Raw genomic sequence first — 144179 nt, 5'->3', positions numbered from 1 at the left:
AGTGTACATGATTTCATAAATTTAATTGCATGTGACGAAAGTAGCTTCCAGTTTGATAAAGTGCAGGATACAGTGTTTTTTTGTTTAGTGAAAGTGTAGTCACAAGGTCTAGTGTTTTAATAGTGATACAAAGCACATTTCTATATTGAGTGATCAGATATTGTGAAATAATACGAAAGTAATGATTACTACGTACATTACAAATAAAAGCACCACCACAGTAGATAAGCATCTTCAATGCTTAGCAGCTTATTTCTACTGAATATTTCACTATACATTTATTTATAAGTGTCTCATGTTTACAATAGAGTTGTTTTGTGTAGATGAAAGCACTCTTCTTCCCATTATCTCAGTGCAGGTATGATGTCCATATTAGTCATTTGTAGTGCTACATCGTCCTCTAAACGTGTTGTCCATTAATATGTGTGCCCCCCCCCCCCCCCCTGTTCAATGTTTTTTAATAAGTTACTTTGTCGGTTCCTTTAACCAAAATTCTACTTGTGGTAAGATATAAGCTCTGCATGACAGACAGAGTTCAGTGAAGTGAATACTGCTTACTTACCACATGTGAGTGTCCGCCCACAAAAATTCAGGAGTCAATAACGGTTCACAGTCAGTTATAGGCGAACAAGTATCCATATTAGGCTAAATCTGGGTGGGGCATCGCAACCAGAATGCAGCCAGCCGCGTATATTAAACATGGATTCAGCTCTTTTTTTTTTACTATTTTCAGCTGCTTATAAATGTTTTCTAGTTCATCAACAGCCGTACATGCAAAAACCACAGTTACCATGAAAATAAAATAGCTCATTTTCTCCAATTAGTTTGCTGTTTGAGAGAACGGTCGTATTCACAGTCTTACGGAGTTAGCCGCATCTTGTGTGGTAAGTAAGCAGTATTCACTTTACTGAACTCTGTCTATAATGCAGAGCTTATATCTTACAATACAAGTAGAATTTTGGTTAAAGGTGCCGGCAAAGTAACGTTATTAAAAAAACGCTGAAGAGGGGGGGCACAAATATTAAAGGACAACACGTTGAGACGACGATGTTGCACTGCAAATGACTAATATGGACACCATACCTGTACTGAGTTGATTAGTGGGGAGAAGAATACTTTCAGCTACACAGAACACCTCTGTTGTAAACATGAGACACTTATAAGTAAATATTTAGTGAAATATTCAGTAAAAATAAGCTGCTAAGCATTGTAGATGCGTAGCTACTACAGTGGTGCTATGTGACGGCTGTGAAGGGTGGTTCCCTGTCATGAGCGCGCGGGAGCAGGAACGTCTCAGGGAGCGGCGACCCTGCCCTGTACGAGCACGTGTTCTTCCTCATCTGCAAATCTGGATGGGAATACACTATAAATCCCTTATCTATACAGGTATCTATTAATTCCTACACCTCCCTCCACCTCTTCTCAACCCACAACGGACCAGCACATGAAGACAAGACCCAAACCTTCCCTGAACTAAAATGTTGAAAACAAGCACACCCCAGGCAAGCAGAGTTGGAGACTCGAAAAACTCGTACTGAAATTTCAGTCTGCTCCATGGCTTATGCTTGAGAGGAGGGGGAGTGGGGCTAAAAAATTGATTAATAAGATTAAAGTACGAAATAAACACAAAAGGACATCTCGGCTGTTTGGAACATGAACTGCAGAACAAGCGGGTCATATTCGGAATCAGTGACACGAGACTCAGAGGCGAAGGGGTTAATGTCCTCAAATCTGGGCACCTCCTATTACAGAAACACTCAGACGCAATTTCGCATATTGGAGAATTCGCAGCAGGAGGAAACGCCTTATCACCAAGACCATGTCTATTTCAGACAGCGTGGTCTACGTGTTCCTTGAGCTGAATGCAAGATTAGCCTTCAAATAATTTGTGCCTACGCACCTACATGCACATCAGCCGATGAAGAACTAGAACAGTTCTGTGACGATCTGAAAATACCAAAAAATTCAGAAATACCATATTTTCCTTAATACTTGGCGTTATTAATACATTTACAGGTGTGAAGTCCACAGGAAATGATTCCTTGGAAATTTGGGACTTTCAAAGTGAAACTATAGAGAACAAATGATGACGACTTTCCTTAGCAACCATCAGAGATGAGGAATGGTACAGAACGAACCGTCGACTGCTGGGACCAGCAGTATTCGAACAACGGTAAAGAAAGTTAGTGCGTTCCAAAAACTGAAAAATCCGAGATTCAACCTTGAAACAGAAAAGGCGAAACACTGACAGAGTCGCATCCAAATACAGAGACCTCGACAAAAACGTAAAGAGGAGGCGAACAGAAGAGATCATGGAACACAAAACACAAGACTCATTGAGACCATCAAAAACAATGTGAACGTGAGTTCTCCGTTCAAGCCAATCAGAAGGCAAGCTTATCATCCATAACATTCGGAACGACCGAGGAGACTTTGTTAATCGGAAGCTCGACAGTCAATCACCATCAAGTAAAAGCCTGCATGACAAATCACAAAGGTTTGTTATAACTGTGGGATCATAAGAATTGGAACCTAACAAGAAAAATGAAATGGAATAACATCTGAAAATACTCAAGACTTGTAAGGAGCCAGAAAAAGACCAGATCATGTAAGAGATACTTAAAATTGGTGGAGAGACGAAGGAACATTCCTCATCCTATTAAATAAATGTCTCGAGGAAGGGGAGATTCCAGAGTCACGGAAAAATGAATAAGTCAGTCTCCCTGTCAAAAAAGATAACCGTATGAAAATCGAGAATTACACTTTTAACTATGTTTTACAAGCATCTAACAAAAATCATTACCAATAGCCTGAGTCACAAATTTGACTTTCCACACAGTCTAACAGACGGGATTCAGAAAAGGATTCAGTGTATTATGTATTAAACCCACGACCTAGAAACGATGGAGAGGCTTCGTCCCGCCGTAGCCCTCAGTGGTACACAACCCCATAACAGGCCACAGCAGTCCACCCACTCCAGCGCCGCCCCACACCGAACCCAGGGTTATTGTGCGGTTCGGCCTCAGTGGACACCCCCTTACTCCCCCACCCCACCCCACCGCACCCCACCGGGAACATCTCGTACCAGACGAATGTAGCCCCAGATGTTTCCGTGGTAGAGTAATTATGGTGACGCGTATGAGGAGGCAGTGTTTGCGCAGCAATCGCCGACATAGTGTAACTGAGACGGAGTAAGGGTAACCAGCCCACATTCTCTGAGGCAGTTGGAAAACCGCCTTAAAAACCATCCACAGGCTGGCGGGCAGCCACAGAGGGCTCCAACCACAGAGGCTACTGCGGGATAGTGCTACTAGACGTAGCCAAAGCCTTTGATTCAGTATGGCATAGAGGGCTACTCTACAAGTTGTACACACAAGGGTTTCCCGGGACGCTGATCAAAAGCTATCTCACGAATCGGACTTTCTCCGTCAAAGTAGAAACTGCCACCTCCACCAAAAGGCGTATTCGTGCGGGGGTGCCACAGGGATCGGTCCTGGGGTCCGTTTTGTACAGTTTGTACACGGCGGACACTCCAACGGCCCCCCTGGTGCACACTGCGCAGTACGCGGACGACACAGCCTTCTACACGAGAAATGCGAACAAGGACCTGGTCATTCGTAGGCTACAAAGGGTTTTAGACGACACAGAAACCTGGGCCCGTCGATGGTGCATCACCATCAACTCAGAAAAGACGCAGGCAATGCTGATTACCCGCAGGCTCGGAAGGCGCGAACCTCCTCGACGTCCCCTCCTCCACCTTCACCTAAACGGAACCCAACTCCCCTGGCGTAGAACCGCCAAGTACCTTGGCGTAACCTGGACTCTCGTCTTACGTGGAAACCCCACATAGACGAGGTCCACAGGAAGGTCTGCGCCAGAATGTCCATCCTATACCCAATCCTGAACTCAACCAGCTCCCTTCCCTGCCCAGTAGCAGTAAATGTATACAGGCCCTGATCCGGCCAGTAATGGAATATGCGTACCCTGTCTGGGGATACGCGGTAAAGCAGCACCTGGACAAACTCCAGAAGCTGCAGAACCGCGCCCTCAGGAGGGCACTGCATTTACCCCTTAGATTCCCCACAGACGACCTGCACGCCCGCAGCCGAAATCCCACTCCTAAGAGAGCGTTTCCAGGATCTGGCGAGAGCATTCTATGAGGGTTCTTCGAGATCGGGAAACGCCCTCATCCACTCCCTAGGTCGGTATGACATGTCCCCGCGATAAGCACAAGCGCCCTATGACGATCTTCGACTATTAAGTCGAAGAGAAAATTCCAATACCAAATCCAAAATCCCGCTCCTTGCCCATATAACACCAAACATCTCGCCAACCCCAGGCAAATACCAGACACATACAGAACTGTCATCACATATCACAGACACCAAAAAAGTACAGACAAAATCATACACACAAGTACACAGGGGAGTAAAAGCCAAAAGGCTACAAACTCCCACTCACACTTCCCCAAAGAGGGGAAAGTAAAAGATGAGAGCAGCAGCAGGCGGGCAGACCAGACCTCGACACCAATCCGCCGGGTGAACTTGTGCCGGGAATCGGCACGCCTTCCCGCTCGGGAAGCAGCGAATTAGACCTCGCGGTCTAGGGCGTCTTGTCACGGTCAGTGCGGCTCTCCCCCCTCTGGAGGCTCGAGTCCTCCCTCGGGCATGGGTGTGTGTGCTGTCCATAGCATAAGTTAGTTTAACTTAGATTAGCTTAGGGACCGACGACCTAAGCGGTTTGGTCCCACAAGATTTTACCACAAATTTACAATTTTATACCGCTCGGCTAGCCAGGTGGGCCAAAGGATTCAGTACTGATGACCATATCCATGCTGTACGCACACTGATAGAGAACTATACTGAGTGTTATGTCCCAGTTTTACAAGACCTGGCGTTCAACACGGTCGAAATGTGGAGAGTATGGAGGACGATGAACAGAGCCAGCATTTCATGAGTCTGTGTTGCGTGAGGGGTGCACGAGTGTTGATGCTATTCACACACTGTCGAGTATTTCTTTCACAGACAAAAAATAATTCTAGGTTATAACCTGTCTAACAACGGCCCTGTTGAAGTAGTCGTAGTTTGGCGTCAAGGATCTGCAGCCTACGGATAGTCTCCGCAATTTGTACCCATTCTTTTCTGAATCTCGCTTGTTCGACTGGCTCGAAAAAGTCGAATTTGTGACTGAGGCAGTTCGTAATGATTTTTGTTGGTAACTTATAAAATATAAATAAAAGATTAACATGTCTGTAATTCTCGACGTTAGTGTTCTCACCTTTTATCGATAGGTTCCAGTTCTTCATTCATAACAATTTTTCGTGATTAATCATGTACGCTTTGCCTTGTCATTGACTCTCTGTAGAGCTTCTGATGAAAAAACTCTCGACAGTTCTTATAATCTTGTTTCTTTCAGTAACGACTTCTCCTCCGCCGTTCCGAATGTTGTGGATGATAACCTAGCCTTATGATGGATTGGAAGAAGGACTCTAATGTTCAAACTGATTTTGATGATCTCCTCGAACAGTCTTGTCTTTTGCATTCAATTATTTCTTCTGACCACCTTCTCTTTACGTTTTTGTTGAGATCTCTGTATTTTGATGCGACTCTATCAGTGTTTCGTATTTCTCTGTAAGCTGTTCTGTTTCGAGGTTGCATCTCGGATTTCTCTGTTTTTGGCGAGCTGCTGTTGAAATACTGCTGGTAATTTCTATCGAGAGTTCATTCAGTTCCATTCTTCTTCACTTTTCCATTGGTAGTTTCTTGTTCATGCGTTGGTTGAAATTACTTTCTTTTCTCTTTCAACTCTTTTATTGTTGGTCGGATCTTTCTTCCAATCATATCTTTACTCCCCAGTTGAGTGTTGATGGTGGTTCCTTGCTTTAACAGCCTATGATCGCTACAAGTGTAGTAAAGATTTATGACTCCGGAAGCTGAGCAAATTCGGTTGTTCGATGTGAGGACGTGCCCTCTTCTCCAGGTCTACTTCCTTTTCGGATTTCTCTTGTAAAATATGTTCGGGTTAAACGGTTCAATACTGCTGGTAATTTCTTTCGAGAGTTCGTTCAGTTCCATTCCTCTTAACTTTTCTGTTGGTTGTTAAGAAAATTCATCATCATTTGTCTTCTCTGATTTCGAATTGAAAGTCCCAAATTTCCACTGAAGAGATGGCCTTCTGTGCACTTTGCTCCTACTTTGTTGTTGGAATCGCCAAGCAGCAAATTTTGTATTGTGCGCATCCATAGCTGTAGAATTGAACCATGATGAACATGACCGCTTGAGCTGTGTGATAAACCTTTATTTCTGATCCAGCTAGTTTCGCAGCGTCAGAGTCACATCTTCAGAGATAAAGAATTGTAATTTATCCTAAACGATAATCAGTAGAAGACCGAATATTCTTTGTTCAATTGCGATAAATCGTTTAACCGTCAAGAGGTCGGCAGTCCAGTTTAAAATAGAGCAGAATGCTGGGAGTATCATCCCGATACGGGGAAAATTTGTAATTTACTCCAAACGATAATCAGTAGATGTCCCAATTTTTTTTGTCCAATTATGAATAGCTGTTTAACCTTGAAAAGGTCGTTAGACCAATTTAAAATGGAGCAAAATGCCGGGAATATCATCCCGATACAGGAAAACTGAGGGTTAACATCATCGTGACAACATGAGGTCCGCAGTTACCACCCATACAAACTCGGACGCACCCGAAAGAACAGATACCCCCTCCTTGGGCAATGAAGCTACCACTTCCAGTGCGGATGCACAATTACGTCTGACTTCCTGCCGGAATCTCAAAGCAGCGAGCATGGAGAACATAGACAGGGAATGTGGATGTGGCACTAGGTGGGAATGGCGCCCAGCCGAGAGGTGTGCCGGGATAGTCTCCGCAACTGTTATTAAAACTGTGTCCGGGTGGCGCAATGGTTAATGCAACTGCCTATTAAGCAGGAGATCCCGGGTTCGAATTCCGCTCTGGCACACATTTTTACTCGTCACCGCTGATTCTTCATACGATCCTGATGCAGCTGCCTGATGCCCTCCCCTTCCTTTCCTTTCTCCAACTTCAGTTTGCGTAAAAATATATAAAATAATATCACAGTCACTGTATAATCTACCTTAAATGCTACAGTGTGAAATGATACACATGGACTCTGCAGGAGACAAAAAATGAAGTGCAAACAAAACACAAAAATTCAGAGGTAAAAGTTGTGCATCTTAAAAAGATCAGATAGCGTTTGTATCTTTAAAAATGAAATAACTTAATAAAATTTACCATTTTGCTAAAACTTCAGAGTGGAACACTACCATAAGAGGTCTGCATCACAGTAATATGCCAAATGTCAAACTATGGAAAGAAGATAGAATGATGCCACGAAAGACAGAGCAAGAGGGTAACATTTATTGTTATGCCCCCCCCTCCAGTTAGCCCCCCTTCCTCCGCCCCCCCCCCCCCCACGTCACTCGTCCGTACTTTGTGTAGCCATTGTAAATTTTCCTCCTATCTATGTAATTGTGTAGTTATGTAGTTCTCAATTCGTTCGAGCAATCAATCATTCATAATAGAAAAAACAGTCATAACTCAGTCATTCAAAATCATTCAGAAAGTTTACTTGTTAGAATGAAATCAGGCGATGATTCTTCATCTCTGCAGGCTCGTGCTTTGCGGCAGTCTGCTAATCTGTACAAATAAAATGCCTCGTATTTTTCGGAGCGTTGCATAATCAGTCGGGAAACCTCAGATCAAGCGGATATTTGGCTTTGATTAAGTTTAACCTTTCGAAGAAGTAATGGAGCTCTTGGATTATTAAATGTAGGTTCGTATCCAGTCTTTCGGAAGTTCCCTTCTGATTAACAACTACGCAATATATCGATGATATCATTAATTCTCAAATGTCAAATAATGTAAATTGTTACACACCTTTTAATCGTACAATTTCGTATCAGTTATCTTTTGTCATAAATCTCAATATTCAGATTACAATTCTTCAAACAATGCTCAGGCTAATCGGCACGAAACAATCTCTGAAGCTTTTTTTCTAACAGCCACCATAGAGAGTACTACAAAGAATAATTATGCGCTCATGGCATAGCTACTGTATGAAACTACTTTGCGCATGGATTCTGCGAGTATGAAGATAGAAAATTAGTAAACGTCATTCAAGGGTAGAATTGTATCAGAATAATTCATCGAATATATAGAGATATTACAATTGCCCCTCGCAGAGAGCAAAGTTAATGATAATACACTTTGCGAGCTAACAGAAAAAAATTTGTTGGGTTGTTTATTCAAAAGAGGAATATTTTGAATTAATAGAATTTTACTATAGAGAGTATGGGTAACATGTTAAGACAGTAATTTACAAGAACACCTAAGCTGTAGCTTTTACATGTACCGGGGTATACCCGCATCCCGAGTACATAACCAGGGAAGATGTAGATTGGTGTAATTACGAAAAAGGTCTACCCAGTTGGGAACTGGCCTTCACAGAGAAACCCTGGAAAACCCGGAAGAATAGACCCCAGCTCAGGTATTAAAGAAAATAGGAAAGCCTAAATCCAGTAATTCTGAAATATATAGAAGCTCCATATATATATATATATATATATATATATATATATATATATATACTCCTGGAAATGGAAAAAAGAACACATTGACACCGGTGTGTCAGACCCACCATACTTGCTCCGGACACTGCGAGAGGGCTGTACAAGCAATGATCACACGCACGGCACAGCGGACACACCAGGAACCGCGGTGTTGGCCGTCGAATGGCGCTAGCTGCGCAGCATTTGTGCACCGCCACCGTCAGTGTCAGCCAGTTTGCCGTGGCATACGGAGCTCCATCGCAGTCTTTAACACTGGTAGCATGCCGCGACAGCGTTGACGTGAACCGTATGTGCAGTTGACGGACTTTGAGCGAGGGCGTATAGTGGGCATGCGGGAGGCCGGGTGGACGTACCGCCGAATTGCTCAACACGTGGGGCGTGAGGTCTCCACAGTACATCGATGTTGTCGCCAGTGGTCGGCGGAAGGTGCACGTGCCCGTCGACCTGGGACCGGACCGCAGCGACGCACGGATGCACGCCAAGACCGTAGGATCCTACGCAGTGCCGTAGGGGACCGCACCGCCACTTCCCAGCAAATTAGGGACACTGTTGCTCCTGGGGTATCGGCGAGGACCATTCGCAACCGTATCCATGAAGCTGGGCTACGGTCCCGCACACCGTTAGGCCGTCTTCCGCTCACGCCCCAATATCGTGCAGACCGCCTCCAGTGGTGTCGCGACAGGCGTGAATGGAGGGACAAATGGAGACGTGTCGTCTTCAGCGATGAGAGTCGCTTCTGCCTTGGTGCCAATGATGGTCGTATGCGTGTTTGGCGCCGTGCAGGTGAGCGCCACAATCAGGACTGCATACGACCAAGGCACACAGGGCCAACACCCGGCATCATGGTGTGGGGAGCGATCTCCTACACTGGCCGTACACCACTGGTGATCGTCGAGGGGACACTGAATAGTGCACGGTACATCCAAACCGTCATCGAACCCATCGTTCTACCATTCCTAGACCGGCAAGGGAACTTGCTGTTCCAACAGGACAATGCACGTCCGCATGTATCCCGTGCCACACAACGTGCTCTAGAAGGTGTAAGTCAACTACCCTGGCCAGCAAGATCTCCGGATCTGTCCCCCATTGAGCATGTTTGGGACTGGATGAAGCGTCGTCTCACGCGGTCTGCACGTCCAGCACGAACGCTGGTCCAACTGAGGCGCCAGGTGGAAATGGCATGGCAAGCCGTTCCACAGGACTACATCCAGCATCTCTACGATCGTCTCCATGGGAGAATAGCAGCCTGCATTGCTGCGAAAGGTGGATATACACTGTACTAGTGCCGACATTGTGCATGCTCTGTTGCCTGTGTCTATGTGCCTGTGGTTCTGTCAGTGTGATCATGTGATGTATCTGACCCCAGGAATGTGTCAATAAAGTTTCCCCTTCCTGGGACAATGAATTCACGGTGTTCTTATTTCAATTTCCAGGAGTGTATATATATATATATATATATATATATATATATATATATATATATATATATATATATTGCTCTTTCATACAAAAGGTGTGTAACAATTTACATTATTTGACATTTGAGAATTAATGATATTCATCGATATATTGCGTAGTTGTTAATCAGAAGGGAACTTCCGAAAGACTGGATACGAACCTGCATTTAATAATCCAAGAGCGCCATTACTTCTTCGAGATGTTAAACTTCATCAAAGCCAAATATCCGCTTGATCTGAGGTTTCCCGACTGATTATACAACGCTCCGAAAAATACGAGGCATTTTATTTGTACAGATTAGCAGACTGCCGCAAAGCACGAGCCTGCAGAGAAGAAGAATCATCGCCTGATTTCATTCTAAAAAGTAAAGCTTCTGAATCATTTTGAGTGACTGAGTTATGACTGTGTTTCCTATTATGAATGATTGATTGCTCGAACGAATTGAGAACTACATAACTACATAATTACATAGATGGGAGGAAAAATTACAATAAATGTGTTCTAAGTATTCGTGTTAAAACTGAGGCCGTGTGTACACTGTTATTTTACATGTAATGTTAATGTATTGTAATTGAAAGGGTCTTACATAACGTGTCTTAACTAGAGTTGTTTTATTAAAGTTATGGTCAAATTCAGCCTTAGTGACGTTTCTCAATGTTTATGAGAGATCGTTGGCTAATGATTTATTAACTTGCTTATGGTTTTATGTAATTAGTGTTTCATAAATAATCTTGCCTGAGTGGCGTCTGTCAGTTTTTATGTGAGATTGTTTTTGGTAGTTGATAAACACATTGGAATTGAAATGTTCACTTTATTGGGTCAGCTCTTCCACTCCCTTTAGATGTAAAGGTTAAACTCAGCAGGTGTTAAGCAAAAACGTTCCAACCCCTATTATTATTATTATTATTATTATTATTATTATTATTATTATTGATTTACTCGAAAACTATTCAACGTAATCTAAAAAGACTTTTACAAAAATTTGTAACTGTGATATCTGAAGCAGCTATATCTAAATGGTACTGACAACCAAATATGCACTGTGGGATTGTTGTTGTAGTTGTTGTGGTCTTCAGTCCAGAGACTGGTTTGATGCAGCTCTCCATGCTACTCTATTCTGTACAAGCCTCTTCGTCTCCCAGTAGCTACCACAACCTACATCCTTCTGAATCTGCTCAGTGTCTTCATCTCCTGGTCTCCCTCTGCGATTCTGACCCGCCACGCTGCCCTCCAATATTAAATTGGTGATCCCTTGATGCCTCAGAACATGTCGTACCAACCGATCCCTTCTTCTAGTCAAGTTGTGCCACAAACTTCTCTTCTCCCCAATCCTATTCAGTACCTCCTCATTAGTTATATGATCTACCCATCTAATCTTCAGCATTCTTCTGTAGCACCAGATTTCGAAAGCTTCTATTCTCTTCTTGTCCAAACTATTTATCGTTCATGTTTCACTTCCATACATGGCTACACTCCATACAAATACTTTCAGAAATGACTTCCTGACACTTAAATCTATACTCGATGTTAACAAATTTCTCTTCTTCAGAAATGCTTTCCTTCCCATTGCCAGTCTACATCTTATATCCTCTCTACTTGGACCATCAGTTATTTTGCTCCCCAAATTGCAAAACTTCTTTACTACTTTAAGTGTCTCATTTCCTAATCTAATTCCCTCAGCATCACCCGACTTAATTCGACTACATTCCATTATCCTCGTTTTGCTTTTGTTTATGTTCATCTTATATCCTCCTTTCAAGACACTGTCCATTCCGTTCAACTGCTCTTCCAAATCCTTTGCTGTCTCTGATACAATTACAATGTCATCGGCGAACCTCAAAGTTTTTATTTCTTCTCCATGGATTTTAATACCTACTCCGAATTTTTCTTTTGTTTCCTTCACTGCTTGCTCAATATACAGATTGAATAACATCGGGGATAGGCTAGAGCCCTGTCTCAATCCCTTCCCAACCACTGCTTCCCTTTCTTGTCCCTCAACTCTTATAACTGCCATCTGGTTTCTGTACAAACTGTAAATAGCCTTTTGCTCCCTGTATTTTACCCCTGCCACCTTCAGAATTTGAAAGAGTGTATTCCAGTCAACATTGTCAAAAGCTTTCTCTAAGTCTACAAATGCTAGAAACGTAGGTTTGTCCTTCCTTAATCTAGCTTCTAAGACGAGTCGTAGGGTCAGTATTGCCTCACGTGTTCCAACATTTCTACGGAATCCAAACTGATCATCCCCGAGGTCGGTTTCTACTAGTTTTTCCATTCTTCTGTAAAGAATTCGAGTTAGTATTTTGCAGCTGTGACTTATTAAACTGATAGTTCGGTAATTTTCACATCTGTCAACAGCTGCTTGCTTTGGGATTGGAATTATTATATTCTTCTTGAAGTCTGAGGGTATTTCGCCTGTTTCATACATCTTGCTCACCAGATGGTAGAGTTCTGTCAGGACTGGCTCTCCCACTGCCGTCAGTAGTTCCAATGGAATATTGTCTACTCCGGGGGCCTTGTTTCGACTCAGGTCTTTCAGTGCTCTGTCAAACTCTTCACGCAGTATCGCATCTCCCATTTCATCTTCATCTACATCCTCTTCCATTTCCATACTATTGTCCTCAAGTACATCGCCCTTGTATAGACCTTCTATATACTCCTTCCACCTTTCTGCTTTCCCTTCTTTGCTTAGAACTGGGTTTCCATCTGAGCTCTTGATGTTCATGCAAGTGGTTCTCTTATCTCCAAAGGTATCTTTAATTTTCCTGTAGGCAGTATCTATCTTACTCCTAGTGAGACAAGCCTCTACATCCTTACATTTCTCCTCTAGCCATCCCTGCTTAGCCATTTTGCACTTCCTGTCGATCTCATTTTTGAGGCGTTTGTATTCCTTTTTGCATGCTTCATTTACTGCATTTTTATATTTTCTCCTTTCATCAATTAAATTCAATATTTCTTCTGTTACCCAAGGATTTCTACTAGCCCTCGTCTTTTTACCTACTTGATCCTCTGCTGCCTTCAGTACTTCATCCCTCAAAGCCACCCATTCTTCTTCTACTGTATTTCTTTCCCACATTCCTGTCAATTGTTCCCTTATGCTCTCCCTGAAACTCTGTACAACCTCTGGTTCTTTCAGTTTATCCAGGTCCCATCTCCTTAAATTCCCACCTTTTTGCAGTTTCTTCAGTTTTAATCTACAGTTCATAACCAATAGATTGTGGTCAGAGTCCACATCTGCCCCTGGAAATGCCTTACAATTTAAAACCTGGTTCCTAAATCTCTGTCTTACCATTAGATAATCTATCTGAAACCTGTCAGTATCTCCAGGCTTCTTCCATGTATAAACCCTTCTTTTATGATTCTTGAACCAAGTGTTAGCTATGATTTAAGTTGTGCTCTGTGCAAAATTCTACCAGGCGGCTTCCTCTTTCATTTCTTACCCCCAATCCAAATTCACCTACTACGTTTCCTTCTTCCCTTTTCCTACTACCGAATTCCAGTCACCCATGACTATTAAATTTTCATCACCCTTCACTATCTGAATAATTTCTTTTATTTCATCATACATTTCTTCAATTTCTTCGTCATCTGCAGAGCTAGTTGGCATATAAACTTGTACTACTGTAGTACGCGTGGGCTTCGTATCTATCTTGGCCACAATAATGCGTTCACTATGCTGTTTGTAGTAGCTTACCCGCATTCCTATTTTTTTATTCATTATTAAACCGACTCCTGCATTACCCCTATTTGATTTTGTGTTTATAACCCTGTATTCACCTGACCAGAAGTCTTGTTCCTCCTGCCACCGAACTTCACTAATTCCCACTATATCTCACTTTAACCTATCCATTTCCCTTTTTAAATTTTCTAACCTACCTGCCCGATTAAGGGATCTGACATTCCACGTTCCGATCCGTAGAACGCCAGTTTTCTTTCTCCTGATAACAACGTCCTCTTGAGTAGTCCCCGCCTGGAGATCCGAATGGGGGACTATCTTACCTCCGGAATATTTTTCCCAAGAGAACGCCATCATCATTTAACCATACAGTAAAGCTACATGCCCTCGGGAAAAATTACGGCCGTAGTTTCCCCTTGCTTTCAGCCGTTCGCAGTACCAGCACAGCAAGGCCGTTTAGGTTAGTGTTACAAGGCCAGATCAGCCAATCATCCAGACGGTTGCCCTTGCAACTACTGAAAAGGCTGCTGCCCCTCTTCAGGAACCACACGTTTGTCTGGCCTCTCAACAGATACCCCTCCGTTGTGGTTGCACCTACGGTACGGCTATCTGTATCGCTGAGGCACGCAAGCCTCCCCACCAACGGCATGGTCCATGGTTCATGGGAGGGACTGCGGGATTAACATATGATTTATCTTCCTTTTTATAGATTTACTATGTTCGTTGTTCTGTATGTTATTTTCCAAAAATTGGTGACTTCAAACAAACTATATGCTACACAAAAATATCTTTGGAACAGTGTATACCCGTACAGTGACACAAATCGAGCAGCATTTTCATTTGCGTGTGACCAACCTTTTAACAAACATACTAAAAAACCTGATACTTTCATGTATGTAAAACTACGGTGGAATAGCGGCGCCATCTTTCATTGTAACATTGTCATTTGATAACTATTTTTATCTTAGAGGTATTGATATAAACTGAAGTGACAAAAGTCATGGGATACCTCTTAATATCGTGCCGGACCTCCTTTTTCTCAACGTAGTGAAGCAACTCGAAATGGCATGGACTCAACAGATCGTTAGAAGTTCCTTGCAGAAATATTGAGCCTTGCTGCCTCTGTAGCCATCCATGATTGCGATAGCGTGGCCAATGCAGAATTTTGTGCACGAACTGACCTCTTGATTATGTCCCATAAATGTTCAGTGCCGACCACTGTGGCCGAGCGGTTCTAGGCGCTTCAGTCCGGAACCGCGTTTTGCTATGGTCGCAGGTTCGAATCCTGCCTTAGGCATGGATATGTGTGATGTTCTTAGGTCAGCTGGGGACAACTTCTGAGGTCATCAGTCCCCTCACCTTAGGTACGACCTCAGATGTTAAGTCCCATAGTGCTTAGAGCCAATTTGAAATGTTCATTGGGATTTACATCTGGCGGTATGGGTGGCCAAATCATTCACTCAAATTGTCCAGAATGTTCTTAAAACCAGTCGTGAAGAATTGTGGCCTGATGACATGGCACATTGTCATCCATAAAAATTACTACTTTGAATAGCTGCGATTCGTCTCCAAGGGGCCGAATATAGCCGCTTTCACTTAAACATCAGTTCAGTTGGACCAGATAACCCAACCAAATCCATGTAAACACAGCCCATTGCATCATGAAGCCACCACCAGCTTGCAGAGTGCCTTCTTGACAACTAGTGTCCGTGGCTTCATAGGGTCTGCGCCACTTTTGAATTCTACCATCAGCTCTTACCAACCGAAACTGGGTCTAATCTGACCAGACTGCAGGTTACCAGTCGTTTAGGGCCCAACTGATATCGCCAGAAGCCCAGGAGAGCCCCTGCAGTCGTGCTATTAGCAAAGGCACTCGCATTGGTCGTCTGCTGCCATAGCCCATTAACGACAAATTCAGCAGCACTGTCTTAAAGGATACATCCTTCGTACGTCTCACACTGGTTTCACGCAGTGTTGCTTGGCTGTTAGCGTTGACAACTCCACGCAGACGGCGCTGCTCTCGGTCGGTAAGTGAAGGCTGTCGGCCAGTTCGTTGTCTGTGGTGAGTGGTAATGCCTGATATTTGGTATTCTTGGCACGCTCTGAACACTGTGGATCTGGGAATATGAAATCCCCAACGATTTCCGAAACGGAATGTCCCATGCGTCCAGCTCCAACTACCATTTAGCGTTAAAAGTCTGTTAATTCCCGGAGTGCGGCCATAAGCACGCCGGAAACCTTTTCCCATCAATTACTTGAGTACAAGTGACAGCTCCGCCAATGCACTGCCCTTTCATACCTCGTGTACGCGATACTACCGCCTTCTGTACATGAGCATGTCGCTATTCCACGACTTTCGTCACCTCAATGTATTTTCTTCGTGTTTGTGTAAAATAATGTTCCAGAACCTCATAACTTCCATCGAAATAGCTGAGTAATCACTGTCACAGACAGAGAGCCTTAAAACCTTAACAACACACATTTGGGAGGACGACGGTTCAATCCCGCGTCCGGCCATCCTGATTTACGTTTTCCGTGATTTCCCTAAATGCTTCAGGCAAATGCCGGGATGGTTCCTTTGACAGGGCACGGCCAACTTCCTTCCTCATCCTTCTCCAATCTAATGAGACCGATGACGTCGTTGTTTGGTCTCTTCACCCAAATCAATCCAAAATCGTTAACAACAGACCAAAAAAGGCAAAGACTTGGCTAATATAATTTTCTGTCTGGATTGTATAAACGTTTGCCGATAATCTTCGTAAGTACAACTTACAGATTTAATATCTCTGCCACAGTAATGCAAAAAATAATAACTAATGAAACTAAGATTCGAAAGTGGGCAGAAATGATTCTAACTTAATAATTTCAATATATGTGCATTGGGGGCAGAGTAGTATCTAAGTTTTATTTTGCGCTTCCAACATGATAACATTCACATTCAAAAGTAATTTTGAACAGATTTTGGTATCTATAAATATAAGATTTCTTTTACTGACTGTATATATGCAATTCTCTCTCTTCACGAATATGGAGACGACATCAGAGAAAGTAAGTTCAGATTCAGCAGTAGTAACTGAGAGAGAGGGCAGATATCAAAAAATGTATCAAGTAACCAAGGAGACAGTGTTTTAGGAAAGGAAGGGCAAACCTAATGTGAAGATAGAAAGTAAAGACAGGACTCTATTAAGAGACCCACGTAAAATTCAGGATAGATGGAAACAGTACACTGGAAGTCTCTATGAAGATATCAAAGGTCTTCTGATCTGAAAACTGAGAAGGATGACACAGTAAATGAAGAGGAAAGGGGATACTTTAGCCTGGGGTTAGAAGTGAATACGACTTTGGAGGAAACGAAAAAAAAAAACTTGTGATGTAGACGATCTTTCAGAAGAAATCTTAAGGGGTTTAAGAGGAAGAACCGAAAAGGAACTGATCTCTCTTTTCAGTTACATTTGCGATGAAGGGGAATATTCAGAGGACTTTCTTGTATCCATAATAGTCCCAATCCCAAAGAGGATGAGTTTTAAAAAGTGTGAACAACGCAGGAGTACTAGCCTAATATCGCAGTCAGCAAAAGTTCTTCTTGGAGTTGTGAACAGAAGGCTATCCAGAACGCTAGACGAAGAATAACAGTAAGAAGTAGAAGAAGAAGCACTTGGAGAGGAGGAATATGTGAGATCTGATCTTCTTCCAGTATGTACAATGTTCAATTAAACTTACTGGACTGCTGCTATGTGAGGATGACGACTAGCGCCGACATTTCAACAGGTACACACTCTGTCATTTTCAAGGCAAAACTGCTGCAAATATGCACTGTGCAAGACAATTTAAAACTTCAATTTGCAGAGAAATTCCGGAACGCGCGCGCGCTCCTTACACATTGGCGCCACCACACAACAAAAGATGACCGATGTCACAAGTTGTCGAAAGTGAAAATTGGTAAACAACAGGTGAAATGGCATTAACTCTGTCCATCTGTTTCCGCCCACCCTCCACGGCCGAGGACATCATCCGGTTCCGTACCGTTGTACTCCAAAACAGTCACCCTTTTCAGCGCCCCCACACCTTCCAACAAATCGCCCTTGCTGCCCGCTCCGTTTTCCACTTGAACACCTTTGCCACTTACTCCCACAACCAAGCCCATTTCACCTTCACCTGCTTCGACACCCTAGTTTAAACCTCTTCCCTTCCCTCTCTTCCCCTCCCCCCTCTCATCCCGCCATGGCGCGGCACGAGTATTGCATCCTCTTCCAGAACATTCGCTCCTTCCATTCCAACAAATACCTACTCATGCACACCCTCTCCCACCACCAGATCGACACCTTCCTCTTAAACGGAACCTTTCTCCAGCCCCACCATTCTATCCGCACCTCTCCCTATATCCTCCACACAGTGATGCTCCTGGTCCTCGTACGAAGGGTGGAGTTGCAATTGGCCATCTTAAGCATATCCCCATCCGGCCACAACCTCTCCTCAATGACCCCACAGAACACCTTATCCTCAGCGTCTTCTTCCCCTCCCTCACCATTAGCTGTGCCACCATCTATGTCCGCTCCACTGCTCCTCTTCCTTATGACTTCATCTCGCACATTGACCGCACCTTCTCCACCTATGTGATTGCCGCTGACCTCAGCATACATAGCCGTTCTCCTGCTGCCCTTCGGTGGTGGCATCAGTTCCTCTCCACGATCCAAGGCGACCTTGTTCCCCTTCCCCAGCACACCCAAACTGAAAGTGACACCACCCCAGACGTTGTCATTGCCTCCGCCAACCTCCTTGCGCATATCGCCGTCGCCATCCTTAACCCCACAGGTAGTGATTACCTCCACGTCCTTCTTACCATAACGTCTGCTCACTGCCCCTCCGGCTCCCCACCCTGCACCCCCTCCCAAGGTCGTCCATGACTACCACCATGCCAACTGGGATGCCTACTGGGAATCCATCACCACCCAGGTCGAAAGCCACCCTCTTACTTATCGCCACCCTGACGACATCATCCATGCCTCGTCCTTCCTTCAGAAGGTAATTACTGACGCCGTGGAGGCCCATGTTCCTACTAAAACCATCCACCCCCTCCATCCCACTCTACCTCCGTGGGCTGTCCTCCTCCTCCGTGAATCCCGCTGCCTTTATCGCTCCTTCCTGCACAGTCGTGACAGGGATACACTCCAACACGACACGTACGGAACCTTATTACAGCAACGAAACGCCGAGACTGGTGCCAGACCTGCACATGACTCAGTGACACCCTCCCTATCAACTCCTGCAAGTACTGGTCCGCCTTCCATCGCCTTACTGGTTCCCATTCCGCTCACCACTACCCCCTTCTCCATAACGACCGCCCCCTTCCTGGCGACCTCAGTAAGGCCAACCACTTCATTTCACACCTTTCCAAGGTCTTCTCCACCCCATATGATCCCCACTTTGATTACTATCTTTTCCCCACCGTCATGGAACGTGTCGATACCTCAGTCGCTTCACTTGCTCCTAGTCTCCAGTACTTGGGGCAGTTGCCCCCCTCCGACATCAACACTCCAATCACAGCACAAGACATTACACTTATCCTCCAGTCCAAACGCAACACGGCCCCTGGTGACGACTGTATCACCTACAGCCACCTTAGAGAAAGCCCCTATTCCTTCTTGACTGTCCTTGCCTATCTCTATGGCGTCATCCTCTCTACCAGCTTCTACCCTGACCTGTGGAAGACTTCCTGCGTCCTCTTATCCCTCAAACCCAACAAAACCCCTTCTGCCGCCTCTTCCTATCGTCCCATCTGCCTCACCTCCTTCTTCAGTAAGGTCTTCAAATCCATCCTCTCCCGCCGTATCCATCAGCACCTTAATCAACACCACCTCCTCCCCTTTACCCATTGTGGCTTCCGACACTCCTTTTCCACTGAAGACCAATTCCTTAACCTCATTCACCTTCTCTCCCTCCAGCTCAACTCCCGTCGCTCCGCCATTTTTGTTTCCCTCGACCTCCAAAATTCCTATGACCATGAATGGCATCCCAGTCTCCTCTTTAAAATTCAAACCTCCGCCCTGCCTATTAATTTTGTCCATCTGCTCACTTCCTCCCTCACACACCATCCTTCCTATCTCACCTTCCACAACACCAACTTCCATATCTTTTCTCCCACTGCTGGCGTCCCCCAGGGCTCTGTCCTCTCCCCTCTCCTTTATCTCTTGTATACGGCTGATATGCCCAAGCCACCCCACCTGTCACCTTCTCCAGTATGCTGATGACACTGCCTTCCTGGCTCTCTATGCTATCCTTCAATGGTCCCAACACACCCTCCAAAACCACCTTAACCAGTTCACCACTTGGTGTAACCATGGTTCCTCTGTCTAAACCCCTCCAAAACCCAGGCAATCATCATAGCCCACACCACCCACTCCTTCCATCTCTATGATTTCTACCTCACCCTTTATGGTCGTCGCATCCAACTCACCCCCACCCTGAGATACCTTGGCCTCACCCTCGACCGTCAGCTCACCTGGACCCCTCACCTCCAGACCATTCAGCAGAAAGCCCATTCCCACCTCCACCTTCTGAAACTCCTGTCTGGCCGGACATGAGGATTGCATCCTTCCATCATCCTCCACACCTACAAATCCCTCATCCGTCCTATCCTCTGTTATGCCAGCGTTGCCTGCATCTCCACACCCACCCGCTTTTACGAGGCCCTCCAAATGCTTGAACGCCATGCGCTCCACCTTGCCTTCCGTATCCGCCTTCCTTCCCCCACATGTCTCCTGTATGAACTCATCCCCTTCCCTCACCTTCTCTTGTTCCTCCAACATCTCCGCATCCTTCACATTGTCCGCAGGCTTGATCCCCCCAACCCCTGGTTTCCTCCTTCCTCTCCATCCCCCGCCCTCTTAGCCGACAACTACCGCTGAGAGCGCAGAATATCGTTAACCAGATCGTCGAGCGTGCCGACGTCGCTGTCTCTCGTGACTTTGGATATCTCGCCTGCGTGCACGTCAACGTTAGCTGCCTCGTCCTGAGTGCCAACGGTTTGAGGCTAAGTTCGGATGTAACGTGCGTTGACGCTCGCTAACACGCGATGGAATTTCAAAAGAGTTCAGATGACGAGGAGCAGAGCGCGTTAGTCGCTGCAGCTACGTTCGCTGTCTCTTTCGGTTTCGGGTACCTTGCAAGCGATTTTTCAATGGCGGAGATACACAATTCACACAAAATTGGAAAATCGAGTATATCTGGGATAAATCGTCAAGTACGTAAATTTATCTGGATGAAATTAAAAGACACGGTGATGCAAGAAACAAATGGATTGATATATCTCAAGGATTTGAATAGTACGCAATGTTTCTTCATTTCACCGGAGTTCTCGATGGTAAAAATGTCAGAATAAAAAATCCAGTACGTTTAAGTTCTTATATTTGACTTATAAACTTTTTTTCTCTAGTGCCATCGGCGCTATGTGACTCTGACCATCGCTTTCTTGGGTAGACACTCACATTTATGGAAAAGACAGCGACACAGAGATTGTATTACGTAGGAACAAATGGTTCAAACGGCTCTGAGCACTATGATACTTAACTTACGAGGTCATCAGTCCCCTAGAATTTAGAACTACTTAAACCTAACTAACCTAAGGACATCACACACATCCATGCCCGAGGCAGATTCGAACCTGCGACCGTAGTGGTAGCGCGGTTCCAGACTGTAGCGTCTAGAACTGCTCGGCCACAAGTATGAACAAGACTGTACAATCTTAGAGTAAATCTAAACAAAGACTTTTAACGGAAAACCACGATAGGGCACTCAATTACGTGAGCGTAGGTGATGAAGCATTTTGGCTGGTAGAAAGTTTAATGACTCTCTACGAGGAAAAGCGGCTGATATTTAACTATCGATTACCTTTAGCGCATAGGTATGTTGAGCGCACTTTCAGCATAGCGTGTAATAAGCGAAGAATATCACATCGTTCATGAGCTGTCAGTGTGGATTGGGCCGAACACAATGTAAAAATGAGTACAACACTTCACAACTACGTTGAAATGAGTGACGGATTTCAACAAAAAGACATCGCCTTGTTAGAAGGAAATCCCAACAAGGATAAATGCTACACACAATGAACTGCCAACTTCATTAGCGGATAATGTTCGGGTTAAATTTACGAACTGTTTTTTAATCACTTGGCACAAAGAGCAATCACAGCTGTGATACTACATTTCAACTGATGGAAACCCCAACAGCTGCTTCAAAATGATTTGGTGATCACAATTAGTGTCAGTGTGTGGGTGTTGTGTTGACGAGTTGCGCAGCGGACTACTCTGACAAGCACCCTTTGGCTCCTGCAAGCGGCAATTTCAGACAGACGCTCCTAACATACCAAAAAGGCTCTGGCTCTGAGCACTATGGGACTTAACATCTGTGGTCATCAGTCCCCTAGAACTTAGAAGTACTTAAACCTAACTAACCTAAGGGCATCACACACATCCATGTCCGAGGCAGGATTCGAACCTGCAACCGTAGCGGTCGCGCGGTTCCGGACTGAGCGCCTAGAACCACTAGACCACCGCAGCCGGCAACATACCAAAAAGAAATGCCTGAAAAACTTTAAGCAAGAAATATCTTCTGGAGTCGTCCGCTGTAAGGAAAAGACACAAAAATTCACAAAATTTCTTACGTAATTAGTGGGATACTTGGGTACTGAAGTATTGCTAGTTAGTGTAAGAAAAACATTAAACGAACGGAAAATATTATTTATTGCAAAATTTAAGAAAAATCAAATGAAACTTTTATTTATGAGCTGATACACAAATTTCTGGGTTCTTTTCAGAATATGAGGTTACCTCTTATGGATAGGAATCCTGATAATGACATTTATATACAAAGTGTGGGAAAGCTCTTTTATCCCTTTTCTTTAGGAATGTTATTTACTCGGCAGAATGGCTGAGAGCCGCGCCTACTCAACTTGAATAATTATCCGATTGAATTTTTCTAAGTACGGTCGAGGCTGTCGCGTGAGAAATGTAATGGAGTGACTTGAATGAAGTATGTTATTTCTAATAAAGGAAGATGGGGCTCGCCTACGCTGCAGCGCACAATACCGTGCGTTGCAACGTCTGGTGCCTGCGTCGTTCGCCGCTAAAAAATAACAAAACTATCTCTTTCTATCTGGACTGACCTTCACCAATCGAACTCTCACTACGCCTTGATGAAGTCAAGGATTCCTGTCTGCCCCTTGTCTAACTATTGGCGTGGTACACCGGTCAGATAACCAGTCCACCGCGTTCCACTCAGGCGACTGTTGGTCAGTGAATGCTCATCAGATGGGTGGAAGTTTTAATGTCAGATTTAAAGAACACTCTGATAAGACGAACTCGAAAACGGTACTCACTGCACATTTATGTGTGAGGGTCACTCAATCTCTAACGTTTCGAAAAATTTTAAAATCTCAGATGGGTTCAAATGGTTCAAATTGCTCTAAGCACTATGGGACTTAACATCTGAGGTCATCAATCCCCTAGAACTTAGAACTACTTAAACCTAACTAACCTAAGGACATCACACACATCCATTCCCGAGGCAGGATTCGAACCTGCGACAGTAGCGGTCGCGCGGTTCCAGACTGAAACGCCTAGAACCGCGCGGTCACCCTTGCCGGCCTCTTAGATAGGGAACCTAAAAGCCATCGGTAAACATTTTAGAAGGGGTGGCAGTAATGAGATGCCTTAAAACTATGCCTGAGTTTATCCTTAACGTGCACGTAGAATTACGTACCCATTTCCTTTTAAAAAATTTATAATGGTGTAATATCTCTTTATATTCGATGAATAGTGAACGCATTATTGTGGCCAAGATAGACACGAAGCCCACACCTACTACAGTAGTACAAGTTTATATGCCAACTAGCTCTGCAGATGATGAAGAAATTGAAGAAATGTATGATGAGATAAAAGAAATTATTCAGGTAGTGAAGACGAAAATGTAATAGTCATGGGTGACTGGAATTCGAGAGTAGGGGAAGGGAGAGAAGGAAACATAGTAGGTGAATATGGATTGGGGGAAAGAAATGAAAGAGGAAGCCGCCTGGTAGAATTTTGTGCAGAGCATAACTTAATCATAGCTAACACTTGGTTCAAGAATCCTAAAAGAAGGCTGTACACGTGGAAGAATCCTGGAGATACTAGAAGGTATCAGATAGATCATATAATGGTAAGACAGAGATTTAGGAACCAGGTATTAAATTGTAAGACATTTCCAGGGGCAGATGTGGACTCCGATCACAATCTATTGGTTATGAACTGTAGATTAAAACTGAAGAAACTGCAAAAAGGTAGGAATTTAAGGAGGTGGGACCTGGATAAACTGACTAAACAAGAGGTTGTACCGAGTTTCAGGGAGAGCATAAGGGAACAATTGTCACAAATGGTGGAAGAAGTGCAAAATGGCTAAGGAGGGATGGCTAGAGGACAAATGTAAGGATGTAGAGGCTTATCTCACTAGGGGTAAGATAGATACTGCCTACAGGAAAATTAAAGACACCTCTGGAGAGAAGAGAACCACTTGTATGAATATCAAGAGCTCAGATGGAAACCCAGTTCTAAGCAAAGAAGGGAAAGCAGAAATGTGGAAGGAGTACATAGAGGGTCTATACAAGGGCGATGTACTTGAGGACAATATTCTGGAAATGGAAGAGAATATAGATGAAGACGAAATGGGAGATACGATACTGCGTGAAGAGTTTGACAAAGCACTGAAAGACGTAAGTCGAAGCAAGGCCCCGGGAGTAGACAACATTCCATTAGAACTACTGACGACCTTGGGAGAGCCAGTCCTGACAAAACTCTACCAAATGGTGACCAAGATGTATGAGACAGGCGAAATGCCCTCAGACTTCAAGAAGAATATAATAATTCCAATCCCAAAGTAAGCAGCTGTCGACAGATGTGAAAATTACCGAACTATCAAGTTAATAAGTCACAGCTGCAAAATACTAACACGAATTCTTTACAGACGAATGGAAAAACCGGTAGAGGCCGACCTCGGGGAAGATCAGTTTAGATTCCGTAGAAATGTTGGAACATGTGAGGCAATACTGACCTCACGACTTATCTTAGATGAAAGATTAAGGAAAGGCAAACCTACGTTTCTAGCATTTGTAGACTTAGAGAAAGCTTTTGACAATGTTGACTGGAATACTCTCTTTCAAATTCTAAAGGTGGCAGGGGTAAAATACAGGGAGCGAAAGGCTATTTACAATTTGCACAGACACCAGATGGCAGTTACAAGAGTCGAGGGACATGAAAGGGAAGCAGTGGCTGGGAAGGGAGTGAGACAGGGTTGTAGCCTCTCCCTGATGTTATTCAATCTGTATATTGAGCAAGCAGTAAAGGAAGCAAAAGAAAAGTTCGGAGTAGAAATTAAAATCCATGGAGAAGAAATAAAAACTTTGAGGTTCGCCGATGACATTGTAATTCTGTCAGATTCAGCAAAGGACTTGGAAGAGCAGTTGAACGGAATGGACAGTGTCTTGAAAGGAGGATATAAGATGAACATCAACAAAAGCAAAACAAGGATAATGGAATGTAGTCGAATTAAGTCTGGTGACCCTGAGGAAATTAGATTAGGAAATGAGACAGTTAAAGTAGTAAAGGAGTTTTGCTATTTGGGGAGCAAGATAACTGATGATGGTCGAAGTAGAGAGGATATAAAATGTAGACTGGCAATGGCAAGGAAAGCGTTTCTGAAGAAGAGAAATTTGTTAACATCGAGTATAGATTTAAGGGTCAGGAAGTCGTTTCTGAAAGTATTTGTATGGAGTGTAGCCATGTATGGAAGTGAAAAATGGACGATAAATACTTTGGACAAAAAGAGAAAAGAAGCTTTCGGAATGTGGTGCTACAAAAGAATGCTGAAGATTAGATGGGTAGATCACATAACTAATGAGGAGGTATTGAATATAATTGGGGAGAAGAGGAGTTTGTGGCACAACTTGACAAGAAGAAGGGACCGGTTGGTAGGACATGTTCTGAGGCATCAAGGGATCACAAATTTAGCATTGGAGGGCAGCGTGGAGGGTAAAAATAGTAGAGGGAGACCAAGAGATGAATACACTAAGCAGATTCAGAAGGATGTAGGCTGCAGTAAGTACAGGGAGATGAAGAAGCTTGCACAGGATAGAATAGCATGGAGAGCTGCATCAAACCAGTCTCAGGACTGAAGACCACAACAACAACAACAATATTCGATGAATTATTCTGATACTATTCTACCCTTGAATGACGTTTACTAATTTTCTATCTTCATACTCGCAGAATCCATGCGCAAAGTAGTTTCATACAATAGCTATGCCATGACCGCATAATTATTCTTTGTAGTACTCTCTCTGGTGGTTGTTAGAAAAAAGGCTTCAGAGATTGTCTTCGTGCCAATTAGCCTGAGCATTGTTTGAAGAATTGTTATCTGAATATTGAGATTTATGACAGTAGATAACTGATACGAAATTGTACGATTAAATTATTAAAACGTAACTTGGGCAATCTTAGAAATTACTAGACTAGAGGACCTTGCAGAGCGAACCACGAAATTATTCAAATGCCCATTGGCTTGTAAGATGGGCTTTTAGGGCATAGAAGGTTTCAACTTCTTACAATCAAAATTATGTAAGAACAGAAGTAAGGCCCAAGCTTGTAAGGCCGAAGTTTAACCACGAACAGTGGAGCCAACTGAAGGAAGTAATACTTAAGTTCGAACCAAGACGTGGCTCCGTTTGCAACTCCACATCGCGGAGGCCACCGAAATGTGAACCCAGCATACGCTACCGAAGAGGAACACACAAGCTCAGGCGAAATCCACTGCCCGTAAGCCGAACTTGTAATCTAAAGGGAAGCTCTGTGCTTTGGTTGCCCGCTGCCTCAGCTCACTGAAACACAGACCACACCCGACAACAGGAGACCCAAAAAAACTTTTCTTAACTTTATCATTCAAGATTGACCAGTAAATTAACACTATAAAATCAAGGCTAATAAACATAATTTCGCTCGGAAGTCCTTTCTTTAAGTGAAACAGTACCTGATAAACAAACGCTAAGAGTGGGAAAAGAACAGGCTCAAGAGAACCGACACTCACTAGAACTTCATGACACACATACTGGCCACCTTAAGTGGGCCTGCAAAGCTCAACACGGTAACTTTTAGAAATAAAAACTCAGATCGCCCGCAGAGGGCATATTGACATGGATTAACCGATATCGTAAGCAAATTAAACACTTGCTGATAATAGCTAATGAGCTAACATTCTGCAAATACATCAATATTATGAGGAAACAGAGCACACGCTTAGTAACAGGCATCAAATGAAATCGAACAAACATAACATCACGCGTCCAGCAACGTCTTACTATACCAAGAGCGAGCACAATCACAGTAAACTAGTGGCGCTGGTCCCGCCACGGCTCAGGGATCATAATTAGAGCCAAGGTTTGGATGAACCTGCTGATCACAACCCACAGGAACACCAATTATAACCATACAAGTTAGCCCCATTATGCTCAAGGGGGATGTGAGAGGCATAAATTTAGACATTCACATGTTGTACTACAATGATGGCATTGACATTTGTGATGACTTACAAGATATGCACAACAGTTGTCCTTGGTTCAAACCCATAATGAAAGACTCAGCTATCGCGATTCATATTGAGGGAATCGATACCATCTCAGTTATTGATTCTGGGCCTGAAATGACATCAGTCTCAACCTCCCTGTTCAAACGAATTTCTGAATGCAAAATGGTGCCAACATTACCTGTTAACACACACACAATCCTAGGTGCTGTAGGTACGTGAAGTAAAGCTGTTTAGCAGCAGACCCATCTTGATGATGATGATATTTTATTTGTGAGGCGCTCAGCTGCGTGGTCATCAGCGCCCATACGAAGTCCCAATTTTTTCACAGTCCAGTTTTTACACAGTCCAAATTAGCCATGGTTACGAATGATCATGAAGATAAAATGATGAGGACAACACAAACACCCAAGCACCGGGCAGAGTAAACTCCACAACCCGACCAAGAATCTAACCTGGGACCCCATGATCCAGAGGCAGCAACGGTAGCCTGTAGACCATGAGCTGTGGGCTCCCATCTTGAAGTGAAACTTGAGGATCATGTAGTGTAACACCTTTCTCATTGTCAACTGTCTGCTGATAATTACGTCCTAGGTGTTGATTTCCTTGCCGAGAAGAATGCAATGATCGACTTTTCTGCTGGAACATTGATTTTACAATCAGTGCCCCGTACCTACAAGGTCAATTTGTTATGTTTAGCTGAAAGCTGTGTTTGGTTCTGTTCACAGGTATGAGTGCGGATGATGGGCACCAAATGCATACTAACAGCCACTGAAGATAAAGCATCTGAAACAAGTCATATTATTGATCAGCAGTGAGTCGATCTGCAAAGTATTCACACCAAAAATAGCGTCATTTTTGAGAAAAAGACTAGATTGACTTATTGTTGTGAGTGCAAATTGAAAGCTCTACCTCATGAACCATTCAATCTGCCACCGTTCTCCAACTCCTGGACAAAAAAGACCTGTACTCTTAAAATAAATAAACCAGTTGTTGCATTAGGGAACTTCTGAACCAACAGACAGCCCTCATGCCAGTCCACAATAGGAGCCTCAGTTAAAAAAGTATGACAATTGTTTAGAGATGCAGAAATTACTGCTAATTTCCAGAACTCTAAGTATGGTAAGGCCAAACTTAAATTTCTTGGGCACATTATAAATCAATAAACTATCATGCCCAATAGAGAGAAAAGAAAAGCACTCACCAATTTTCCACATTCTCAGATGATGAAATAACTCACATCATTTTTCTGTGTATAGACGTTCTGAACATGATCAGACTCTAAATAGCATGGTGTTGACCAATCTATTAAAGAAAAATTGGCACTGGTATTGGTCACCTGAGTAGCAAGCGGTTTTTCAGAAGATCAAGGCCAGCTTGTCTGAATGATGGATACTATATCATTCTGACATGAATCTCTACTTTTTTCTACCAGCTGATGCTTCAGAAATAGGAATAGGATGCTGCCTATTCCAACAAAACAAGTAAATGGTGAAACAGTGGTACAAACAAGCAGTGTAGCGAACTGTGTGTTAAATAATTTTGAACTGGCTTATCTGACAAACAAACTAGAGACATTAGCAGCGGTCTAACCATTATTTAGCAGAAAAACTATTAGAAGAGAATCATGTACAGCTCATGTCCCACAATTTCGTTTAAGTTAATGTCTTGTATTACCAGAAAATTTGAATAGTGAGAAGTAGCATGTGTGCATTCCCCATGAAGCAATCAAAAAACTGTTTTGTTGCATGCATCTTATGTTGGGTCATTTTGGCATATTAAACTTTGCAAACAAAATCAATGTGTATTGGTTATTCTCCAGTATGTGACAATGAATTTAACAGATAGTCAAGGGCTGCTTGATTTCTCAGAAAACAAAAACCTCAAACTTCTGCCACAAGGAAATATTGCATTATATTGTTCCAAATAAGCCAATTTAACTTGCCCTATAGATATCTAAGGATCTCACACATGAGTTATGACTGCAATCCACTATGTGGTAGCATTTTATGACGAGTTTAGAAAGTATGGATTCAAAATATGATGAGTATGACACATAAAAGCTGGTTATTTTGTGAGAGGGGGCAAGCCTGAAGCGCTACTCTCTCACAATGGCACAACATTTATGAGTGACAGGTTTTTCTCGAACAATGGGATACGGCAACTTCTGATCTCAAAATACCACCTTGAAAAGAATCCTGATCACAATATTTAGATGAACTGTCTCTGATTATGCAGCCACATATAGTGCAAGGCTGCATATAGATTAAGTGGTTAGAATACATGAGACCCATAGAGAGAATAGTGAATGATTTGCCAAACACAACAACTGGTTACACACACCATGTGTTTGACAATTCAGGAGATAACGATTGATGTATATCCAATTCAAAACTAGTGTGAGTTAGAAAGTCTCACATAGGTGACATAAGGCAAACATTGCTAAACTTATCCATGAGAGTGAACTAAAGGAAATCCTATTCTGATAAGTCAATCAAATATATGACTATAATATCAGTGACTTAGTCCTGATTCATAATCATAACTCTTCTCTAATCACCAAGAAAATAAGGATGCAGGAATTTCTATGGTTTGGACAATTTGAGATCATACATATTGAATGTCCAGGACTGTATTTACTCAGCTTTCTTAGTTCACAGAAAATAAGGGGTTTGTATCGACACAAGGATATGAAACTGTATAATAAATAAAAAATTACGTAAGACACCAGTCATATCTTCCATTGTAAATAAATGTTCTGATATGAATTAATATGGTTTGTTGTTTAGAATAAGTTTACTTTTCATGATTATGTCTACAAGTAAGGTGCTGTTTTTTACATGAAAGAGTAAGAATGTTAGCAGTTATGGAATCCATGTATTGTTTAGTTGGTCAATGTATTGTGTAAGTGACTTGTACTGTAGAATTAGAATACAGGTGCGGAAAAAGATAAGTTATATTCCATGTTGCTGATATGCTTGCAGTGCTCATCAACTGCAGTTATCTCCTACTATCCAACGGTTCGCTATCTTGTCATGATGGGACATGACTGTGCAGTGTCTTTCTTCTCATAATTTCCAGGATAAACACACTGCACAGTTTGCCAGTGAAGGATAGCTTTAACAGCACAAAAGCCATGATTGTCTGAGTTGGACATGTAAACATGTACCAAAATAGTTAAAGTGAGTCTTTCTATTGACAAATGATGATGACTCACTGGAAGTACACGATTGGTGATGAACTTGCAAAACTGCTCAAATGTGATGTAATGAATCACTTGGCAAATAACTTTTATCCTCATTTCCATCAGTCGCAGGGAGTTAAATTTCAAGAGCGGGTGTCTAGAAATACTGAGTGTTCTTGCTGTTTTGATGACATGGTCACACTGTGTTTACCCCAGCAGCTGTCAAAGTTAAGCACAAAGCCTATTATTCTAACTGGGGTGGTATTGGTCATTGTGTTTATTTTTCCATTTTCTATTATTTGATCGAGTTGTGTTACTCATAGTCATGGTTATTTTGCAACTCACAGCATGTACTTCCGTGTGTTAGTGGTGTCTGTTGCTCTTGCAATTGTCAGTGTGTGATTTGTGACCATTTTATTTGGTGCAATGGCTCTCGTCTTCACTCAAATAGGTGGTATCGATTACAGACAGATATTTGTCCATGTTGTGATCAGAAATGCTCTGGTATTAATGGGTAGTTTTCCCTTTAACATTTTTAATGCATCAGTTTGTGCATCTCCTATTCCTAAAATTTCTTCTTGTTCAAATATTTCTTAAAGTAAGCGTGCACAGTACCTTGCTTCTTTCAATACAAGGCAGTATTAGGCACTTCCTTATGCAAGGTGGGCCACCTACCATTTTTTTCATGGGTGATGGAATGTTCTACAGCAATTCTTCTACTTTTGGTCCTCTGTGTACAGGATCATGAGAACAGAAAAATTTATTTTCATTAGTAAAACGCTGAAGACATGAAATTATAATCTTTTTTTATCTTTTACTTTTATTTTGCTCTGAGCAAAAGAAGTATGCACTCTTCATACACTTCTGTATAAAATAATTCCAAGTCTTTATGCCACATAGTTTAACGTTAATTTGCCGCATGTAATGGTTGATAGCAAAAAACGGTGAAGCTTGTAGAAATAGTGTCAGTTTCTTACCACCGCTGGATGTGAACTAACATCCTCTGATATCGTCTCTATCTTTGTAAAGAGGGGGACAAATGAATATGCAGAGACAAAGTGAATATTTTCTCTATATATTGAAGATGCCAACATCTCTACAGAATTATGTTTGGATGTGAATCTTGCTCAGTTACCTTGCTTTGTTGGAAGCACAAAATAAAACTAAGGTATTACAACTGATAGGGAATATTGAATGTATAAAAAGAACAACAGCATAATTGTCAAAGGTTTGTTTGACCCATGGGAGAATATGACTGATATTCTGAAAAACTTGAACTGGCAAAAGCTTGAAGATAGATGGTTTAACTTAGAGATAGACTATCCTGCAAAAACCAGCTCACAATAGGCCAATGCACAATGGCCATCACAGCACCATCATGTCATGGTACCATCACATCAGGGTGTATTAAAACTGTCCATCACATCAGTTCACATCAAGTCAATTCAAGTCATGTGGTCTCAACTCACATAGCTGTCCTCAACTGTTTTTACATGTGAAGCGCACATACACAATGCAGTAGCTTATACACATGGATGCTAGAGTCCATGTTTGTACAAAAACTGCATTTATTGGCCTCAGATGATTCGCAGCATTCAGGGATAGCATGTATATTAGAGGGGGAAAACCGAAGTGTCAAACAATGCAAAAAAATAGTGTAGGTCCAAAAAATGATGTCATTGTATGGTGCGTAATAGCAATTTCACACACTCTACAAGAAGCTTGAGGAAGAGGAACCTGCATTTTATAAATATTTTAGAATGTCAATGCACCAATTTTTCATTTGTTACATCAAAGTGCACCCAGAATTACTAAAAGGAACACAGAGCTACAACAGTGTTACAACCTGCCATCACATCTCGTGAAAACTGGTTTGTTTAAGGTTTAGTTGCCAGCACAGTCAATAGTATAACAGTCACATCTCCTTCAGTACCTTGGAGTTATAAATGTTATTTACGTGCTGCATTTGGCTTCTAATAGTTCAAGAGCCTTATTTGTACTGGGGTTAGCTTGTGAAACCACATAAATATTGACCATGATATGGAAACTATTTCATACACAATCCTGATAGCTGCTTAACAATAAAGAAGCCTGCCACAAACACATATTTAAGCAAATGATTCCAGTACATTACTTGATATATACTTCACAGAAAAGCATTTTTCCACTGTTACTGAGTCCACAAATTACAAATGCTTGCCAACATATAAACTCTCTCCACTAATCAAACTGATTGTACCCACAATACTTTTTTCACTTCACGTTGCAGTTCTATTGCAGTCCATTTCATTGTAAAACATTACGTTTTGACAGCTTTGTGGAGTACGTGAAAATCCGAGCTCACAAACAGAAGATAAAAATGTAGAAAGAGATTTTAGGCTTTAGGTTTTTCAACCAACAAAACATCAACATATTTAAAGTAATGTTAAGAAAAGAACAGTGGACAGACACTCTTCAAGCTTGGGGAACATATGAAAAATACACATTATTTCAATATAGCATTTCCAAAAACCAAGAGAAAAAGAAAAATTCTCTGAACCAAGCAATGGATAACAAAGGAAATAATAGAACTGAGGGTTGCCTTAGGAGTAACAATACACAGGGAAACTATTGAACCCACAAAGAGTACCAGAAGAAGTACTGACAGTTGATAAGAGAAGAAAAAGCCAAAACAATTAATGAGATTATTTGAAAATCAACAAACAAAGTGAAAACACCCTGGGATATAATTAACTGTGAGAGAGGCAACAAAAGAACACACAGAAAACAAATGAAATAGAAAGTGTGTAACAAAATCATCACAGATAAAATATAAATGCTGAATAATAACTACATAGATACAGCAGAAAACCTGAAGCAAGAATGTAATAACCAAGGATGTCACCAGACCACAGTGACAGATAAGCCAAGCCACTCAATGTTCCTGAAACCAGTATCAGAAGAAGTGACATAGGTTATGAAAAAAGCTAAAAGAAAAAAGTCTTCTGGACGTTTCTTTATTTCATTGATTGAAATCTTCCGACACAGAAAATTGTTTGTTTAAACATGTGCTCATGGCAGGCTTATTTATTGTTAAGTAGCTCTCTGGATTGTGTGTGAAACAGTTTTGCAAGCATTATTGGTCAATACTTATGTGGTTTCACTAGCCAGCTCCAGTAGAAATAAGGCACTTGAACTATTAGAAGCTAAGCACAAGATGCAAAGAAAACCTGTAAGTCTTGAATGGAAAGATGTTGAGGGAGATATGACTATTGCACAAGAATTTGCACTGGATTAGCAACTAAGCTTAACTTCAAACAAACCAATTTTTCATGGGATGTGATGGCAGCTCGTAACACTATTTTATTTTTAGTAATTCTGGATGCAGTTTGACGTAACAAATGGAAAAGCTGCTGGTTAGAATTTTTTAAAATACAAAAGGTAGATTCCTCTTCCTTGAGCTCCTTGCATAATGTGTGAAATTCCCCTTCTGTACCATGTAATGACATTTTTCGGACCCACACTTTCTTTTGTTTTGTTTTGCACTTCTGTCTTCCTTCTGTAATACACACCCTATCCCTGCAAGCTGCAAACCATTTGAGTCCAATAAATGTCATTTTCGTAGAAATGTGCACTGCATCATCCACTTATATGTGCTGCCGCGTGTGTAGATGCACTTAGAGCGTAAAAATAGTTGAAAATCATCTTGCGAAGATCGCAATTCCCGCGAGAAAATCAGCTGAGGACAGCCATGCGAGTTGAGGTAACGTGACTTGAATTGACTTGTAGTGCCATGTCGCGACGGAGAATCACTCTGCTTACATATTGCTCCCAAAACCGGATTCCTTAAACCGCTTTCCCAATACCGCTACTGGATGGTCATGTTGTGGGAATGTCCGCCCCCGGTAGCTGAGTGGTCAGCGCGACAGACTGTCAATCCAAAGGGCCCGGGTTCGATTCCTGGCTGGGTCGGAGATTTTCTCTGCTCAGGGACTGGGTGTTGTGTTGTCCTAATCATCATCATTTCATCCTCATCGACGCGCAAGTCGCCGAAGTGGCGTCAAATCGAAAGACTTGCACCAGACGAACGGTCTACCCGACGGGAGGCCCTCGTCACACGACATTTCATTTCATGTTGTGGGAATGGCCAGAAGAATATCTGTGAATGCACAGTGTAGCACAGACTTACTCTGTGGCCTACAGCACCGGACAATCTGACTCCCCCTTTGGTTTTTATTACTATTCTTTATACGGAGTTAGATTTTTGCTCACGGTGTTTGAGCTTAAAAATAAAAAGTTATTGCCTAACTGCTTTGTTGAATCTCTTTAGCAGACAGATATAAGCTGTAGTTGGTAAAGTTGTGACCCCATACACTGAAATCCGTTGTAGACGAACAGATGCACCACCGTCCGTTATCGTCTACTGCAGAGGCGGCGCGACCGCGCAACACAGAGAGTACTACGGATCGGCGCGACACTTTGTTGAAGCACCTCGAAGATATACGACGAGATTTTGAAAACCAGGGAAACGCTGCGATGAAGTTTTGTATTGCATCAAGGAACGGTCGTTCAGTGGATAACAGCAGCAAGATGAAAATATGCCTACCCCAGTTCATTCCTGATAAACCTGAATTATGGCCTACAATGCTCCATCTGACGTTCTAGCACCACGGCATTGTAAATGAAGATACCAAATTTACGATCGCCGTTAGTGAGCTCGACAATAAAACAGCAACGATCAACGCAGATATAATACTCCGCCCGCCACGCAGAAGTATACGCATTTTAAACAGTTACTTCCTGAATGGCTACGTCGGCTGGTATCCAACAGGCACTACATGGTGAAAAGAGAGGAGATAAGTCGCCTTCGGAATTTTGGCGGCACCTGCGAAGCTTAGTCAACGACACCAACTTGCCAGACACGACACTGTAACATGTATGGCGCGCACTGTTGCCAGAGGCAGAATAGCTGTGGCGCTTTCCGACGCCATAGAGTAAATATCTCTGGAATGAGCATTCACATGCGCAGAACAGATTTTGTGTTGTATGAATAAAAACGAGAACATTCTCCAGAGTTGATACTCAGAGCAAAAGAACATTCTCAAAGAAAGTTCTCAGTTTCGTATGAATAAAAACTTGGAAGCATAATCTCTGACCCTGGAGTACTTCCTCTCTACCTCCCCTCCTTACTGAGTAAGTTCTCAGCAAAGAGATTAAAATCCAACATCTTTGGTTCTCAGTTTGTTTCGTTTGCGACTTTGCATGTGTTTTGTGTTAGCGAAAGTTTTCTGAAGTTATTTCTGTGCCGAAGTGGAAGACTCAGAATTAGCGTTTGTTAACATTATTAAAGATTACCCCGCAATTATCAGCAAATCACAAACTCCGGCCGCAAGAAGAGAGAAAGCGGATTGTCTTAAAGAAGTACAACACCGTTATATGGTTAATTTCGGGAAAGAAATAACGGACGTGCAGATAATGAAGAAACTGCACAATATGAAATCCCGTATCAAGGCGAAAACGGATGTGAATAAGACGGGAAACATCAAGATTTCCCTGAAAAATTGGGAGCAGATATTTTTAAAGTTTTTGGACGGAGATGATTGCAACCCAACTATCCACAGAGTTCCTGGTAAGTCCCATACTTTTCGATTTTTTAATACGCACTTAATGCTTTGAAATTGTGATTCAGACAAATACGTATTTTTAACATGTGAAAATGAAACAATGTTCGGTAAATTTCGTCTACTATATCATCACTTTTCAGTAAAAGTATCACAGTGTACTATGCATGAAATTGGACGAACCTCTCCCACATTTCTGGGTAAACCTGTTTGATATATTTACTAACTAGAAACTGAATCCTGACACACTACTATTACTTTTTTTTTTAATTTTCATTAGGAGCTTGTGCAGTAGGTGGTGGTTCCACCTCTGTCATCACATCACCAACGAAATTGGAGGTAGCTGACACAGACTGCATGTATGAACAAGAGTCAATTTTGCAGCTACCACTAATTGTTCCAGCCGACCATATGGATCTCGTGGGCCCCGAAGTCGTCGTACCTTCACAATCGCCTGCTTCGGGGCATGAGAGCGTGCTTAAACGTCGGCGATTAAGCATTGAAACGGATGAGACACGTAATTTGTCTACTCCAGAGCTGCAAAGGCTGGTGCTATTGTATCAATTGGACATACTCAAACGAAAGCAGCAGAAATTGATGTGCGAAGAAGACAAACAATAAAACAAAAAGTGTTTAGTGTCTTATTTACATAACGAATTTTATTAATAAAAACATCTTTTTAAAGTGAATGTTCATTTTCATTCCTCATTTACCAAATTCCATATCCTCTTACAAAAATTATTCAGTACAAATGTCTTTTCAATGAAACAATAACAGTAATATAATCCAATCTGAAATGTTAAAAAAAGTGTATGCACTTATATTGTTGTGTCTGGTCAGTATCTTCACCACATCCTTGAAACGATTTCTGGTAAAGTAAAGCAAAAAGAGTAACTTGTTTTACTGTAGCATCTGGCAAATACCTTCACCACTAATTTTTGGTACAGTAAAGCAGAAAGAGTGAGTTGTTTCTATTTTAAATGCTGCAGTTAAGACAGTTGTGCTCTTATTTACTGTAGCACCTGGCAAATATCTTTAGCACATCCTTGAAACAATTTATGGTAAAGTAAAGCAAAGAGAGTAACTGGTTTGTATTTTACTTGCTGCAGGTTAGACAGTTGTGCACTTATTTACTATAGCATCTGGCAAATACCTTCACCACTAATTTTTGGTACAGTAAAGCAAAAACGGTAACTTGTTTGTATTTTAAATGCTGCAGGTTAGACAGTTGTGCACTTTATTTACTGTAGCACCTGGCAAATATCTTCACCACATCCTTGAAACAGTTTCTGGTAAAGTAAAGCAAAAAGAGTAACTTGTTTGTATTTTAAATGCTGCAGGTCAGACAGTTGTGCACTTATTGACTGTAGCACCTGGGAAATATCTTCACCACATCCTTGAAACAATTTCTGGTAAAGTAAAGCAAAAAGAGTATGGGTGAAGTGGGGTAAGTGTAACCATGGGGTTAATGTAACCATGTCTTATGGTGCCTTAAAGAAGCTGTATTTTTACCTCTTTGTTATATTTAACCATAAGTTGTCAAATCTGACATAAATTGGTAATTAATTTTTGGACTTGAATGGACGTCTACATTTTCACTCTGCGAGAGAGTGACATACTCAAAATTTGGTGGTCTGTCATTTTTGCAGTTTTAAAGATAACTGCACAATTTTTTGGTTACAAACTAACTTTTGCATGATAATTTCAAATATGAGATTCATTTTTCTCTACTGATAAAGCTCTTGTTATGCCAGGCATGGTTACACTTATCCCAACTTTTTCCCATGTGGGGCAAGTGTAACCAATCGGCTGGGGCATGTGTAACCGGGTGAGGGGGGGGGGGGGGGGGGGGGGGGGGTTTACACTTGCCCCAAACAAACTTACCGGAACCTATTTATTTATTTAAGCTGTAACCTTGTTTTTGCCATCACACTAGATCAACTAAACTGGCCTTCCTGTACATACGGATACCAGAATACCTGATGTGCTGGATTTGTAGGTCTACTGAGTTTGTGTGAGATATATTTTATTTTTTATTTACGTCTACTATATTTTTAAACCACGTTTCCTTTTATAAAATATGACACAGAGCTGTAAAAAATGTCGCCATTTCAATTAAAGTACAGTATGTGAATCATTGTTTGACAATGTTGAGCCTGATAATTCGTCCTGCAGCCAATGGATGTAGCAGTGTTTAAGAGTGTGAAATCCACTTGGGACCAAAAATTAACTCGTCACCAGACACGTCATCAAGGGGTAAAAATTAGCAAACGTGACTTTTCCAACCTCCTCACTGCAGTATGGAATGAAACACCACCTGAATTGTTGAAAAGTGGTTTTCAAAAAGCAGGAATATTCCCTTACAGTAAAGAAGTAATTGATAAAACGATAATGCAGCCATGGACTGTGTGGAAGCTACGTCCCTAACAGAAAGTAGCTCAGACTTTTGGGAAGTTTCCAGCCGAACAACCTCCAGAATTTTATAGGCCTACATCTACTGAGCCCTGCAGTTCCCCCAGTATCAGAGTTCTTTCTCAACCATTCCCAAGCTAACCAATGTTTCATTATGTTCTGGAACTTCTGATTTGTCATTTGAAAGCTTATTATTGGAAACAGTCTGACAGTGTAGTCCCACTGGTAAAACAAAGAAGAAAAGGATTGCACCAGGAGCTGAAGTTATCACTTTTCAAGATGCCATCTATAAAGAAAAAAATTTTAAAGGAAACAAGAATAATAAGGAGAAAGCAAAACAAAAAAGCATTACTGGCATAAAAAAGGGCTTGGTAATGAAAAGTAAATCTTCCACACAAAGTGCTGTTACTTTATCCGAAATGGCATCTCAGAATGTTATAGAAAAAAAATCTCTGATTGCTCATGTGGGTAACAAGGAAAAAAGACCGGAAGTTGAATCAACAAGTGAAGAATGTGAAACTGAAGGAGGCCTACCTTTAACAAGTAGTGATGAAGAAAATGGGACCATAATAACAATGGACGATCTCAGGAAAGAAATGATAAACTGTGAAGAAGAAGAGGCAAACTTTTTTGAAGCCAAAGATAAAATTACAGTTGGAAACTACGTTCTGGTAGCTTTTGCAACAAAATGTAAGAAAGTTTATTTTACTGGCAAAGTTACGAAAATTAGTGATTTAGGAGATCCGGAAGTGATTTTCCTCAGATGCAAAAATAAGACAAAGCATGGCACCACATCCTACTGGCCTGCTAGAAGAGATGAGACGGAAGTTCCATCCTCTGATGTCATTTCAGTGCTGCCTGAGCCTACTTTGGGTCACAAGGGAGACCTGACATTTGGTGTTACGTTTGATTCATACAACGTTCAGTGACTAAATAATAGTTAGGGCCTAAGTGTGAATATAATAAGTTTAATTAGGGCAGTTTAGCGTTAAACACAAATTGCCTACAACTTTAGTTCAATTTTCATGAAAAATAATAGAAAGTGAACTTATAAAGTGAATTTCTCTTGAGGCTACATATTTTATTATTTTTGTTAAATTGCCTAGTAAAGAAAAAAATTACCTTTGTAGAATTTAAACTAATAAATTACTGGCCTAAAACAAAAATAAATCATCTATGATGCATTCTGTTTCAGTGTTTTATCGTTTAGGCTAACACTTATTTTTTAGTTTAGCTAACATTTTCTGTGTATTTCATAATATATAAAGAGGCGTGTGCAAAAAGTTCATATCTTGAGTAAAATTTAAGATATTTTAATAAAAAACCTTCAAATTCAGTAAAAATTGGGTAATCAGGTCACTTATCCCAAGTCTCTTTTACAATGCTCTGTATGGGTACAACAATGCGGGGTTACACTTGCCCCAAACCATGGGGCAAGTGTAATCTCACAACACAAAATTTTGAAAACAATTACTTGACCATATTATTATTTTTTTTTCAAAAACAAAATGTGTATTGCTTAAAAGTCAGTAAGTCAAACTTTAAGCATGAGAAATTTCAAAATCATATCTTCAATAACAAGTTGGCAATTTGGTGTCAAAGTTGAACTATGCCAAAACCTGGTTACACTTACCCCACTTCACCCTAACTTGTTTGTAATTTAAATGCTGCAGGTTAGACAGTTGTGCACTTATTCACTGTAGCACGTGGCAAATACCTTCTCCACATCCTTGGAACAATTTTGGTAAAGTAAAATAAAAACTTGTGCCATCAATCTGCTGAAGTTACAGTACAGAAATTACAATAAGGTTCCAGCAGTTCATGTTAACCTGTTGTGTCCAAAGCTATTTACAGTAGTATCTCTGTTCCAAATAGTTACATGTTAAACAATTTTTGTTGAAAGTAAAATCGATGATAGAGAATGAAAAAAAACAAAACTAAACAGCATTTTATTACGTAACATCAGAGCACTGTGCTTTATTTTCATGAGGGAATAATTACAAAAAATATCAAATTGGGTTTAATTATTCAATGTTTGGGAGACACCCATACATTACAGTTGTCGTATTACATTTACAATTTCCCGTCTCCTATTTGTTCCATGTACGTTTGCTGCTTCCTCTTCTCCCAGTACTGGAAGATTGTTGTCGTCATCACTAGGTGCCTCAAAATCCTCATCCCCTACATGTTTTGCTACGCTGTGCAGAACAAAACAGGCTACTATCACACTGGGGATTTTTGTTTGGGCAAGCCTTATTTTATTTTGCAGAATTGGGAAACGCCTTTTCACCTGTCCAAAGCACCGTTCGATTATCACCCTTTCCTTAGAGTGAAGTCTGTTGTACGCCCTCTCATCAGGTGTTTCTGGATTTTGAAATGGTGTCATTAACCACGATGCAATGAAATATCCTTCGTCTCCTAAAATTAGGGCGTTGCACTGGTTCTCACGCAGTATACGATAGACATCGGAGTTTCTCCATATCCTAGCGTCATGTACAGACCCTGGCCAGGAAGCATCAACACTCGTAAACATTTCACTGTTGTCACACGTCGCCTACACGTTTATAGATGGAAAGCCCTTTCGATTGACGTATTCGTCTCCATATGAAGAAGGTTTCATTATAGGTATGTGAGTGCAGTCTAGGGACCCTACCGCACATGGAAACTTGTATCTCGATTGCCATTTAACTTTCGCTGTTTCTAGTTCGTTAATATTTCTCGGAAATCTGATCCACAACGGTGCTTTCCTGTTGACCTGTTGCAGAGCATACGAAAATGTTAGTGATACTGTAGTCTGGTGTACTCCCAAATCTTCTCCTACACCTATCTGAAAACCTGGATCCGCTAAATAGCGCAAAAATATTTTCATTTTGCATTCATTGGAAAGGACGCCTCCTCTTCTTTCGTGTTTTTCTGGAAGAAAGTGATTCGCCAGCCAATTAATGTTTTAACTGTTAAATCTATACAAACTTCTACAGTTCCTTTCTTCTGTGCTCCTGCGTACTACATATATCTTTTTTTGCCTTTCAAGAAACATAAACTCCGCCATTTTCGCTAAAAACACACGGTAACGCTTGATCACAACACAACACAACACAACTCACTCAGCTCGAAGTATGCTATGGAGCTCACTCACAAAAATTGAGAATGTTCTCCGCTTGTGAGAAACTTCTTTGGCTTTATTCGTACGAAATCGGAGAATATACTTTGCTTTGAGCAACTTCCCCCACCCTTCAACCCACACTGAGAACATACACGGGTGAAGTATATTCTCAGACTCGCTTTATTCATGCCAACCAGAGAACTTTCTCCGAACTTCTGAGTATAAAGTATATTCTCTGTTTTATTCATACGACCGTTTGTGTTGTCAACATACATTGCCGGCCAGATCACGTGTTCTCGGGACGTCGTGTGTTTGTCCGTATAGCGCCCTGTATATTTAGAATGTCACTACATCCCTAGTACCGACGGATTCTTTTCATACGTGTCGTGGATTATTTATATATGTTGCGCAGACATTTTATCGGTATCAATTTGATACCGGGAATAAACTAGCTACGTAACTTTTAAGGGCAAGTGATATTGCATTCTGCTTCTTTGCTATAGCTGTCACAGTTCAGATGGACTCGATTTTTGGTCGTTTTCGGTATGATACGGCACTTTATAGTATTAAAGAGCCTGACGTACCCCTTTTTGCAGTGATAGTCTTGCAAAACGACTTGACAGTACGCTAGTACTTTTGCAAGTGTCCGAAAAACACCGAATTTGCCACACATTATCGATTATATCCCTGCTAATTCGTCCTTTTTCTCTGCTATTTCTGCGTATTTCTTTTCTCGTTTTTGCGACCTTAAGCATAATTTTTCTTACTGGTGACACTTTGAAGTATTTATTTAACGCATTTTACCTACTTGCTCCCAGTTTATTAAATAAATAGTAGACTGAGTAATCTATGTACATAATCGAAAAGTCACTGATAAATGCATGGAGGATAGTATTTGCTGAAACAACTAACCATTCCCCTTCCTATTCCACTAGCAAATTTACGAGAGGAAGCGATTGTTTGTAAGCTTTTGTACGAGCCGTAATATTTATTATATAGTCATAAAATCGTAGAAAAATTGGTCTACAGAATCAAGCCTTAATTATAATGCGTTCGAAATTTTTAACATGTACAGTGTCTCTTATTAATATGATAACTATAATTAGAGCTACATGGTATGTACCCATAAAAAGTTACTATCCCTCCTTTCATATATATATATATATATATATATATATATATATATATATATATTTTTTTGCATCCGTAGCAACAACAGCAATTCACCATCGCTATTACACTATCAACAAACGGTGAAACACAACAAAAGCTCTTGATATTACAAACTTCAAACGCTGCGGAAAGCACACACGCACAGCGAAGTCCCGAAAACACGTGACAATCCTGGTTTAATGTTGACAACATGTGCTGAACGCAATGCTCACTCCAGAGATATTTACTCTATGTCCGACGCACGCGATATTTCATCGTTGCTCCTAGTAGCCAATAAGGTCTATGCCTCGTTAGATGCAGGGTATACGTCGTCTGTGACGTTCTAACGCAGCAGTACAGACCTTCAGGAAGCTGCAGCGATACAACGACGCCAACGACCGGACGTTACTCAACAATTGGCCGAGCTACGAAATCACAGCGACAGACATCGACGTTGCTCGGAGGCAAGGAAGATACATACAAGAAGAGCAAGGAAGAAGGCAATTTCTGCTCGTACCAATATCGCTTCGGTAACAAGGCGGAACGGTGCACTCACTCAAATGGCGACAGCAGCCAGCGATAAGCCCCGTCGGTCGCGAGTTCGAGCACCACCGCCTACCACTGCTAGGTGAGAGGGTTGACGGGCTACTACTGGTGAGTAACCTTTCTTCTATACCCTCGCTGTCCCATCGACTTTTTGTCACAGACGTTAAATCCGGCCGCGCTTATCTAATTGACTCAGATTCGGACGCCAGTGCATTGCCTGTTAGAAGTTGTGATATGAAGCTTCCCCCATCTCAATTAAAGCTCATAGTGGCAAACCTGACTTCAATTATGACTTATGGGAAACGACATAGATGTAGACATCGGTTTCCAAGAACGTTTACTACGGGCTTTCGTGATTGCTGATGTGTCAGACTCAATATTGGGTGCGGATTTTTCGTTTCATTATGCAGTTGAAGTGCATTAAAGGCACCCTAGGCCAAGGTTCTCTGCCTACGTCCGATAACAGACAGGGGGTGACGCCCCATGTAGCAAACCGCGAATCCGTGCCGTATGTGAAGACTGTTAAGCACAACAAGGTCCATCACACTACAAATACACCAGGTCAACCAGTGTCTCAGCACCCGCGACGGTTAGCTCCTGATCGTTCCGCCACAGCAAAGGCAGCATTCAAAGCACTATTGCGCTCGGGTGCCGTCTGTAGATCCAACAGCCAATGAACATCCCCATTTCATCCAGTAAAGAAGAGAGACAGGATCTGGAGACCAGGTGGAGACCACCGGGCACTCAGTGCCCATACCATTCCCGATCGTTAGACGATACCACATATTAGGATCTTGTGCACTCGCTGGCAGGCGCGGTCATTTTAGATCATTGATTGCCGGAAAGCATATCACCAGATACCAGTTGCACCTGCCAATATGCCAAAGACGGCTATTAAGACACTAATGGACCTATTCGAATACCTCCATATATCACCTACTACACCAGTTCGTTGGAGCAGTTAATTTCTGTAGAAAACATCTGCCTAATGTGGCGACCATCCAGGCACCTTTGATGCCAGCACTAGGTGTCAAGGGCGAAGTTGGCAAACGACCTTTGAAGTGGACACCAGAGATGCTGATGGCATTCGATAAGATCAAGGCGTGTCTGTGTCACGCAATCGTGATGGCAAATTCAGTTCCTCAGGAGCGACTGGCAGGTGTTTTGGGTATCAGCCAGCAAGCCACTGGCGCAGCTCTACAGCAGCATGTCAAAGGCCACTGGCAGCCCCTGGATTTCCCATAAGGCCATGTCATTAGAAGTTAACTGGAGTACTTACGATATGGAACTGCTGGCAATTTACGAAGCTATTGGCCACATCCGGCCATAAGTGGAGGCCAAATAATTCACACATTTCACAGACCACAAGCCTTCTGTAAGAACAAGGATGGCTGCTCACCGCAACAATTTTGACAACTTGAATTCATCATCCAATTTAAGGCAGACCTGCAGCATATAAAAGGAGCTGAGAACATCGTGGCGGATTTCCTGCTTCGGTTGGAGTCGACCTCTCATGCTACTGACTACAAGGAGTTAGCTGCTGCACAAGAGACAAACCAACAACTCGCTGAATTCCATTGCGATATTACATCTGATGGTGAAAGTTTCCGAGTTTTGTGCAATGCATCACAAGGAAAACAGATACCTTTTGTACCTGAGATATTGCAACGGAAATTATTTGACAGCATCCATGGGCTGGCTCACCTGGGAATAAACGCCTGCGTCGAACTGATGATGGACAGATTCGTGTGGCCCAATATAAATAAGGGCTGTCATAGTTGGGTAAAAAATTGCTTAGACTGTCAGACTGCCAAGGTTCGACGACACGTGCACAAAGCGGTACGAGACTTCCCACTTATGATGCAATGTTTCACACATGTGCACCTGGACATCGTGGAGCCTCTGTTTCCATCGGAAGGATACCGTTACCTCCTCACTGCAGTGGACTGCTTCACCAGATGGGCGGAGACGATTCCATTATCGGACATTTCCGCGAAAACGGTGGCATCAGTATTTCTTTCGTCATGGATCGCACGTTTCGTCTGCCATTTACATGTTATCACAGACCAGGGACGTCAATTCGAATCGATGTTGTTCTCAGAACTGGCCAACTTCCGTAGTTTCCACCATCATCATACCACAGTGTACCACCCGACAAGCACTAGAATGGTGGAATGCTGGCATAGGACGTTAAAGCCGCCTTAATGTGCCACACGCAATCTTGAACGTCAGCTTTGCCACTGGTTTTGTAGGGCCTTCATACATCATTAAAAGCGTATTTAAAAGCATTCACTGCAAAATTGGTTTATGGTGAACTCTTATGACTGCTCGCAGAATTCTATGCTGATCAAACCGGGGCACAACAGACCGAATTGCGGTATGTACTCCAAACGGTAGACGAGCATATGGCCACACTTCGCCCATCCACTGTCTAGAGATGTGGGGTGGTAACTAAGTTCGTCCACAAAGATCTACAGTCATGTACACATGTGATGCTATGAAAAGGTCAGTTCTAGTGTCAGATTCCACCCATCAGCTTTGAGAAATAGCATAATTTCTTGTTATTTTGTTTAATTGTCAGTGTCAATGAAATTCACCAATAGCTGCGTAACTTAAGATGTTATTTTATTGTATGCCACCTTCAGGCCCATGCATAAAAAAAGAATATATATGTAGTGTACAAACCAAGCTTACAGAAAATGATGGGTAATCATTGCAGCGTTTAAAACTTAAAAATGAAAGTAGTGGTGTTAAACCAAAACGCTGTGTACATCCAGTAGAATAGACTAAAACCTGTGTACAAATTTGTTAGTCATAAAGCTATTTAACACCACAGATTTACAAGAGAACATGCAAAAACATTAACAAGATCAGAACTAAACAGTACACAATCAGGAGCTCAGTTGAAAAAGAGAGTGAGAGAGAGAGAGAGAGAGAGAGAGAGATTGTACAATTTTACAACAAATCGAAATAAAAATATATGATTTGGTTTCACTTAGGTTGGCATTACCACAGTGAAACAAACCAACAAGGATCCAAATCCTGCTTAACCAAGGGGAGTCCTCCAATTTCTCAGCCAACAATGTCATACTATTTCTCTGAGAGTGTAAGGCAACTTGCTAACGACTTATACGTAGATGACGAATCCATCTACATAATAAGACATAGCAAGTTGTGTAGTAATATAGAAGTTGGGTATGGAAGAAGATGAAATGTAAACGAGTGTGGAAAGACCACCATATCATCATAGCTGTAGCCCACAAAGTGAGTAACATCATCAAACTGTATGAACACCAAAACATGTCTCTAGTAAGATCATCATAACATTCTCCCTGAGCTGTATGGGGAAGTAAGGACAATGCTGACACTCTGATAAACTATCCAGGTCCGAATAATACTCATAGGATGCATTCAAGACATTCTGCATTCCCACAAGTGAACTGGTGAATGTGTCAATTTGGCTATAGAAATGCAACTGGCTGAAAGGTGGTAGCTGATAATGATAACACCAATTCCCACCATAAGGAAGCAGTAAAACACTGCATTGTCCTAAGTATGAAAGTAGTGTATATAAGATAACAAGTAACTGAAAACATGGTCACTAATGAAAACATTGTGCCTACCAACATAGTAGACTGCTATAAGGCAGGATGCAAAGAGTTCCAGAAAAAACCAAGATCTATAAGCTCACATAAAGGTGACATATCGTATGCCTCATCAAAACAAATCAGTGTGTTACAGTAAGGTTGAAAAAGAACATTCATCCTAAGTTTCTTAGACAACAGAATTATAGGTGAAGAAGACTGTATACTGTGGTATGCAGGGCATACGTCGTCTGTGACGTTCGAACGTAGCAGCACAGACCTTCAGGAAGCTGCAGCGATACAACGACGTCAACGACCGGACGTTACTCAACAACTGGCCGAGCTACAAAATAACAGCGACAGGATTGCGGCGACAGATATCGACGTTGCTCGGAGGCAAGGAAGATACATACAAGATGAGCAAGGAGGAAGGCAACGTGTCTAAGGAGCATATCCGCTGGTACCAACGTCGCTTCGGTAACAAGGCGGAACGGTGCACATCACCCTCCACTCACTCAAATGACGACAGCAGCCAGCGATAGACCCCGTCAGTCCCGAGTTCGAGCACCACCGCCTACCACTGCTAGGTGACAGCAATGACAGGCTACTACTGGTGAGTAACCGATCTTCTTTACCCTCTCTGTCCCATCGTCTTTTTGTCACAGGCGTTAAATCCGGCCGCGCTTATCTAATCGACTTAGATTCTGACGTCAGGGCATTGCCTGTTAGAAGTTTTGATATAAAGCTTCCCCCATCTCAAAGTTCACGCCACACATAGCAAACCGCGAATCTGTGCCGTATGTGAAGACTGTTAAGCACAACAAGGTCCATCACATTAAGACTACACCAGGTCAACCAAATGTCGCAGCACCCACGACGGTTAGCTCCTGATCGTTCCGCCACAGCATTCAAAGCACTATTGCGCTCGGGTGTCGTCTGTAGATCCAACAGCCAATGGTCATCCCCATTTCATCCAGTAAAGAAGAAAGACAGGATCTGGAGACCATGTGGAGACTACTGGGCACTCAGTACCCATACCATTCCCGATCGTTACATGATACCACATATTAGGGATCTTGCATACTCGCTGGCAGGTGCGGTCATTTTAGTGTCATTGATTACCAGAAAGCATATCACCAAATACCAGTCGCACCTGCCTATATACCAAAGACGGCTGTTAAGACACTAATGGGCTTATTCGAGTACCTCCATATATCACCAACTACAGCAGTTCATTGGAGCAGTTAATTTCTGTAGAAAACATCTGCCTAATGTGGCATCTTTGATGTGAGCACTAGGTGCAAAGGGCGAAGTTGGCAAACGACCTTTGACGTGGACACCAGAGATGCTGATGGCATTCGATAAGATCAAGGCGTGTCTGTGTCACGCAATCGTGTTGGTAAACTCGGTTCCTCAGGAGCGACTGGTAGTTGTTGTGGGTACCAGCCAGCAAGCCACTGGCGCAGCTCTACAGCAGCATGTCAAAGGCCACTGGCAGCCCCTGGGATTCTTTTCCCCCAAGGCCATGTCATCACAAGTTAACTAGAGTACTTACGATATGAAATTTCTGGGAATTTACGAAGCTAAGCGACACTTCCGGCCATAAGTGAAGGCCAAACCATTCACGCTTTTTACAGACCACAAGCTTTCTGTAAGAACAAGGATGGCTGCTCACCGCAACAATTTTGACAACTTGAATTCATCATCCAATTTAAGGCAGACCTGCAGCGTATAAAAGGAGCTGAGAACATCGTGGCGGATTTTCTGCTTCGGTTGGAGTCGACCTCTCATACTACTGACTACAAGGAGTTAGCTGCTGCACAAGAGACAAACCAACAACTCGCTGAATTCCATTGATAATACATCTGATGGTGAAAGTTTCCAAGTTTTGTGCAAAGCATCATGGGGAAAACCGAGACCTTTTGTACCTGAGATATTGCAACGGAAATTATTTGACAGCATCCATGGGCTGGCTCACCTGGGAATAAACGCCTGCGTCGAACTGATGATGGACAGACTCGTGTGGCCCAATATAAATAAGGGCTGTCGTAGTTGGGTAAAAACTTGCTTAAACTGTCAGAGGTCCAAGGTTCGATGACACGTGCACGAAGCGGTACACGACTTCCCACTTACGATACAATGTTCCACACATGTGCACCTGGACATCGTGGAGCTTCTGTTTCCATCGGAAGGATACCGTTACCTCCTCACTGCAGTGGACTGCCTCAGCAGATGGGCGGAGGCGACTCCATTATCGGACACTTCCGCGAAAACGGTGGCATGGGTATTTCTTTCGTCATGGATCGCACGTTTCGTCTGCCATTTACATGTTATCACAGACCAGGGACGTCAATTCGAATCGACGTTGTTCTCAGAACTGGCCAACTTCCGTAGTTTCCACCATCATCATACCACAGTGTACCACCCGACAAGCACTAGAATGGTGGAATGCTGGCATAGGATGTTAAAAGCCACCTTAATGTGCCACACTCAATCTTGACCATCAGCTTTACCACTGGTTTGGTTGGGCCTTCATACATCATTAAAAGCGTATTTAGAAGCATCCACTGCAGAATTGGTTTATGGTGAACTCTTATGACTGCTCGCTGAATTCTTTGTTGATCAAACTGGGACACGACAGGCCGAATTGACGTATGTACTCCAAATGGTAGACGAGCATATGGCCACACTTCGCCCATCCACTGTCTAGAGATGTGGGGTGGTAACTAAGTTTGTGCACAAAGATCTACAGTCATGTACACATGTGATGCTATGAAAAGGTCAATTCTAGTGTCAGATTCCACCCATGAGCTTTGAGAAATGCCATAATTTCTTATGTTATTTTGTTTAGTTGTCAGAAACATAATGATCAGACATGTAAAGGCTTAAATTAATGTAGAGGTACATAAATATTGCAGAACAAAACTAACACCTATCTTCCACATAAAAAAAAACAAAGTAACAAGATGAAATTTACTAAAAAAAGTACCAGAAATGACTTATGACTAGACACTGATGGGCCAAATTCATCAGCTAAATTAAAAAGACAATGGTTCATCATCTATAGATAGGTCGTTAGGGTATTGTCTTACACTCCAAGGGAAATAATATGACATTGTTGGCTGAGAACTTGGAGGACTCCCCTTGGTTATGTAGGATCTGAGATCCTTGTTGGTTTGTTTCACTGTGCTAATGCCGAGCTGTTAAGTGATACAAAGGAAACCAAATCTTATCTTTTTCTTTCGATTTGATGTATAACCTAGGTCCACAAAATATTTGTGAATATTCTTAGCATGGCCTTTGCATGCTCTTTTTCTCTTGATATGTCGACTGCCATTGGGTTTTGCATCAGGTTGTTTCTTGATGCTGTGACAACTAATTATATTACCAGTTGTGATAGTACCCAGGCTGTAAATCTACGTACTATTGTACTTCATAAATTACTGTGTGACATTTAACTCTAAATGAAGATCGCTCCTCATATATACTAGGAGTTTCCCCATGTGTAAGAATTTTATAGGATTTTGTAAATACATATATATTCAATGGATATCCTGATTGTATGCTGTCTGGTTCTGATCGTTTTAATTTTTTGCATGTTCTCTTGTAAATCTGAGCTGTGAAATGGTTTATGACTAACAAATATATAAACATGTTTCAGTCTATTATGCTGTATGTACACAGAGTTTGGTTTAACGCCATTACTTTCATTTTCAAGCTTTAAGCACTACTCTGGTTACCCATTACTTTCTGTAAGCTTGCATTGTACACCCAGATGTACATTATGTATATACTCTTTTTTATGCAGGGGCCTGAAGATGACATAATGAAATGCTGAAACTGGTAGCCTTCAAAATAAAATAAAATTACATCTTAAATTATAGTGCTGTTGGTGAATTTCATTGACATTGACTAATACCTAACAAGCCAACGGACCAACAGATTATTTTTTTTATGTTGCAAACTGTAGCTGTGAATGTTAATGTTTTCTCTGGATTTATTCGTTATGTGACTATATTAAAAATTTGATGTACAACTTTTTGTTTTCTTACCATAATTTGTTTTCAGTATCTTTGGTTGTTGAAACTATTCAAGATTTGTAAGATCACAATTTCACACACAATTGCTTCTGCATTACGGATGAGGTGCCTCAGTGAAAACAGGTCAACTGAAGGATGGGATACAACCCATCAGCTTCAATCAATGATGTCATAGTTTACTCATAGATATTAATTTTCGAGCCATAGATAATAAATCGGTTATCTTCTGTGGCAAAGCGTCATCATTGTAAAACGAAATAAATGAAAGTGCTTATAAAAGACAGGGCTAGATATTGTGTACGATTTTTGTCACTTGTATTAAATTATTTGTTCATTCCAATACATTCAATACTTATTTTCGTTCTTAGTGAGTTTGAGATATTTTGGAAGAATTGTTTTTCATTCTTTACAGCTTTTACTTTTTGATTTTTGTTTGTAGGTATGGATTTGTACATTCCTATGAATATGCAAGACTTGAAGCAGGATTTGTCAACTGCAGTTCAGAATACAAATTTTATGGTTGTCTCTATTTTTCGCCTTCGCTAGCACTATTATCACTATGGTATTTTTCACTTGATACTAGTACTTTTGGAGGTGTATCCTATTCCTCAGTTGACATATATAGGTCAACTGAAGTTTGGGATACGAATTTTACGTGTGTTGGTATTTTCAACTTCGTTAGTACTAGTGTCAGCTGAAGAATAGGATGCTGGTAGTAGCAGAGGCCAAAAAATCAAGACCTGTAAAATTTATATCTAATGCTTCAGTTGACTTTTGTAGGTCAACTGAAGAATAGGATAACAGTGCTAGCGAAGGCGAAAAAGTCGACATACGTTAAATTTGTACCCTGTACCATGAAAATATGTATCTCGTACTTCAGATGACCTATAAAGATCAGATGAAGTTCAGGACATAACTCATATATGTCAACTGAGGCACCTCATGCTAATGTTACTTCTGTCCCTTTTGGCTTTCTTTTTTGCACTAGTGTTGTGGCGTAGTAAGACAGCTATGCCACTCGGAAGTAGCCGAAAGGCACGCGTTACGCTCACGCAGATTGGCGTGAGGTCTGAAACGGGATACATAATGAATGCTATAAAGAAAAGTACGTAGCTACTGGAATACTTAACTTTAATCCATCATTGTGGTACATCGTTCTTGATGAGACATGCTTCATACGATAACTATCAATTGCTATGGCGCCTTGCTAGGTCATAGCCATTGACTTAGCTGAAGGCTATTCTAGCTATCTGCTCTGCAAATGAGCGAGGCTTCGTCAGTGTGCATCGCTAGCTACGTCGTCCGTACAACTGGGGCGAGTGCTAGTGCGTCTCTCGAGACCTGCCGTGTGGTGGCGCTCGGTCTGCGATCACTGACAGTGGTGACACGCGGGTCCGACATGTACTAATGGACCGCGGCCGATTTAAAGCTACCACCTAGCAAGTGTGGTGTCTGGCGGTGACACCACAACTAGTATACCATTCTTCAGTTGAGCTATATAGGTTAACTGAAGAATAGGACACTAGGTCTCAAAGAAGAGATACAATTAACACTGTGTTCGAAATATGATTGTACCTGATATATGTGATGTAGCTATAAAAGATCTCGGACTATGAGACCATCTCTGTCAAATAACAACAGTAAAATCAGGCATCAAATCATTCCCTAAACTACAAGCATACAAACGACATGTCAGAAATCAAAATAAAAGATTTTTCAAAAGAACTAGAAAAACAAAGCTGGGATGAAGTGTATAAGGAAACCAATGTGAATATGAAATTCCCTAAATTCTCCACATTGTTTAAATTGAATTTTGAAAAGGCATTTCCAAAAGTATGCATGTCTGTATCAACATCTCACAAAAGCAGATGGATAACAGCAGATATTAAGAAGTCCTCCCAAACACTGTAACACCTCAGTTCCATGAAAAAGATTCGCAGTGATCCAGAATTCTTAAATTTTTATCATACATACAAAAAGATCTATAGGAAGGTGCTGATTGCTGCAAAAAAGTCATTTAATGACAAAATAATATGTAATGCAGAGAATAAAAGCAAAGCAGTGAGGGATGTTATAAAAAAGTAAACGGGGAGAGGCAAACAAATGCAGAATAACGTACTGCTAAGGGACAAGGATAAGATAATAAATGATCCACAACACTTAGCAAACTATGTAAACGAGCATTTTTCAAGTATTGCAGAGAAGTTACAGCAACAATTCCCCTAAACAAATATAACACCTTTAAATGATGTTGCACTAAATACAATGATGTTACCTCCAACCACAGAGAATGAAGTCAATAAAACTGTTCAAAAAATAAAAAGTCAGTAGGCTTAGATGAAGTACCAATGTGTGTACTGATACAATGCATAAGGATTATACATGGCCCCTTAACAAATATAACAAATGAATCCTTCACATCAGGGACATTTCCAGAGCAGTTAAAACAGGCAAGTGTTGTACCTTTGCTTAAGAAAGGTAATGCAGAAGACACAGAAAATTACCAGCCCATTTCCCATTTCACCATACTCAAAAATGATAGAAGCAATTACGAAAGACAGATTAATGAATTACCTGAATAAATACAATCTCTTAAGAAAATCACAGTTTGGTTTCCGAAGTGGGAAAACTACAGAGTCAGCCACAGTAGAATTCACTAAAGCTGTACTTGATACTCTTGATAAAGCTGAGTGTGTCACAGGCATATTTTTGGATCGTTCTAAGGTGTCTGATAAAGCCGACCACAAGATTCTGTTAATAAATTATAAAATTATAAGCATTAGGAATAAGAGGGGTAGCTAATGACTGGTTTTGGTTATACCTAACAGATAGGGTACAAAGAGCAGAGATAATACATACTTCAAATAGATCTAAACATTTAGTAAAACACTTAGCAGAACCAAACTACATTAATATAGGAGTTCCACAAGGCAGAATATTAGGACCAATACTGTTCCTGATATACATCAATGACTTCCCCAGTACGGTTACTCATGGTGAGAAAATTCTCTTCACTGATGACAGCAATATTATAGTCACTCAGATAACAGGAGAACTCCTTGCCCAGAAGGCAAATGAAACTCTCAAGAAAGTTTATGATTGGTCAATAAGCAATAAAGTGGCATTGAACATTAAGAAAACTAATGCCATCAATTTCAGTTTGAAGAGGAAAAATGACGCTGTTAAATTAAATGTAGATGGCACCTCTATAGACTGTGTAACAAACGCAAAATTTCTAGGAATGAATATTGATTCTTAGTTGAAGTGATGTGAACACACAAGGGTACTTGCAAACAGAATGTCATCAGTATGTTATGCGCTTAGAATCCTATCATCAGTGTGTAACATGCAGTGTCTTTTAATTACATATTATTCATATGTACACTCAACTCTTAGCTATGGTATTGTTTTTGGGGAAAAAACGCACAAAATATGAACACAATTTTCAAACTCCAGAAAATAGCAATATGAATAATAACCAAAAATACTAGTTGCGGTCATTGTAAAGATCTGTTCAAAACATTGGGGATTTTAGCTGCTCCATGTGAATACATTTACCAGTCAGTTGCACACACCAAAAATAACATTGGTAATTACTGCACAAACAGCTCTGTCCATTACCATGCTACAAGAGATACACTCAACTTACATTTACCAAGAAAAAATAATCATAAAACTCAAAACAACATTTCGTACCAAGGAATAAAACTGTACAATAAATTACCAAAAGAGATTAAAGAAATTGCAAAAATACATTTATTTAAAAAGGCATCTAAAAAGTACCTGTTATGCAATACATTTTATACAATGACGGATTATTTAGCTAAAACAGAGTAGGGGTCTGATAAAAAAGTTATACAAATAAATAATAATAATAACGATTATAAAATATCCAATATTCCACATAACACCTTCACTTTATGTTTTCTTCATTCTTTTTCTTTTTTTCCATTCTAGAAATACTTATCCGTGTGTGTGTGTGTGTGTGTGTGTGTGTGTGTGTGTGTGTGTGTGTGTAGTGAGTGAAGCGTTATGAAACAATGTGTGTATAGTGTGTGCAGTGACTGATAGTGAGATATGAGTGAACAGTGTGGCATTACATTATTTAATAAGTTATTTGTAAAAAAAAGTGTTGTATAGCAGGAGTAAGTCTAGTGATTGTCTCGAACTGGAAGTCTGTAAATATATGTGTATACAAATAAGCTTACTTTAAATTGATCTAAATTTGTAAATACTTTGACATGTCCTATATCATTGTGAAAAGATCCAAGGATGAATAAAGCTACTACTACTACTACTACTACTACTACTACTATGTCCATCACCTGTTTGCTCTGTCCTGCATTCTTTTGTTTCTCAACATTCGTCTTTGCTGTTAAATCTGAGCACTACATCACCTGTGGTAACAGCTGACGTCATTGATCAAATCCGATGGTTGTATCCCATTCTTCAGCAATCGTGCGAAAATTTTCCTTGATAGAATTCTTAATTGGAGGGCAGCGTGGAGGGTAAAAATCGTAGAGGGAGACCAAGAGATCAATACACTAAGCAGATTCAGAAGGATGTAGGTTGCAGTAGGTACTGGGAGATGAAGAAGCTTGCACAGGATAGAGTAGCATGGAGAGCTGCATCAGACCAGTCTCAGGACTGAAGACCACAACAACAACAATCTACTACCACACTTTTACAGTCACTGGGTGTTACCAGTGAATTTTGCTAGTGGAAATTACATGGTGCTGACAAAGATTCCTGCTTCAAGAACATCTGATAAATACATGTGGAGATGTAGAGGAAGTAATATATGGAGTTCTATCTGTAGAAGGACCTAGTTCGAAACATCGAGGCTGAATTTAGAAATAATAGTCATGTTACCTTCCTATTTTTGCTTTGAATATTCCGCTGAATCCGCTATGCACGAAACAGGGATTGTGTATGGCACTGTAGGTAACTGGTTCTCAAAAATGTTCAGATGTGTGTGAAATCTTATGGGACTTAACTGCTATGGTCATCAGTCCCTAAGCTTATACACTACTTAACCTAAATTATCCTAAGGACAAACACACACACTCATGCCCAATGGAGGACTCGAATCTCCACCAGGACCAGCTGCCCAGTCCGTGACTGCAGCACCTTAGACCGCTCGGCTAATCCTGCGTGGCAGCTGGTTCTGATTCTATAGGGTGGATCGAAATCGTATCAAAAAAGTGTTAATATCTTTAATTGAAGAATATGTCGATGAAGGTTCAGTAGTAATGTCAGATGGGCTTGCTTGATACAAGAGTTGGGTCACATGGGTCATCGTAGTTTGGTTGTAAATCATGACATTCAGTGTAAAGATTATGAGATGGGGTCATGTACAAATGCAATTGAGAGGCGTTGGGGGGGGGGGGCTGTAACATCTGTTGCAGAACGGAGAAGGAGATGGATTTCAGTGTTGCAAGGCCATTTGGTTGAATAGTGTTGGAGGAAGAGTATTTCTTAAGGTTATTGTGTATTTTTAGCATTTATGAGCGTAATCAGCAAACTGTACAAGCTTTGTTTTGTTAATTAGGTGTCAGTGGATTTTTCTTGTTTTCTGTTGCTTTTCTTTCCGTTACTATGATCTGTGGATTTGTGGCATTTTTTGGTTTCTCTGTGGTGGGACGTTTTTCTGTTGTTTTAATATTTTTTGAGTACAATGATAGGGCAAGAGGTTAGTTGTATGTGTAGGTTTCTGTCTCTGATTTGTGATATTCTTTGTGTTTTCCATTTTAAAATTTTGTAGCCAGGTGGGGGAGGATGGTGGGGAAGAACTAATTTGAGTGGCACCTCCTTTGTGCCTGGCATTTAGCGTTTCTTATTAATTTTTAAGTAATTATTTTGGCTTTTGCATATTTTGTTGTAGTTTGACCTCATACCATTCTTATTCCTTGTAATGTTCTATTTTGCTCTCCTTGTCAGCTTCAATGTTCAGCTCCTCTGGGAGTTCATAAGTGGTAAGCTTCTTCATATGTAGCCATTTTCTTTTTTCCATTTCAATGTTTCTGCTATACTTCTGTCAGTTTCACTTTCGTTCCTGAGGTACACATGCTATGGTTTTCATTTTCGAGCCATTGTAGCTGGTGTGAGTTATGTGTAGCCTAGGTACAGATTCCAAGGTTTGTCATTTTTGTGATTTTGTATTTCAGGTGTGCAGTGATGTTTTTTATAGATTTTCATTTTTTGAAATGTTTTCTTTACTACTTAACAATAATGTCTTTTGAGTTGTATTAGTAGCTTTGTCCTGCACAGGTGAATTCTTTCGTTGATTCCAAGATATGCAAATTCTGCATTTTTATAATGTGTGTTCACAGTGGTTTGTTTTAATATTTCCATTGATTAATTTCTTCTGTGAAAAAGTTGCTAATATTGGAATTGGTAACTATAACTGATTTCCTATATAGGCATATAGATAAAAATGGGACGACCCAAGTAGTATTGTTGGAATGGGTCAGACCTGCACATATATTACCGACTGAAGAGGACATACGTGGCAACACAAAGTGTCATCTTCTGCACTACTGGACATGGACAACACCACCTCGGTACCACAAGATGAGGTGGTACCGTCACTACCAATAACAGAGGCTGAAGAAATTCAAGCAACACCTTTACTACCTACGAGAGCTGGGCACCAGGTGATATAAATGCCGGATGTCTGCTCTTCACGCAGTGGTTAGCACACTGGACTCGCATTCGGAAGGACAATGGTTCAATCCCACATCTGGCCATCCTGATTCAGGTTTTCCGTGATTTCCCTAAATCGCTTCAGGCAAATGCCGGGATGGTTCCTTAGAAAGGGCACAGCCGATTTCCTTCCCCATCCTTCCCTAATCCGAGCTTGTGTTCCGCCTCTAATGACTTCGTTGTCGACGGGACGTTAAACAGTAATCTCCTCCTCCTCCTCTGCTCTTCAGTGCGAGGGGTGGGGTGGGGGGCGTTTCTGAGAGTCGCCAGAAGAACATCTGCGAATGCACAGTGAAGCATAGCATTATTCTGTGGCGACGAGGGCACGGACAATCTTCTTCACTCTTTGATTTTTATTACTAATCTTCATATTGACTCAGATTTTCGAGTTCATGGTGTTTGAGCTTGAAAATAAAAAGTTATTGCCTAACGACTTCGTTGAATCTCTTCAGTGAACAGAGATAAGCTGTAGCTGACTGAAATGTAAATACTTAAGCCCATTTTACACAGGATGTGCCACATGAACAACAAAATCGCCATCTGCTGCAGTGCTCCACCCGACAGACGGTTCAGCAACAAAATAGCGTTTACACAATACATGCCTGTCTAGTCGTCTGCTCTACGGGTCTACTGTTTTTGTTATCAACTCCCAGCAAGTGAACCAACGGCTTAAATTTACTCTTCGCGACTATAAAGTATTCTATGTCCTTTTGTAATGATTACTATATTTAACTGTATTTCAGACAGACACTGTGACGCTGTATTTAGTTGTTTTCGTGCAGTTTATGTGAAAGTAAGTCACTTACAAGTGTAAACGACCTCACTATAAAAGCTAGAAATCATGGACAAACCAACAGAAATGTTGCTTTTCTGTTGCCAGTATTAATTTACTAGATTAACTCACGTTTTTCCTTTGATGAGAGGGAACTTTATGGCTCTTATGCGAGTGAACAAGAACATTTTTCTTAAGAGCAGTTCCAGATAGATCCAGACCACTGGTTTACATTCAATTACTAATACAAGCGTGTTATCGGTTAAAATCCAGTGAACGCTTATAGCAGATGTTCCACCCTTAACTATTTTTAAGATGAACGAACTACAACGTTTCGTTGAGCAGGAGACACAATTCACAAAGAACTTCGCGCTGTTCGTCAGTTGCGCTCTCCACTTGGAGGTCTACACATCTGCGAAGCACCTACATATGCATGAGAATAGGATCCATGCTATTCCGCCTTCTAGCGATCGTACGCCTGAATCTCGTGCAGGTGGGTCCGTCTACACGTTAGATGCTGGCGGAAATGGTGCGTCATGGGTAATCTTGCAAGCTCATATGTCTCGTGTGGAAAGGGCTTTAAAGATCGATTCTGGAAATCCGCTTCTGGTTGTCGAATTTTCAATTCCGCATCCTATTGTCGTTCCCATGAAAACGCAACCGGTTTTGAAACGTTCTTACGCTGTCAGGTATCGTATTCTTTTTAAAAATTTTCGGCTAATATGGGCGGAGTGGCTTTTTGTGCAGTGAAGGATGAGTAGAAGTATTAGACTGAAGCTGTTTACACCTAGACTGATTGAAGAGAAATAGTGATTGTACTGATTAAATCATAAACTGCGTCACTTGTTTCCCAGGCGCCATATTTAACTGGGGTAGAAAACCCGGTTCAGACCTTAACATGTAAACACGATAGCCAAAAACGGTTCCCGACATTTGGTTTTCGTATTTCGGAAGATGTGTCGCACGTAAACGTAGTGAGTGTGAGTACACCTTGACGTGGAGGTCAGTTTGTGACCTGGCCTTTAAGATTTTCCTTTTTGTCGATAGCTTCGTAGATGTAAACTTTGAAATTTAGGTATGTTTTTGGATAGGGTGCGCCTTTAGCGAAACGCAATTTTGTGTTTTAACCCAAACATGTTTCACTGCAGTTCCAACATCTTCAGTGGGGTTTTATTTTCCATCTGTTAAAGTCAAAGGGTCTTCCTTGCTGTTTGTAAACATGTAGCTATTACTTTTTAAATCGTAATTACAAATATTTGAAAAAAACACATAAATTATTAATTCATACCTTTTTATCACATGGTGTGGTTTTTCTGATGTGTTGTGTTTCTACAGTGACCATTTTGTTCCACAGTTTGTCAACTGAAACCACTTATACCTCAAAGTAGATAAATTGTTTAAGCCAAAATTACGATTTGAAAACTTGTTATTTCTATGCCTGAAATTATTTAATTCTATGTGTATGTGTGTGTGTGTGTGTGTGTGTGTGTGTGTGTGTGTGTGTGTGTGTGTGTCTATTTACATAATGTTTCACTTACATTTTCCTTTTAATCATCTTCATCACTTTCAAACACTATATATTGAGATGCCACTGTCACTCTCACTGTAACTGTTTCACTGCTTTATCAGATGTAAAAACAAACATGGCGGGCAGTGGAAGAATTGAAGGTGTAAAAACAAGATGGCTGACAGTGGAACAGTTGAAGGTGTTCCTGGCGGTTGTTCTGAATCTTTCAGAGGTGTCTGTGATTTTTTTCTTTTTGCTTTTGAGTGTGTGTGTGTGTGTGTGTGTGTGTGTGCTTGTGTGTGTGTGTGTGTGTGTGTGTGTGTGTGTGTGTGTGTGTGTGTGAAAAGGGAGAGGGAGAGGGAGAGGGAGAGAGAGAGAGAGAGAGAGAGAGAGAGAGAGAGAGAGAGAGAGAGAGTATGGCAGTAGATTTAGGGATTTCTTTCTTTTTTTATTTTTATTTTTTTATTATTTTTGTGTGTGGGGGGCTGGGATGGTTTGGGGGGGGGGGGAGGTGAGAGCTCTATAGGTTGGTTATCACTTGTTTGCCTTCCACTATGGCTTTTTGTATCCGATAATTTTCTTCAATTATTAGTTTTTGTGGGGGGGGGGGGGGCTGTTGCTGCATTGGAGAATTTTCAAATCCATATTGATGTCTGTTGGGTTATGTTTCTTGTCCATGAGATGTTCAGCAAATGTGAAATGACAGCTGTTACTTTTTAATGTGTTCTGTGTATCTAGTATTAAAAAGGAACACCTACAACTGTTCCACTATCAGCCATCTTGTTTTTACACTTTCAATTGTTCCACTGCCCACCATGTTTGTTTTTATAGCTAGTAAAGCAGTGAAACAGTTACAGTGAGAGTGACACTGGCAACTCAATATATAGATTAGATTAGTACTTGTTCCATAGATCATGAATACGACACTTCGTATTGATGTGGAACATGTCAGGTTAATAAAAGGTGTCTATACAAGATATTACATGACACTTAATACACTACTGACCATTAAAATTGGTACACCAAGAAGAAATGTAGATGATAAACAGGTACTCATTGGACAAATATATTATACTAGACCTGACATGTGATTACATTTTCACGCAATTTGGATGCATAGATCCTGAGAAATCAGTACCCAGAACAACCACCTCTGGCCGTAATAACAGCCTTGATGCGCCTGGACGTTGAGTCAAACAGAGCTTGGATGGCGTGTACAGGTACATCTGCCCATGCAACTTCAGCACGATACCACAGTTCATCAAGAATAGTAACTGGCATATTGTGATGAGCCAGTTGTTCAGCCACCATTGACCAGACGTTTTCAATTGGTGAGAGATCTGGAGAATGTGCTGGCCAGGGCAGCAGTCGAACATTTTCTGTATCCAGAAAGGCCTGTAAAGGGCCTGCAACATGCGGTCGTGCATTATCCTGCTGAAATGTAGGGATTTGCGGGGATCGAATGAAGGGTAGAGCCACGGGTAGTAACACATCTGAAATTTAACGTCCACTGTTCAAAGCGCCATCAATGCGAACAAGAGGTGACCGAGACATGAAACCAATGGCACCCCATACCATCACGCCAGGTGATACACCAGTATGGTGATAACGAATATACGCTTCCAATGTGCATTCACCGCAATGTTGCCAAACACGGATGCGACCATCATGCTGCTGTAAACAGAAACTGGATTGATCCGAAAAAATGACATTTTGCCATTCGTGCACCCAGGTTCATCGTTGAGTACACCATCGCAGGCACTCCTGTCTGTGATGCAGCATCAAGGGTAACCGCAGCCATAGTCTCCGAGCTGATAGTCCATGCTGCCGCAAACGTCATCGAACTGTTTGTGTAGATGGTTGTTGTCTTGCAAACGTCCCCATCTGTTGACTCAGAGATCGAGACATGGCTGCACGATCCATTACAGCCATGAGGATAAGATGGCTGTCATCTCGACTGCTAGTGATACGAGGCCATTGGGATCCAGCACGGTGTTCCATAGTACCCTCCTGAACCCACTGATTCCATATCCTGCTAACAGTCATTGGATCTCGACCAACGCGAGCAGCAATGTCGCGATACGATAAACCGCAGTCGCGATAGGCTACAATCCGACCTTTATCAAAGTGATGGTATGCATTTCTCCTGTTTACACGAGGCATCACAGCAATGTTTCACCAGGCAACGCCAGTCAACTGCTGTTTGTGTTTGGGAAATCGGTTGGAAACTTTCCTCATGTCAGCACGTTGTAGGTGTCGCCACTGGCGCCAACCTTGTGTGAATGTTCTGGAAAGCTAATCATTTGCATATCATAGCATCTTCTTCCTGTCAGTTAAATTTCGCATCTGTAGCACGTCTTCTTTGTGGTGTAGCAATTTTAATGGCCAGTAGTGTATTTTTAATTTCTTTGTTGGGGGTGGGGAAATTACCCGCTTACTATATCCAAAAATTCATCTAATGATTAGAAGGATTTGCCATTCAGAAATTCTTTTAATTTCCTTTTAAATGCTATATGGCTATCTGCCACACTTTTGATGCTATTAGGTAAGCGACCAAAGACTTTTGTGGCAGCATAATTTACCCCCGTCTGAGCCAAAGTTAGATTTAACTTTGAGTGGTGAAGATTATCCTTTCTCCTAGTGTTGTAGCCATGTACACTGCTATTATTTTTGAATTCGTTTGGATTGTTAATAACAAATTTCATAAGTGAATATATATATATATATATATATATATATATATATATATATATATATATATATTGTGAGGCTACAGTGAAGATTTCTAGCTCTTTAAATAGGTGTCTGCAGGATGTACTTGGATGAGCTCCAGCAATTATTCTGATTACACGCTTTTGTGCAATGAACACTCATTTACTCAATGATGAGTTACCCCAGAATATGATGCCATACGAAAGCAGAGAATGAAAATAGGTGTGGTAAGCTAATTTACTGAGATGTATATCGCCAAAATTTGCACTGACACTAATTGCATAAGTAGCTGAACTCAAACGTTTCAGCAGATTTTCAGTGTGTTTTTTCCAGTTCAACCCCGCATCAATGCATACGCCTAGAAATTCTGAACATTCTACCTTAGCTACCGATTTCTGATCGAAGTCTATATTTATTAATGGTGTCATTCCATTTACTGTGTGGAACTGTATATACTGTGTTTTGTCAAAGTTTAATGAGACCCCATTTTCAGAGAACCACTTAATCATTTTCTGAAAAACATCGTTTACAATTTCAGCAGTTAATTCTTGTCTGTTGGGTGTGATAGCTATACTTGTATCATCAGCAAAAAGTTCCAGTTTTGCATCTTCGTCAAGATAGAATGGCAAGTCATTAATATATACTAAGAACAGCAGAGGACCCAAGACCGAACCTTGTGGCACTGCATTCCTGTTTGTTTCCCAGTTTGAGAAATCACCAGTTTTTTGCATATTATGTGAACTGCTTATTTCAACTTTCTGCACTCTTCCAGTTAGGTATGATTTAAACTATTTGAGTGCTGTCCCATTCATACCATAGTACTTGAGTTTATCTAGAAGTATTTCATGATTTACGCAATCAAAAGCCTTTGAGAGATAACAAAAAAAACGCCAACAGGTGACCTCTGGTTACTCAGAGCATTTAATATTTCATTAGTGAAAGTATATACAGCATTTTCCGTTGAAAAACCTTTCTGGAAACCAAACTGACATTTTGTTAAAACTTTATTTTTACAAAGGTGTGAAGCTACTATACAATACATTACTTTTTCAAGAATTTTGGAATGTCAGTGTTTGACAGTGATGAAGATGATTAAAAGGAAAATGTAAGTGAAACATTATGTAAATACACACACACACACAGACAGAATTAAATAATTTCAGGCATAGAAATAACAAGTTTTCAAATTGTAATTTTGGCTTAAATAATTTACCTACTTTAAGGTATAAGTGGTTGCAGATGACAAACTGTGGAACAAAACGGACACTGCAGAAACACAACACATCAGGAAAACCACACCATGTGGTAAAAATTTATGAATTCGTAATTTATGTGTTTTCTCAAATATTTGTAATCACGATTTAAAAACTGATAGCTACATGTATACAAAAAGCAAAGAACACTTTATCTTTAACAGATGGAAAATGAAAGCCCACTGAAGATGCTGCAACTCCAGTAAAACATTTTGGGTTAGAAAACAAAACTGTGTTTTGCTAAAGGCGGACCCTACCCAAAAAGATACGTATTGTTAAAGCAAACACGGAACGAAAGAGCTTCAACCCCAAGATGATTATTTTGACGTTTAGCCACAGTCTAGTTAGTAGTTTAGCTCTCTGGTCGTAACTATTAAGTATATCTTTGGCATAATTCCGCATCATTTGAAATGTACCTTTTGTTGACGTTTATGTTTAGCTGAAATAATGGATGATAATCCACTGAGTTCTTTAAAGGAAGCTTTACAAGCATGCGTATCCAGTGGCAATAGTAAGTAACTCATAGAACGAAAGTACGTCTGTAAATCCTGACTTATATTTGATACACCAAATACCTTACTTTACGATGTAACTTGTTGTTCAGAGAAATCACCAGAGAAATTGAAGGAATTGGAACAGCAGCTGTATAGAAAGTATCTGACTGAATGGCGCTCTGAACCGAAAGAAAACCATTCGTCCTACGACGTAATACCGAAGTTCTATCGCAAGGTTTGTCAGTGTTCCATTCACGACTTTTTTTTCACTTTTCTCCTAAACGTGCAGTCTTACGTTCTCACCACTTCATGAGCATGGTAATTACTGTTTTATACCTTAATTTCGTTAAAAGTATATGTGGTGATTTAATAATTGCCCAAAATTTGCAGCTACCAAAGCAAGATGATGTTCTTGCGCAAAAATTGAGAGAAGAAGCCAGAGCTGTGTTTCTACAACGAAGAGGCCGTCAGTTGTTGAACAGCAATGAACTGAAGGTATGTAACATTTGTTGGTTCTTCGAACTGTTGCTGGTTTTATCTGATGTGATTGCCTGCAATCTGTTAATTTTTAAAATGTCGTAGGCTCTGTGGGTCCTGCTCGAGAATCATCATAGCCCACCCTTATCAGATGATGAACAGTTAATTAACTATGAAGACTTTCTGAAAGTGGCAGAGAAGGGAGGACCAAAGTGCAAGTAAACATCGTTCTTGTTTATTAGGGTACAATCTTGCTTTAGAGATGGATTGTTTATTTGTATTAATGATCTCCATGATTGACTGCATGATTTTAAGTGTGTTAGCGCAAAGTTTCTTCACACTGTGTGTAAAAATGAGCCTCATAGCTTTAAAGTACTGTTGAACAATAAATCTTTTTTTGTGTGCTGTTTATTGTAGAGGCAACTGAGAACATGGCATCAGTATTTTGCTCTGAGGTAGTGCCTCTGTGCTATAATCAGTTTTTCACCACAAACAGGCTTTTTTAGTTTCATATTCATTAGTTATCTATATAAAGGGACTGAGACTTGATTACAGATGTTGTTTTAGTATTTTTCTCTTTCTTCCTTGCCATAAGAGGTACATACTACAGGGAGAAGTTCCCTGTATTCTAATAATGTATGGATAAATTTCCAATGTAGATGTAACAGTTCTCTGTATGTAAATCAGTGGGAATCATTTGTGAAATCAAGTATGCAGCAACATTCGCTTTTAACCCACCCATATGGGGAGACTCTGGCTTGTAAAAGAATTGCCAATAAATTAATTTCATCAGCAGAAGAGTCAAGATTAGCCCATTCAGACTACTCAAGAGCAGCAGCATGAACACTGAGGTTCTCTTGTGATTTTACTACTGAATGCTGGCGAGGGGACGTTGCATCCGATGCTTCACAGTATTCAGTAAGCTTTTACCTACCAATCTGGGACCACTCAAAAGTAACTCTTGTAAAACAGTTTAGGGCATTTGGCCTTAGTTAAAAAATTGTTGTGATTTACATTGTTTCTTATTTAACATTCAGGCAGTCTCTTCCATTCATCTTGACAAAACATCAGGTGATAATGATATAAAAATCCTTCAAAACAAAAGTCTTATGAATAATTCATACTGAATAAAAGCCACTTTGATGCACTCATACTTCTTTCACAGAGTAGGTGCCAGGAAAGAAATAGAATTATATTCATGAGGCTGCGTCTGATGCAACCTTGTAACCCTTAAGGGGGCGCACCTGTGTATGAACTGCGCCAACCACAAATAACATTGTCTTGTACTGTTCCATTGTTGTTTTACATGAACCCATACCTATTCCCCCCATTACTGCTTCAGCTAACACAGTAATTAGCTGTGTCATACGTCCAAGTGATCAAATGCAAAATAAAAATGAACTGTGAGCTATGCAAGAAAAAACAATTTGTGCAAGAAATTGACCCAGGTTATGAACTAACAGCACATTCCCATAATGAGGCAATTGTCTGAGATAATTATTTAATGAATAAGTGGCTGGTTGGGACATGATGCAACTGCGCTGTTTACTGGTTCAAATGGGTCATTAGTATGGAGTAGCAATTGTACGTGGCAACAGAGTGATGTAATGAAAGTTGATTTTATTATTGTTTAACAAAACAGTAGTTTAGCTTATGTGATGTAAGTTTATTATATCACTGTTGAATCAAACTAAGATAAAATTGTGATGTTGCTCATACATGTTTACCTTGGTAACATAAAGAAAGCTATTCTTTACATGTGTACAAAGTACACAGTGCACCTGCTTGACATTTAAATATAAAACAAGTGTTAGATTGGCAGTGTCCTCAAAACATCTAGAAAGCTATCCTTTAATTCTTTCAAAGTCACAATCAGTTCTTCAAAACTCATGTTTCCTTTAACACGAGTAAGTTTAGGGAAATACACGGTGATTTTTGTCAGAACTCCTCTCTTCCACAATGGATTTTCCTTTTAAATTAGAAATAAGTTGTTTCTCACCTTGCAATTTCTTATTGTGGACAGTCGGCAGTCAGGTCTGCTTAAAATGCAAGGTCTGTTATCCATCCCAGATATTCTAATTTTCATTCCTGCTTTCCTTCTTCATTCATATAAATTCAGCAATAGCCTGTTTTAAATTGAAAAATTATTCTGTTTATACCCCTTTACTTAAACAACATACTTTGCAGTAATATATAAAGTCTTCATCCTATTTGTTCAATTCTCTCAAAAAATGCTGCATCTGACAGTGTAATAATGCATGCAATTTCAGAAAATGGACTGTCCGTACCTTCAGTTTTATCACATGCTCCACGCACGAAAGAACAGAGCAGTGAATCCCATCTGTTGATCATTGCAAGTTTTTGCGCTTTCACCATCAACTAAATCAAATTCTTTCTGCGTGGTGTTGTAATATCTGACTTGCCAGCGGACCTGCCATCTCTTTTAGGCAACACTCGGACGAATGTGGTTAAAGTTTTAAAGTGCTGTGGCCTGTCAAATGTTTTTACAAAGATTTTAGGGAGAGGATTTTAATTTGCTCACTGTGTGACAAGCTCTCCCATATTTTATGTAAGTGGCCAGCCAATAAAAATTTGCTGTGACATTCTTGTTGCTATGTTTCCCCTTTCCTTAGGTTTTACTTTCGTATGTAGCATTTTCCTTCTTTTCTTGCTTTCTTTGAGTGTGTGCTTTAGTTTTCTTAGGTCTGTCCACATTCGTTCCTTTTAATGTGTGTCAGGGCACTGATGACCTCGATGTTGAGCGCCCATAAGCCCCAACACACCTGTAATATCGTTCTATAGCAAATTTGCAACACCCATTGATTAAGTAGCTGCGTAATAGATACTGAGAATTCTCATCCTTTTCTTCTGTCATTCCCATTCATTTTTAATGGCTGGTGACAATAGATCACTAGCCTGTCACTTTTTGTGTATATAGCCACCAGACCTGTCGACTTCCTTCATACCACAAACAAATAGCAAATGGTAAAACAGCAATGGGACCAAAATACTGCCAAACTGAAGAATGTTGTGCCGGCCAAAAAATCCTGAACTGCACTGCTGAATGAAATGTCGCACAGTACCAAATATTTCTGAAAAGGACCAAGAAAGTCCATGACAGACCCAAGCCTCAACTCACACACGTGCAGCACATTGTACTAGCATGCAGTTTTACACGCCATGGCCGACACTGCTCTGTAGCCTATAGTAAGCAACATAGGCACACTTATATAGCAGGAGCCAAACTTCTAATGGCAGTATTAAGGCCCAAGGTCAGTAAATGTAAGTACACATCAGAAACTCAGTCCATGTCGGTCACCACCTGCAAGAACTACCCCTTCGTAACCAGGACGTTCTGATCAGTTTTCATATGCCTCCCTTTTCAACAGGGTGCTGCTATCTGACTCTCTCCAATTGATCGGGGAGAAGCTCAATCCCATAATGACTAACCTCTTCCAGTTTGTTCTCACATCTAAATTCCTTCTCTTCAATAGTGATTGTGAACAAACAGATGGTGTCACCAAGGGTTGCCCTCTGTTAACAGTAGAGCTTGAACATATGCATGGAGGATTTTGAAGAGAAAGATCTCAAAAATGGTGCACTGAAATTCATGTGTGTCCGTAGCTATTGTGATGACACATTTGGCATGAGGCTACATGGTTGTGAAGGCTTCAGTATTTCCTCCAATGTTTGAACACTGCAACTCAGCATCAGTTCATCATTGAAGTGGAAGATAATGTTGAACTACCTTTTTCAGTTGTCCTGGTCAAGCTCAAAGTAGATGGTACTATGGAGCACAGTGTGTACAGTAAATCCATCCATGCTTCTTTGTACCTGCACACTTTCAGCTACCATTATTGCCAACAACTTGAGGATGTGCAACGTGCACTGATCCATGGGGTGTATGCAATATCTGACAAAGAAAGCGTACCAATGGAGCTCACCTGTCATGAAGATGTAGTCTAAGAGAACAGATAAAATGAGTGACAAATCCGACTTGCTTTTGAGCAGAAGGTAGATGTCCAACAAATGGAACACTATGAGGAGAATAAGACAGTGGCATACCTGCTGCGTGCCAACAAAGTTTCAGAACAACTAGCAGAATCGTGGCTTGGTGTAAATGTGTTTTTTGTCTTCCTCCAAAAACATGAGCACCGTTAGGTACTCTGAAAGGTGAGGTGGGACTTTGTCAGCTGGGTGCCTATCATAATCTGTGTAATACAGTTAGCCATACATCAACCGGAATGTGCAGACAGTCAAAGAAGGATGCCTGTAGCACGGGAGACTTGCCGAACTCAACTAAATTGCATTTGTGTAACACTACATAGCTATGGTGCGCTTCATGAAATGTGAACAAATGCAAGTGTTAAGACAAACATCACCATTTTGGGATTGTCTCTTAAAGGAAGCTGTTGAGTGAGCAGCAGCTTGATCAATATGGACAGTGGCTTCACTCTTAGTAAAGCGTGAGACACAACCGTCAGTCACCGAAGTCACAGCGTTGACAAAGAGCGGCTTCCACATCCAATGGGAGAAGCAGAAATACTGATAGGTCAGAGTTTGTGTGCACCATGCAGAAAAATATGGTGTATCAGAAACATAAATAGTTGTACCTCCAATATATTGTCATCATTGGTTTCAAAAAGTCATTGTATTGCTACTTTAGGAAACATTCCATCTCTATTTTTAGTTATGATAATTCTATAAAATCACAAGGGTTAATCAAATATAAACCGGAATTTCTTTTTATAAGTGTGTTTAAGCTTCAGAAAAATTCATACACACAAATTTGTCTTTTTATGTAGTATCCTGTATGGGAAATACATTTTTCCCATTGGATAGGCAGTTTCTTGGTTCTATTTTTGTAAAATGAATGTGGCTGTGACAACAGCTAGTTGCACATGAACACTTCATCAAATCTGTGTCCTCAGGTTGCTTCCTTTAGTGGTCCAAACAAATTAAAATTGCAGTGGGATAAGTCTGGACTGTAGGAAGGATGTTGTAGCATGGTCCAGAACAATTCTGGACATTTTGTTGAGTTTGGATAGCAGTGTCGTATCGAGCATTATCCTGAAGCCTGGTTGCATCCTGGATTGGAAATGTGTGCGTTTTCTGGTGATATGCACATTTTTTGTTTAGTCCAAAAGTTGGCAATAATATGCAGTGTTCACAGTACAACATTAGTGGAGAAAATTTATGTGAAGAACACCTTTAAAATCAAAATAGACTGTTGCAAGAATCTTCCCCACACAGAAACTGTTTTTGGCTTTGAGAGGTGCAGATTTGTCAGTTTTGCACTGTTCCAAGGTGCTTTCTTTTTGGTTCGGGGGTGTAATATGCACCCACATTTCATCATAGGACACAGTCTGTTACAAAAAATATTTCCTTTCAGTTTCGCAGCATGACAGTACCCATTTACAAACCTTGAAACAATGAAATTGGTGTTCTGCAGTGAGATGGTGAAGCACCCACCTTTGGATGCTTTTCCAAACCTAACGTTGTTAGTAATGATTGCCTGAGCACTACCGTAGCTTATGCCATCCTCAACAGCAACTTCAGCAACTGGTATTCAACAACTGTCTTTAGTGAGCTGGCTAAAAATGCACATATTCTCCTCAGTCATCCTGCTCCGGCGACATTAGTGGGCTGCATTCTCAATTGTTTCTCATCCTGTTAAAAACTGTTTGTGTCTTCCGAACATTTGAGGCTTTCTCAGGTTGTTGTCCTCAAACTGTGTTGCCAGTCTTTTCAAAATTTCAGATGGTTTTATGCCCTCTGTGTGAGAAACTTGACTATAATGCATTGCACAACATATGACAGTACTCTTGCTCTGATATTGCAATTCAAACTAAAGAAACAGTCCAACATTGTTCTAGCTGTTGAGAATAGTCACTAGAAATGAAACCAACAATGAGCAGTGATTGTCCCGCTCTTCATTTACCAAAAGGTGACTAAAACAAAAATGCTGGTTTATATTTCATTCACCCTTGTACTTTCATTTTTTTCCATAGCATATTGTTGTAATATGTAATAAATAATCTTTAAAAATTTCTGTTACTCTTACTTCATTGCAGGCATTATTTCACACCACGGGTATTTGCTAAATTGCAACATGGAGATCCCTATTGTAGAATCAACATAATGGTACTTTTCAACTACATTATGCGTAAAGTATGGTACCACGAGACTCGCATTGGTTTGTCTCTCTACGATTTTGTGGGTCAGGGCTATTTACGTGAGCTGGTAAGGATATACTCTTGCAAATAAATAATATAATTATGAAAAACACTGACACATTGGCTGCATACAACTTTAACATTTCTTGCTCAGACTAATCTAACAATTAATGTTCTATTTCCAAGTTCATTAGTTTCCCATTTGTTTATTTTATTAAATATGATAGCCAGATAGAAGATATATATCTGTCTAATAAACGTATGTTGCTTATTATAAGCAAGAATTAGCATCAGTCTGTAATTATCACCTGTGTAAGAGTTTTACACACACACACACACACACACACACACACACACACACACACACACACCGGAAAGTTCAAAGCTTTCAACTTAAGCTTAAAAACTAAGACAATAATTTTGTGGGTCAGAGAGAGTCCTCATTTGATTGCAGTTTTACTCCCAGGGTAGGCTATTGGTGTTAATGTGTGCTGCGTCATGTTGCACAAGCTACACTCATCTATTCAAATTAAACAGCACATGGCACTATATATTGCATGTCATTGCTCATATGCACTTGGCACACAGGGGCTGTTGGGTTCCATTGGATAGAACGTTTTGAAATAAATACCTTGTAGTGCTGTCCATGCACCAAGTTATTTCCAGTTTTGGAAGAGAAACTGTTGCAAATGTCAAGGTTGTAGGCGAGTCCAAAGAATGATGTGATGTGGCTCTCCACGCTAGTTTGGCATGTGCAGATGACTTCATTTCTGTGTGATTACCACAGCTGACATCCATTCACTCACTCACTCACTCACTCATTCGCTCTGTTCCTCATCTTCAGTGAAGTTCCTGACACTAGATTTTACAAAACTGCACAGTTCTTTTATTTAGGGCAATCCACTCCAGCTGAAGAGATTCAAGAAATGACTTACACCATTTATGAATATATCCAGTGCAGGTACCACAGAGAACTATCATGATTTCAATCAAATGTCACTAGCCCCTCACTTACCAACACATCTACATCTATACTCCGCGAGCCACCTTACGGTGTGTGGCGGAGGGTACTTATTGTACCACTATCTGATCCCCCCTTCCCTGTTCCATTCACGAATTGTGCGTGGGAAGAACGACTGCTTGTAAGTCTCCGTATTTGCTCTAATTTCTCGGATCTTTTCGTTGTGATCATTACGCGAGATATATGTGGGCGGTAGTAATATGTTGCCCATCTCTTCCCGGAATGCGCTCTCTCGTAATTTCGATAATAAACCTCTCCGTATTGCGTAACGCCTTTCTTGAAGTGTCCGCCACTGGAGCTTGTTCAGCATCTCCGTAACGCTCTCGCGCTGACTAAATGTCCCCACGACGAATCGCGCTGCTTTTCGCTGGATCATGTCTCTCTCTTCTATTAATCCAACCTGGTAAGGGTCCCATACTGATGAGCAATACTCAAGAATCGGGCGAACAAGCGTTTTGTAAGCTACTTCTTTCGTCGATGAGTCACATTTTCTTAGAATTCTTCCTATGAATCTCAACCTGGCGCCTGCTTTTCCCACTATTTGTTTTATGTGGTCATTCCACTTCAGATCGCTCCGGATAGTAACTCCTAAGTATTTTACGGTCGTTACCGCTTCCAATGATTTACCACCTATGGCATAATCGTACTGGGATGGATTTCTGCCCCTATGTATGCGCATTATATTACATTTATCTACGTTTAGGGAAAGCTGCCAGCTGTCGCACCATGCATTAATCCTCTGCAGGTCCTCCTGGAGTACGTACGAGTCTTCTGATTTTGCTACTTTCTTGTAGACAACCGTGTCATCTGCAAATAGCCTCACGGAGCTACCGATGTTGTCAACTAAGTCATTTATGTATATTGTAAACAGTAAAGGTCCTATCACGCTTCCCTGCGGTACTCCCGAAATTACCTCTACATCTGCAGGTTTTGAACCGTTAAGAATGACATGTTGTGTTCTTTCTTCTAGGAAATCCTGAATCCAATCACAAACCTGGTCTGATATTCCGTAAGCTCGTATTTTTTTTCACTAAACACATGAGTACTGACTTGCTGCAGATGTCAAAAATCTTCTGGGTTTTCTGGCTTATAATTTTTCAAGCAATATATTATTTTGTCTGCAACTTCAATTATAGTTACATCTTTTCCAATACTCAGAATACTATTGGAGAAAGTATGTAACTGGCGTGGAAGTAATTGAAGGGTGGTGAAGCATTGCAGATTTTTTAAAAAATTCTTCGTGATGATAGAATACTTATCAAGGGACAGGAGGTAGTATTTTAATGTTTGGAAAACATCATTACTATTTCAGCAGCTAGTACAAGAGATGCCGATCTAGTTTACTGTGATGTAGAAGTTTCTTGCATTCTTCTTCGCAAACTCACAGAATGATTTTAGTTGTTCAACTTACGTAGCATAAATATGGAAATTTCAGTAGATTTTTATGAGTTATGAGTTGTATATCAATGTGTGATTCATCTGTGCCTGTGTGGGCACCATTGTGAACAATATGAGCAGGAAATCTTACACCTATTAAATTATTTTCACTCTCTTCATGCAACATAAAGTAAAGTTAGTTTTTACCTTTCCTTTTCTTTCATCCATAATTGGTATTTGTGTTGTCAGTCAAATTTGCTACAACCATTTTCTTAAGAGTGAACTTTGCCAACATATTTAGGAAATATGAAGTCGAATGCTTGGGACGTTTAATACCAACTCCAACACTCATTATCATGCCTTCATCCAGATGGTTAAGCTTAACCACTGAAGGAGCCAGCTCAGAGTCCATGTGGCTGGAAGAATCTACAATCACTGAAATAAATTGTGCTTCTTTCTCTTCCTTCATTATTTGTTCCATAGCAAGGAATACAATCTCATTTGTGATAACTGGTTTGGTTTTTGTCTGCAAACATAACTTCTTATTGAATAGCGAGTTAACGATGTCACTGGTTCAGTCCATGGACTCAAAACTACTTTCACGATTAGTACTTATTAATTTTGAATTTAAAGAGTTAACCTGAAATGCAGAATAATGTTTTGTAGGGCCTCATATGAGTTGCTATGCCAGTGCATTCTTCATGCCCAATGCTAAATTTCGCAGTACAAACTGTACACTGAGCATACTCCCTGTGTCCTTTAGTAAAAGGGAATCCTTGTGGCATCTTATTGTTTAGTTTGCACTTGTGGTTTCCCATGATTAACAGAGTTAATATTAAAATGAAGTTTATCAGTCACCACCTCAAGGACTGGAAACAGTAAACTGTACAACATACTGAAATTAGAACATGTGTTGTTGTTTATGAGATTACAGTACCATTGTGTTGCCAAAAAAATTGATATATTGTATTGAACTTGACAACCGACACAGTTTAGTTCTTTCGTGCGAATGAAGTGTAATAACAACATTCAAAAAACTCAGGCAAACAAAACATTGTATCAGGATAGGTGAAAAAGAAAAGAAAAGTGTAACAATGTAAGATGAAAAACTGAAACATTTTGTTAATACTGTGGAACAGAAACAAACTGGTGCTTTTCATTTATCATTTTGTTAAAAATCAAGATGAATAACCCTAGCCATAAAGCTCTTTCCTCTCTAATTAAATGTAGTACCTCTTCCTTTATTGTGAGATCTAAATTGTCTAATTGTTAACATTCTTCTGTAATCACATTCCAAAAGTTTCGATTCTCTTCTTGTCTGTACTATTGGTTGTTTATAATTGACTTCCATGTAACACTACACACAAGATAAATTCTTTCAAACAAGATTGTATAACGCCTAAATTTATATTTATGTTAACATATTTTTCTTTTTCAAAAAAGCTGTTCTTACTATTACCTTTCTACATTTGTATCCTCTTTTATTTTGTGTTCTCAGTTCTTTTGATGCCCAAATAGCAAACACTGTCTGCCACTTTTAAAGCCCTATTTCCTGACGTACTGTTGCCAGTAGCATTTGACTTAATTTAACTAAATTCCATTACCCATGTTTTACTTCTGTTAATGTTTATTTAAAGTTTTTAGTTCTTTTCCTTGAACTTCAATTCTCTTTCCATCTTTCTCTTTAGCTTCCTTTATGGATTGAATGATATGGGTTATGCCTACAACCCTGTCTCACCCCCTTCTCAATTACTGCCTTCCTTTCATGTTCCGTGAATCTCATTACCTTCAATCTGTCCTCTGTAGATCAATTTGGAGGTAACATGTTGCTGCCTGATAACTGCAGGATTTCAAAGAATATATTCCAGTCAATATTTTCAATAACTGTTTCAAAATCTACAAATGCATATCTTCTAAGATTAATCTTAGGGGCAGCATTGCCTCACCTGTTTCTACTTTTCTCCTAAACATAAACTGATATTCAGAAAGGGAGGCACCATTGCTATACGGATTTTGCAGATAGTAATGGTAGGCAGAGGGCCACCTTTGCAGCCTATATACAGTGTTATCAGTTTTGGATGTGTGTTTACAGTGAACCTTCGATTTTACATTTTCCGTGTTTCCATACCATAACTTCATAGCCGCTGTGAAAAACCCACAAGATCAATGCTAAATTCCCTGATTTTACATTTCGTCCTAGTAAGATTTACCTCGATTCTAAGTTCTTACTTGATGTCTCGCTTGACTTTATCATGTTTTAGTTCGCATCACAGGTGGTGGCAAAATTAAGGGATTATTTTAGGCTACTATGGAGTGGTGAGATGAGAGAGAGGAAATTCTGATGTAATCCACAATCAGTGTTGCCAACACAACTTGCAGTATTTAGCTTCACCCTGAAATTATGATACAACTTCTGCTAGATTGCAATGGTGCAAAGTGTACCGGATCCAGCCAATACATGATGAAGGAGCCCAGCCACCATGTTTTCTTGTGCCACTTGTAACTCAGTCTCGTCTTCTTGCATATATTTCCAATGTACTGTATTCAGCAACAATATCTATCGTCAACCTTTTAAATTCAAACCCTGAGTCTCGAAGAATATGCTCGGTCGTAATTGAGTAAAGGTTGCCCATTTCTGGCTAGTGAACGGTTATTGTTAAGTTGCCCAATAGCCAGCATAGCCACCACACAACACTAACACATGTAAAATGAGCTCACGGATGTGTAGAGAGGGGGAGTGGTCCTTCAGTGATGGGATTGCAAGAAGGGGTGAAAGCATTTTTTGAAGTGCTGAAAATATACTTTTCGTGCAGATGAAGTGCTGTGACAGAGGTATCTCACAGAAATTGAACAAGGGCACATTTTGAAGACTTCTGTGTTCAAATCTGACATGATACAGTTGCAACAACTACATACACTACACATCTATGTACTTTGCAGCACACACTACAGTTTGTAAAGGCTGGCAGCAGTGATAGAGGGCATGAAGCGAAACTGTAGCATCTGAGCTATCTTTCAGATTTACATTTTACACACTGTACAGAAATTCACTGAGCCAACTTCCAATAAGCTTATAATATGTCAACTAGGGAAGTTAACTCATTTTTTCATGTCTCTGTTTCGCTCATCAAGTCTAAACTAACACTTCAAAGGTGGTGAGCATATGAAATGCGACTCATAAGAAAAGCATTAAACAATAACAGCAGTGGTGACAAAGTACATCGTTAAGCAGATGTCCACGTGTACATTTATGGTTTAACCACTTATCTGCTGTGATGTTTTTGGTTTAATTCAATATGTTCATCAATTTTTGCGTTTTTCTAGGTGTATACAAAGGGTGATCTCTCAAAAATGTCTGTTTCAAATGTATAATTTGCAGTCGTGCATGGTGGAAATCAGCTTGATTACCTTATACCCAGATACCACAGTTTTTTTGTTGAGTTTTTACTTGCTGTTACACATCTGTGATTTTTTAAGAACTGATGAAATTCATTACCACAAATTATTGTATAAACATTGTACTGTATATTTAATTTCCTTCACTTGGATAGATTTTATACACAGTATTTGAGAGGATTGCGATTTTTAGTCATATGCACCAATTACATCTGTTTTTGCTCATAATTTGGGGAGTTATAACATTTTCCTCAATTCTGCAGTTTCCTCCGTTTTTCATATAAGTCTGGACCACGCAAAAACGTAAAATAGAGGTTTCACTGTATTTGGAAAAGGTACAAGTATTTCATTGGAACAATGCCTATTGACAGTACCACAAATAGTAAATTAGAAATGTCTGAAGTGTTTGTTACTAGTGTCTAGTGCAAGTAGTTTGAGATACAGTAGTTTGAACAGTGTAAACAAAGACATTTGTTTGTTCCATGTGGTAGCACAAACGAATGTTAGATACGGGTGTGTATGTGCAGCCGCACACAGATGTTAATATATCTACGGAAATGCCATTTTGTTAAATGGGCCATTATCTAGGACAAACAAAAGACAGACAAAAGTGAATACAATACCTCTGAGGTCTGACACGTAAAGAACCAAATGATCACCACCAATGTCAATACAAGATTGCAGTCTGCCATGCAATGGTTGCCGTACATGTTCCAGCATTCCAGTGGAAATTGCAGCACAGGCAGAAGTAATACGCCATTTCATACCGTCTGGTGTCGTTGGTATGTCCTTGTAGACAGCGTCTTTCAGCTTCCCTGGTCAAGGTACAGGTCCTCTTCATCCAATCCATCAATTTGGAAACAATACCTGAAGACACGCAGTTTTAATGTCTGAAATATTTGCAATGCAAGTGTTAGGTGATTCATCGAGTATAATCCATATTGTTATGGAGCCATGACTTATTGCAGCGCGCGCGCGCGCACACACACACACACACACACACACACACACACACACACACACCACCTGTCAGTACCTGGCTTTTTTGTTATTTGCATTATTATAATTTTCTTATCAGTATGAGGGTATTTTTCCTTTCCAAATATGCTACATAACAAATGGAATAGTTATGTCATGGTTGATTGGTTGATGCTCTCGATAATCTTAATTATTCTGAGAGATTGTTACCCACTCAGAGTGCCTTGTTTCAACTTAGGTCTTTCAGTGCCCAATAAAATTCTTCATATTACCCATCTCATGGTCATCCACATCTTCTTTCCTTTCCATAATATTTGACTCTAGTTTCTTCCCCCTTTACAGCCCTGCTTTGTATGCCCCCACCCCTCCACTTCGAGCTGCACTTTCGGCCTCATCCTACTTCCTTCATACTGGTTTGCTGTTAGAGTTCAAAGTGTTCATACAGCTGCTTCTCTTTTTCTCCAAAGGTTTCTATTATTTTCCTACAAGTGATTTGTATCTTTTGGGCAGTCATGCATGCTTCACCAGCTTTTTAGTTGTCTCCTAACCATATCTGCTTTGGCACTTTTTACTTTCTGTCAATTTTTTTAAGAACCTGTATTCCCTGTTGCCTACTTCATATGCTGATATTTTTCTGTTTTATGCTTTTATCAGTTAAATTTCATGTTTCGTGTATTACAGAACTTTGAAGCTGCTCTATTGAGTAGGTTATACATTGAGCAAACTAAGTGTAAAGTGAGGGTTGAAGGTGAGGAATCTGAATGTATTATGTTGGAGCAGCAGAGAGAAAATCAAGCGAATCAAAGTAAAAAGTAAAAATGAAAAAGCGGAGGAAGCACTGGAGAAGGAACACACTAGTTAAGAAGACCAGCTCCCTAAAATACTTCGGAAGCATTATTATTTGAATAATACAGGATGTACCAAAAAGAATCATCTGATTTTAAAAAATAATAACTATTATGTTGTTTGAGATATGTGCATGAACAATGTACTGTTGGAAAGAGTAAACTCTAGAGTTTTACATGGTTCCTGTTAGGTAGCAGTAGTGTGTATCCACTTCAGTTCTACTAAAAATGGTGTAAGGACAACAGGGAGCATTTTGTGTTCTACATTTTGTGCAGCTCAGTAATAACTGTTCAGTGTTACTTTCATACTAGGTATGGTGTGGATCCTCCTACAGCACAGAGCATTAGACAATGGCATGAACAATTCCAAGAAACATGTTTTTTGTGTAAAGGCAAATTGCCGGGCTGTCCTAGAGTGTCTGACACAGACATTGAATGCACCCACCATAGTTTCACAAGGAGTTCACAGAAATCCATTCACTGTGCAGTTCAACAGCTCAACATGCTCCCAATGTCCATCTGGCATCTACTGCAAGCTCTTCGTGAAGGTGTCGAACAATGTGTGGATTTCTGTAATTTCATTATTGGCAAGATGGAGGACGACCATTTTCTTCCATGCTTAGTGTTTAGTGACAAGGCAACATTTCATTTAAATGGAAAAGTGAACCATCATAATATGAGAATATGGGGTATGGAACAACCATTTAAAGTTGTACAACATGGGAGGTGTGTTTTGTGCTGTTGCACCGGAAAAGGTGTATGGTCCATTTTTCTTTGCCGAGAACACTGTTACAGGAACCACATATCTGGATATGCTTGAGAACTTTCTTTTTGCGCAGTTGGAGACTGACTTAAATGACTTCATGTACCAACAGGATGAGGCACCACCACACTGGCATCTGGATGTGGGGGAATTTTTAAATTGAAGGATTACTGAACAATGGATTGGTCGCACTGGACCAGATGATTCAGCCTTACACTACTGGCTTCCAAGATCACCGGACCTGACTGTGTGTAATTATTTCTTGTGGGGGTTTATAAAAGATTCTGTTTATGTGCCTCCATTACCAACAACAATAAATGAACTGATACATCGCTTAACAGCAGCCGTGGAGGCTGTAACTCAAGACATGCTTGCTGCGGTGTGGGAACAATTTTAATAGCACATTGTGCATCTCAAAGGGGTCATATCAAACACCTATGAAAAGGTATTAAAAAAAAAAAAAAACTTCTTGTGTTTCCCATTTGTCAAAAAACAAAATTCATTGTATTTGTTTATTAGTTTCAGAAATATAAAACATGCCAAACTGGATTAATCTTTTTGATACACCCTGTATCATGGAGGATGCACACTTATCTACGGTTCTCACCTACACGTATAAACTTCATATCTAATTCCATCTTACATTAAACAAACAGGACCGTTAGCAATATGCAGTCCAGTGTCTGTATTCCAACCAGACTGTGAACTAATGTGGACGTCACGCAGCTATTTATAGCAACTCCTGATGCCCTCCATGCCCTTTGCTGCTCTTTCATTTTTCTGTGAAATGCACATTCTCTCCGCATTTTCCTGTTCTAGTGGATGTGATGGCTGATGAAATCTTAATAAATTGAGTGCCAGACCCCAACCTTTGCACAAATTAAAACCTCCATCCCTTCTTACGAGGTTTTCAACATATTTATTTTGATAGACACCTTAACTTCTCTATCCAGAAGCATTATATTTCCATCATAATACTAGTCTCATCATATTTCATTGACAATTACATTTTAGGCAGTGCTCAGTGACAGTTCACTTTCTTGGTTGTTTTAGTAGGATGTGTTGCTGATGTTGCTTTTCTCTCTCGTCTACTGTTCTAATAGTCTGTCCCACATAATACATGCTACCTTCACATACAATGCAGTATGCACCTGGCTTTCCAAGATCTAGATTATCTTTAAAATTACAGGGATAATTTCTTATCTTTGTTGACAGGAGCAAAATGCACTGGACACCATATTTCCATAGAAATCTACAATCTCTCTGTGTATTTGGCCAGTATAAGTCAGATTAGTGATTCTTGGCCATTCTTTCTCTGTCCCAGTCTCAACTTCTTTCTCAGGCATTCTTGTTTTGTCTATGATGCCCACTCTGCTTGACAATCTGAGTAACTATTCCTTCAGAACTTCAGCAAGTCTCTCCCTGTCTGAAGTGTTTGAGCTCTGTGGACCAGAACAAACAATACTGCAATTTCTTGAAGGATATCTTTTTTATGCCAGTGACTGTTAAACTTTTTATTTCCGCTATTGCAATTTCGGCCTAAGGCCATTATCAAGTACAGATGTTTTGGCTTAAAGCCACGTCTACTTTATACAAGCTGACACATTTATATGTCATTGTCATTTGCTGTTATATACATTGACAACTGTGTTCCATGAAAGTCCATTCAGCCATTTAAATTTCATCAGCTAAATTAAATAAAAATGTTTTTCGCCATTGCTCTGTCTTGATATATGCTACGTAATACATAAGAGCTACGTCATTCGCTGTTATATACGTTAACAAAGACATATAAATGTGTTAGCTTGTATAAAGTAGACATGGCTTAAAGCCAAAAAATATGCACTTGATAATGGCCTAAGTCCGGAATTGCAATAGTGGAAATAAAAAGTTTAACAGTCACTGGTGTAAACGTGATGTCTTTCAAGAAATTTCACGTGACTGTGAATCCCAGTTATGAAAAGTTAATACTGCCATTGTTTCATTGTATTCTCAGTATTTTTATACGGCATGTTTTTAACCTCTGATGAAAACAGAGGGGTGTTACAAGATTAACATGTGTATCTGTCTGTGGCTTCACAGCTCCAAAACAAAAGGTCCAATTTTAATACAGTTTTTTTTTTTATTTTTTTATTTGGAAGCTGGTGTAATAAGACTGGGTCATAGCTATGTTCCATGGAAGTCCATTCAGCCATTTAAATTTCATCAGCTAAATTAAATAAAAATGTTTTCCGCCAGTGCTCTGTCTTGATATACACTACGTAATACATAAGAGCTACGTCAAGTTACGGAGTACCAGATTGTAGAGCTGAAAAAGATCGAAATAAATGTCCACTAGAACATATGTTTGCCTTTAATGGTTGACAGACAGTGATGATTTTTGGCTTGAGAAGTCACCCATTTCAGCACTAACAAAGTAGGAAAAGGGTGATTGTAACTCAACTGTAAAAGATAAACATATGCTTTCAAAGACTTTTTGAGGACTACAATTCAGTATAAAATCAAATGATCTTGCCATAACACTTTAAGCAGCCTATTGCAAGAGAGTGCAATGGCAGCCCACTTTTTTCCGACTCGATTTAGAATTGTCACCATTGCTTATTACTTACCTTATCTAAATTAGTTAACTATATGCTAAAACACAGTCAATAAATATATGTGTGAATTAAAGAAAGAAACGTGTAAATTCCATAAGTGAAAAGATCTCGTGCTGCAGAGTCTTGTTTCATTCCGGAAAGTATTCAGGTGAATGTGGGGATAGCATGTTGATCGTACTGTGCTAATAATATAAAGTTTAAATAACATGAAATGAAACTTAAAGTTAAAATTAAAAAGAAATGTAGAAAATGTTTAAAAACCTTAAATAAAAAATTTTAGAAGTTTTTTGTGTTGGGTATTTTTAAATTTTAAGTTTTTAGAGGCTTTTTGTGTATTGTATTTTTTTATATAGTACAAATATCTATTCAGTGGTTGCTCAGTTATTCATAAGTACCACTTGTTTCTCAAATGTTACCTCTTTTAAATATGGTTCCTATCTTTTCTGAAAGATCCTGAGGATACTTTGTTGGCTGTGCTAATTAATGAGATGTGTCTACAATATCTTCATTCATGTTTATCGCCTTTTTTACTGACTGGTAATATGGTCGCATCTTTCCCCTCTCCTGTCACTCTTTTTTGTTCCAAGTGTTTGTTATGGGTTGGTGCATTTCTCAAGTTCGTCTTCTCTATTTTTAAGTAGTTTTGTTTTTATTCCATCACTCCATGGAATTTTGTTGATTTTTACTAGTTTGACTCTACGGACTGTGTGTTACATTGTTGGCGATGCTACTAAGACATCAACATTCTGATATTGCTGTTGTTCCTTCTTTTCTGTACTTCCAACTTCAACATTTAAAAGTTAGTCAAAAATATTCCTTCCAGATTTCCATACTTTTTGTTCTTTCCAAAATTATATTTCCATTTTTTCATCTTTTATCCCATAGATCCATGGTATATATCCTTTACTGAAGAACCTATGTGACTTGTAAAAATCTCTTGCATTCCCTGTAGTTTTATCCTCTTCTGCTCTTTTAATTAGACTCTTCACATGTTCTCCCCCTTTTTTTCTTCTGAGAAAATTTAGATTTCCTTATTAGCATTTTCATGTGCTTGTTTACTTTGATTGGAATCTTCATTTTGGTGTTTTTCCATTCTTCTAAGAACGATAGATTTTACTCCCTCTGTTTTCCACACATGTCTACTGCTGCATCTTCCACATTTGCTTATATTATTTCCCACTTGCCTTCAAAGCCAATGTTGTCTTCCATTGTTAGAAACTCAGATCTACCTTGAAGCTTAATGACATATTCCTGCACATTGTCATTATCTTTCAATTTGTTTTTGCCAATATTCTGTTCTATTATGCTCTTACCTCTGCTATTCATTATCATTTTTCTGTTATGACTAGGGACCCCCCCCCCCCTCTCTCTCTCTCTCTCTCTCTCTCTCTCTCTCTCTCTCTCTCTCTCTCTCTCTCTCTCTGTGTGTGTGTGTGTGTGTGTGTGTGTGTGTGTGTGTGTGTGTGTGTGTGTGTGTGTGTTTTTTTTGCAGGAAACTGTTCAAGTGTTAGGAATGTTGTCAACCATGGCAGCACACCACTGAGATGTGACTGTGGTTAATCTTAAAAGAAAAAAGGCTGATTATACCCTTTGAAGAGACATTACACCACATTGTGACTTTCTGACTGTGTAAGAGCTGCACAGCAAATTGAAGAAGCCTTCATTGTGCCTAATTTTAGTCAACAGACAGTGCCATTCGGTTTTCATAATCATTTCGTGTAACTGTTGCATGATATTGACCTTGTACAATTGCAACTTTAAATTTGGCTGTGTAGTCATTCTTCTTGACAGAGGCTTCAGAAATAATGATCTTAATCAATTTGCTCTTTCAAGTTGAATGTTGTTCAGTCCTGCCCAAATGAAATTAAGAAGAAAAGTGATCATAGTTTTACTTGCAAGTGATAGTTGATTTATGATATTTTCAGTGTAACTAATATTAATGTATGCTGAATTTATGTTAACTAGCAACACATAGTGTGAACGTGACACATACACATTGAAGCAGTTCAGAAAATGGTCAGTATCTTAGATATCTGAGTGAAGCCTGTGGCCAGTAAATTGTAGAGGCTCATCAACTAAAGTACGCATTTCAATAGGTATTTTGTAATGGTTGTAGTTTACAGTGTTTCAAAAGAAAGCACACGGTTTTTGCAAGGAGCCAAGGTGTTCCATAAATTTAGGTTGTCTTGGAAGAGAGATGATTTTAGAAATTTTTGCATGTGTCTCTAGTTATTGTGAGTGGAAGTTCTCAAAGGTATATAGAGGACATGTTTACTTCAGTTGCAGTACTTCTGTATTATGTTTACAGAGAGAGTAGATGACATGTACAAAGATACTATAATTCATAGTTGATAAATGTTGCAGATACAAACCTAAAAATGAAATACTATGCTTACAGAAACTTCAGAAGTAAGGCTTGTAGAATGAAAATAACTTTCACGTATTCATTTGCGTCCTTGTTTGCTGCAACATTTTTGTCTTGGAAGCTGGTGGTTTTTTTTTTTTTTTTTTTTTTTTTTTTTTTTTTTTTTTTTTTTTATATATATATCCTGCACAATTGTAAAAAAATAGGTTAAAGAATACGCACATTTATTTGCTTCACCACAAATTTAAGTTACAGTAAAAAATTATGTTTCAGTGCAATGTAAATGATGGTTATCATTAATGTTAAAACCTGAATCTGTCTAAAGCAGATTAAATCAACATATTTGTATAAAACTACATTGGTAGAAGTCAAGGTGGCACTGTTTTGATTTAAAAAGAGCTGTCTCTTTCTGTGAGAACAAATCAACTTATGGAAAACTAGGTGTTACCCACTGCTATGTTCGCATATCAGTAGTTTTTTTATGATGAGAGATGGTGAATAAGTAAGCTGACAATTTATAAATGTGTATGTATATAGTGCTGTAGAGATGCACCTATATATGCAGTGCCAGTGTACAGTAGTAGTTTTTAGTGATTGCACTGTCACACAGTTCTGGATGTGAGATTTTTTTTACTACCAGAGCATCACACAGTAACTGTCTCTTCTTCCCATTCCAATGCATTATAGAGTCTACATTTTTCATCCATCCCCCTAAAATGACTAATTTATATTAACATAATCATTTAATAGATTGTAATCATATGCAGCTTCTCACTCCCACCCTCCCCCCTCTCCCTGCTCACCCATGTTCCACATGTTAAAGTACGAAGTCTCTGTTTGTCGTACAGCCTTTAAATGTTGCCGTTGTTGTGAGTCTTGAAGCATCATGGAAGCTGTATGAGATGCGTTATGGTCAACTGGGCTTGTGAGTCTTCTACTGCCTCCGTAAGTGTCGAGGCTGCCTGACTGCATGGAAGCTCCATTGGACCTGAGATTGCTCCAGGGTTAGTTGGATTCGAATAACTTTCGCAGCTTGAGCTCCCTTAGAACTTAGTGCTAAATCAGAAGGCGTTTTGAGGCTTATCATAATAGTTTTAAATATGGTCCTTGGGCTTACCATTGGGTTTTATTGTTGTATCTCCAGCTCTGCCAGGTTGTGTAACGACTCGGTATCATAAACCGCATGCACAATAACATTGGATTTGCACTTTTCACAGAATAATCTACAAAGTACAAACACTAAGAGTTACCGATGATTGCGCCAATGTTGTCTGCGTCCCACACACATTTACCATAATTAAACATGTTAATAACATAAAAAAAACACTTTCTGCTGTAGCCTGTGACTTTCCTCAGGTTTCTAGCTATCTCCATGACAAATTTCATCAGAATCAGTTAAGCAGTAGAGTCATGAAAATGTAATAGACAGAACTTCTTTTATGTTTAATAATATTGATATTGGTATGGAACTATAGATTAAACACATTGAGAACTGGATCAGCGGTGTATTGATTATGTTGAATCATATTGTGTTGAACATACCAACCAATAAAAGCATTTTGAAATATATGGTAAAGTTCAAAAGTGAAAGAGTAAATAGTTTTTTGCAAAGAATAAATATTTTTGTTTAATGCACGTAATATTCTCCAAATCAGTAAGTAACTTGTTCTGTATGTAAACGTAGTCTTCCGCAGCCATTGTCACAGTCAATAAAATCCTTCTGGAGCAGTTAGCAATACAGCCTGAGGAAGGTACCTTGCAACAGTCGCCGAAACGTTGGAAGTTTACAGATGACAATGTGGCCTCAAACCCAGAAGAATTTTATTGACTGTTATCTTGTACTACAAACTTTATAAAGTAACTTGTGTTCTTCCTCAAGGTTCAAGCTATCTCATACCAATTTCATGAGTATCACTTCAACGGTGTAGTCATGAAAATGTAACAAACAGAATTACTTTCGCATTCATAGTATTAGTATGGGTTAAGATTGTATAAACATTGTATTCTAACTGTTACTCATGGCTGTGCTCACATAGCGGTTAAATGAAAAGAAATTAAATTAAAGGAGACCCCAGTCATGATGTTTGTGAGCTTCTGCTAGTCCTTTTACTCTCCACTGATGCAACTTTTGCATCAGCGATGATAAAAAGGTGCTGAGGGCCACACACACATCCAGTCGCTTGGAAAAAAATACGACCCGGACAAGAATCAAACATGGGACCCCACGGTTGACGGTCAGTAACATTTCCCACATGCCCACAAGCTGCTCACAGATATAGACACACATCTTAGAAGTTGTAACAGACACATTAAGATCAGTGGTTGAACTGCAATGGGGTTATGACTGACATTGGTATGGAAGTGTGGATCATTGAATAAGCATTGTATTCATTACTTTGTATGTAGAACATATCAAACAATAAAAGCCTTGTCACAAATATGGTAAAATTCGAAATAAAAAGAGTAAATAGCTTTTTCAAAGAGTAATTATTGTTCCATATTTCGTGTTATATTCTTCAAATCAGTAAACATGTTACACTACTCACTTTCTAAAACATCTTGAACCCTAAGGAAGAACATAGGCTATCTCCACGCCAAATTTCATCAAAACCGCTTCAGACCCTGTGAAGGCATAACAGATAGTTACTTCTGCAGTTATCATATTAGTAAGGATTGTAGCAAGTACAAGAATGTGACAAATGATACAAATGGAGAATTTATTTGCTTTATTATCTCATGCGATACTGCTGGTCCTTCACTTCTGTTTAGTACTATTGCAGACTACACTTACGTGACATTATTATTCGTGTTGCAGGATCTAGAAAATTACATCATGGAGCTGATACCTACACTTCCTCAGTTAGATGGATTGGAGAAATCATTCCATAGTTTTTATGTGTGTACAGCAGTTCGCAAGTTTCTCTTTTTCTTGGATCCATTGCGTACAGGCCGTGTACGAATCCAAGACATACTTGCATGTAGCTTCCTTGATGACTTGCTTGAGGTGTGTACTGTTGAATTTGTGTTATGCTGTTTGATTTAGAACACATGTGTGTATTTATGGTTGTAATGTTTAGTAGGTGGGATAAATAATAATGGATTCTATGACATAGGCTAAAAATATGTTCAGAACTAGTGCAGTTTCAGATTGGTGAAGGCACTGTATTTATATTCAAAATGGGAGAATTTCTATCTCCTTCCAACAGTCCTGATTTGTGTATTGTGTGGTCTCCTTAAATGACTTCAAGTAAAAGCTGTGTTAGTTCAACAGGCCACAAACTCTGCTGATGGGCATAAAACTCTCAACTTCCTCCTTACCTGTCTTACCAGATTCAAGTGTCAGCTCTAAACAATTAATTGGATTGTAGGAAATAATTCTTACATGCTGGTTCAAGATCTCTGCAGTATAATGTACACTTTTAAGAACAGATACACTCCAACAAGGCACTGACATTAAAATACTGCAACTCTTATAAATATTTTGGTGGAAAAGTATGGTAATTTATATATAACTTGTATACAATGACATTTACAGTTGCGTGATGTGGACCTACCAAAGGACCTGCAAGATAGCAACTGGTTTTCAGCTCCATCAGCTTTACGTGTCTATGGCCAGTACCTGAATCTTGACAAGGACCACAATGGTATGCTCAGTTGCAGTGAGCTTTCGGGGTATGGACAAGTTTTATATTCTATAATAAATGTGCAGTAGTATTATCTTAAGCTTCTGTTCTACAAGCCTCTGTGTAATGTTTTTTATGTCAACTTTGATATAAAATGAAACCTTTGAAGCTGTTTTACATCCGATGTGGTGAGTTCCTTTCAATTGTATAATGCCTTCAGTATTCATTACTGTAAGAAATAATTGTCTTTAATTGAAGAAAACATTCACACTTAACTAACAAATATTGGTTCACTTCTTCTTTAGGCAATTAATGCCATTGTTGTGGTTATTGTTTTTGAGAATCTTGCAGCTCCTGTGATATATGTTAATGTAGTTGAACTTAAGAGTTGATTATGTTTGTCATAACATTTTCAATGTAATTCGTGAATGAGTTAATGAAATATTTTTTTAGGTATGGCACTGGTACTCTATCAAAGGTTTTCACGGAACGAGTATTTCAAGAATGTCTCACGTATGATGGTGAAATGGATTACAAGACATACCTTGACTTTGTGCTGGCCATGGAAAATAGACAGGAACCACAATCCCTGCATTACCTCTTTAAAATTCTTGATGTACATGGCAAAGGCTACTTAGATGTATTCACACTCAACTACTTCTTTCGGGTGAGTCAAAAATAAATCAATCTCTCTCTCTCTCTCTCTCTCTCTCTCTCTCTCTCTCTCTCTCTCTCTCTCTCTCTCCATCCCTCCGCCCCCCCCCCCTCCCCCTGTCCCTCTCTCCCTCCCCACAGCAAAGATAGATCTGTCCCAAGATTTCAATGAAGCTCATGAAGTTGTTAATAACAGGTCAGGAAGAAACCGGTGTTTTCAAATATACATTGCTCATTGAGCATCTTTATGTAATGTTAACTGGGGACCTAGAAATGACAGAGAGGCTCCGCCGCAGTCGCAGTGGTCCGCAACCCCACAATGGCTACTACAGTCCACATCACCCCTCTGGTGCCCCACATCGAACCCAGGGTTATTGTGCGGTTCGGGCCCCGGTGACCCCCCCCCCCCCCCCCCCGACCCCCACCCCCCCACCCCCCACCCGCAGGAAACGTCTCACACCAGACGAGTGTAACCCCTATGTTTGCGTGGTAGAGTATACATGGAGAACTTGAGAACTTGTTTGCGCAGCAATCGCCGACATAGTGTAGCTGAGGCGGGATAAGGGGAACCAGCCCACATTTGCCGAGGCAGATGGAAAACCGCCTAAAAACCATCCACAGACTGGCTGGCTCACTGGACCTCGACACAAATCCGCTGGGCGGATTCATGCCGGGGACCAGGCGCTCCTTCCCGCCCGGAAAGCCGTGAGTTAGACAGCACGGCCAATCGGGCGGGGCTGAGCATCTTTTCAATTTTTTCAGGTGGGCATAAATTTCTAATTCTTCATGTGTGTTCATAAAGTATAACTTCTTCATATAATGAAGGATTACCTGACTACCACCACTTCACATCCCAGCATCCGCCTGTGGTTGAATTTTCTCAAGATAGAGGACGTAAGTCTACCCTTGACATGGATGCCCCTTCCACTGCAACTATTTTATGCTTTTATTAAATCTGAAAACCTATTTTTAGCCTTTTATTTGTAAAATTATGATTTGGATTTTTCAAATGTGTCAAAACATAAATCCTCTTAAACCCTCTTATTATGTAATGAATTATATGCCTAGCTTTCTCACGAAATCATTGGGTACTTTAAATCCAACTGACTTTCAGTTGTATGATTTGGATGTTACTTCTTTAGTGCATAATGTAAGTTAGGAATGGCCAAGAAATCGGCACATGTGCAGTGCTCTTGCTCATGTACCATAGCTCTCTCGCATGGATGCACACTTCCCTCACTGCCACACCATGCTGTCTGAGTGTGGGAAGGGGAACTACTAAAGTTCTGCACCTAAACAGCAATGCAGTCACACTGCATATGGCTTGATTTCATATTTATCAATTACATAGATCACAAACAAAACAAGTTTCCATTAATTAAACAGTGAATATCATATTTCCAGCAATATGTATTGCCTTTCGGAAAACTTGTCTGAAACATATAACCCTGCCCTGCATAAGAACCAGGCTTATTTCAGAAATAGAGTGACCATGAAAGAGTGTCAGGTGACGTCTGTACACTGGTACTTAAGTTTTTTAGAGAACACGTACCACTCCATACAGAATTAGATGATGTGGCTTTCCACATGTGTGCAAGTAGAGATTTTACTTTCTGTACTGTTCAGGGTAAAAAGATATCAATTAGATGATCTGCGGATGTTATCCTTAGTGAAAGCGAAGAAGAATTACAAGATTTGTTAAATGTAATGAAGAATTTCGTTGAATGTAACTAACAATTTCTTAAGCAGAGAATATGTATTGAGAGCGAACTCAAAAAAGACGAAAGTAATGAGGAGTAACAAGATGAAGTTAACGAATTTTGGCTAATGTGGAAGCAGAGTAATCCGTGATGGACAAAGCAAGGAGGACATAAAAAGGAGACTAGCAAAGGCAAAGAGGGCATTCCTGGCCAAGAGAAGTCTACTGGTGTCAAACATAGGCCGTAATTTAAGGAAGAAATTTCTGAAAATGTATATTCGGAGCACGACCACTGTGTGGTAGTGAATCGAAGCATTTGAGAAGTGATGAAGCATTTGAGAAGTGATGTTATAGAAGAATGTTGAAAATTAGGTGGACTGATAAGATATGGAATTAGGGGGTTCTCCGCAGAAACAACGAAAAAGGAGCTTATGAATTGAACCAACAAGGAGGAGAGAGAGCATGATAGGACATGTGTTACACATCAGGTAATATCTTCCCAGGTACTGCAGGGAGCTGTAGAGGTTAAAAATAGTGATGAAAGACAGATTTTATACATCCAACAAATAACTGAGGACGTTGGTTGCTAGTGTTACTCTGAGATGACAAGGTTATCACAGGAGAGGAATTCGGGACAGGCCACATCAGACCAGTCAGAAACTGATGACAAACAAAAATTTCTCTCTCTGGATAGGGAGCTGCCCTATCAAGAGGTAGTTAACTTGATCCACCAGCTACCCCAGCCTCTCCTCTTGCTGGCCAATTTCTATGCCCATAAGCTGTTGAGGAATGGTGTCAGAACACCTGACTAATGCAATCAATGGAACACTCCACTTTCGTCAAATTTATGTGGCATATTAAAAGTATTTAATATCAGTCTATTGATCTGTTACTTTTGCCTCCTCCCCTCAGTGCAATAGAGCACACACACTGACTTCTGCAGAAGTTATCATTTGCTAATTTTCATATACCTTCCTCACCATCACCCACCTGCGTGCCCACCACAGTGGGGCCTTACTAAAGTTAATTGTCAATGCCACCATGTCATCCAGTGCATGCCCACTACAGTGGCACCTTAATAAAGTTGACTGGTATGCTTTCAGTATCACCTTATCATTCAGTGCTACTCCACAAGGGAATATCGACAATATACTACTGGATACAAGTATCACAATACTATTAGGTTGGTGCATAAGTTCGTAGCATTTTTGTTTTGCGTGCTAGTGTTGCAGTTGCTATGGTTGTATTGATCGATTGTCATTTTTATAGTAGTTTACTGTTGCTATTTGAATTTACATATTGTCATTTTGTCAGTTCGAGATAGAAAGTGGAGCTGTGGGTGCTAGAAAATGGAATGCCAGGTGGAGAAATTGGAGCATTTCCAACATATTCCTCTGTTAGAGTTTAGTGGATTCCTCTGTTAGAGTTCAGTTGAGGGGTGACAGCAACAGAGGCAGCCAAGAACATTGCAATATGTATAGGGATAATGCCATAAATCGGAGCACGGCAAGAAAATGTTTTTCTCATTTTGAGGATGATTGTTTTGACATTAGTGACTCTCCATGTTCAGGAAGATATTTGGGGATTTGATGAAGATCTTTTAAATGCATTAATCCACAAAGATCCATGTCAGTATACTCGAGAACTGTCAAATGTAATGAACCGTGCTCATTCCACCATCGTGCTGTGACGAAGCAAGCTGAGATGATTGTAATTCCCCTCTTATTTTGCCATCTGCCCCCTTTAAATTCGTTTTGTTACTTTTAACTAATTATCATTAACATGCGTGAATATAATCTGCATTTCCATAAAAGAGAAATATTGCCCCACAGTTTTAAAATAAATAATACTGGATCTAATTTTGTGCTTAGTTTCAGGTATGTAATTGATTTTCTAATTTATTTTGACTATTACTGGTTACTGTATTTCATTATAGAGCGAAATCATTAATTGTTTTGTAACTTAAATTCTATTGTTGACATATAAACAAGTATAAATTCTGTAATGATTATAAACATTTGGAAGACGAAATGCTAGTAATCTCAAAGTATCTGTTTGGCTATATTTGAAAACATGTTAGCAAAACCAGCTAGGAATTAATTCCAAAGTAATTACAGTTTTGTCAAAAGTATTGTTTGTGTAACAATATTTGTTAATTTCATGATTTAATTCGGCCTAAACCTCACAGTACAAGAAACTGTTAAAAAGATGCAATTTTCCGATGTATTCAGTTAATTGAGGGAATTAAGTTTTAATTGTAATTTCTGTAAATTTAACTTTAAACAGTGTGTAGTTTCAGCACCTACTATTGTGATGATATACAGGGTGTTACAAAAAGGTACGGCCAAACTTTCAGGAAACATTCCTCACACACAAAGAAAGTAAGTATGTTATGTGGATATGTGTCCGGAAACGCTTGCTTTCCATGTTAGAGCTCATTTCATTACTTCTCTTCAAGTCACATTAATCATGGAATGGAAACACACAGCAACAGAACGTACCGTACCAGCGTGACTTCAAACACTTTGTTACAGGAAATGTTCAAAATGTTCTCCGTTAGCGAGGATACATGCATCCACCCTCCGTCGCATGGAATCCCTGATGCGATAATGCAGCCCTGGAGAGTGGCGTATTGTATCACAGCCATCCACAATACGAGCACGAAGAGTCTCTACATTTGGTACCGGGGTTGCGTAGACAAGAGCTTTCAAATGCCCCCACAAATGAAAGTCAAGAGGGTTGAGGTCAGGAGAGCGTGAAGGCCATGGAATTGGTCCGCCTCTACCAATCCATCGATCACCGAGAAGCGTACGAACACTTAGACTGAAATGTGCAGGAGCTCCATCGTGCATGAACCACATGTTGTGTCATACTTGTAAAGGCACATGTGCTAGCAGCACAGGTAGAGTATCCCGTATGAAATCATGGCGGTGAATCCAGGAAGTACAGTACATACTTACAAAACTAAAATGAGCTCTAACATGGAAATAAAGCATTTCCGGACACATGTCCACATAACATCTTTTCTTTATTTGTGTGTAAGGAATGTTTCCTGAAAGTTTGGCCGTACCTTTTTTGTAACACCCTGTATAAGGGCCTAATTTTTGGTCACAAGACCGTCAGTCCACGGCAGAGTTTCAGAGAAGTAACCTGTGCTGGTTAGAACAACAACAATGCTTCAATTTAACTGTGAAAGAAGTGTTAAACAATTAGGCTGTGTGTAAAAACCAATGACAGTGACAACTCCATAGGTACCTGATTATTCTTTAAGAACTGTGGGCTTTGTGGTTATGTTTTTACTGCTCGTAGATGTTCAACAGTTAACTATTGTAGCAGTATGTGGAGGTTCGCCTGTAAACTATTAATGAGGCTTATCACAAGTTAAACAATAGTGCACTGGTCATATAACTGTTATTATGGGGAGGGGGGGGAGTGAACAGTGAAATTAAAGTATTATTAAACACAACTGTGCACCTGTCGGCTACGTAATTTGCAATAGTCAGTGTCGGAATCCACAACCCATTTTTCAGCCAGTGTAGCAACGCTGTACGTCAACACCGAGGACAACAATCATCAATTGATGAATAAATAAAAGCAGGTAGAAACAGCCACAGTGCGACACTTGAATGTGATGGGAAAGGTTCAAAAATCAGGTGTATGTTTACTATGTGCTCCTAGCTAAAATCACAAAAATCAGTGGGTTGCCATATGTGCATCTCTGCTTTCTTGTCATCAATTGACTCGTGAATGACACTGACCGTTCCTATCCTTTATGGTTATTGACGACAAGAAATGGTGTCTTTATGCTACCATAAGGAAAAGAAAGGATTGGTTGAGCCCAAACAAAGCAGCCACTCTTCATACAAAGATACTCACATCCAGAAAAGCTTATGTTATGCATCTGGTAGAACAGCAATGGGGTGGTGTACTATGAATTGCTTCCTCAAGGTGTAACCATCACTGCTGAAATTTGTCAACAGTTGAGATGTCTAGCAGACACAGTCCAAGAACAATGACCAAGAAGATTACATGAAGTGATGCTACTCCACGATAAAACCTTGCTGCATTCTGCTTGACAGACAGAAAGTACTATACAGGAGTTGGGTTGGGAATTCATTCCGCATCCACATTCTTTAACTGATCTTGTGCCATCAGATTTTCACCTTTCCCACTCTCTGTTGAACAGCCTTCAAAGAACATCCGTACTGCGTGAAAATGTGCTTCAAATGTTGCTCAATGAGTTCTTCACCTCAAAACTGCATGATTTCTTCAGTTATGGAATCGAAAAGTTATTCTTTTATTGGCATAATGTTTTAAATAGTGACCGAGAATATATTATTGATGGCTAAAGTTTCTTGTTATGTGTATCCGTTGTGTTTATTAAACTCATGGAAAACGCTACGAACTTGTGCACCAACCCAATAAAAGCAGTGCAATTAATGACCCCCTTTTCCTTGGGAACTCTGCATTAGAAACCAGTCCCATTGTGGCTACAGGAAATTGCCAAGGCCATCAAAGATTGCAGGCAGGTGCTCCAATGACATCTAGTTTCATCCTTCAGAGGAAAACATTTTGTGATTGATTGCCACACCATAGGATCTGTGATATCAGTTGAATTAATAAATGAAAAAACACCATCTGGAATACAGTTTCTTCTATTGCCAACTACTAGTTTCAATCAGACTGCAGATCATCTTCAAATCTAAGTTGGAACAGGAAACAAATAAATATGAGTAATATTGCTTGCTACAAGCTATAGCTTTTTTATAACCTAATTCCTTATCCCGTTTTCATCTTATAGTAAGAGTCCTCATTAGTTTTATTATTCTTTATTTTTAAATAAAGGCAAGTTCTTAAAGTTGTTTCAAAAGAGGGAGGACTTAATGCAACAAGATGTGTTTGTGAATTTTGTAGTTTCACAAAATATATATACAAGAAGCCAAAAGTAAAATTTACACTTGATTGTTTCCTACATATGTATTTTTTTATTTACTCTAAAAACAAAGATGATGTGACTTACCAAACGAAAGCGCTGGCAGGTCGATAGACACACAAACAAACACAAACATACACACAAAATTCAAGTTTTCTCAACAAACTGTCGTCTCATCAGGAAAGATGGATGGAGAGGGAAAGACGAAAGGATGTGGGTTTTAAGGGAGAGGGTAAGGAGTCATTCCAATCCCGGGAGTGGAAAGACTTACCCTAGGGGGAAAAAAGGACGGGTATACACTCGCGCACACACACACATATCCATCCACACATGGATACACTCGCGCGCGCACACACACACACACACACACTCACACACACACACACACACACACACACACATATCCATCCACACATGGATATGTGTGTGTGTGCGAGTGTATACCCGTCCTTTTTTCCCCCTAAGGTAAGTCTTTCCGCTCCCGGGATTGGAATGACTCCTTACCCTCTCCCTTAAAACCCACATCCTTTCGTCTTTCCCTCTCCTTCCCTCTTTCCTGATGAGGCAACAGTTTGTTGCGAAAGCTTGAATTTTGTGTGTATGTTTGTGTTTGTGTGTCTATCGACCTGCCAGCGCTTTCGTTTGGTAAGTCACATCATCTTTGTTTTTAGATATATTTTTCCCACGTGGAATGTTTCCCTCTATTATATTATTATTTACTCTGTAACACATGCATATACACTAACATTTTTAATTTTTTAAATTGTTGATTTTTAATTGTATTAATTATTTTTATTTTATATCAAAGTACTAGCCAATCACTGTACATGTGCCATGTGATTATACAGTCTTTTTCTGCTACTCCATCCTTTGTGTTTCACATTACTTGTAAGTCATTTGAACCACTGTTGATGAATTGCACCATGAGGTGCCAGGTATGTATGAGTGACATGATGATTGGATGTTTTTAATTCTATCTTTGATGGCATTGTTTATAATGTTACAGTGTTGCAATTTTTGTTGCCTATTTTTCCTGTTGCAACTTAAATGTGAAGATTATCCACAGAGCAAATCAAAACTGATAGCATTAAAAGAAACTGTGATCCAGATAGTATTTCCATTTATTAAAACCTTATTGCTTTTAAAAGGCTATATGTTCATGCACACTGCCTCATAAAACACCAGAAGAAAGAACAATGGGAAAGGCACATCACTTCCATAGGGACCTTTACCACCTCTTAACAGATGTGGGCCAATTTGCATTGTACGTATGGCTGTCAATTAGCAACATTTTCCTATAAGCCTCATAGATATTGATGTTCCCACCGACTGTACAGTTATTGCGTCACACTTTTCTGAAAACTTCACTCAACAAGCTATGTCTGGCAACTTCCATCTACACAAGAGGCATGTGGAGGAAAATAGCCTGTCCAGTACTTAGAATCCACAACAAAGCACTATATTTATCTGTAGATCACAGACACCACATCCTTGCCATTTTTAATCATATCTAGTGTGAAGCTAAATTCCCAACCCAGTCGAGGGAAAGCAGAATTGTCACAACCTTGAAAGAAAGTAAAAACCTGTATAAGTGTTGTCCTAACAGAGGATAGAGGGAAGATGGGTTTTGAGGTCAGTCTGCAATCTCTGAGCGGTGGGGAGCAAATGTAGAAAGACAAATTGCCAGTGGAGGCAGGTTGACTTGAATCAGCCCCAAACACTGTCACAGGGCACGTACAAGAGGCGTGAATTTTTAGGACTCTACTGCTTGCAGCAGCAGACTCATGGAATTTGGGAATCTGATTAATACTACTTAGTTGTGACCAGACTAACATTCTACACTGAATGTTAATTCTAAACATTAGGGAAAAAAAAGAGGCTGTTGGTTGCACAGCAGAAGCCAGTGTCTGAATCCACAGGGGTATTAATTCTAAACATTAGGGGAAAAAAAGAGGCTGTTGGTTGCACAGCAGAAGCCAGTGTCTGAATCCACAGGGGTAAATGATAATAGAAATGGCAAACACCAGCAGCATGTTAGGTACAAACTTGAGAGCAGTTCTCAAAGTGAGAAAAGCAGACATGTTGGAGCTTACCGAGGCTGGCCACAAGCAACACAGAGTCAGCACCTCAACAATCTGTCTGAGAACTTCCTCTGAATACAAAACATGGGTTTTTAAATAATCATGGCGGTGCACTATTTCTCCCTTTCTATAATCATCCCACCAATCCACTGACAGTAATAATCTTTAGCCAATCTGACGAGTCGTTCTGCACCTTTAGGGCACCTCTGGCCATCACATTTAGATTCCTCCCCTTCTACTCAGTAGGTAGGGACGCTTCTGGACTTTACATAAACAAATCCCAAATTTGGTAATGACAGCATTCATCTGAAAGCTAAACATCACTGCCACTCCTATTGTGACCAACAACAACAGTGTTTTGTGTCACTTGACCTCCTCCTCAGTCCTTTTGTGACTGAGAACTGCTGTAGTAGTGCTGTAACCTGCATTAACTCACTGACCTTACAGTTCTCAGGAGCAAGTATCAAGCTTGCTGCCTCTGCTAGACATGCCTTTTCGTGTCCATTTTCAACTATGACATCTTACAACAACGTCTAGGCTGTTGATGGAGTTACCAGTTAATTCTCTGAAATGGAACTTCTCCCCTGGTGCAGTTGCCCAGAGCATCTGCAATTTGCAGGACTCTAGTGTTACTGTTATCTCCGGTAATCTAAACACTACCACTTTTGTCTGGTCTCTGCATTGTCCCTCTGATGTCCTATCTTGGAGTGCCATTGATGGCTCCCAACGATCTTAAGCATAACAACCTACAAGTCATTACTTTGTCAATATCTGACATAAGATGGGCATCTGGTTGACTCCATCAAGCTCTTGAATCTTCTATGCAAATTACTTGTGCAGATTTTAGGAGAGACAGTCCACAATTGACCACTTAATTTGCCTGATTTCCATTATAACGACAGCTCATCACTATCATCTTGGACTGGAGAAACACCTGTGACACTTCGTAGTTTGGCCACATCTTTGCCACCCTTGTGTATGAGTCTTGTTTCAGATGCTCCTTCCCAATATTTGTATGGAATCTTCTCCAGTTGTTTTGCTTTTGAGTCAGTGTGTCCTACAGTACCCTCCATACCCAGGAAAATGCTGTCCCGTGGTGTCTGTGTTGAATGATCTGTCAAAGCCCTTTGACTGTGTAAATTACAATATCCTTTTAAATAAATTAGAATATTCCTGTGTAACAGGAAATGCTGCAAAATGGTAAAAATCATGTATCTATGACAGGACACAAAGGGTGTCATTAGGAAAGAGACACATATTAAGCTATCAGGGATCATCCAACTGGGAACTAATTACATGTAGTGTCTTACAAGATTCCATCATGTGGGTATCGATGACAATTCACCAGTAATGTTACAAAATGCCAAGTTTGTTATGTATGCAAATTATACAAACATTGCAGTAAACAACAAAACAAGTGGAGTGTTAGAAAAATTCGGTTGATGAAATTAGTTTACTAGTAATATCAAGTATTGCGAGTATTAATACAATACCCTGCTGCTGCTTAAATTTTTGAAAATAAAAGAAGAAAAAACAGCCATGGTGTCTAAAGTCTTCCAGAAAGAGAAGTCGCCCTCATTCTGGCAACAACATTGTGAAAGAGTGCAGAGGAGTGAACAGAGGATCAGGGCACGCTCTTGTCGTTGGGGTGGGAAACTGTCCCTAAAAGTCAGAAGAAATGGCAAAGATCAGTTGCATGAGGATGCAGAAGACAGTGGAAACCACTGCAATAAAAATTCGTAATGTGTATCCATAGGAATTGTGGCCAGCAATTGAAAAAGTGTCATGATGATCTCTCCATTGGAAAAAGATTCTGGACTAGTTCCCCATTCAGGCTCTGGGAGGTGACTGCCAGGAGGGATTGAATAACCAACTACAGCATAGTGTTCTAAGAGTCAGGGTGTGGAATGTCAGAAGTTTGATCGTAGGGAAGCTAGGAAATCTGCAAACAGAAATGCTAAGGTTCAATGTAGATACAGTGGGGCTCAATGAAGTGAAGGAAGGATTTTTCTATCAGATAAATGTAGGGTAATATCAACAGCAGCAGAAAATGGTATAACAGAAGTAGGGTTCATTATGAATAGGAAGGCAGGGCAGAGAGTGGTTACTGTGAACAGTACAGTGATAGGGTTGTTCTCGTCAAAATCAACAGCAAACCAACACCCAGAAAGATAGTTCGGGTACACATGCTGATGTCATAAACAGAAGATGATGAGATAAAGAAGGTATACGAGGATATTGAACTGGTAATTCAGTACATAAAGGGAGGTCAGAACGTAATAGTCATAGGGGACTGGAATGTGGTTGGGGAAGAATTAGAAGAAAGGGTTACGGGAGAATATCGACTTGGTAGTAAGAATGAGAGAGGAGAGAGACTGGTTGAGTTCTGCAATAAATTTCACATGGTAATAGTGAATACTCTGTTCAAGAATCATGAGAGGAGGTTGTATCCCTGGAAAAGGCTGGGAGATATGGAAAGATACTAGTTAGGTTACATCCTGGTCAGGCAGAGATTCTGAAATCAGACATTGGATTGTAAGACACCTAGGAGCAGACATAGACTCAGATCACAATTTGTTAATGATGAAGATTAGACTGAAGTTTAAGAGACTAGTCAGGAAAAATCAATGCACAAAGAAGTGTAATACGGAAACAGTAAGAAATGAAGAGAGGTGCTTGTAGTTCTCTGAGGCTGTAGGCACTGTGATGATGAATAGCTCTGTCGGCACTGCAGTTGAAGAGAAATGAACATCTGTTAAAAGGGCAATCACAAAAGTTGGAAAGAAAAACATAGGTACCAAGAAGGTAGCTGTGAATAAACCATGAATAACAGAAGAAATACTCCATTTGATTGACCAAAGAAGGAAGTACAGAAATGTGTAAGGAAATTCAGGAATACAGATCACTTAAGAATGAAACAAATAGGAAGTGCAGAGAAACTAAGACAAAATGGTTAAATGAAAAAGTGAAGAAATCAAAAAGAAATGACTGAACGAGGTCATGCAGTAGTTTGCACACTGGACTCGCATTTGGGAGGATGGCGGTTCAAACCTGCGTCTGGCCATTCTGATTTAGGTTTCTGCAATTTCCCTAAATTGCTTCAGACAAATGCTGGGATGGTTCCTTAACCATCCTTCCCTAATCCGATGGGACCAATGACCTCACTGTATGGTCCACTCCTGCAAATCAACCAACCAACCAACCAAAAAGAAATGATTGTTGGAAGGCTTGACTCAGTATGCAGAAAAGTCAAAACAACCTTCAGTGAAATCAAAAGCAAAGGCACTAACATTAAGAGTGCAATGGCAATTCCACTATTAAATCCAGAGGAGAGAGATCATAGGTGGAAACATTACTTTGAGGGCTTCTATGAGGGTTAGGATTTACATGATCATGTGATAGAAGAAGAAACAGGAGTTGATAGGAGTGGGATTGGGGATTCAGTATTAGAACCAGAATTTGAAAGAGCTTTGGAAAGCTTAATATCAGAAATGGCAAAAGGGATACATAACATTCCATCGGGACTTCTAAAATCATTGGGAGAAGTGGCAACAAAATGACTTTTCAATCTCAATGTACTACCAGTCAATTGGAAAAACATCATAACATATTGAAAACTGCAAGAGCTTACAAGTGCAAGAATTATTGCACAATAAGCTTATTTGCTCATGAATCCAAGTTGTTGACAAGAAAAATATACATAAGAATGGAAAGAAAATTGAGGATTTGTTTGGCTTTAGAAAATGTAAAGGCACCTGGGAGTGTTCCAACACTGGTTGATAAGGGAAGCAAGACTGAAGAAAAATCAAGACACTTGGATTGGGTTTGTCAACCTGGAAAAAGCAATCGACAATGTCAAATGGTGCAAGATGTTCAAAATTCTGAAAAAACTAGGAGTAAGGTATAGGGAAAGACAGGTGAAACACAATCTGTACAAGAAGCAGAGGAAACAATAACAGCGGAAGACAAAGAACGAAGTTTTTAGGTTAAAAAGGGTGTAAGGCAGGGATGTAATCTTTTACCTGTGCTGTTCAATCCATGCATTGAAGAAGCAATGTTGGAAGTAAAAGAGTGGGATTAAAATTCAATGTGAAAGGATATCAGTGATAAGATTCACTGATGACTTTGCAATCCTCAGTGACAGTGAGCTACTGGATCTGTTGAATGGAATGAATGGTCTAATGAGTACACAATATGGATTGAGAGTATCAAAGAAAGACAAAAGCAATGAGAAGTAGCAGTAATGAGTACAGTGAGAAATCTAACATCATAATGGGTGAGCATGAAGCATATGAAGTTTGGGGTTCTGCTACCTAGCCAGCAAAATAACCTTTAATGGAAATAGCAAGGAGGACATAAAAAGCAGAGTAGCATTGGCAAAAAGGGTGTTCCTGGCAAAGAGAAGTCTACTTGTCTTAAACATATACCTTAATGTGAGGAAGAAATTTCTGAGAACATATGTTTGGTAGTGAATCATGGATAGTGGGAAAGCCAGAACAGAAGAGAATCGAAGCATTTGAAAAGAATGTTGAAAATAAGATGGACAGAGAAGGTAAGGAATGAGGAGATTCTCCACAGAATGAGCAAGGAGAGGAATATCTGGAAAACACTAACGTGAAGAAGTAACAGGATGACGGGTCATCTGTTAAGACATCACAGAATAACTTCCATGGTACTAGAGGGATCTGAGCAGGGTAAAAACTGTAGAGGAAGACAGTGATTGGGGTAAATCCAGCAAATAATTGAGTATGTTGGTTGCAAATATTACTCGAAGATAAAAGGGAGGGCACAGGAGAGGACTTTGTGGTGGGGTGCATCAAACCAGTCTGAAGACTGATAACTCAGAAAAAAGTTTGGAGCAGCAACATGGTCATTGTAAATAAGAGTTGCAAAATGATTTTTCTATTTGGTAATTACTACCTTTTAAATGAAAATATGTTTAAAATTTTTGTGACTCATTCCAGATCAGTGACAATTATTTCACTTAGGGTCTGTGGAAGGTACATTAGCATATTTGTTTTTCATTGTTAATATTTATTGTGTATTCTTGTTTTTCTAACATGTTAGACATCCTGGAGGATCTTCTCATTATGAATCAGTTGGAACAAAAAGTACATCTGATCTATGGGCTTTTTTCTTATGACAGTCAGTGGGCTCACAGAAGATATGGTTTCACCATCCCTATGTGCTGCCAACATTTTCATTTACTGCAGTTCAACTGTGAATGTTGATTAAGACCAGCTGCAAGTCACCATGAAGAAAGTTCAGCCCTGGGGCTTCATCATGGCTTAAAATTTTCTTCTTTTAAAACATGTTACGCTCTTTTGCCATCTTGGAAGTTTTTCAACATCTATACTTCACTTTCATAATGAAATGCTCAATGTGATAGGCTCATCTCACTTTTAGAAGTTTCTGTTTGATGTTCGGTTGATGTGACCACTACGTACTCACCAACTTATATAAAGTAGTGAGTTGAAACTGCACATTGTCTTCTTCCCCTGTAACACCACCTGTAGTGTGGAATACCTCCACCTCTTTTTTTTTTTTTTTTTTTTTTTTTTTTTTTTTTTTTTTTTTTTTTTTTTTTTTTTTTTACAAAGCCCTCATTCTATCTCAACTGGAGTATGGGTGTCTGGCTTATGTTCAGTATGCGACTGGTGACCCCCCCCCCCCCCCTTTCCTTACTTTTCCCCAAGGTGTGTACCTCACCCTAAGTTCAGCCTGGACATTTTCTTCTGATAGATATAAATAGTAAACCCCTCTGCTAGTTAGTGTGTCTTCTGCTTAAGAAGTGATCTCTATTGACAAAAGTAGAGTATCCGATGGCACTAACTTCACACTTTCAAGGGCTCACATGCAACATTCCCTACCATACAGGTGCACAATTTTTTCATCTGAATTACCCAATCTGAGTTCTCCATTACACTTGCACTGAAGTGTAAGAATTTTCTAATATGCATTGCCCCCTTAACAGTCTTACAGGCCCTAAAACAATGCTATCATTGGAACTGATTGATTTGAACCATACATGATTGTTTTTCCCTTGCTCTATTTGCAAGTGGAACAGGAAAGGAAATGACTAGTAGTGGCACAGGGTATCATGCATCATACGGTGGCTTGCAGCGTATGTATGTAGATGTGGATGAAGATATAGATGGCCATTGCGAACAAGCTGTCAAGCAACATAAGATATATCAACTGCACACGGCCTTTCCTTCACGATTTCCTAAGAGGATCGACTATCTTTTCTTGGCTCCGTGTTGGCCACACACAGCTTACTTATGGCTACATCCTCAGGCAATAGGACCCATCCTATTGTCATTGTGGCACCCCCTCCATCAGTGGCCTACATCCTTATCAGGCTGCCCCAGGTTTACTGCTTTGCAAAAACTTGAGAGCTCATTACCTCTGCTGTTAGCTGATGAAATGCAAGCAGTGAATTTGGTTCTACGTTTTACTGCAGAAAGTGGTTTATTTACTCTCACTTGAGGTTTGTCACATGTCCTCATAACCTCTCTTTACCATTCTGTGACACAAGCACTTTGCCAGGTTTCTACAGTGGGCTGCTGGTCAGAAGCGGAAGCTGACAACCCACTGCAAAATAAATCTTTTGGGACTGTTTTTGGACAGTGCACCTCCACCACTTCACTGTATTTTATTATTTTTTATGTCACTTTTGCTTTTTTGCTTTCTCGTTCTCGTTTCACACCTCAGGGGGAATCTCTAAAGATTGAATTCGCTGACTACGCGCCTTTAAATAGTTCAATGGCCTGACATATGACATAAAGTCCCCATGCTTTTCTACTTGTAGTCCTCCTCCTCCCCCCCCCCCCTCCCCCCCTTCCATGTGATGGGAGCATTCTGCCTTTGTTAGTGACGGGGGACCACCGGTCAGGGGTCTGCCACAAGACTATCCCCCAGGAGCCTCCACCTGCTTTTGGCTGACATACCTACACCACCTCACTGCATTTCATTACTTTTCTACTGCTGTTATACTTTTGCTGTGCCTCTTTCCTGGTTCTGTGCCTTGGGTGAAACGGCTAAAGATTGAAATGGCTGTCTAGCTACTGTAAACAATAGACCAGCTGACTTGTGGCCTCTTCCATTTTTTATGCTTTTATATTTATCCTTGTTTTCATAAATGTTTGTTGTTTCACTTTTCTTAAGTGTGCATTATATATTAACGTTTTACTGGTGGTTGCAGTGTACAGCCTATAAAGTGGCATGGACTTCCAATGAAGTTGCTGAAGGAAATTTCTAAGTGTCATCAACAAAGTTCCATATGAGGATCATCTCTCAATTTGCTGTACCTATTTACCCATTTATAAGACTACCTTGAATATAAGATGACCTCCCCCCTTAAACAAAGAGCTCCTTGAGAAATTATTATGCTCGACATATTCTAATTAAAATTACAAGCAGTGTTATTGATATAAAATATCTCCCTAAAAAGTTAACATATATCTATTTTAAACTTACGTCATTTATTATATTTTGGTATTGGAGACACTGGAAGAATGAGGTTTTAAATTGTAAGACATTTCCACGGGCAAATGTGGGCTCTGACCGCAATCTATTGGTTATGAACTGTAGATTAAAACAAGAAACTGCAAAAAGGTAGGAATTTAAGGAGAAGGCACCTGGATAACTGAAAGAACGAGAGGTTGTAGAGAGTTTCAGAGAGAACATCAGGGAATGATTGACAGGAACAGGGGAAAGAATTACAGTAGAAGAAGAATGGGTAGCTCTGAGGGTTGAAGTAGTGAAGGCAGCAGACGATCAAGTAGGTAAAAAGACGAGGGCTAGTAGAAATCCTTGGGTAACAGAAGAAATATTGACTTTAATTGATGAAAGGAGAAAATATAAAAATGCAGTAAATGAAGCAGGCAAAAAGGAATACAAACGTCTCAAAAATGAGATCGACAGGAAGTGCAAAACTGCTAATCAGGAATGGCTAGAGGACAAATGTAAGGATGTAGAGGCTTATCTCACTAGGGGTAGGATAGATAGTGCCTACAGGAAAATTAAAGATACCTTTGGAGAAAAGAGAACCACTTGTATGAATATCAAGAGCTCAGATGGAAACCCAGTTCTAAGCGAAGAAGGGAAAACAGAAAGGTGGAAAGAGTATATAGATGGTCTATACAAGGGCGATGTACTTGAGGACAATATTATGGAAATGCAAGAGGATGTAGATGAAGATGAAATGGGAGAGATGATACTCCGTGGAAAGTTTGACAGAGCACTGAAAGACCTGAGTCAAAACAAGGCCCCGGAAGTAGACAACATTCCATTAGAACTTTTGACGGCCTTGGGAGAGCCAGTGCTGACAAAACTCTACCATCTGGTGAGCAAGATGTATGAGACAGGCGAAATACCCTCAGACTTCAAGAAGAATATAATAATTCCAATCCCAAGGAAGCAGGTGTTGACAGATGTGAAAATTACCGAACTATCAGTTTAATAAGTCACAGCTGCAAAATACTAACGCAAATTCTTTACAGACGAATGGAAAAACTGGTAGAAGCTGACCTCGGGGAAGATCAGTTTGGATTCCGTAGAAATGTTGCAACACGTGAGGCAATACTGACCTTACTACTTATCTTATAAAGTAGATTAAGGAAAGGTAAACCTACGTTTCTAGCATTTGTAGACTTAGAGAGAGCTTTTGACATTGTTGACTGGAATACTCTTTCAAATTCTGAAGGTGGCAGGGGTCAAATACAGGGAGCGAAAGGCTACTTACAATTTGTACAGAAACCAGATGGCAGTTACAAGAGTCAAGGGACACGAAAGGGAAGCAGTGGTTGGGAATGAAGTGAGACAGGGCTGTTGCCTATCCCCGGTGTTATTCAATCTGTATATTCAGCAAGCAGTAAAGGAAACAAAAGAAAAATTTGGAGTAGGAATTAAAATCCGTGGAGAAGAAATAAAAACTTTGTGGTTTGCTGATGATATTGTAATTCTGTCAGAGACAGCAAAGGACCTGGAAGAGCAGTTGAATGGAATGGACAGTATCTTGAAAGGAGGACATGAGATGAACATCAACAAAAGCAAAACGAGGATAGTGGAATGTACTCAAATTAAATCGGGTGATGCTGAGGGAATTAGATTAGAAAATAAGACACTTAAAGTAGTAGATGAGTTTTGCTATTTGGGAAGCCAAATAACTGATGATGGATGAAGTAGAGAGGATATAAAATGTAGACTGGCAATGGCAAGGAAAGCATTTCTGAAGAAGAGAAATTTGTTTGTTATAGATTTTAGTGTCAGGAAGTCTTTTCTAAAAGTATTTGTATGGAGTGTAGCTATGTATGGATGTGAAACATGGACGATAAGTGGTTTAGACAAGAAGAGAATATAAGCTTTCGAAATGTGGTGCTACAGAAGAATGCTGAAGATCAGATGGGTAGATCATGTAACGGATGAGGAGGTACTGAATAGAATTGGGGAGAAAAGGAATTTGTGGCACAACTTGACCAGAAGAAGGGATTGATTGGTAGAACATGTTCGGATGCATCAAGCTATCATCAGTTTAGTATTGGAGGGCAGCATGGAGGGTAAAAATGGCAGAGGGAGACCAAGAGATGAATACACTAAGCAGATTCAGAAGGATGCAGTGTGCAGTAGGAGATGAAGCAGCTTGCACAGGATAGAATAGCATGGAGAGCTGCATCAAACCAGTCTCTGAACTGAAGACAACAACAACAATACAACATGAAACAAAATGAAGAAAAAGAAATGATTTACGTTAATTTTCATCTTCACTTCCTTCTTTACTTTCAGTCTTAGCAAGTACTCTGTGGTAATACTATTTTTAATCAGTGTCTTCATTTGTAAATTTGCTTCCATTTCTTCGTTTCTGGCACTCCTCCCATATTGTCAATCTTTTGAACTATCCTTGGTATTAGATACACAACACCTTTTTAATCCTTTCATAATAGATCCAGTTGATATTCTGCCCCAGGCAGTAAGAATCTGTTGGCACAGCATAGGTATTAAGGGTTTCTTTAACTTCCCACCTGCAGTGAGGGCAGGGCCTCCTTTAATAAACCACTCACTGTAAATCTATCATGTGTGAGCCTGATAGGGCTGTTCACAGTAGCATCTGTTACTTGAAACTAAGGTCATTCTGTGAGAAATTATTACCAAGTCTGTGTTGTTCTTCAATATCAGCTCCTCGACTTTGTGGGTGAGATTATCCTGAAAGAATCCAGCACCCACATTTTCCTTCTTTTAAGCAGAGAACCTATTACTCTGCTCCAACCAACCTTCAACTAATCTGGCATTGGATCATTTGTTATCTGTCCCTTTTCTAGGCATTTAAAGGTAAATATGGAGAGGGGAGCTTTATTCCATCTGCTAGTGCCCCCAGCATTGCTGTTATTATGGGCTTTTCATTGACAGAACTTCTTACATGAACACTTTTAACTCCCTTCACATCAACAGTAACAGTTTTGGAATATCAAAATAAATATGTGTATGATTAACATTTCCCGTATGGCCAAGATGTAATTGTGACGTTTTCTTGGATTTATTGTATGACAGTGATACACAAGTAGTTTTTCATCAAATATCATGGGCAGTTGCTGAGATACATTGTTCTGCATCATAACATAAGCTTTGTCCCCAAATCATCTTCGCACACCGGCCAGAACTTCCTTTGAATTCCACAGTGCATGCAGTTGGAAAATCGCTGTTTATTATCTGCATTTGGATAATTTCTCGAGTAATCAGGGAGCCTCCATTACATTTCTCTCACACATACTGACCAACCTGCTGGCCCAGTTCATGAAAAATATCCTGCTTCGTTCTCCTGAAAATTTAGTGTGTTCAACTGATGTTCTTCAATTTATTCTTCATCTGACACCACCTATGAGCATTCACTTCGGTGACAGCTAATTTTCTTCCTGCTGCACAGATGTTCATAACCTCTGCTTCATGAATCACCAAGAACTAAAAATTGTATTGCGTGTGTTGAGCAATTTTGCACTGTGAATTCATAGATCCGCATTTCTCAAGAGTCACAGCTGTATTTTGCGTCCACTATTGATTGCTACAATTAACAATTCTTACAGTGCTGACACTATTAGCAAACTGTACGACAACAATATGTTGTCTTCTCTGTCTCTTTGCAGCAGAATTGGCAGAAGTCATACCACTTCCGGTTCACTGTGTTGCAAAGTGAAGCTCCACATTCTAGCCCTGATCGGCCAGCCAGGATCCACCAACCATCATGTCATCCTCTGCCAATGGCATCGTTGGATGTGGTATGAAGAGGTGTGGGCTCAGCATACCACTCTCCAGATCTCTGTCAGCTTTATTGCCCTTGGAGCCTTGCTTCTCATTTAAGTAGCTCCTCAGTTAGCCTCATGAGGCTGGGTGCACCTCTTATCAGGCCTCCCACCAAGGAAAATCCCTGACAGTACCGGGATTCAAACAAGGGTCCTCTGCATAGCAACCGGACACACTGATCAGTGAGCTACGGAAACGGACTTAACTGTTTTGCCAAATTTGAAAATCAGTAGTTCTGTAGAGCAGTGACCACCATAGCTCCATCTTTGAAGATCGTGTTTCATTTGTCATTGCGCATTTCAAGTGTTCTGTGCAAACATTTTTGTTAGTATTAATTTGTCTCCTATAGAAACGTATACTATAGTTGTGTATTTGTCCAATTTTAAAGTCTCTTCAGTTCCAGCTATTGTCGGGTTCAGGCAGACTACAGTTCTAAGTGTGGTAGATGGTCATAAAAAGCCAAGATACACAGTACACATTCCCATGGTTGGTAGCACAACAAAATTTGCTGCTCGTTCACTACTCTCCTCCACACATCCATCCTAGTGCTCGGCGAAGCTGATGCCCCTGTTCTCCCTCCTATCCTCTGAACTCTTCAAATTAAATCTGCATGTGACCTCCATTTCCAAAGCTTCATCTGTAAATGTAAGATGATCTCTATTTAAGGTGTTACACAACACAAAAGCTTTGACCTCAGAACCAATAGATTAATATGTAAATACAAGATTATCCTGTATTTTGGGGAAAAAAACCTCATCTTGAAGTCGGGCGAATGTGGTATTTCACATAAAATCCGAAACATTCCTTTAAATGTTTGGTGTTTTGTCACACTTGCTTTGTTTGTATATTGAATCTAAGTAACCTTTTTTCAGTCAATACAAGAACAGATGGTAGTACATGGACAAGAGCCTGTCTCATTTGAAGATGTTAGTGATGAAATATTTGACATGGTCAAGCCCACCAATCCAGCTAAAATCACTCTTCAAGATCTAATAAACTGGTAAGTTAATGCTCTGTCAGTGAGAGTTATTAGAGCTGGAGTTGAAGCCCGGTATTTATTAAGCATGGAGAAGAAAATTGTCCATGATTTATTTAAAGGAACAATCCTGCCATTTTCCTTAATTGATTTAGCAAAACCACAGAAAACCTCAAGCTGTATGGAGGTTTGAAGCCTGCTCCTTCAAATTTCAGGAAAGTAATTTTAACAATCCCTCCCACCCTTCGACTGACAGAAATACGTATTAAAATTTACTTTTGACAGTTGATTGAAAACCAATTAGAAAGTCAGCACACACTTTAACAAAAATCATAAATGATGAAAAGTAGACTATGTATCTCAGAAGGTGAAGTTACTAGTCTTCCATAGACTCAATTCACGTTGTACCAATTACTACACAGTTGATGCTGAATTAGTCTTTACAGCTGTCTTCTCAACAATTAATGACATTCTTGTAATCGGCCCTAAGAAAGTCTCTTGTGGAATTACGGCTCTTCTTTCTGGAAATCTACAGTGAAGGCAAAGTGATGAATCTGTGTGGCTTGTTTAGTTCTAGAAGAAATTCTGTGTTCTGAGACAACCCACAATTATTCAACTAAGTTGAAGTCCAGCCTCTGAGGATATAGTCAATTGCACTGTCATATCATTCATGTAACACTCATGCCAGGCTGCTTTCAAAAGCTAAGAAACAACAAGGGTAAGAACATCCTTACATCATCTTGTTTCAGTGAGATCTAAACACACAATTGTGTTTCTGTCCACAAAACAAAAAAAACCTCTGAGACTACCAAGTGAAAAACGCAAGCACTCTGTAAAGTACCAGTTGCCCTATATGCACAGTAATGATCACTATATTTGATGAGCATTTTTCCAAGCCCTTTTCCTTCCATTGGCATGTCTCATGGTGCATACATAAAAATGTCTTGAGATTTTTCCATAGCTCATCCACTGCTTGATAAAGGCCACCTCTAGTCATGCCCGTATATTGCAGTCTTCATTCATACTGCTCCTGAATGTTTTGTAATGTTATTTAGTCATGTTTCGTTAGATCGTAGGGTTGGTCGTTTCTAATCTCTCTCAATTGAGCAAAAAGATTATATTGCTCACCTACCATCCGTCTGCGTGGATACATGTTCTGCCAACCTCCTTTATCACTTACATTGCAGTTATAGGAATATTGTCCACTCTAGTCTTTTTCCTGATCTATTTGTTAATTTTCTATCTGTTCCCTGATCCATTTCTTTCCTTATGTCGCGTAGAAATTCCCAACATGCATCGCTACGGTGCTCAGTGACCAACCCTCAGTTTCTTAATGGTTTTCATGTCAAAATATCTTATCTCACTGGCTTTATTTAATAATGGAAACTGTCTGAGCCATTTTCACATTTTTATTTATTTCTGTTCTTGTCCATCCAGTTGTTGTCTGCGACTGCCATAACTTTTTCTATGACTTCATTGTTTTCACAATCTTTTTTTCCATTGTGTTGGTTATTCATTATTTTAGTTTTGTTGCAACTGATTTTTAGGCGTACTTTCAGACTTGCTGTATTAATTTCTTACAGTTTATGTGCAATACAGGCAGTAAGTACAATGTCATGAGAAAAATGCAGATTCCATCAACAATCATTACTTCTTCATTTTCCAAGTTTGTGAACCTGATATATAAGGAGCAGTCATATGAAAATGAGGCAGAGGGAAAAAAAGCTGGTAAACTGTTTATTATTTCAAAAGTAATTTCCATAACTGTTAATACATTTATCCCTCTGTGAAACAAGATGGTCAGTGCCTTAATGGAAAAATGTTTGTGGTCGCCTATGGAACCACGATTGTACCCAGACATGCTCCTCTTCTTCCAAAGCAAATGGACAGCCGCAAATGCGTTTATTCAGGGCTCCAAAAATATAGGAAACACATGGGGAGAGATCAGGAATTTATAGAGGATGTGTAAGGACTTCCCAGTGAAACTTCTATAGCATACTCGAAACAACCTTGGCAGCATGTGGGTGAGTGATTACTTTTGAAATAACAAACAGTTTACTTACTTTTTTTCCATCTGTCTCATTTTCATTTGACTGTCCCTTAAAAAATCTCTTCATATTTTTCCTCTTGCAGTCTGAATTTTTGAACTTGCTGATAAAGGCTAAGGAAGGCTGTAGCATTGTTTTGCTTCAAATGTTTTCCTCTGAATTAGATCAGTTACAACATTGTTCCAGTATTCAGGAATCGTCTTCTTCAACAGCTTTTGTAGTACTTGGCTCCAGCTTAATCCAGTTTTATTCAAGCATTATTACTTTCAGGTGCCCTTCTTTCCTTCATCCCTTGACTGATTTCTTGTGCTACTTCCGAAATCAATATTTTAGTTGCTAACCATCTGTGTTTTTAATTCATCATGTGAACTAAATGAACATTTAAAGGAATCTTAAAATACTTGGATACAGTGATCTGTGTATTAGTAATTACTTGTCCAATAAAATAATAGTGTATACACAAGAAGTGTCTCTGTTGTTTTCTTCTTCATTCTCACTGTTTTCAGATGTTCATTTCGCCAAATTTTTGTTGTGTTTTTTCTCATCCTTTCAGAGATACTTTTGTATTTTTTTGTTTAATTTAGTATATACTACCACGTTCTTATTGTCACTTGCATAAAACTTTTTTTGCATTCCCAATAATTTCCTTGAATCTTACATAGACTAGGCACATGGCCTTAAAAGAAATGTGGTGGTGATCTTGTAAGCTTTTTAACAATTACATATTTCAGCCTCAGGTAACTCAAATGATATCATTACTGGTTTCAACTTTTTGCCAAATCATCTGATGATTAGAATAGATTGCATAGTAACATGTCAGTTGAACAGGCCTGGAGAGGCACCTCCCCGGGCCTGTTCAGTTGTCGAGTTATTACCAAGTCATCATCAGAAGATTTGAATAAGTTTGTTACGGTAACCTGAGGCTCAGATATAAAATTTAAAATCTCTCACCTTCTCATTAATAGTTGCCTTATTCTATTTGAGATTTTATTTTTGTGTTAAACAATTGTTCCTTCTGTCTGTATCCATATAACATTGCTAATTTGTACTCTGCATCTTTATTACGACTGTGTGACTTCATGAAATTATAAAACAGCTTTGCATGTTTACGTCTTATATATTTCCTTTGTTGTGTGATAAAATGTAGTCAATTTCATTTTTAATTCCATTTGCTTTTTGCAAAGTCCATTTTTCATTTGCTTTCTTCTGAATAATGCGTTAAGAATGAACATGTTTTCTTTTTGACAAATTTCAGTGCTGTTTGACCTGAATTGTTTTTGTTTTATGCTAAATTTATCATTGGGAAATCAATCTTTAATTTTGTAGTACTTTAGTATTATATATTAAACCTCCTCACTAATGTCTTATAGTGATGTTTGATGTCATTTATTAGCTTGAGTAACTGTTTTGCAGAAATCTTCTACCTCGTCATCAGAACATGAGCATGTTCATGTATAGACTAAGTGATTTTCATAGTCCACCTCTGTAGATAAGTGGTCAATGTGCCTAACTGCTGTGCAGGGGACCTGTTTGACTCCCAGCCAAGTCAGAAATTTTATCCACTTGAGGGCTGGGTGTTGTGTTATTCTTATCAGTATGTAATAATTGAAGGGGTGAGAAAGATATAATCCAAAGCCACAAAATGTAAATTTTTCAGAAGAGCATATTAAAACTAAATCCATGAATCATATTTCAACTTTTCTGGGTATCCTACAAAAGTAGTTTATTTCTCCAATGTGTTAATATACAGAGTGATTATAATTAAAGTTAAACTTTCAAACCGCTGTAGAAATAACACCACTGGTCAGAATGATATCAAATTTCAACAGAATATTATCACAGAAGGGGGAAAATGAATGACGGAAGAAAAATAAATAGTCACAAAATGTAACAATAGATGGCGCTGTAAGCAACATAATTTAATAGTAGTCAATTACAAATGACAAATGAATCGTACAACAATGCTTAAGGTGTACATTTGACATTAAACAAACTGTACTCCTCAGTGTGCATGGGTGTACAGGTGTGATGCTGTTAGTATCATAAGCCCATCCACCACGGCAAGGTCATATCACATTGGATGGGAAAAATCGGTTTTCAATTGTCCTGAAGCAAAAACCGCATAAAAAGCATCAATCAAAATCAAATCAGATTATTAATTTCTGTGCGACTGGTGCAAAACATGTTCAATATGCTGTCCACTGTTTTTTGCAATGGGTTGAAACTGAGAAACAGCACGTTCCACAACTGATTGTGTTTGCAACAAGTGTTTCCGGGATCATGTTCAGAATGTGTTGCACAATGTGTGCCTTCAATACAGCTAAGTTTGCAATTGGAACACTGAACACATCATCTCTCATATAGCCCCACAGCCAGAAGTCACACGGGTTAAGATCATGTGATAAGGACAGCCAGGCTCTAGGGGAATTGCAGCTGATAATTCTAGCATTTTCGAAATGGCGCTTCAGCAGCTGCTTAACTGGATTTGCAATCTGTGGAGATGTGCCATCTTGCATAAAAATGATTACATCCATGCTGTTGGAGAGCTGGAATGACTTGGTTGTGCTAAAGACACTCATAGTGCTTACCAATGACGGTTCAGTTAACAGGACCGGAAGCACCTGTCTCTTCGAAAAAATACAGGCATATGATAAATGATGCTGTAAGCCCGCACCACGCAGTGACCTTTTCAGGATGAAGTGGTGCTGGGTGATTTGCATGTGGATTTTCCATTGCCCATATTCAACAATTCTGTGCATTGATATATCTTTACTGATGGAAGTGGGCTTCGTCTGTCCACAAAATCTTCCACGGCCAATCATTGTCCACTTCCTTGAGAGTAAGAAATTCTAAAGCAAAGGTCTCTCTTGCTGGCAGGTCAACAGGAAGCCACTCTTGCACATGGGGAATTTTGAATGGATAACAAAGAAGGATGTTTCGTAGGATTTTAAGCACCGTGCTGACAGGTACGTCCAATATTCGGGCAATTCTCCGTGCACTACACATTTGCACACCACCACTCATCTCCTACTGCATTGCTGTGGCCACTGCTTCCACTGACATCGAATTAATTAGTTTCCTCCCTCTACTAGGTAGCACACCAAAAGAATCCGTCTTTCCGAATTTCCAAATCATTTTCTCCAGACCCACAGCAGTCATCAGATAAATGCCTTTTTTCAAACACTTCAGTGTCCGGAACTTCTGCAGATTGACGTGTGCACAGTCATCATTCTTGTAATACAGCTTTACGAGGAGAGCGTGATCCTGCACTGAGACAATCACGGCTAACATTGCAGAGAGGAAAAGCTGTGTATCCACTTGTTTATACCAACTTCAATGGGTTGTAAGCATGACAAGTGTTTTTATTTACATATTCTGATACATACGGCACCATCTGTTGATAATTTTGACACTTTTTTTTCCGCTTGTGCCATACATTTTCTCCCTTCTCCAATAACATTCCGTTGTAATTTGATGTCATTCTGACCAATGGTGTTATTTGTACAGTGTGCATCATTATATTGTGAACAAACTTAAACATTATCAACAAAAAATATTTTATCCCTTGGGTGAAATAACATTGGGCTTTGGCCTGTCTCATACTAAATGAATACAAGGTTTACAAAAATTTGAACGTCAGCATACAACAGAACTTATAATGATAGTGACTACAGTATTTCAAACAATATAGCCAATATCTATCAACCTCTGTGTCATTTTCATCATTTTCTTCCTTTGTTTCACTCAGACTCTTGAAGTATCCATTCGAAACATCTGGTGTAAATGGCATCAATGACACAACATCTTTGAGTTCTTTGTCACAAGTTGGAATGGGTTTTAAGTATTTCCTTGATAGCTCAAACAGATTAAGCTCCTGTTGTGCTCATTCTTTTCTAGTGATATTTACAGTTCTGAATTCTTCAATATCAGTGTACTGATACTTCACTTTTAAATGTGAGGCATTCCTTCATCAAAACAAAAAGCTGTCACTTCAGAAAATCAGAACTGAGATCCATAATCATGTTTGTCCTTCTTTGCAATATTTATCTGCAAAGATATCAGATCTATAAAGTCTGCTTGCTTCATTTTAACGGCTGAAAATGGTTTATCTTGCACGATTCTCTAATGACTGTAATACAATCACCAGGGGTGTACACAGTGGAGTGTCTGTTCTTAATGTGCTTCTCAATTCAATTGAAATCTCTATCACAGGGCAATTGTGTGTGTCCAACTTGTTGAAACCAGTGTTCAACGGCATAAATTTTCTTGAACACACTAGTGATCTGTCTAGTGCAACAGTTGTCCAGTTTTTGCCTTGGCCTCTGCAATTATCGCTTATAATGTGAAGAATGTTTGCTTGAGACTTTTTTTATTTCTAGGAATTTTACTGGACAGCTTCCTATCTCATCAGATCCACACTTTGCTTCGTCTTCACTCCACACAAACATATGTCCTCTTTCAGATCCACAATCATGAATAGCAAAATTATACGTCCACAACTTCCTCTTATAGAATGCAGGTGCAGACATCAGCCTGGGTGTTGGAAAAAATTGTTGTGGATCAAGGGCTATTGCAAGATGTTCCTCAGGATTTTCCCTAGCTAACTTGGAAAACTGTGTAACGATATTTTGTCCAGCACATCCTTTGGCATGACGTAGCTCCCTTTCAATTTTTAATCTTCTAATCATATCTTAATAGTTGGTCAATTGTGCATTTTTTATTTGAATTTGAAATTCATCACATGCATGACACGTGTCTTAACGTGGCAATTTAAAACCAGTATTAAATTTGTAGTTAAAAATATCTCAAAATTTCGAAACTTTTACTTGTGGTGCACTATTTTCTTCACAATATTTCAAACAATGTTCTTGAGGTGATGAGGAAATCAACATGTTATGGTCGAAGTACACTTCATTAGTTTTCTGTGTGTGGCTGTAATGACTGGCTTACTTAGGTATATTATTTATGAATTTTTGAGCTGTCTGAACTGCTTCTGGTGAAATTTTCCACGATGGATTCCCTATTTTTCCTGGAAACAAAATGAATATTAGTAATTTTAAAGGGAAATGTCCAGATAAGAAAAATTTAGTGAATTTATGTTTGAAAATGATACTTAAAGAAAAATGCTGGATAAATAATCAGAATAGAGCAAAATTATGGTTTTTCTGGGAAGTAACATTAATTTAATCTTTAAATACCACTTCTGTCTTTTAGAGAAGTAGAATATCCATCAGACAATTGTTTTTGTAAGTTCTTAAGGCGTCCTTGATTGTTCTCAAGCCCATGCACACTTAAAAATGCTTCTCTGCATACCAAAATATTACAGCCATTAACCTTAACCTGGTACAAAAAAAGTAACTATTCACCGCAAAACTGCGCTATTCCTTTTCTTTTGAGTACCTAAAAAGGTAAAGAATTCACGTTAGTATTTTGCAGCTGTGACTTATTAAACTGATAGTTCGGTAATGAACCATGGACCTTGCCGTTGGTGGGGAGGCTTGCGTGCCTCAGCGATACAGATGGCCGTTCCATAGGTGCAAACACAACGGAGGGGTATCTGTTGAGAGGCCAGACAAACATGTGGTTCCTAAAGAGGGGCAGCAGCCTTTTCAGTAGTTGCAGGGGCAACAGTCTGGATGATTGACTGATCTGGCCTTGTAACAATAACCAAAACGGCCTTGCTGTGCTGGTACTGCGAACGGCTGAAAGCAAGGGGAAACTACAGCCGTAATTTTTCCCGAGGGCATGCAGCTTTACTGTATGATTACATGATGATGGCGTCCTCTTGGGTAAAATATTCCGGAGGTAAAATAGTCCCCCATTCGGATCTCCTGGCGGGGACTACTCAAGAGGACGTCGTTATCAGGAGAAAGAAAACTGGCATTATACGGATTGGAGCGTGGAATGTCAGATCCCTTAATCGGGCAGGTAGGTTAGAAAATTTAAAAAGGGAAATGGATAGGTTGAAGTTAGATATAGTGGGAATTAGTGAAGTTCGGTGGCAGGAGGAACAAGACTTTTGGACAGGTGATTACAGGGTTATAAATACAAAATCAAATAGGGGTAATGCAGGAGTAGGTTTAATAATGAATAAAAAAATAGAAATGCGGGTTAGATACTACAAACAGCATAGTGAACGCATTATTGTGGCCAAGATACATGAAGCCCACGCGTACTACAGTAGTACAAGTTTATATGCCAACTAGCTCTGCAGATAATGAAGAAATTGATGAAATGTATGACAAGATAAAAGAAATTATTCAGGTAGTGAAGGGAGACGAAAATTTAATAGTCATGGGTGACTGGAATTCGTCAGTAGGAAAAGGGAGAGAAGGAAACATAGTAGGTGAATATGGATTGGGGGGTAGAAATGAAAGAGGAAGCCGCCTGGTAGAATTTTGTGCAGAGCATAACTTAATCATAGCTAACACTTGGTTCAAGAATCATAAAAGAAGGTTGTATACCTGGAAGAATCCTGGAGATACTAAAAGGTATCAGATAGATTATATAATGGTAAGACAGAGATTTAGGAACCAGGTTTTAAATTGTAAGACATTTCCAGCGGCAGATGTGGATTCTGACCACAATCTATTGGTTATGAACTGCAGATTGAAACTGAAGAAACTGCAAAAATGTGGGAATTTAAGGAGATGGGACCTGGATAAACTGAAAGAACCAGAGATTGTAGAGAGTTTCAGGGAGAGCATAAGGGAACAATTGACAGGAATGGGGGAAAGAAATACAGTAGGAGAAGAATGGGTTGCTCTGAGGGATGAAGTAGTGAAGGCAGCAGAGGATCAAGTAGGTAAAAAGACGAGGGCTAGTAGAAATCCTTGGGTAACAGAAGAAATATTGAATTTAATTGATGAAAGGAGAAAATATAAAAATGCAGTAAATGAAGCAGGCAAAAAGGAATACAAACGTCTCAAAAATGAGATCGACAGGAAGTGCAAAATGGCTAAGCAGGGAAGGCTAGAGGACAAATGTAAGGATGTAGAGGCTTGTCTCACTAGGGGTAGGATAGATACTGCCTACAGGAAAATTAAAGAGACCTTTGGAGAAAAGAGAACCACTTGTATGAATATCAAGAGCTCAGATGGCAACCCAGTTCTAAGCAAAGAAGGGAAGGCAGAAAGGTGGAAGGAGTATATAGAGGGTTTATACAAGGGCGATGTTCTTCAGGACAATATTATGGAAATGGAAGAGGATGTAGATGAAGATGAAATGGGAGATATGATACTCCGTGGAGAGTTTGACAGAGCACTGAAAGATCTGAGTCGAAACCAGGCCCCGGGAGTAGACAACATTCCATTAGAACTACTGATGGCCTTGGGAGAACCAGTCATGACAAAACTCTACCATCTGGTGAGCAAGATGTACGAGACAGGCGAAATACCCACAGACTTCAAGAAGAATATAATAATTCCAATCCCAAAGAAAGCAGGTGTTGACAGATGTGAAAATTACCGAACTATCAGTTTAATAAGTCACAGCTGCAAAATACTAACGCGAATTCTTTACAGACGAATGGAAAAACTGGTAGAAGCGGACCTCGGGGAAGATCAGTTTGGATTCCGTAGAAATGTTGCAACACGTGAGGCAATACTAACCTTACGACTTATCTTAGAAGAAAGATTAAGAAAAGGCAAACCTACGTTTCTAGCATTTGTAGACTTAGAGAAAGCTTTTGATAACGTTAACTGGAATACTCTCTTTCAAATTCTGAAGGTGGCAGGGGTAAAATACAGGGAGCGAAAGGCTATTCACAATTTGTACAGAAACCAGATGGTAGTTAGAAGAGTCGAGGGGTATGAAAGGGAAGCAGTGGTTGGGAAAGGAGTGAGACAGGGTTGTAGCCTCTCTCCGATTTTATTCAATCTGTATATTGAGCAAGCAGTAAAGGAAACAAAAGAAAAATTCGAAGTAGGTATTAAAATTCATGGAGAGGAAGTAAAAACTTTGAGGTTCGCCGATGACATTGTAATTCTGTCAGAGACAGCAAAGGACTTGGAAGAGCAGTTGAACAGAATGGACAGTGTCTTGAAAGGAGGATATAAGATGAACATCAACAAAAGCAAAACAAGGATAATGGAATGTAGTCAAATTAAATCGGGTGATGCTGAGGAGATTAGATTAGGAAATGAGACACTTAAAGTAGTAAAGGAGTTTTGCTATTTAGGAAGTAAAATAACTGATGATGGTCGAAGTAGAGAGGATATAAAATGTAGACTGGCAATGGCAAGGAAATCGTTTCTGAAGAAGGGAAATTTGGTAGGATCGAGTATAGATTTAAGTGTCAGGAAGTCGTTTCTGAAAGTATTTGTATGGAGTGTAGCCATGTATGGAAGTGAAACATGGACGATAACCAGTTTGGACAAGAAGAGAATAGAAGCTTTCGAAATGTGGTGCTACAGAAGAATGCTGAAGATAAGGTGGGTAGATCACGTAACTAATGAGGAGGTATTGAGTAGGATTGGGGAGAAGAGAAGTTTGTGGCACAACTTGACTAGAAGAAGGGATCGGTTCGTAGGACATGTTTTGAGGCATCAAGGGATCACAAATTTAGCATTGGAGGGCAGCGTGGAGGGTAAAAATCGTAGAGGGAGACCAAGAGATGAATACACTAAGCAGACTCAGAAGGATGTAGGTTGCAGTAGGTACTGGGAGATGAAGAAGCTTGCACAGGATAGAGTAGCATGGAGAGCTGCATCAAACCAGTCTCAGGACTGAAGACCACAACAACAACAACATGGAAATAACCTCTTCTTTGCAAGTGCCATTTTACTGTGGCTTTGAATTGTGACACACACACTCGAGAAGACTACTTCCTCACTGAATGAGAACAACAAGTGTGAACTGCTCTGCCATCTAGTGAGTGAAAGTTAAAATATTTTCGCAGTAGCTTCCTCTGGTGAGTAGAAGTTCAACTAACACAAGAAACGTATTTTAAGATGAGTTTGGCTTTGGACTAAATCATTCTCACCCCTTTAATTGTCAATGCTCAAGTCGCCGAAGTGGCATCGTATAAAAGGACTTAGCGGTAGGCAACAGACCAACCCCAGATAGGGTATCCCAACCAAAAATGCCCTATGATCACTTTCCGTACAACATGGTTTTCTGCTGTGCCTGAGTTTCCTCTGTACAGGAAAGCCTAAATTTCTTCTGTCATAGAATACATGATCTGATTTTAATTATGTCCTGGCTTTATGTATTTGTGCATTCTTATTATAATGAGATACACGTACAGAAATAACTGGATACGTCTCTTGGCATGATACTGCTGTTTGGGAAAACATTTAAGTAGCATGTAGCACTTTTTGTTTTAGTATATGTTAGTCAGACAGCTGTATGATCATTAAACCAAATTCCCACACTTCACTTGATCAGCCATATCAGTACAAGTATCCAAAAATTACTGGTCACACTTCATGTTAGGTATTTCTGTACTACCTTCCCCACACCATGTACAGTTGTGTCCACTGCTGAACATTTCCGTCAACCTCTGTCACATCCTTTCTAATCACTTTAAACCAGATTTATGCCCAGAATTAAATTTCCCCTTCGAAGGACATACATTCACATAGTCATGGCTCAATCTTTTTACAGCCACAGTACTTCATCCATTGTGAAGGTGAGCTTTTTGAAGCACCTCAATTCCTTTACACATGTAATATATTGTGTATTCCATTTCTCTAATGGCTAACCACATAAGCAGTAGAATGGTATCTTGCAGGAATAGGAATAATTGTAGAAAAGTTAAACAATATACAGAGGAAGAGTACAAGAGAACAGGGTAATCTGGAATAGTTAAAACATTGGCACTCATATTCAGAAGGTGGTGTTCGCAAATCCCCATATTACTGTCTGTATTTAGGGTTTCTTTGCGTTCCTTAAATTTCTTAAGGAAAATGCTGATATGGTTCCTGTGAATAGGACAGGATGGAATTGCCCCTCATCCTTGTGCAGTCTGACAAGGGAACCTCCCCATCGCACCCCCCCTCAGATTTAGTTATAAGTTCGCACAGTGGATAGGCCTTGAAAAACCGAACACAGATCAATCGAGAAAACAGGAAGTTGTTTGGAACTATAAAAAAAATTAGCAAAATATACAAACTGAGTAGTCCACGTGAAGATAGGCAACATCATGGAGACTTAGAGACGAGGAGCGCCGTGGTCCCGTGGTTAGCGTGAGCAGCTGCGGAACGAGAGGTCCTTGGTTCAAGTCTCCCCTCAAGCGAAAATTTTTTCTTTATTTTAGCAAAGTTATGATCCATCCATTCGTTCATTGACGTCTCTGTTCACTGTAATAAGTTTAGTGTCTGTGTTTTGCGGCCGCACCGCAAAACCGTGCGATTAGTAGACGAAAGGACGTGCCTCTCCAATGGGAACCGAAAACTTTTGATTGCAAGGTCATAGGTCAACCGATTCCTCCACAGGAAAACACGTCTGATATATTCTATACGACACTGGTGACGGCATGTGCGTCACATGACAGGAATATGTTGTCGACCCACCTAACTTGTACACTTGGCGAATGGGTAAAAAGATTCTTCTACATTGCCCAATTTAGGTTTTCTTGTGGATATGGTAATTACTCCCAAAAAAGTGATGAAAGCATACAGAGTTTGTCACATAAACTGCAACAAATGAATCCAAAAGTCTCACACTCGCACTCTTTTCCCTGTGCTCTGTCAAAACTTATGTTTTTTACGTTTTCATATTTCCGTGTGTAGACCGTCAAATCCTGCATATGTTCAAGCAAATCTGAACATGTCCTGGAATTTTGGAGAGCGAAGTTGATTATGTGTGAGTGCCTGAACTTTGATAATTGTCTGGAAATAAAAAATTAAAGTTTTTGCTGGAAGGAAGACTTGAACCATGGACCTCTAATTCCACAGCTGCTCACGCTAACCACGGGACCACGGCGCTCCTGAGTTCAGTCGGTCCTTGATGTTGCCTATCTTGTGCATGGACTACTCAGTTTGTATATTTTGCTTATTTTTTAATGGTTCCACACAACTTCTTCCTGTTTTCTCGACTGATTTGTGTTCAATTTTTCAAGGTCTATCCACTGTGCCAACTTATAACTAAATCTGAGGGGGTGCGATGGGGAGGTTCCCTTGTGAGTTATATCCTCTCTAAAAACTTCTTCGCCAATGGGGACTTTAATCCTGGTCTTCCTTTCTTTCTTTTACCAAGAAATAATAGCTGCAGCAAAACAGCTGAAGAGCTGATTCTGTTCCAGAATTTTAAGAACGTTTCCGTGTTTTGAAAGATGTTTCCAAATGGTATCTACGTCGTGTAGCCGGAAACATGTTTCGAAAACTTGTCTCAAGCAGCATGTTTTGGCGTGTAATTTGTGGTTGTAGCATGTTGGAAAATACCTCGATTACCTTGTACCCAGACACCAATTTCAATTTTTTGGCAAGTTTTTACTTGTTGTTACATGTCTGTGATTTTTTTTAGGATCTGATGAAATTCATTACCACAAATTATTGTATAGACATTGTGTTCACTTAATTTCCTTCACTTACACAGATTTTATACACTGTATTGGTGAGGATTATGATTTTTAATCGTATATGCCAACTACATATGTATTTGCTTATTTTTGGCGGGTTTAATGTTTTTCTCGATTCTGCATTTTCCTCAGTATAGCGGTTTCTAAGTATGGACCCTACAAAAATGTAAAATAGATGTTTCACTCTACTTACAAAAGTTGTGAAACTACTTAAACACCAAACTCATTGTACAGACTATATATTACATTAAAAATGAATGCCTTGTATCTTATGAATTACTTCCTAACTGTTGCAGCCTTTTATCTTGTACGTTCAAGTCAAAAATGCAAAATGTACTAATGTAACATAAAATGTGTCAACTTACCAAGTTTTGTTTGTGAAAATTACATTTACTTCCCTCCAGTAGTGTAGTAGAGCATCTTTTGAATTTAAGTTTACTACTTCATTTTGTAAACCAAGCACCTTTTCTATAACAAGGATTCAGATTTTATAGAGTGTATGGACCTTGTAACTCTGTTACTCATCCTATAAATAATGATTTCTGCAAACCATTTAATTCAGTTGATTGCCTGATTTGTTCTCTCTCTAAAGCAATGACATGTATCATAAGAGTGCTGATGGTGGTTGTTGGATGTTTAAGGGGGACTAAACAGCGAAGGTCATCAGTCCCCCATAAGAGTGCTGATTATTTTCAAAGACCAAACTACTGAAGCTCTCAAATTACTGTATTTCCCCTCTTGATCACATACTTATTGCATTGAGTTCACTCATTTACCACTCATTATCTACATGAAATATAAACAAACTTTGCTAATCTTTTATTGCTGATAATATTCTAAAGTAGTAAATGATATTTTTCTTCTTCCTTTCTGCAGTGGTCAAGGTGATACAGTAGTAAGCATCCTGATAGATTTGAATGATTTCTGGACATATGAGAACAGGGAAGCCATATCTACTGATACTAATGAGGCATCTGCAGAAGTGTAGTTTGCTGTGAGATAACATTATAATTATTTTATAACTTATTTTATTACTTTTTATTATAAAAAAATACATGCCTTATTGTGAGATTTTGATATGGAAATGAAAAAAAAAACACTAACAAATGAAGCTCAAAGTAATGAGTCCTATATTGTTTAATATCATTGTATTTAAAATTCTAAAAATACTCATGCACAGAAACAAGTGAAAATTGTGTTAAAATTTCATATTTTTAAAGCTCTTGCATAGGTTGGTTATGATGTCATAGACCCAAAAATGTAAGAACGCTTTTAGGTGAATTACATGCATACAAGCAAACACCAACACAGAGTACTGTGTCACAATCTTTATAGTAGTCTCTTGACTCCCTTCTTGCCTGTTTTCCATCTGTGTTACACATCTTACTGTACAGTAGGCATTCGAAAAATAAAGTGAATATTTGTTTTTGGAAAGAATATTTTTTATTTGACTTTATCAATGTTACCCCTACACAATAGTCCCCATTAGATATTGTAAGTTATGACATTGCTTTTTCCAGTCCCCAAAACACTTTCTGAACTTGTTCTTTGGAATAGCTTTCTCACTCTGCAGTGAGGTTTTAAACTGACCTGTGCCTGTAAAATGACAGTCCTGTAATGGTTTCTTTTCAGCAACAAAAAAAGTTACTTGGTGCCACATCTGTCAAATATGGAGGCTGTGGTATCATTAGAGCATTGCTTTTGGTCAAAAAATCATGAACAAGTAAAGAGTCAGCATGAGCATTATTTTTGTACAAAAGCCATGAATTATTTTCCACAAATCTGTGCAATTTGATTTATGAAAATGGTGTTGACCTTCACCAAAGGAGATGGTGCAGTGATTAGCACATTGGACTCTCATTTGGGAGGACAAAACAAATTCAAACTTGAGCATTGTCTCTAATTGCCTCGTTGAACTCTAATTTTTTTTTTTCCATTATGTATCTTTTGACCTCCTGTAAAGAACTTGTAGTGCACTATGACATTAAAACCAAAGAACACAGTGAGCATTACATTCACATTTGATCGCACTTATCAGGTTTTTTTCAGTCTTGGCAACCCAGATTTCTGCTCAGTGATGACTGAGCCTTAGTTTTGATGTCGTATCCATAACCCCATGTTTTTGCAGTTCTGCATTGTTGACTTATCTAGCAGCCCTATCATTTTTGTTGAAATATTTCATGGGGTGGCCAGGATTTGATTTTACACCTTTCCATTTCCAAGTACATCCTTTAATACTGACTAACAAGCCCGACATCTAGTATACTGATATGCTGATCCCAAGCCCAGGGCTGCCTTATGAAAGTGAGGAGGAGGGGGAGGAGCAACCACCTCTTAAAAACAGGGCTCACTTGGCCCATGTGATAGTACCCTTTGAGTGATCCAAGACAGTATGACAATGAGGACTTCAATGGTAGTGAGGTCAGAAAGAATGGATCTTGAAACAGCAGAACTAGTGGAAGAAGCAACTCAAAGAAAAAAATCCACAGTGTGTGTGACTTGCAACAAGCAACATCTGTTCACCAGAGGTATGGCTGTAAACATTTTCCTCTGAGCTAACAATCACTAGAATTGTCTTCAGGGAACTAGTAGTCAACAGTGGAAATGTACTTTGCATCAGATTTTACCCTAGTAAGTAACTAGTCTTCCATTTCCAAGGAAATGAAAACTAGGCATTTGGATTCTTGGGACCTGCAAAAGACTGCAAAGGATAAGTCAGAGCATTCTGAAACCCAAAAAATCAACCACAGCAAAATAAATTACCTACCCACTTTAATATAAATTCGCTCTTAAAAACAGAGAAACTTTAATAAACGTTCTTAAAGCAAAAAATGCATTGTAAGAAACAAGATTTACTGGTGGTCATCCCTTTGATTCAGGAGGATTCGGGATATTTAAGGGAAAACCAGTGAAAAGAATTATGAACACTGTACCTCAATTTGGAACATGTTTCATTGCAAACAAAACACATTAAACTAAATAATAGAGTTTAAATCAGTTAGTGAAAGATTTCTGTGCTAACATGTAAATTATCAAAGTAAGTTTGCACTATTTTAAATATACATGCACCAACAAAAGAGAAAAACAGAACTCAGAATGAGCAGACAGAAAATTTTTGACAATTTGTCAAACCTTCTAGGTCTCATTACATAGGAAAACACAGTAATACTGCTAGAAGACTTTAACATACAAACTGACAAAGAACGTCAACACACAGCCATAGTAGGAAAATTTTCTGCACATAAAAGAACCAACACAAATAGAGAAAGATTCATAAGTCTGTGCAAACAGATGGTGCTAAAATCTATATTCTTCAAAAAAAACTTTTCTAGAAAACAAACTACAAGGGTATCATGAAATACGATTTGTGCTGAAAAACAACTCTGTCATATTGCTATAAGTAAACACTCTTAACTGGAGGCTGAAATTAGCCTGTAACAATGCCATAGCACACTTCTAAAGTTCTTTGGTGCTCCTTTAGTCCATCAAAACTTGGTGAAAAAGAGACTCGTTCAAAATTTGATCAAATAATTTGTAGAATAAAGGTAAATTCACACTTTTTTTTTGATGAGACAGCACATCAGTGTTGTCATCTGATTTGTAGATGAATAGGTCCACAGGGTCATCACAAGTCAGTAAAGACACTATTTCTGAACATTTATTCTTTATTTATTTTCAGTTAAATAAATAATAAATAAAAAAATAAATAATAAATAAATATAAAAGATGACAAATCGATTTTACACCAAGAAAGCTCATTTGCACACAATTTTTCATAACAAGACATACACTATGTGATCAAATATAGGCAGACAACTGGCTGAAAATTACTCACAAGTTTGTGGCACCCTCCATTGGTTATGCTGAAATTCAGTATGGTGTTGGCCTACCCTTAGCGTTGACGACAGCTTCCACTATCACAGGCATACATTGTCAGGTGCTGGAAGGTTTCTTGGGGAATGGCAGCCCATTCTTCATGGAATGTTGCACTGAGGAGAGGTATCAATGACGGTCGATGAGGCCTGGCATGAAGTCGGCATACCAAACCATCCCAAAGGTGTTCTATAGGATTCAGGTCAGGAATCTGTGCAGGCAAGTCCATTACAGGGAGGTTACTGTCGTGTAGCCACTCCGCCACAGGCCGTGCATTATGAACAAGTGCTCGATCGTGTTGAAAGATGCAGTCACCATCCCCGAATTTCTCTTCAACAGTGGGAAGCAAGAAGGTGCTTAAAACATCAATGTAGGCCTGTGCTGTGATAGTGCCATGCAAAACAACAAGGTGTGCAAGCCCCCTTTATGAAAAACACGACCACACCCTAACACCACCACCTCCGAATTTTACTGCTGGCACTACACGTGCTGGCAGATGACGTTCACTAGGCATTCACCATACCAACACCCTCCCATCAGATCGCCACATTGTGTACCGTGATTCGTCACTCCACACAATGTTTTTCCACTGTTCAATCGTCCAATGTTTATGCTCCTTACACGAAGCTAGGCATCGTTTGGCATTTACCGGCATGATGTGTGGTTTACGAGCAGCCGCTTGGCCATGAAATCCATGTTTTCTCACCTCCCGCCTAACTGTCATAGTATTTGCAGTGGATCCTGATGTTGTTGTTGTTGTGGCCTTCAGTCCTGAGACTGGTTTGATGCAGCTCTCCATGCTACTCTATCCTGTGCAAGCTTCTTCATCTCCCAGTACCTACTGCAACTTACATCCTTCTAAATCTGCTTAGTGTCTTCATCTCTTGGTCTCCCTCTAGGATTTTTACCCTCCACGCTGCCCTCCAATACTAAACTGGTGATCCCTTGATACTTCAGAACATGTCCTACCAACCGATCCCTTCTTCTAGTCAAGTTGTGCCACAAACTTCTCTTCTCCCCAATCCTATTCAGTACTTCCTCATTAGTTACGTGATCTACCCATCTAATCTTCAGCATTCTACTGTAGCAACACATTTCGAAAGCTTCTATTCTCTTCTTGTCCAAACTATTTATCGTCCATGTTTCACTTCCATACATGGCTACACTCCATACAAATACTTTCAGAAACAACTTCCTGACACTTAAACATATACTCGATGTTAACAAATTTCTCTTCTTCAGAAATGCTTTCCTTGCCATTGCCAGTCTACATTTTATATCCTCTAAATGATTAATGGAAAATCTTATATAAAGATGTGAAACAAATACTAACAAAGAGATAGAGGGGCTGGCCAGTACTTACCTCAGCTCAGTACAGCCGATAGATACACAAAAAACAGAACAGAACTGAAAATTTACGTTCCTAGCTTTCGGAACAAATGTTGCTTCATCAGGGAGGGGAGAGGGGAAAGAAAGGGAAGAAGGGAAAGTGGACTCAGTTACTCTCAACCCAGGTTATGAAGCAACAGGGAAAGGAAAACAGGGATGGTAGCAAGGATGGAGGCATGGTTGTCAGAGGGAAGCCAAAGATATACTACTGTAAGTACTGCGCCAGCTTCAAACCAAAGAGGATGCATACAGAAGTAAAGAGGTATATAGTATAAAGATAAACACAACTATGTAGGATGAAAAGATGCGTGAATGGCTAAAGAGGAAAGGGAAAGAGGAAAAGACTGAAGAGTAAATGGGAGTGAGGTTGTTTAACATAGGTTCAGTCCAGGGGGATGGCGGGATGAAAGGATGTGTTGGAGTGCAAGTTCCTATCTCCGCAGTTCAGAGGGACTGGTGTTGGGTGGGAGAAGCCAAATGGCACATACGGTGTAGCAGGTTCCTAGGTCCCTAGAATTATGCTGGAGGGCATGCTCCGCTACTGGGTATTGGACATCTCCTAGGCGGACAGTTCATCTGTGTCCGTTCATGCGCTCAGCCAGTTTAGTTGTTGTCATTCTGATGTAAAGGGCTGTGCAGTGCAGGCATGTCAGCTGATAAATGAAATGTGTAGTTTCACACGTGGCCCTGCCTTGAATTGTGTATGTTTTACCAGTAGCGGGGCTGGAGTAGGTGGTTGTGGGGGGATGCATGGGGCAGGTTTTGCAGCGGGGTCAGTTACAGGGGTAGGAACCGGTGGGTAGAGAAGGTAGTCTGGGAATATTGTAGGGTTTGACAAGGATGTTACGGAGGTTGGGGGGGGCGACGAAAGGCAACTCTGGGTGGTGTGGGGAGAATTTTGTCAAGGGATGATCTCATTTCAGGGGTTGACTTGAGAAAGTCGTATCCCTGGCGGAGTAATTTGTTGATGTATTCGAGGCCAGGATAATATTGGGTGACAAGGGGGATGCTTCTGTGTGGTCTGGGGGTAGGAACATTGTTGTTGGACGGGAAGGAATGTATTGCTCGGGAGATCTGTTTGTGGACAAGTTCTGCAGGATAACTGCGGGAGAGGAAAGCACTGGTCAGGTTATTGGTGTAATTGTTGAGGGATTCATCACTGGAGCAGATACGTTTGCCACGAATACCTAGGCTGTAGGGAAGGGAGCGTTTGATGTGGAATGGATGGCAGCTATCAAAGTGAAGGTACTGTTGTTTGTTTGTGGGTTTGATATGGACAGAGGTGTGGATGTCAGCTTCAACAAGATGAAGGTCAACATCCAGGAAGGTGGCTTGGGTTTTGGAGAAGGACCAGGTGAAATTCAGATTTGAAAAGGAGTTGAGGTCATGGAGGAAATTAAGGAGTGTTTCTTCACCATGAGTCCAGACCACAAAGATGTCATCTATAAACCTATACCAGGCCAGGGGAAGCAGCTGTTGGGTCTTCAGGAAAGCCTCCTCCATGCGGCCCATGAAGAGGTTGGCATAGGACGGAGCCATCCTGGTTCCCATGGCCGTTCCCCTGATTTGTTTGTAGGTCTGGCTTTCAAAAGTGAAGTAATTATGGGTGAGGATGAAGTTGGTAAGTGTGAAAAGGAACGAGGTTTTTGGAAGATCTTCGGGTGGGCGTTGGGAGAGGTAGTGCTCAAGGGCAGAGAGACCATGGGTATGTGGGATGTTTGTGTGAAGGGATGTAGCATCTATGGTGACAAGAAAGGTTTCAGGTGGGAGAGGAGTGGGAATGGATTTGAGGCGTTCTAGGAAGTGGTTTGTGTCTTTGATGTAGGATGGGAGTCTGCGGGTGATAGGTTGGAGGTGCTGGTCTACCAGAGCTGAGATACGTTCTGTTGGGGCTTTGAAGCCTGCTACAATGGGACGGCCAGGATGGTTCTCTTTGTGGATTTTGGGTAATAGGTAGAAGGTAGGGGTACGTGGCTCAGGTGGAGTGAGTAAGTCTATGGATGCCGTTGTGAGGCCTTGTGAGGGACCTTGGATTTTTTAGGATTTTCTGCAGCTCAGTCTGGATGGAGGGAATGGGATCCTGGGTAACAGCTTTGTAGGTTGAGGTGTCAGAGAGTTGACGCAGTCCTTCTGTCACATACTCCACACAGTCAAGTACCACAGTTGTGGAGTCTTTATCTGCCAGGAGGATGACAATAGAGCGGTCTGTTTTCAGCTCCTTAATGGCACGGGATTCAGCTGGGGTCATGTTGCGGGTTGTCGGGATGTTCTTCAAGAAGGACTGGGAGGCAACACTGGATGTGAGGAATTCCTGAAATGTCTGCAAGGGATGGTTTTGGGGGATGGTAGGAGGATCCCTTTGAGAAGGCGATCGGAACTGTTCTAGACAGGGTTCAACACTGGGTCTAGTATTGGGGGGCTGTGTTTGGGTAGTGAAGTGATATTTCCAGTTGAGGTTCCTGGTGAATGAGAAGAGATCTTTAACCAGGGCAGGTTAAGCCTTTTGATAGAACAGATGTCTCTGGAGGAGAGAGGGATCTGGATGAGAGGTTTAGAACTGAATGGGGACTGGTGATATGTGGCATTTGACTATGGTTATAGTTGAGATTTGGTTTGTGTGGGGTATGTTCTGGGATGGGGAGATTGAGTAGGGTGGCTAGGCTAGGTTTGTTGGCTATGAGGGGGGATTTGTTGAAGGTTCTGTTGTGGCTGGTGTTTGTGAGGGATAGGGAGAGGGACCCCATTTCTTAGGTGTTGCACTAGCACTGTGGATAGTTTTTTCAGGTGGTGTGTTGCATGGAACTCAAGTTTGCAGCTCCCAGGATTGGAATGACTCCTTACCCTCTCCCTTAAAACCCACATCCTTTCGTCTTTCCCTCTTTCCTGATGAAGCAACCATTGGTTGCGAAAGCTTGAATTTTGTGTGTGTGTTTGTGTTTGTTTGTGTGTCTATCAAGCTGCCAGCGCTTTCGTTTGGTAAGTCACATCATCTTTGTTTTTAGATATATTTTTCCCACGTGGAATGTTTCCCTCTATTATATTCATATAATTACAATGTTATTCATTTACAAAAGATATTTTATGTAGGCCTGCAATAAAATTCAGAAATTTCGAAATATGCCATGTCCCCAGGTTTGTTCACATATTGTAGTATTAAACTCTTGCATTGAGAGATATTGTTTCTGGTGAAGTTAATTATTTTTTTGAATACACTTGATTATTTGTCTGATGAATAATAAATTAAGATTTTCCGTGGCTCGTATGAAATTTAGACTTTCGGCGAATACGTGTGCCATTTGTATAAATGAAATGAAAACCAATTATAACTTAAGACGTTGATTGCTGCATATACAGGGTGTTACAAAAAGGTACGGCCAAACTTTCGGGAAACTTTCCTCACACACAAATAAAGAAAAATTGTTATGTGGACATGTGTCCAGAAACACTTAATTTCCATGTTATAGTTCATTTTAGTTTCATCAGTATGTACTGTACTTCCTCGATTTACTGCCAGTTGGCCCAATTGAAGGAAGGTAATGCTGACTTCGGTGCTTGTGTTGACATGCGACTCATTGCTCTACAGTACTAGCATCAAGCACATCAGTATGTAGCATCAACAGGTTAGTATTCATCACGAACGTAGTTTTGCAGTCAGTGCAATGTTTACAAATGCGGAGTTGGCAGATGCCCATTCGATGTATTAGCACGGGGCAATAGCCATGGCGCGGTACGTTTGTATCGAGACAGATTTCCAGAACGAAGGTGTCCCGACAGGAAGACGTTCGAAGCAATTAATCGGCGTCTTAGGGAGCACGGAACATTCCAGCCTCTGACTCGCGACTGGGGAAGACCTAGAACGACGAGGACACCTGCAATGGATGAGGCAATTCTTCATGCAGTTGACAATAACCCTAATGTCAGCGTCAGAGAAGTTGTTGGTGTACAAGGTATTGTGGACGGCTGTGATACAATACGCCATTCTCCAGGGCTGCATCAGCGCATCAGGGATTCCATGCGATGGAGGGTGGATGCATGTATCCTCACTAATGGAGGACATTTTGAACATTTCCTGTAACAAAGTGTTTGAAGTCACCCTGGTACATTCTGTTGCGGTGTGTTTCCATTCCATGATTAATGCGATTTGAAGAGAAGTAATAAAATGAGCTCTAACATGGAAAGTAAGCGTTTCTGGACACATATCCACATAACATATTTTCTTTCTTTGTGTGTTAGGAATGTTTCCTGAAAGTTTGGCCGTACCTTTTTGTAACACCCTGTATAGCGATGGATATTTCACACCACCAGGCCAGGCTTTGATGTGGCCACTGACAAGCACATGGTCAGGCTTAAGGCTCTGCTGTGGCACCAGTGGCCTTATAGCTGTCAACATGTTAAGGGTGCCAATTCTTTTTAAATACAGTGAAGCATCAATTTTCATACTATCATTTTTTTACATAACAACTTGGGAAAAGTTTTATTATACTGTAGACAAATTTGGGAAGAATACAATTTTGTAAATACCTCAGAGCATTGTGTAATTATGTAAAAGTCATAACATCCATACTTTACGATCAGAATTGCTATAAATGTTACCCACATGGAGGTGGAATCATCTCTTTCAGTTGACCATGGGTGATACTGTAAGATCTAGCTGATTCAGAAATCCCATAATTGTGGTTTTTTTATAATGTACGCAATGTAAAAGTTGTTGAGTGCTGGTTAGTTTCAGACCACTACCTATGTATCATTAACTATTTAGAAAAAAGAACCAATACCAACCCAAAAAGTTTAGCATACAGACGCTACATAGAGAAAATGATTTCAAAATTCTTTTTTGTTGGGAACAACTTCAAAAAAATATTAGTAAGGTGGAAAAGAAACTGTTCCTCTTAAAAAGAAATGGAAACTGCCTGGTGGAATGATGATTGGTGTGAGTTAATTATAAAGAGACACGAAACGTGGGATATCTAGAACACAAATAAAAATGATAAGAGTGGGGAAAATTTTATAGAAGCCAGGAAACTTATATCAAAAGATCTCACAAATATCAGAGTACAACACATTAAAGAACCACTAACATCAGTTGAGTCATAAAAGCACACAAGCACAAAGACTTTTATAGTTTAAAGAAGTACGCACCACCCTGTTTACAGTTTACAAGCCCAAAAAGCACAGAAGTCTGCATATAATATCATTGAGAACTGAAGAACACATTTAGATACTTCAAAGAACTACACAACTGTGATCCACCAAAAGACGATTTCATTGTGATAACATAATCCAAGTACAACCACACTCAAAGCCACAAACTATAGAGCAAATCAGAGAAATTATAAAACAACTTAAGGAAACACACTAGTGAGAACATTATTCTGTGTCCAAGATATTTGGACAACAAACTGCGTACCCGGGGTGTATACACCCTGGGATAACTGGGAAAAACCCAGGAATTTTTTCATCCAGGAAAAATGTGGGGAGTTTTTCATTGTTTTAGTTTTCAGTTAAATTTCTTATTCACCATATAGATGACATGCTGAGTCGCAGATAGGCACAACAAAAAGACTCTCACAATTATAGCTTTCAGCCATTAAGGCCTTCGTCAACAATAGACAGACATACAAGCGCATGAGCGCTCTCTCTCTCTCTCTCTCTCTCTCTCTCTCTCTCTCTCACGCGCACGCAAGCACGCACACACCCACGTGACTGCAGTCTCAGGCAATTGAAACCACACTGCAAGCAGCAGCGCCAGCGCATGATGGGACTGGCGACTGGTGGGGGTAAGGATGAAGCTGGAGTGAGGAGGGGGAGGGATAATATGGGGGGATGGAGGACAGCGAAGTGCTGCATGTTAGACTGAGGGCAGGGGAGAGGTGGGGGTGGAGTGGGGTCGGGTCAAATAGCAGAAAAGGAAAGAAATAAAAAGACTGGGTGTGATGGTGGAATGACGGCTGTGTAGTGCTAGAATGGGAACAGGGAAGGTGCTGGATGGGTGAGGACAGTGACTAACAAGGGTCTTTTACATTCCATCCTGGGTTTTCCATTGTTTGATCAGTTAAATTTTTGTCGTTTTGACCAGTAAGAACTGATACTCTAACAAAAAAACTTACTTTAACCAGCTACTGCAGAATAATATTGCAGCAATAAAACATAGACGTGAGAATAACACCAAAATGAAACTTCAGTTGCAAAGAAATGCACCAGTTACAACAAAACTCAGTGCACACACAAGCATCTGGCAACAGCAAAATCTGTCAAAGACTATGCAATACTTCTTAACAACAAACTGCTTTCATTGTTTCTTTCTCATGGGCCTCGTTTCGATGAGCATGATGTCAACAGGTGTTTAATTTCTAACAGGTTGTTGAAACATATTGCGAATGGTGGTTTGGAAAGGGTTACTTTCTAAGTAGATGCACTTTTACACAAGGTGAATTATGTTACATGTGGTAATATGCAATTACTTTCTTAAATCAAGGAGCTTTAGACTTATTTAAAACTGAACACTGAGGACCAGAAACTTAGAAAAATTTTGTGCCCAAAAGACCATTACTTAAAATTTTACTGGAACATTTGTGTCTGGTATATCTTAGAGGGTAACACACATTACAAAGACAAAGTTTCATGGTTAATTTGTCTTACTTATTTTAGTTCTTTAATAGATTACAAATTATGCAACAACAGCAGCAAAAAGTAGTAACTATCCTTCAGAAAAAATGTTAAGTGAGTCGTTGAGCAATTTCTAACATAATTGACTTTTCCTTGTAAAAGTAAATGCTTGACGAACACATATTCTGCCAGATAACCTACAAAATGTTTGCTGCACAGCAGTGAAATTTATAATTATCCTCATCATAAATATTCAGCTGCTGCAGTTTAAGCTGTGCTCTTAGGATCCTGTCTAATCACACCACCCTCAGGGGGGAAGAAAACTTGTTGATGATCAGTGTTATATATGAAAGCCTAGGCTCTTTTTAAAAAAAAAAAAAAAAAAAAAAAAAAAAATAAGGCGGTGTACATGCATATTAATTTAAACCATTAACTTTTCTTGCTTGTGTGTGCATTCTACTTAACACCGGTGCTGCTATTGGCTGACTACATCACATGCTCTGAACATTTGCTTCACTGTCTAGCGAGGTCCTCTAACGTGAACTATAATTGATTGACAAATGTGCATCACAATCTAGATTTCAATGCTTCGGAAGCTACTGTGCTATATTTGGTGGAATTTGTGTTTATACTTTCATAATACAAAAATATACAATGTAAATGTTGCCATGCATCAAAGATTTTACAAAACGTGTTTTTTTTTTTTTTTTTTTTTTTTTCTGGGTTGAGTTTCCTAAAGCAGTGGGGAGTTCTATGCCAGTGTATAAAACTTTCACCATTCAAATGATTGATAAGTTCTACAGCTCCGAGGGAAAGTATATTTCTACATCTACATATATATACTCCACTATCCATCAAGCGGTGTGTGGCGGAGGCCACTATTCACACCAAAGTCATATTTCCCCCCCTCTGTTCCACTCGCGGATCGCATGAGGGAAAAACCACTGTCTGAACGCCACAGTATGAGCTCTAATTTCCCTTATCTTTGAATGGTGATCATTGCGCGATTTTAAAGTTGGTGGTAACAATATACGCTCTACATCCTCGGCGAAGATCAGATTTTGGAATTTAGTCAGCAGCCCCTTCCGTTTAATGGAACTTCCTGCTATTCCAATGATCTCTGATAGAGGATGGATAAGAATGGTGCTATATTTGTAGCATAGTCAACATAAAATCTTATGGGGATACTATCTGGGCCAGATGCCTTCCTGGCATCTAAGGATCTTAACTGTTTTAGAATCCCAGATACACTAAATACTATGTCAGCCATCCTTGAATTTGTTCGTCAATTGAAAGGGGGAATGGTGCTGCAGTCCTCTACGTAAACGAGTTTTTGAAAGCTAGGTTTAGAATTTTGGCCTTCTGTTTATCATCATCCGTTACATTACCTGTATTGTCACTTAATGTGGAAAAATATACTTTCAACTAAGAAAAAGTGAATTTTTGCAAGGGAAAAATTATATTCTCACACAAGAAAAAGTGTATTTTTAGCAAAGGATTTAACTTTTACAAGCTTTCAGAGCCAGTGACTCCTTGTGGCAGAAGAGTTGAAGGAGAAGAAAGAGGGGTGAAGGAAAAGGACTGTAGAGGTTTAGGGAAAGGGATACAGTTCAGGGGGAACTGTCCAAACCTTTGAATTAAAGTCAGGAGTATGAAAGGAGATGGTTTGTCACCCCTGCTTTTCAACTGCACATTAGAGAAGGTAGTGACAAAATTGAGAAAATCCATCAATACTGAGGGTGTTCAACTAGCAAGAAACTCAAATAAAGTCATCCAGAAATTGTCTTAACTTCTGCAGATGATGAGGCATTAATTACTAGCGCACTAAATAGCACCATCACAGAATTGCAGACAAAATACGAGGGGCATTCAGGAAGTACGCAACATACTTCTTTCCTGAAAGCAGGTTGGTTTTGCTCACGAGTGCAATACACCATATTATTCTCCACTCTTGTGGCTACAAAACCCTGTTTTTCAACATAATCTCCATTCAGTGAGACAGCCTTCTGCCGCCTTACTAGAAAGACATGTATGCGCCCTTGGTACCACTCTACTGGTTGATGTCAGAGCCAATGTCTTCCTGCATCAATAACCTCCCCATCATTCACTACTGCTTCCTGTGGAGTGCATCCTTTTTTGGAACAAACAGATGGAAATCAGATGGTGCAAGATCCAAGATGTTGGGTGGATGAAGAAGAACATTCTGATGAAGCTTTGTGAGCTCTTCTCGGGTGTGCAGCCTTGTGTGAGGCCTGGCATTGGCATGGCAAAGCAGAAGATTATTTGAATTTTTGTGGCAACAAACGCAATGAAGTAGTTTCTCAAATTTCCTGAGGACAGCACAATACACTTCAGAGTAGATCATTGCACCATGAGGGAGGACATCAAACAGAATAACTTGTTCAGAGTCCCAGAAGACTGTCACCGTGACTTCATCACCTGAAGGTGCAGCTTCAGAGTTTTACTTTAGGGGAGATTGGCGTGGCACTACTCCATGGACTACCATTTTGTTTCTGGTTCGAAGTGATGAACCCTTGTTCCGTCACATGTGGTGATGTTTGACAAAAAATTGTCACAATCAGCCTTGTAATATGCAAGCAGTTCTGCACAGATGGCCCTTCACTGCTCTTTATGGTCTTCCGTTAGCCGGTGAGGAACTCAGCAGGCAGACACTTTTGAGTACCCCAACTGGTGGACGAGTGTGTCCATACTAACAACAGAGATATCCAGTTGAGCAGCGAGATTGTAATCTGTCAATCACCTCAAATGAGTATGTCTGCACATTCCAACATTGCAGGAATCACAACTTCTGCGGCCAGCCAGTATGTGGGCGATCAGACCGTATTATGTGATCTACCATGCTTTTGTTCACTGCCATGTTTTTGTAAACATTCTGCAAGTGCCTGTGAATATCTACGAGGGCAGTTCAATAAGTAATGCAACACATTTTTTTTCTGAAACAGGGGTTGTTTTATTCAGCATTGAAATACACCAGGTTATTCCCCAATCTTTTAGCTACACAACACTATTTTTCAACGTAATCTCCATTCAATGATACGGCCTTACGCCACCTTGAAATGAGGGCCTGTATGCCTGCACGGTACCATTCCACTGGTCGATGTCGGAGCCAATGTCGTACTGCATCAATAACTTCTTCATCATCCGCGTAGTGCCTCCCACGGATTGCGTCCTTCATTGGGCCAAACATTGGAAATCCGACGGTGCGAGATCGGGGCTGTAGGGTGCATGAGGAAGAACAGTCCACTGAAGTTTTGTGAGCTCCTCTCGGGTGCGAAGACTTGTGTGAGGTCTTGCGTTGTCATGAAGAAGGAGAAGTTCATTCAGATTTTTGTGCCTACGAACACGCTGAAGTCGTTTCTTCAATTTCTGAAGAGTAGCACAATACACTTCAGAGTTGATCGTTTGACCATGGGGAAGGACATCGAACAGAATAACCCTTTCAGCGTCCCAGAAGACTGTAACCATGACTTTACCGGCTGAGGGTATGGCTTTAAACTTTTTCTTGGTAGGGGAGTGGGTGTGGCGCCACTCCATTGATTGCCGTTTTGTTTCAGGTTCGAAGTGATGAACCCATGTTTCATCGCCTGTAACAATCTTTGACAAGAAATTGTCACCCTCAGCCACATGACGAGCAAGCAATTCCGCACAGATGGTTCTCCTTTGCTCTTTATGGTGTTCGGTTAGACAACGAGGGACCCAGCGGGAACAAACCTTTGAATATCCCAACTGGTGAACAATTGTGACAGCACTACCAACAGAGATGTCAAGTTGAGCACTGAGTTGTTTGATGGTGATCCATCGATCATCTCGAACGAGTGTGTTCGCACGCTCCGCCATTGTAGGAGTCACAGCTGTGCACGGCCGGCCTGCACGCGGGAGATCAGACAGTCTTGCTTGACCTTGCGGCGATGATGACACACGCTTTGCCCAACGACTCACCGTGCTTTTGTCCACTGCCAGATCACCGTAGACATTCTGCAAGCGCCTATGAATATCTGAGATGCCCTGGTTTTCCGCCAAAAGAAACTCGATCGCTGCCCGTTGTTTGCACGCACATCCGTTACAGACGCCATTTTAACATCTCTGTACAGCGCGCCACCTGTCGGAAGTCAATGAAACTATACGAGACGAAGCGGGAATGTTTGAAAATATTCCACAAGAAATTTCCGGTTTTTTCAACCAAAATTGGCTGAGAAAAAAAATGTGTTGCATTACTTATTGAACTGCCCTCGTACAATGGTCTGGTTTTCTGTCAAAAGTAACACAGTGACAACTCTGCTTGGAATGCACCTCCGTTACAGATGCTATCAGAATGTCATGGAACTGTGGGAGCTGAAGTGGAATATCCACAATGCACCACAACAAATTCTACATTTTTCACCCAAAATAGGCTGAGAAACAAAATGTGTTGAATTACCTACTGAACACGTCTTGTAGAACAAAGAAATACAGTTAATATCAAATATCAGTGATGTTCTCCAATACCTTAAAATTCATGACAATACAGTACAAAAAACAAACTGTTTTAAATACCCAAAGGAAGAGCAATACAAAAGAAAAATAGCAGTTTAAAATGGAATACATAAAATGGAAAGAGCGTATCATATGACAAAAACCATATGTAACAAAAAAATCTTTGTCAAGTAGCACAAAATGAAGACACTGTCAGACAGTGGTAAGTACTGTATCTAGCACAAATACTTAAACAAACAAGATTTTGTGATCTTGAGAAACCAGAAAAAATTGAAAGAAGCGTTTTGAGGAAAATACTGGACCAAAAGTAATAGTAATGCTGAATACAAATTAAAATCAAACAAAAAGCTCTATTTGAAAATGGAGGAGTTAAATGATGTAATAAAGAAAAGAAGACTAGCTCATTGGATATGGGCACATATATCGAATGGATAATAACAGAATAACCAAGCAGACCTTTAACTTACCAGACAGCCACAAACCCAGACCTACATGTTTTACTGAAACTGACAAAGTTATTAAAAAACACTTGAATTAGAGTTACAAAATAGATAACAGAGTATTTTTTAGAGAAGCAACACAAAATGCAGGTGTTGTGTTCCAAGCAAGGATGTGTACAACAAATACTACAAGATCCCACCAGCACGCAAGCATAACCATTTGCCTGGCGCCTCTCAGCCCCATGCAGCAGCCTCCGGGTGGCACACACTAACATGGATGTTTTCCTGCTTGTGAGCCACTTCCTCCATCATTCTTGTATGTCCACTGATAGAGGGGACAGCAGCCAATAGGGAATGCTGTCAACTGTGGACTATTTTGCTTCTGCCTTGTATGGGCGAACATGGGTTCCAGCCAATAGGGTATGCTACCAGCTGTGTACTGTTTCGCTTCTGCCTTGTATGGGTGGACGTGGGATTCTTCCACAAGCAGGCTCAAAACATGACATGCAGTGGTCACTCAGTCAGTTCCACATAAGCAACGCAAAGTTTGGCACCAACAAATAGACAATATACTTCAGTGCCTGCAGTTAGTGCAGCACAGTACTCTGAAGCCTGCCTTCCACCATAGCATGGAGTACTTGGACTATCAAGTGTCTGCTCAATTATAATCAGTTACAGTGACTGCCAAGTCCAACCCACTCTTAGCTCTGTTCACTTCAATAATTAAAGTACTAAAGAAATAAGCAAACTTTGTGACCTTCTAACTGTGCATTCATTTGTATGATAAATACAAGTTAGTATGAGCAAGTGAATGTAGAACAGTTAGAGTTTATTATTTCTACTTAACTTTGTGCTCATTGATGTTGAAATTCTTGTCCGACTGTTCATCTAGATGGTTGATTGTGCTTGTTACAAGACATTTGAGTTGTTGCTTGGAAATGTGTAAATTAAAATACAATAATGAAGCAGGTTACTTTCTTCGCATAAGTTTTTAATGAACGTCAAATCCTCCACTGCACAACAATCAGAGTACTTGTTCACAAGTTAATAAAATCATTTACAATACGAATTTACAGTCCAGCACCTTATGCTCATTCCCATCTTGCTACTCCATAACAGACAAACTGACTCCAGTTACTTATTGATTATTCACATGCAAACATATGCATATACTATTGTTATACTATGTTTCATAACCAGAGAGATACAATCAATTAATATTTCAATAAATTAAAGCATTTTTATCAATTTTATCGTATTAAATGATTGTGGAAAACAAGAGGTACAATTATAATTTATTTTATTTATTTATTTAGCATCCAATAGATCACACATGTGATATAGGATTTGTCATTTGATTACATGTAACACATAACAACACATACACATAATAAATTGACAAACATATACAAACAGCAAACAAATTACATACACATAGTATATAAGTTGTGTACAAGAACTTATTACCCAAAAAACAAAAGTATGTGCTCATGATAAACAATTTTAGATCATGACCTATGCCTTATAAACAAAACGTGTTACAGATATACACAAAATGTATTACGGGTGTTTAACAGATTTTTCCTAAGTATCATAATTACAAAGTTGAAAACATCATTAAATTAGTCTGAATTTTTAAAAAATAAGTAGGCTACAGGTTTCAATCCACAGTCTGAGACTGGTATTCATTTACACTGTAGTAGCATTTTTTCCATCAAGTATTTTTTTACTTCATGCTTGAAATTATTTTTGCCTTTCAATTCTTTAATTTGAGATGGAAGTGCATTTAAAAGCTTTATTCCTAAGTGGCTAACATGTTTCTGACTTCTAGTTTTTGCTACATAGGGAATGTGGAAGTCTTTACAATGCCTTGTATTGTGATCATGGTAGCTTGAGTTCGTTTGGAGATCACAGTTATTTTTACTTATCATTTCCAGGCATTTAAAAATATATATTGATGGTATTGTAAGTATCTTTAGTTGTCTGAATAAGGGTCTACAGTGAGTTTGTGGTGGGCTGTGTGTCATGATACGAATAGCTCTTTTTTGCATAATAAAAATGTCATTTAGTCTTGACCTGGTTTTTCCCCAAAAACTTATGCAATAGCTTGCAACTGATTGGAAATAACTGAAATACACTGCTCTAATACATTCTTTGCTGCATACCTTGGATATTATTCTTAAGGCAAAACATGCTGAGCTAAGTTTCTGAGTAAGATATACACTGTGTTCATTCCAGTTTAAATCTTGGTCAATTCGCATTCCCAGAAACTTTGTGGTGCACACTTTTTCTATTTGTTTGCTATCCAGCATAAGGCACATATTTTCCCCTTGACACTTGCTTCCATACTGTATAAAGTTTGTTTTCTTTGTATTTAATGTCAGCTTATTTGAATAAAACCATGACTGTATGTATGAGAGCATTTTCTCTGCTGTAGTACACAATGATTCTTTTATATCACTAATTATGATACTCGTGTCATCTGCAAATAGTAGAATTTTGGCTGAGCTGTCTGGAGCCTGTATATCATTGATATAAATTGGAAATAACAAAGGGCCCAGAATGCTGCCCTGTGGAACACCTATTTCAATTTGTTTTGGTTCAGATATGAGTTTTAAATTGTGAAGATTGTTGGATGACCTCAGCTCAACAACTTGTGACCTGTTTTGCAGATAAGATTCAAACCATTTTTAACAGTACCCCTGATGCCTATTGCTTCAAGTTTCTCTAGTAATATTACATGGTTCACAGTATCAAAGGCTTTGGATTAATTCCAACAACCTGTTTATTTGACTCCAAATTTCTTACTATTTCTGTTGTGTAGTCTAATATGGCTGTTTCTGTACTGTGCCCTGCTCAAAAGCCATGTTGACTGTTATTTATTAGTTTATGTTTTTCTAGATATTTTGTAACCCTGATTTTCATTAATTCCTCAAGTATTTTGGAGAAGGCTAGGAGGAGAGATATAGGTTGGTAATTTTCTATTTTATGTCTGTCACCATTTTTGTATAGAGGTATCACTTTGGAGATTTTAAGTTTGTCTGGAAATATCCCTTCACTAAGGGACAAGTTTGCTATGTGCACTATAGGTTTGACAACACATGGAGCAATTTTCTTAATTATTGATACAGGTACGTCATCCAACCCATAGGACATTTTGGATTTCAAGCATTTAATGACTTTTAGAACTTCATGCTCATCTGTTGGCATTGCCATCATGCTGGTATTTACCATTGGAGTTGTCACTGTTGGTTGTTGCTTAAATTTACTACTTAAAGTAAGGGGAATATTTACAAAATAATTGTTTACATAGTTTGCCATGGCATCTTTTTTTATGGGAATATTTTCATTATTTTTAAGATTGATTTCCTGTTCTTTAGTTTGACCCCCAGTTTCTTTTTTTACCATTTTCCACAACATTCTGGACTTGTTGCTAGCCTGCCTTATTAATCTATCATTACTTAATAATTTTGCTTTTGCTATTACTTTGCGGTAAGTCTTTTTGTATGTCCTCACATACACAACAAACTGCTGATCATGACATGTTTTTAACTTTAAACTTAGTAATTTCATGGTTTCACTCGACTTTTTAATTCCGGGTGTAATCCAGGTACCTTTGGATCCAGATGATCTATAACTCAAAAGCTTTTTTGGGAAACACATTTCAAAGTATGTCATAAAAGTGGAAGCAAATATATTGTAAGCATCATTTGTGTTTGTTTGTGCCAGGACCTCTGACCAAACTGCATTTTTTAAATTATTTTTGAACCGATTACAATTTTCAGTAGAGAAAAATCGTTTATACTCCTTTTTATTTTCCTCCTCCTTGGGAGTTGCAGTGAGATTAAAGGTTAGTGCATTATGATCTGATAATCCTATATTCACATTTGTAACTGCAACTTCATGCGTGTCCACATTTGAGAAGATGTTATCTATTAGGCTTTCACTGGAATCTGTTGTTCTAGTGGGAGCTGATATGTGGGGGAACATGTTGCAGCATTTTAGTATGTCTAAAAACTTGTTTTTTACTGGACTCTGGACCAATAGATTAATATTAAAGTCACCACAAAGAATTATGGTAGAGTTCTCATTTGAGAAAATGTTGAGCATTTCTTCCGAATTCTTAAGAAAGACTTCAGTATCTCC

At 39.9% G+C, this 144179-nt stretch overlaps 3 protein-coding genes across 5 annotated transcripts in view; 1 reads left to right on the top strand and 2 right to left on the bottom strand.

Annotated features, from left to right (window-relative positions):
* Positions 1 to 40591: 40591 nt before the first annotated feature.
* Positions 40592 to 41071, bottom strand: LOC124803186 (putative nuclease HARBI1). Its single transcript, XM_047264368.1, has one exon. The coding sequence runs from the start codon at positions 41069 to 41071 to the stop codon at positions 40592 to 40594; it is 480 nt and encodes a 159-aa protein (XP_047120324.1).
* Positions 41072 to 64281: 23210 nt separating this feature from the next.
* LOC124802717 (serine/threonine-protein phosphatase 2A regulatory subunit B'' subunit gamma-like) lies at positions 64282 to 124644 on the top strand. 3 transcript variants are annotated; one of them, XM_047263683.1, is made up of 10 exons: positions 64282 to 64423; positions 64517 to 64641; positions 64797 to 64901; positions 64989 to 65101; positions 70958 to 71126; positions 87217 to 87405; positions 87937 to 88073; positions 88478 to 88691; positions 109559 to 109686; positions 124108 to 124644. In XM_047263683.1, exons 1-10 carry the CDS (start codon positions 64360 to 64362, stop codon positions 124217 to 124219), a joined length of 1356 nt encoding a protein of 451 aa, XP_047119639.1. In that variant the 5' UTR covers positions 64282 to 64359; the 3' UTR covers positions 124220 to 124644. The 3 variants fall into 3 exon arrangements, with proteins under 3 accessions (XP_047119639.1, XP_047119641.1, XP_047119640.1); XM_047263684.1 differs by having other exon boundaries at positions 64290 to 64423; positions 64512 to 64641; XM_047263685.1 differs by lacking the exon at positions 109559 to 109686.
* Positions 124645 to 133640: 8996 nt separating this feature from the next.
* LOC124803185 overlaps positions 133641 to 144179 on the bottom strand; it is a 10954-nt gene continuing 415 nt past the window's right edge. Inside the window, exons 2-4 of the mRNA XM_047264367.1 lie at positions 143093 to 144179; positions 141466 to 141554; positions 133641 to 133694 (exon numbers count right to left, since the gene is read on the bottom strand). The exon at positions 143093 to 144179 is cut by the window's right edge and continues 109 nt beyond it. Coding sequence (XP_047120323.1) covers positions 133641 to 133694; positions 141466 to 141554; positions 143093 to 144179 — 1230 coding nt within the window. The remainder of the gene's footprint in view (positions 133695 to 141465; positions 141555 to 143092) is intronic.

The sequence above is a fragment of the Schistocerca piceifrons genome, chromosome 6 (genome assembly GCF_021461385.2).
Source record: "Schistocerca piceifrons isolate TAMUIC-IGC-003096 chromosome 6, iqSchPice1.1, whole genome shotgun sequence".
Classification (NCBI taxonomy): domain Eukaryota; kingdom Metazoa; phylum Arthropoda; class Insecta; order Orthoptera; family Acrididae; genus Schistocerca; species Schistocerca piceifrons.
The sequence above is the reverse complement of the archived record's forward strand: the minus strand, read 5'-3'. Positions and strand labels throughout refer to the sequence as shown.

Excerpts from the sequence above, each read along its gene's own strand:
- LOC124803186 (XM_047264368.1), bottom strand. The coding sequence starts at position 41,071 with ATGTTTACGAGTGTTGATGCTTCCTGGCCAGGGTCTGTACATGACGCT.
- LOC124802717 (XM_047263683.1), top strand. The coding sequence starts at position 64,360 with ATGGATGATAATCCACTGAGTTCTTTAAAGGAAGCTTTACAAGCATGC. Across the intron at positions 88,074-88,477 it reads AGTTGCAGTGAGCTTTCGGG|GTATGGCACTGGTACTCTAT; the intron begins GTATGGACAAGT and ends ATATTTTTTTAG. Across the intron at positions 88,692-109,558 it reads CACTCAACTACTTCTTTCGG|TCAATACAAGAACAGATGGT; the intron begins GTGAGTCAAAAA and ends ACCTTTTTTCAG.